General features: G+C 32.9%; 16 protein-coding genes and 1 pseudogene across 20 annotated transcripts in view; 10 read left to right on the top strand and 7 right to left on the bottom strand.

The window, feature by feature from the left end:
- The first annotated feature begins 5,524 nt into the window (after positions 1–5,524).
- On the top strand, positions 5,525–7,291 carry LOC112783637 (uncharacterized). Its single transcript, XM_025826672.1, has 4 exons — positions 5,525–6,163; positions 6,218–6,494; positions 6,567–6,829; positions 7,103–7,291. The coding sequence occupies exons 1-4, from the start codon at positions 5,525–5,527 to the stop codon at positions 7,289–7,291; spliced, it is 1,368 nt and encodes a 455-aa protein (XP_025682457.1).
- Positions 7,292–18,851: 11,560 nt separating this feature from the next.
- LOC112792256 (uncharacterized) lies at positions 18,852–25,429 on the top strand. Of its 2 annotated transcripts, XM_025835427.2 has the most exons (13): positions 18,852–19,313; positions 20,065–20,138; positions 20,489–20,572; positions 20,753–20,833; positions 21,112–21,192; positions 21,316–21,408; positions 21,797–21,976; positions 22,066–22,133; positions 22,741–22,792; positions 23,295–23,348; positions 23,433–23,516; positions 24,301–24,367; positions 25,100–25,429. In XM_025835427.2, the coding sequence occupies exons 1-13, from the start codon at positions 19,172–19,174 to the stop codon at positions 25,189–25,191; spliced, it is 1,152 nt and encodes a 383-aa protein (XP_025691212.1). In that variant the 5' UTR covers positions 18,852–19,171; the 3' UTR covers positions 25,192–25,429. The 2 variants fall into 2 exon arrangements, with proteins under 2 accessions (XP_025691212.1, XP_072068955.1); XM_072212854.1 differs by lacking the exon at positions 24,301–24,367 and having other exon boundaries at positions 18,902–19,313; positions 23,433–23,554; positions 25,071–25,429.
- Positions 25,430–26,600: 1,171 nt separating this feature from the next.
- On the bottom strand, positions 26,601–29,654 carry LOC112792257 (uncharacterized). Its single transcript, XM_025835428.3, has 5 exons — positions 29,027–29,654; positions 28,192–28,316; positions 27,772–28,086; positions 27,516–27,685; positions 26,601–27,104 (listed from the first exon to the last, which is right to left on the bottom strand). The coding sequence occupies exons 1-5, from the start codon at positions 29,336–29,338 to the stop codon at positions 26,689–26,691; spliced, it is 1,338 nt and encodes a 445-aa protein (XP_025691213.1). The 5' UTR covers positions 29,339–29,654; the 3' UTR covers positions 26,601–26,688.
- Positions 29,655–35,534: 5,880 nt separating this feature from the next.
- Positions 35,535–37,685, bottom strand: LOC112792258 (probable inactive receptor kinase At2g26730). Its single transcript, XM_025835430.3, has 2 exons — positions 36,617–37,685; positions 35,535–36,427 (listed from the first exon to the last, which is right to left on the bottom strand). The coding sequence occupies exons 1-2, from the start codon at positions 37,407–37,409 to the stop codon at positions 35,739–35,741; spliced, it is 1,482 nt and encodes a 493-aa protein (XP_025691215.1). The 5' UTR covers positions 37,410–37,685; the 3' UTR covers positions 35,535–35,738.
- Positions 37,686–41,672: 3,987 nt separating this feature from the next.
- On the top strand, positions 41,673–43,144 carry LOC112792259 (cationic peroxidase 2-like). Its single transcript, XM_025835431.3, has 3 exons — positions 41,673–42,211; positions 42,292–42,451; positions 42,541–43,144. The coding sequence occupies exons 1-3, from the start codon at positions 41,816–41,818 to the stop codon at positions 42,945–42,947; spliced, it is 963 nt and encodes a 320-aa protein (XP_025691216.1). The 5' UTR covers positions 41,673–41,815; the 3' UTR covers positions 42,948–43,144.
- Positions 43,145–44,500: 1,356 nt separating this feature from the next.
- LOC112792260 (uncharacterized) lies at positions 44,501–46,291 on the bottom strand. The gene has a single exon (XM_025835432.3). It carries the CDS (start codon positions 46,016–46,018, stop codon positions 44,738–44,740), a length of 1,281 nt encoding a protein of 426 aa, XP_025691217.1. The 5' UTR covers positions 46,019–46,291; the 3' UTR covers positions 44,501–44,737.
- A 214-nt stretch (positions 46,292–46,505) lies between these two features.
- Positions 46,506–47,984, top strand: LOC112792261 (uncharacterized). The gene is made up of 4 exons (XM_025835433.3): positions 46,506–46,972; positions 47,037–47,097; positions 47,173–47,317; positions 47,459–47,984. The coding sequence occupies exons 1-4, from the start codon at positions 46,738–46,740 to the stop codon at positions 47,714–47,716; spliced, it is 699 nt and encodes a 232-aa protein (XP_025691218.1). The 5' UTR covers positions 46,506–46,737; the 3' UTR covers positions 47,717–47,984.
- On the bottom strand, positions 47,974–49,015 carry LOC112792262 (chlorophyll a-b binding protein CP24 10B, chloroplastic-like; annotated as a pseudogene).
- Positions 49,016–63,842: 14,827 nt separating this feature from the next.
- Positions 63,843–65,659, top strand: LOC112792263 (non-specific lipid transfer protein GPI-anchored 31). The gene is made up of 3 exons (XM_025835434.3): positions 63,843–64,425; positions 64,521–64,547; positions 65,229–65,659. Exons 1-3 carry the CDS (start codon positions 64,059–64,061, stop codon positions 65,423–65,425), a joined length of 591 nt encoding a protein of 196 aa, XP_025691219.1. The 5' UTR covers positions 63,843–64,058; the 3' UTR covers positions 65,426–65,659.
- A 12,655-nt stretch (positions 65,660–78,314) lies between these two features.
- Positions 78,315–78,806, top strand: LOC112792266 (chaperone protein dnaJ 20, chloroplastic). The gene has a single exon (XM_025835436.3). The coding sequence runs from the start codon at positions 78,315–78,317 to the stop codon at positions 78,804–78,806; it is 492 nt and encodes a 163-aa protein (XP_025691221.1).
- Positions 78,807–79,089: 283 nt separating this feature from the next.
- LOC112792264 (uncharacterized) lies at positions 79,090–81,161 on the bottom strand. Its single transcript, XM_025835435.3, has 3 exons — positions 80,721–81,161; positions 79,730–79,805; positions 79,090–79,577 (listed from the first exon to the last, which is right to left on the bottom strand). The coding sequence occupies exons 1-3, from the start codon at positions 81,033–81,035 to the stop codon at positions 79,441–79,443; spliced, it is 528 nt and encodes a 175-aa protein (XP_025691220.1). The 5' UTR covers positions 81,036–81,161; the 3' UTR covers positions 79,090–79,440.
- Positions 81,162–88,244: 7,083 nt separating this feature from the next.
- On the top strand, positions 88,245–90,645 carry LOC112792269 (F-box/kelch-repeat protein At1g22040). 3 transcript variants are annotated; one of them, XM_025835441.3, is made up of 2 exons: positions 88,245–88,587; positions 88,925–90,645. In XM_025835441.3, exon 2 carries the CDS (start codon positions 89,011–89,013, stop codon positions 90,442–90,444), a length of 1,434 nt encoding a protein of 477 aa, XP_025691226.1. In that variant the 5' UTR covers positions 88,245–88,587; positions 88,925–89,010; the 3' UTR covers positions 90,445–90,645. The 3 variants fall into 3 exon arrangements, with proteins under 3 accessions (XP_025691226.1, XP_025691227.1, XP_025691228.1); XM_025835442.3 differs by having other exon boundaries at positions 88,245–88,455; XM_025835443.3 differs by having other exon boundaries at positions 88,316–88,830.
- Positions 90,646–90,857: 212 nt separating this feature from the next.
- Positions 90,858–95,870, bottom strand: LOC112792267 (BRASSINOSTEROID INSENSITIVE 1-associated receptor kinase 1). Of its 2 annotated transcripts, XM_072212855.1 has the most exons (11): positions 95,025–95,870; positions 94,524–94,656; positions 94,374–94,445; positions 94,090–94,233; positions 93,794–93,865; positions 93,602–93,673; positions 93,433–93,512; positions 92,941–93,069; positions 92,499–92,840; positions 91,722–92,116; positions 90,858–91,530 (listed from the first exon to the last, which is right to left on the bottom strand). In XM_072212855.1, the coding sequence occupies exons 1-11, from the start codon at positions 95,146–95,148 to the stop codon at positions 91,210–91,212; spliced, it is 1,884 nt and encodes a 627-aa protein (XP_072068956.1). In that variant the 5' UTR covers positions 95,149–95,870; the 3' UTR covers positions 90,858–91,209. The 2 variants fall into 2 exon arrangements, with proteins under 2 accessions (XP_072068956.1, XP_072068957.1); XM_072212856.1 differs by lacking the exon at positions 93,794–93,865.
- Positions 95,871–97,045: 1,175 nt separating this feature from the next.
- Positions 97,046–102,088, bottom strand: LOC112792268 (BRASSINOSTEROID INSENSITIVE 1-associated receptor kinase 1). The gene is made up of 11 exons (XM_025835440.3): positions 101,462–102,088; positions 100,793–100,931; positions 100,645–100,716; positions 100,312–100,455; positions 99,795–99,866; positions 99,618–99,689; positions 99,459–99,532; positions 99,114–99,242; positions 98,699–99,040; positions 97,877–98,271; positions 97,046–97,666 (listed from the first exon to the last, which is right to left on the bottom strand). The coding sequence occupies exons 1-11, from the start codon at positions 101,559–101,561 to the stop codon at positions 97,340–97,342; spliced, it is 1,866 nt and encodes a 621-aa protein (XP_025691225.1). The 5' UTR covers positions 101,562–102,088; the 3' UTR covers positions 97,046–97,339.
- Positions 102,089–114,462: 12,374 nt separating this feature from the next.
- Positions 114,463–118,039, top strand: LOC112792270 (beta-xylosidase/alpha-L-arabinofuranosidase 2). Its single transcript, XM_025835444.3, has 5 exons — positions 114,463–115,143; positions 115,467–115,924; positions 116,014–116,111; positions 116,193–116,954; positions 117,183–118,039. Exons 1-5 carry the CDS (start codon positions 114,673–114,675, stop codon positions 117,752–117,754), a joined length of 2,361 nt encoding a protein of 786 aa, XP_025691229.1. The 5' UTR covers positions 114,463–114,672; the 3' UTR covers positions 117,755–118,039.
- A 17,957-nt stretch (positions 118,040–135,996) lies between these two features.
- Positions 135,997–140,515, top strand: LOC112792271 (uncharacterized). The gene is made up of 3 exons (XM_025835445.3): positions 135,997–136,329; positions 137,293–137,437; positions 137,964–140,515. The coding sequence occupies exon 3, from the start codon at positions 138,304–138,306 to the stop codon at positions 140,221–140,223; it is 1,920 nt and encodes a 639-aa protein (XP_025691230.1). The 5' UTR covers positions 135,997–136,329; positions 137,293–137,437; positions 137,964–138,303; the 3' UTR covers positions 140,224–140,515.
- A 44-nt stretch (positions 140,516–140,559) lies between these two features.
- Positions 140,560–142,686, top strand: part of LOC112792273 (uncharacterized) — a 3,460-nt gene continuing 1,333 nt past the window's right edge. The window contains exons 1-2 of the mRNA XM_072212858.1: positions 140,560–140,753; positions 140,940–141,580. The gene's annotated coding sequence lies outside the window, so the exon portion shown is untranslated. The remainder of the gene's footprint in view (positions 140,754–140,939; positions 141,581–142,686) is intronic.

Consider the following 142,686-nt stretch of genomic DNA (forward strand, 5'->3'; position numbering starts at 1 on the left):
CTTTGAACATGTTGTTTGCTACCATCCTTCCTTCTAATTGGTTGTTTTAGTCTTAAAGTTCTGTTAGATGGCCTTATTGGAACTCTGGCCAGAAGTTTGAATGAAACCTGGCCTTGCCTTACAGGGACTGCAAAAATAGGCACAGATGCAGCTTCTAGAGCAGCTTGTTGTTGGACCACATCTGGAGTTGTGATAACTGCAGAATAGTTCAGGTTGGTTGGAATAATGCTCTTCACACTGAAAGACCATGTTATGTTCATGTCATAAATGAAGAAAGATAGCAAAGTCATCAAACAAATTTAAAAAAATACAAATATGTCCTTTAACATTTTTAAAATTGACAACTAAATCCTTCAACATTTTATCGGGGGGACATAAAGATCCTTCGTCTAGTCAAGTACCTCTGCCTCACGTGCCGATTGTGATAGTGGTAGAACCACAAGAGAAAGGTTGAAATGGGTATTTTTCTTTGGTTTCCTGGTCTTAGATTTTCAATTTGGGTTGGATGGCACACCTTTGCAAGTCTTATAGTTGTGCCCTGTTTGACCACACTTGCTGCAGGTCACATAGAAACTCCTCTTCAATTTTTCACCTTCAATAACAGTTTCTGTTGGGTCTTTCTGTCTATTATGGACCTTTGGACGACCGATTGACCTCTTAATGACAGGTGCAGCAAACCTAGTCTGATCAGTCTGTGTCCAAAACTCTTCACTAGTAATAGGCTGGATGAAGTGCTTGTAAGTCTTCTTCAAAGATTCTATGCATAACCATGGATGCACATAATCTTCTATGTTGTCATGTTTTTTTTCTGATTGGTGTAACCGCATAAGTGCACGGCATTCCTGACTCCATATCTTTGTTTTTTGGATTATACTAGTAAGCCTCCTTATACAATTGATATTCCAATCCTTTGAACATCGTGACTAGATCTCCGAAATTGAAAAAATTCAGGTCAATTGGAGGAAACTTCTCAACTTAACCATGTAGATAGACTAACTCACCAGTAGGTACCCTTGAAAAGTTTTTCCCATAATGAAACACGGGAACACCGAATACATCAACCATCTGTAAAATTTTTCAAACCACAACACAACACAAAACCAACCCTTATTACCAAAATCTCCAAAACCCCACTAAACAATACTTGACAAATGACTAACCCCACAACTAATTACCTACGACACTCACTTACAGTCCCTATTAGTCCCATCTTACGACATTGATAAGAAATAAAAGGCATAAGCAGAACAAATTTGAACAACAATGTACTTACCACTCTCCACGGCAGACGTAGGTAGAACCACAAAGCTTCAATGGAATTGCTTCACGGAACAACAACGACGACAATACAGAGACAAAGCGTCGTATTTTTTGGAAGAAAAGTGTAAGTGCTAGGGCTTCCTGTAATTGTCTATGTGCATCATTGGCATATCTCATAAGAACCATTATAAAACGTTTTTCGAAACATCGTCGTCTTAGAACCCAAGGACCACAATGTCCCATAACTTTCACCAGTCGACCACGTCAGTCCTGTTCAAACCATCCTGGAGACATGTACCAATTGCTACGCCACATAAGTGTCAGGTAATCTAAATTCATAACGTGTTATGAAATAGATAGAATGGAAGGACCAATTTGTACGGCGTTTTGAGAGGTTCAGGATTATTTTGTATTTTTGTCCTAAAACAGTTAAATGTCCACAAATTAAAAATTTAGAGACCTATTTATCATTTATTTTTTTATTATTTTAAATATTATTATTATAAATTGTAATTAGATTAATTGACATATGACAATATTCAATTTGTTTCACAAAACTCGAATTAAGGTGCCCCACTAAAAGGAGGCGGGGTTTTGGATTCGAAAGGTTTGGGAGTAGCACGAACAAATCAAGTAAGTGCATGTGAATTTCGGGCACCGGACATGAGAAGGAAAATAGGGTTTGTTTACAAGGAATTATGATTACACTTTCACTATATATAAATTTTATTTATTTATTTATTTGGATATGTGAATCTATGGGTATTGACGTGTACCCCGAAAGTTCGGTAACAAATCCCACTACCCTAACTGACCACAAAATCCGAAAATGAGCAAGCAGAACTAAAACCACATCTTGACCACAATCATGCACAAGTCAAACACCATTCATAGCTGTTACCAACAACAACGGAACTTACTATCTAAACCGAAGATATCGGAACAAACAAACAGAAGATAACACTTCACTCATCTATAAAACGAGACCAAATAGCTCAGAGAAAAACATGTCACAAATACACTCTCACTCATTTAACCGCATTAATTTCTTAAACACTCTTATTGACTTGAGCGTCAGAGTGATTTTTGAAGGTGCACCTGCCGCCATGTTTCACAGTGCCGAGGTCAGTTCTGAAGGCTGCTTCTAGGACGACGTATAGCTCTCCCTAAAACCAAGCAGTCGCGAAGGGAATAATACACCTCGGTTGAGCAATAACAGAATATTTGGCGCCCACCGTGGAGTCGGAGAAAGAAAAACTCGTCTAACCCCACTATTTTCTTCATCTGGCTTTCTGTTTCTTTTCTCTTGCAGAATCTCCGATCCTCTACTATGGCTGATAATGGAGCTCACCAACTCATGCAAGCAGAACTTTTAGCCCAAATGGCCGAACTTCATGTGGAAGTCTGAAGGTTAGCCGATCTGTCTGTCCGTAACAATGCTAAAAAACACGAAGAAGGAAACCCCAAAGGCTTGATTTAAGGCAACACCGATCCCTTATGTCTCAATCCGTCGAAAGAGAAGCTGACCTTGGACAACCCATTCTTCGAGGAGATCACCAACTTCCAGATGCCCAAGAATTTCATGCTACCTACTTCCCTGGAGCCATATAAGAGGATTGGTGACCCCCGGGCTCATGTTAAAAAATTTTAGTCTATGATATTCTTTAATGGCGCTAACAATGAACCTATATTATGTCGAGCTTTTCCTACTTACCTTGATGGTGGTGCACTACTGTGGTTTTCTAAACTGTGTGCAGGTTCAATCTCCTCGTTTGAAGGGTTGGCAAGATCCTTCATTGACTACTTCGCAGACTCAAGGATATATGTCCACGGATCAGATTACCTCGGTACCATCCGACAGGGGTAACACGAGATCTTGAAGGAATACATGACGAGATTTGCTTAAGCGACCCTGGAGAAACCGGATCTAGAACCAGCAGTCCACCTGCATGCCCTTAAAGTCGGTCTCCGACCCAGAAAGTTTCGAGAAACAATCGCAGTCACTAAGCCGAAGACATTGGAGGAATTCCGAGAAAGGGCAGCTGGACAGATGGAGATTGAAGAACTCTGCAAAGCCGAAAGAACAGAAAGGAAACAACCTCGGAAGGAGGAAGACAGGACCATAAGATCGGTAAGCACTACAGAATCAAGGAAGCCATTCAAGCTCACCCCAAAATTTGACAACTATACCAAATTCAACACAAAGAGAGAAAGAATAATCAAAGAGATCCTCAACGTCAAAATTATAAAACCTCCAGCACGAGCGGGAAGTTACCAGGATCAACGATTTGTGGATAGGAGCAAACACTGTGCTTTCCATCAGAAATACGGGCACACAACAGACGAATGCGTGATCGCCAAGGACTTACTAGATAGGTTGGCCCGGCAAGGCCTCTTGGACAAATATGTAGAAGGAAGAAGAAAAACCAAAGACACACGAGATTGAGAAAAGCGCCGGCAAACCCCGAAAGAAAGAGATGACAACAAATGGTCAAACCCTAATCCGCCAAAAGGGATCATCAACTGCATATCTGGGGGATTTGCCGGGGAAAGCGAGACAGTCTCGGCGCGCAAACGAAGCTACCACGCAATGCTGGCAATCGAAGGAACAGTGCCACAAAGTAACAAGGATGCAACCGACTTTAAAATCACCTTCAGCCAGGCAGACGTATCCTCGGCCATTCTGAACTTAGACGATCCGGTGATAATTTCCTTCGAAACAGGCGACCTATCAGTAAGAAAAGTCCTATTGGACCCAGGTAGTAGTGCAGATGTTCTTTTCTATTCAACTTTTCTTAAAATGAGCTTATCTGAAAAAGCAATGCAACCCTCATCCGGGGAATCGGTAGGATTCTCTGGAGAAAGGGTCCCACTTAAAGGTTATATATGGCTAAAAACAACACTGGGGAACACTCCACTATCACGAACTGTGGATATACAATATCTTATCATTGATTGCCCTAGTCCTTACAATATTATTCTCGAAAGACCAGCTCTGAACACGTTCAGGGCAGTGGTATCGGCCTTTCATTTATGCGTTAAGTTTCAGGCACAGGATGGCGAGATTGCAACAATCCATTCAGATCGCCAACAAGCTCGGCAGTGCTACAACGCAAGCTTAAAAAAGTTAGATACAAGGCAAAAATATCAACAAGAGGTCAAGGCAATTCACAGCACGAGCGAAGTACTGTCCCTGGCGGAACTCGACCCTCGGGAGGACACCGAAGAAAGACCCCAACCAGCAGGTGAGCTTCAGAAAGTTCCCCTGACGTCAAAACCAGAACGATTCACCTACATTGGCCAAGCACTCGAAGGACAAGAACAATTGGAGCTTATAAAGGTACTACAAGACAATGCCGACCTATTTGCCTGAACACCTGCGGATATGCCAGGCATAGATCCGAACATCATTTGCCACAAGCTCACCATTGATAGGACGATCCGACCTATGGCTCAAAAGAAAAGGAACCTCAGAGCAGAAAAAGCAAAGGCAACCCTAGAAGAAACTAAAAAGTTACTCAGCGCCGACTTCATCAGAGAAATCCGCTTCACCACGTGGCTCTCAAACGTGGTCATGGTAAGAAAAAATTCAGGTAAATGGCGCATGTGCATCGACTTTACAAACCTCAACAAGGCATGTCCAAAAGATTCCTACCCACTGCCATGTATTGATAAGCTTGTAGACAATGCATCAGGTTTCAAAAGCTTAAGCTTCATGAATGCATATTCTGGTTACAACCAGATCCTTATGCATCCAGAAGACTAGAGCAAAATAGCCTTTATAACTGAACATAGAAATTTTTGTTATAGAGTAATGCCATTTGGTCTAAAGAATGCAGGTGCAACATACCAGCGACTAATGGACAAGGTATTCCACCAACAGATAGGTCGGAACATGGAAATCTATGAGGACGATATGGTCGCTAAGACCACACCAGAGAGATCCCACTGTGAAGACCTCAAAGAAATATTCAATCAGATCCGAGCATATAACATGAGACTCAACCCAGAGAAATGTGCCTTTGGGGTACAAGGAGGCAAGTTCTTCGAATTTATGCTGACCTCACGAGGGATCGAAGCAAACCCTGAAAAGTGTGATGCGATACTTAACATGGCAAGTCCGAAAACAATGAAGGAGGTGCAACAACTAGCAGGAAGGGTAGCCGCCTTGTCACGATTTTTGCCAGCAGTGTCGAGCTAATCATATCACTTCTTCCAGGTGATATCAAAGAATAAAAATTTTGAGTGGACAAAGAAATGTGAAATGGCATTCGTCGAACTTAAAGACCTCCTATCATCAGCACCAGTGTTACAAAGCCCGGAAGTCGGTAAACCTTTATACTTATATTTATTTGTTTCCAATTATTCCATAAGCTCGATTCTCATCACTGAGACAGGAAAGACACAAAAGCCTGTATACTTCGTCAGCAGAGTTATGCAACCAACAAAACAAAGATATCCAAAAATAGAGCAGCTGGCCTTAACACTAGTAACAACAGCAAAAAGACTTAGACACTACTTTCAGAGCCACACAATAATTGTAAGGACGAACCAACCATTGAGGCAAATATTAACAAAACCAGAGCTGGCAGGACGGTTGACCAAGTGGTCTATTGAACTTTCTGAGTTTGATATCCAATTTCAGTCAAGGCCGGCTTTAAAGTCACAAATCCTTGCAAACTTTGCTTTTGAACTCACACCTGATGAGCACCAACACAGCCAGACTTGGGAATTACATGTGGATGGAGCATCAAACCGAGAAGGAAGCAGAGCCGGGATAGTACTAAAGGAAGGAGACATAGTGATGACTGAGCAATCTTTACAATTTCACTTCTCGGCAAGCAACAATCAAGCCAAATACGAGGCGCTCATAGCAGGACTTAAGCTCGTCTTCAGCCTTCAAGTACAGAGCCTAACAGTATATTGTGATTCCCTATTGGTGGTTCAATAAATCAAGGGAGAATTCCAGGTAAAAGATCCTTTGTTAGAGCAGTATTGGCTCATAGCAAAGGATCTCATTTCAAAATTTGATAAATTCGTCATATTACATGTGCATGGAGAAAAGAACATTAGAGCAGACATATTATCTAAACTTGCCGCCACTAGGGCTAGTACACAAACATCGGCTTTATCACAACTTACACTAGAAAAACCCAGCATTGAGTCACTATGCATAATGAGCATCACTCACACAGATGATTGGAGAATACCCTATATTGAATATATTAATACTGGTATTATTCCTAGATATGAGACTAACCCTCAAAATTTCAAATGAAAGGCAAGTCTCTTTACAACTGTCGTAGGAGAACTATACAGGCGAGGGTTTTCACATCCATTGCTGAAATGCCTCGGCAGAAACGAAGCAAATGAAGTCATGAATGAGATCCACGAAGGTGTATATGGAAACCATATAGGAGGACGAGCTTTGGCAGCAAAGATTATCCGAATAGGATATTACTGGCCGACCATAAAAAGGGACTGCATCACGAAAGTAAAAACCTGTGACAACTGTCAAAAGTGTGCCGCTATCTCAATGAGGCCCGCCGAGGTAATGCACAGTATGAAGGTAAGTTGGCCTTTCTACAGATGGGGGCTCGATATACTCGACCCATTTCCAATAGCACCCAGACAGGTAAAATTCCTTTTGGTTTCAATAGATTATTTCTCAAAATGGATAAAAGCACAGCCACTAGCAAAAATAACGGATGAGAAGGTACGCTCTTTCATATGGAAAAATATTATATGTCGGTTTGGAATACCAAAGGAGATAATATCGGATAACGGTAGACAATTTACAGATAACAAACTGGCATCATTTTTGAAAAATTTTAACATACAGCATCATTTTAGCTCGGTCCAACACCCACAAAGCAATGGGCAGGCCGAGGCTGCTAACAGAGTAATACTGCAGGCAATGAGAAAAAAGCTCAACGATGTGAAAGGAGAATGGGCAGAATTGATCCCAGAAATATTATGGAACTATAATACGACAATACAGTCAACCCAGGTGAAACACCGTTCAAACTAGTTTACGGATCACAAGCACTAATTCCAATTGAAGTCGGCATTCCTACCCTCAGAACCGAGCTATACAATCAACAACACAATGCCAACATAAGAAACACTGAGCTTGATCTTGCCGAGGAAGACCGAGATATCGCCGCTATCAAGTAAAGAGCCATAAAGCAGATAATTGAAAGAAGGCACAATAAAAAGGTGGTGCCAAGAACACTCGATGTCGGAGACCTCGTCCTCAGACGAACAGAGGAAGCTAGGCAACCTCCATCACACGGTAAGCTCGCCGCAAATTGGGAGGGACCATTCCGGAAACTTATACACTTATACACTTAGCGAATGAAGGTACTCTTTTTCTCCCTGGGGTTTTTTCCCAAATAAGGGTTTTTACCTAAGGAGGGTTTTAACGAGGCCGAACGGCCAATATATCAAGTATTAAAATCAGACTTATATGTATATCATTAAACAATCTGATTTCTATTTTCTATCTTCATCTTATTTTACTTTCAAATGCAAAAGACATTCAACTACGCATTATATATAGTCAAAACAGCAAACATTGTCAAAGCGACCCAACCTCAGTCTATTCAAACAAAAGATGCTTAAGTTTAAGACATCGAACCAAAAAACCATGAACAATTACTAGTCAAAAGCTAACTGGTTAGCTAAAGCACAAAGTCGTCTTTCTCTTTCATTTTCGCTGCAGCATTTATAACAACATCGTCTTTCTCTTTTAGAGACCTCTCCAGTTCAGCAATTCTCTCCTTATAAGCCTTCTCCAACTCGACAATCCTATCCACAGCCACCTACTGCTAGGCACCGATAAGTTCGGTCATCCGACCAGCGCACATCAGGCGCGAAGCAACAATCTATGAAACACTAACCACGTAATTTCGGTTAATGAGATGATACAAATAGAATAAACAAAAGAAGCTGAGAACATAATATTAACCTGAATAAACTTCCCTAAACCCTCCACCTAATCCGGCAAGTCATGAGCATATCACCAGGGTATTGAGACACCCTACCGGAAAGCTCGGTAAACGGGAACTGATTGCTCTACAACGAATGAGAACTTGTACCCGGGATGAAGCCATGCAATCTCTTCTGCCTATCGAACACAGACTTACCAGTTCCAACAGCTTCTCTATCACCTTCAAAAATCATTTCTACAGATTTCTCAGCATCATCCCTCTTCCTCTTAAAAGAAGACGCTGGCTGAGCAACAGACTGGGCAGCATCCCCACTGCCTTCCTTCGCGGCCTCAGATGCATTCGTAACCTTTTCCTTTTTCTTCTTAAGGAAGGACTGAAAACACGACAGGTCGAGGAGAGGAACTCGTCCAGCTACACAGAACAACGAAAGTCAAATTAAACAAAACATATGAAGAACAAAAACAAAAATCCAAACATTACCTATATAAGCCTTCAAACCCTCACTATCACCTGAATCGTGATAACGAAGAACCTCAGGGATAGACAAACACTTCCCATCAACAAAACACCCTACCAAAAAATCTAACACCCACTCTTCCTCCTCACTCCGTTCAACAGCCTCGAGAATCTGGCACGGATCCGAACACCAGTAGAGATGAAATCTCTCTGTCAGCTCGTCATCCAGATAGAAAGGGTACTCGGCCTCGACTGACCGCACTTTCACAAACAAAGACTTAAAATTTTTAAAAGAGAATTTATAAAGCAGGAAAAGGGAACGCCCAGGAAAACTGCTCAAACATACCCACAACCCCTTCCGAACCCCTTTTGACTGAAATAGCGAGAAAAATAAAGAAAGAGAACAAGGAAAAGACAGAAACTCTATTAAACACTGAAAAGCGCAAAGAAATGCCCAAGAATTCGGGTGTAACTGAGAAGGCGCGCAATTGAGTTGAGTCAACACGTCGCACTCAAAAGCAGAAAAAGGAAGCTTATTCACACCAAGTTCCATAAAGCAAGGAGTATACATGTAAAAGTACTGCCAATCCCCCTCCTCTCAAAAATCCTATCGTCACTAGAACAGTAAAGTAACTTAACTCCCACACCAGAACCCTCTTTAACCACCCGCAAACCCTCGAGCTCACACATAGACTCAGCATCAATATACGACGAAGACCGAGTCTTAACGTCATCATGAACCCAATGGTATGTGTTATCTTTCTTCTCTTCAACAGCCGTTTTCTTATCTTTCTCTTTCGCCATTTCAAAAGCAAAAACAACCGTAAACTTATAAGGGAACTAACCTTTAGAAGTCATAGTGGAGGTTAAACAGGTAGAATGTGAAGCAGCAGAATGTCAATTCCAAGCCAGCAATCAGATATTATTGTAAAGCCCACTAACTTAGTGGGTACACTAATTGATAACCGTTGAGGACATTGAAAACCCAAAAAGCGGATGGACGCATTAATCACAGTGCATTTCACAACGTAGAAAACTCCTTGACTTCCTTTCAAGCAATATATCTTCTTAACGCCAAAGGGGCCCAATATCCACAAAAAAAACTACAATATATACACATAATCAATGCACGCGGGAAAACTTACAGAAGGCCAAATACACAAAGCTTGCCTGTCACTTGAAGCACAGAGCCAGACAAGCTTGGGGGCTATGACGTGTACCCCGAAAGCTCAGTAACAAATCCCACTACCCTAACTGACCACAAAATCTAGAAACAAGCAAGCAGAACTAAAACCATAATTTGACCACAATAACGCACAAGTCAAACACCATTCCTAGCCGTTACCAACAACAACGGAACTTACTATCTAAACCGAAGATATCGGAAACAAACAAACAGAAGATAACACTTCACTCATCTATAAAACGAGACCAAATAGCTCAGAGAAAAACATGTCACAAATACACTCTCACTCGTTTAACCGCATTAATTTTTTAAACACTCTTATTGACTTGAGCGTCAGAGTGCTTTTTGCAGGTGCACCTGCCGCCATGTTTCGCAGTGCCGAGGTCAGTTCCGAAGGCTGCTTCCAGGACGATGCATAGCTCTCCCTAAAACCAAGCAGTCGCGAAAGGAATAATACACCTCGGTTGAGCAAGAACGGAATAGGTATGTAACTCAAATCCACTATTTCATCATATTAATATGTGATGTAAATTGAATCCATCTATAATCACCTCTATAAAATTTTAGTTAAATTTCGCTGAATTTAATTTTTCTAAATTAGAATTCATATTAAAACTTAGATATTAAAATAATTAATAATTAATCACTATTAAAATAATATTATAAAAAAATGACTGTTAGTACATCAAATTATATTATATATTATGTGTAATTATGTATATTAAAAATTAATTATTAATCAATTACTTTTATATATATAATACAAAATATATATTAAATATATGTAAAATGACATATAAATACATACAAACATAAATGATTTATTTGGTAACTGTTTTTAAAGGTTCATATAATATTTTTGTTAATACAAAAAAGAACCTAATATGAATAAGAATCTGAATGGATTATTGGAAACATACTAATAGGGTATAATAATTTAATCTTAAGTTTTTAACTATAATATTTAATTCAACGGACCAAAAATATGTTTCGACTTCTCGCATCAAAAATAGATCTCATATGATATATTACATTAACAATTGATAGATATTTAATTTAACTCTTAAAAAACTTTTTGCTTATTTATTTTCAGGATAACATCTTTTAAAACGATGTATCAAATCAAGTGAAAAGTGCAATACCAATTACACTGGAACCATTCTAGTGAAAATTATAAACGACTTAAATTGTTGATTTAATTATAAAGCGAATTCTCCCGTGCCTTTAGTTTGCTGCCGAAACTGCCGAAAAATAAAAAATGGGTCCCAGTAGTTAATTTGTTAACGGAATAGCGTTATTAGCCTTGTAGCAAATTGTTATTTCTAAATATAAAAGTGGTAACTCTTCGCAAAGAAAAGCGTCACCTAATGGAAAAAAGTAAATTAGAAGATTTAAGAGAAGAAATAATTAAATTATCAAAATTAATAGATCAAAAATTAATGATTTTAACTAATGTTAATTGTAATGACACCGAATTCTTAAAATCAATACAAAATGATTTTTCTCAAAATCTTTATTTTACTATAAGTTTTATTGAAGGACTTCAAAAACCAGAAAAAATTTACTTTTCACACGGAATTTCAAAAAAATGTTACCATGGAAATGATTCCCCACATCTTTATCATACTTTTAATCCGTAATTAAATTCTATAGTAGATATGCTTGAAGAAATATTAGTATCCATAAAATTTCAAAGAAATAAGGAAAAAGAGAATCCCAAAGAAGAAAAGTGTCAAAGTATAATCAACGTAACAGATTTAAAAGTAAAACCACAATTGAAATTATGAATATAGAAGAAAAATTAGAAGAAGTTACAATGCTTTTTAAACAATTAAAAATGGCTCAAGAAAATAATATTATGGAACATGGTTTTCAAATAGAAGAAGGATTAGTAAATGCTGAAAATATAGAAAATGAAGAACACATTCTGGATTATTCAAGTGACGAAGAACCAGCAATTCCAATACAAGTAAAAAATGAAGCTGGAACATCTAAGGATAATCAATCTCAATTTAAATGGGAAACATATTTTGATAATTATGCTTTTAAAAAAGGTTTTATAAATAAAGATTCAAAATATACAAAAATACCATCAAAATACGTTCCTAAAATCCAGGAAATGGAAGGAGAAAGAATACTCGATTTAGACTGCAAAAAGAACGAAAAAGAAATTTTCGAAAACTGGTTGAATTCCTTCTTATTAGAAGGCTTTACTAATCCAAAACTTAGTGAATTGTCTGGAAGAGACATTTGGAATTACATAGGGTTTCATACTAAAGGAACTATAAGAGATTATATGACATCAATAGAAAACCAAATAATAGAAGAATTAGAAACAAAAACAACAGCTTATGATAAGATATTATATATAATGATGATTCTATATAAAGAATTTTTTGGAAAAAATATTATAGATCATAGACAAGAAGTCTATAATAAAGAATATCAAGAAGCAAAAAACCATTTAGCTAATATTCAGATATATGACTTATGTAATGTGGAATCTTATATATGTGAATATAGAATACATTATTACAAATTAAAAGAAGAAGATAAAAATCATTATCTTAGTATGTATATAACAAAACTTCCATATCCTGCTAATGAATTTATAATGGGAAGATTTATAAGAGAAATAAATAGAGGAACAATTGAAAATAATTTTGGTGGAGCAACCTCTGCAATAAGAGAGGAAATAAAAGAACGTTGTATGCAAGAAGCAACTCAAAAAAGATTTGCAAATATAATTAGAATTAGCTGTCAGGATAATGAAGAGATACCTCAAAAATATGGTCTTAATAAAAATTTTCAAAGGAAAAGAAAATATCAATTTAGAAGAAGAAAATACTATCCAAACTGGAGAAAAAAGAGATATTTTAGAAAAGAAAATAACAGTAAAAACAAAAGACAAAGAAATAACTATTGCCCGAATAAAAAAGAAAATTGTAAATGTTGGTATTGCCAAGAAGAAGGACACTACGCAAATGAATGCCCAAAAAAGAAGGATAAAAAGAATCTTACTAAACAAATAGAAATTGCTAAGTCTTGTTTCATGGAACCATTAGAAGAATCTGATGATAACTTAGACTATATTTTTGAATATGTCTCGGAAACAGACTCAGAGACTGAGTAATAATGCTACATTTATTACTATAAAAATAACAGAAAAGTTTATAAATGCTTTCATAGATTCTGGAGCAACACAATGCTTTGCTAGTTCAAATATAAAACTTGATTGGAAGAAATTAAAGAAACCATTAAGAGTTAGAATAGCTGACAAATCAATACATAAAATTGACCAAAAAGCAGAGATGGTTGAAATCTTTATTCAAAATTATAGGTTCATTGTTCCATCTATATATATGTTAGATTCTGGAATGGACTTTATCATAGGAAATAACTTTTTAAAGCTATATCATCCATTCATTCAAGAATTAACATATATAGTTTTAAAAGCTCCACACGATTCTTCAATAAATCAAAAATCAAAACGTATAAAAATACCAACTACTACTATAGATAAGATCTTAAAATTTAAAATATTTTCTATATTAGAAACATGTTATTTAAATCTATACTTTCAGATAAATATTCCAAAAAATAATCTTGAAATAAAGATAGAAGGACTTTTAGATGAAATTTGTGCTGAAAATCCTTTAGATATTAAAAATACAAATAACGAATTAGTAAGCATTAAATTAAAAGATCCCACAAAAGAGATAAATGTTCCAAATAAAATTTCTTATTCCGCAAGAGATAGAGAAGAGTTCTCATTAGAATGTAAAGATCTTTTGGAAAAAGGAATTATAAGATTAAGTAAAAGTCCTCATGCGGCTCCAGCTTTTTACGTTGAAAACAATAATGAAATTAAAAGGGGAAAACGAAGAATGGTAATAAACTATAAGAAAATGAATGAAGCAACTATTGGTGATGCTCATAAACTCCCAAGAAAAGATTCTATTTTAGAAAAAATCAAAGGAGCAACTTGGTTTTCGTCTCTTGATGCAAAATCAGGATATTGGCAACTTCGTTTAGACGAAGAAACAAAAAAATTAACTGCTTTTACTTGTCCAACAAAAGAATCAACAAGTGTATTACTCTATTAGTGGAATGTATTACCATTCGGATTAAAACAAGCCCCAGGTATTTATCAAAGATTTATGGAAGAAAATCTAAAAGAGTTAAATGAATTTGTTTTAGTGTACATTGATGATATACTAATTTTTACAAATCAGGATAAAGAAGATCATCTTCAAAAATTATTAATAGTTTTAGAAAGATGTAAACAGAAAGGATTAGTTCTTAGCAAAAAGAAAGTGAGAATAGCAAAACAAGAAATAGAGTTTCTTGGATTAATTCTATCCACTCAAGCAAAGCTAAAACTTCAACCAAATATTTTAGAAAAGGTAAATTTATTTCCTAATAAAATAGAAGATAGAAAACAATTACAAAGATTTTTAGGGTGTATAAATTATATTTCGGATCAAGGATTTTTAAAGAATATAACAGAATACACTAAAAGCTTATTTCCAAAAATAAGTACTAAAAAAGAATGGAAATGGGATGAAAAAGATAGTATGCAAATTCAAAGAATTAAGGAATTATGTGAAAAACTTCCAAAATTTTATATTCCAGAAGAAAACGACTACTTAATAGTAGAAACAGATGCTTCAGACATAACCTGGTCAGGATGTCTAAAAGCTAAGAAAACTATAAAAAGTTTGGAACAAGAAAAAGAATCACTAGATTCTAAATATTCCATAAAGGAATTACTTTGCAGCTATATTTCAGGAACTTTTACTCCAACAGAACAGAGATATACCACTCATGAAAAGGAAACTCTAGCAGCAATTAAATCTCTTAAGAAATGGAAAATTGATTTACTACCCAGAGAATTTACATTAAGGACAGATTCAAGTTACTTAACAGGTTTCATATGATATAATTTAAAAGTTGATTATAATCATGGACGACTGGTAAGATGGCAATTATTTTTGTTACAATATCCAATAAAAATTGAATATATTAAAGGTGACAAAAATGTTATTGCAGATACATTAACAAGAGAATGGAGTTCGTCTACAATGCATTAGATCAAGAAATTCAAAAATACGAACAAGAACTCGAAAAATGAAGCATTGTCAGCAAATAAGGACACAGATCCAATCCCTCAAGAAGGCCATCGAAGCAATGCAATCAACACAACAACCAAAACCATCAGAGTTCGGCCAGCTAAGCGTGGTGGACAAATCAGGTGAGGAAAAAATTCCAGAAAATAAAACAATTGCTGAAATTATCAAAAAATCCACCCAAGATAAAAAATATTATGTAATTTATAATGGCCCCATGAAAGGAGTATATGATGCCTGGGAAAAAGCAGCACCATTTACACATCAATCAAGGATAATTCATAAAGGAGGGTTTTTAACACTGGAAGAAGCAAAGGAATCCTTCAGAGAATATGAAGCTCTTCATCCAGAGCAAACCCTAAAAAGAGCAGATAAAGCTCCAATTCAAACCCAGAGAACAGGGATAATAAGAAACATTCCTACAAGGGCTGAAATCAAGGAAAAGAAAAGGGTCTGTAGATCAAATCTCAGAGAAACCCTTAACATAGTCCTGAATTGGACTGAAGAAAAAAGGGCAATCTTGGGATATTATCCTATTGCCAAAGAACAACTAACAAAGCTGGTTATATTTCCAGAAGCTTCCCCATCTGACACCTATCAGTTTTTCTAGTATGGATTAATTGATACAGTTTTAATTTTTAATGATTTGAAAATTATTAGTGAGTTTCCTGCAGGATTCGTTGATGCAGTAAAGAGATTTAAAAATATGATTGACAATGTAAATCCAAGGGATATATCCCTAAAATTTACAAACAGTCAACCTATTTTTAATGAAGAAGAAGAGTGCTTGGTTCCAGCATACCAAGTAATATTCATGTCCGTCTTCCCAGGAAATTTTCAACCAATTGATCAAGTTCAAGATTTAACAATCTACAGTCATGAAGGTAGACTAGCCAGCACACTAGCAAGGGTCTTCGAAAGAACTCAAAAGATAACAAGGGAATCTCACACAAGAATCAATTATAAAAGCAGAAATACTCTGCTTGTGTCCAGTAAAAGAAATGAAATTGAAGAAAGAGAGATGAGACTCTTAGTAGAATTTGAATTAGCATTCTACAACTTATCTGGACTCTTAGAAAAGCTCCCCGAAGGGATAAAGAGGAATCTCTACTATTTGATAAAAGACAGAGAAGACCACAAGTGCCAGCTATGTGTCTCAGAAACATCTGAAGAAAGTAATAATGAAATGGGATCCACCCACATGATAAAGGAAGAAGACAGCACATCTGAAGCATCTCTCAACATTATTGCATAGTGACGTAAGCGCTTAGGTCATAGAGCACCAACAATGTAGCTGGTGCAAGATAATAAACAATGACGTAAGCAATGACGTCATAAGAAGGATAAGGATGGGAATTGTCCATCAGACCCAACCATTATAAATAGGTTGCTTAGGCAATTAAAGGGAGCATCAAACGATAGAAAGCAGGAGGCTAAGAGTACTCATATGCTAGGAGAGCAAAGAGGAAGCTGCCAAGGCGATTCTATAGTTTGACGAAGAATTCCCTTAGGAAAAACCAATTCTAAACTCCCCTCTGGAGTTAGTATCTACAATCTCCCCTCTGGAGATAAAAACATCTTATGTAAAATCTTCTAAATAAAGGAAGTTTTTCTCCAGAAAGGTACGCCTTTATCCTAATCTCTTAGTTATGAATTATTTAGAAAGTTTAGAGTTAACAGAAGAATCTGATTATTATAGATTAACTGCTTTATTAGATAATGAAAAACAGGCTGTTCTAAAAACAGAATTAAATCTCAAATCAAATGAAAATTTTAATAAACAAAATCTTTTAAAAGAAGTTTTTAATAGAAAAAATATAATATACTATGGAAAAATTCAACTGGAAGCCCCTATAAAGATAAAATCCGCCAATGGAGAACTTGAAATAGCTTTAATAAATGATGAAGAATTGAGTAAACAGATTGAGAAAATTAAGGATCAACAAAAAAGATCTAAAATTGGATGGATTCATATTAGTACTATACAAGTTTTAATCAAATCTACATATATGAAAGGAATTAATTCACCAATAAGCTTAGCAATCTGTGATAAAAGAATTACTGATGACCCAATAGACCAAATAATTGGAATTGTTCATGGAAACTTGGCAAACGTAAATGTTAAATTCAATGCCCATCTTGGATATGCTATACCTTTATCAACTGAAAACCTTGGAAGATCTATAAGTCTGGCTTATAAATTTCATAGAAAGAAGAATCTAATGGAACAAGACGATGAACCTTTTTCAATTACATATGCAATAAATTATGCTTTAACAAACAGCCATCATAGTATAATATTTAAAAACAAAGAAAGAATTTATGTTGATGAATTATTTCAGAAAATTGTAAAAACAGAAATACCAAAATATAAAGCTATTAAAAACCCAGTTCTATTATTAAAAGAACCATCAGAAAAATTAGTTTCATAGAATTTTCAAATAAGAGGATCTAAAATTAATAGCCCTTTAAGTTTATCTAAGTTAAAGATTAAAGAAGAAAATTCTGAAATAAAAGAATTAACAAAAAAGGTCGAAAAATTAAATGAAACCCTAAACACTAAGTTATGACAATAAATAAAGAAAAAATATATGTAACCTATCAAGATAAGAAACAAGAGCTCTTTGAAAGAGAAAATCGGTTAAATTATTTACAGTTTTCTGAAATAAATCAAAGAGCATTTGAAGCTCTAAAAATAATCTATGACAAATTAAAAGGAGAAGTTGAAGAGTTAGAAAAACTAATAGAATCTCTAGAAAATAGTGATGAATCGATGATAGAATTTGCAGAAATTCTAAGATAAATAATGAAGTATACAAAGATTGAAAGACCAGAAAACAAAATAAAAAGAAAAAGGGCGAAAAAATTAAAAAGTAAAATAAAGAAGTATAAAAGGGAATTAAATAATCTTCGGTTCGAAATTAATGACCTTATAATAAAAAGAATAGAAATAAGAACAAATATAAACAAGTTGGAGCTAAACTTAAAAAATTTATAAATGCCTGGAACACCATATTATGACTTAAAAGAATTAAAGCTGTTGAAAGAAAAAATGGAAAATGAAGTTGAAAAATTAAAAAGATATTTAGAAACAACAGAAAGTGTAGAAATAAAAGAAGTTTTGGAGGATTTGAAAAATTATATTAAAGAAAAAGATAAACAGATAAAAGATTTTATATACCATCAATGCAAAAAAGAATATTATAAACTAAAACAAGATTAAAAAACTATAAAAATGACATCAGAATTAGTAACAGTAGAAATGTTCAATATTTTTGATTATGAAATTACAAATTATAAAGTACCACCAACCAAATCTAAACAAATTATAAACTTATTCGAAGCAAAATATGAAGAGTTAGTAATTTTGAAAAAGAAATTACAGTTTAAAATTGGTATCAGAGCCAAGTTAACGATTTAGAGTAACTCTTTCTCTTTAAACAATATTTAAAAAAAAAAAAGAGGTTAACGCCGTTTATAAATTTTATCACCCTGACAATTCTACATCCACTTGTCAATATTATAATCTCTTCGGCAATATTTCGGCAAAAATATGTAGGCACCGAAGAACGCACCTAATTATAATTGAACTTTTTAATTAAAAAATTATAGTTATACCCCTGCTTTTTTCACATGATCCAACTGTTTTTTGTAACATAAATTTCAACTCTCCGATTAGATAGCGATATTTATAGATTTTAAATTTAAATATATAGTAAATAAACTGAAAAAAATTCACCGAGATAAAAGTCGAAAAAAACTGAAAACAAATCCACCTATAAATGATAAGAAAGTGAATCAATCAATCAATCAGAAATTATATGATCCACCTTGGATATAAATACTTGAATAGGCAGCCGTTAAAGTGAAACTAAATTAATCAGCAGAACAAATTTCCAGAATTAAATGCTTAATTTGGTTAATTAAACAGAATATGAAAATAATAAATAAAATAAAATAGAGAGAGAGAGAGAGAGAGAGAGAGAAGGGTATTAGACGCCATGTTGGACTCAATTGACCTCTGAATAAGTGTCTTCCTTCGTTCTCCATCCAATCAACGCCAATTCTCTTCTTTACCCACTCGCTCTCCGTCATCCCCGGCCACCGTATCCGGCGGAGAGCCGCCCTTCTCCCATCGTCCCTGTAAAGCTCGCCGCTTGGCGTTGCTATTTCTAGGCTTCATCGATATGAACGCGGTCTTCAATAAGCTACGCAGTTTGGACGCATACCCAAAAGTCAATGAAGATTTCTACAACCGCACACTTTCCGGCGGTGTCGTCACCATCGTCTCCGTCGCCGTCATGCTCTTCCTTTTCATCTCCGAGCTAAGTATGATCCCGTGTCCTCTCTTCCTTTTTTTTTCTTGGGCGGTGGGTAGGAGGGGGTTTATTGTTTTAATTTTGGTAAAGGTTGAAACTTTGGATTGTTTTGGCTACCTGGTTGGAAAAATGCTCAGAAATTTAGAAGGGAAAATTTTGAATTATACGGATTTAGGTTCCGGAGGTGTTTAGTAACATCGTGTGAATTTTATGGTTTGATTGGCTATTTTGTTGCATTGAGGATTGAGCTGAACTTGAAATGTTTCATTATTCAGTGGGAGAGCTTATAAAAGAGGTATTTTTATCTTGGGGGTGCAATGGTAGCTTAATTTTTGTTCTCCCCTTGCTTTTCTTCCGGCAAAATGATACTTTTTGTATGTTGATTTATACATTTTGCCATTACTTCATTCAAATTATTTGCTGAGAGTACCAAGGCAATGAAGGATCTAATTGCTTGGATTTGATTATGTACTTAATGTTATGGATTAGCATGAGAATGGGTTTGTTCAAGCTTTCACTTTCTTAGTTGTTGCATTGATCTGCTTCTGATAACCCGGATCTTTGATATACGTTATCAGCTATTGGCTCAAGGGTTTAGTGTTACATATCTTGAGCCAGTCATCGAATGCTACTCTCTTTATCAGTTTATCCACTTAAGCTTATTTTTCTGCAGTTTATCCACTAGCTTCTTATTCAATAATAGTTTAAGGATATAAGTTACAGATTTAATCTTATAATATCATCCTTTTATGTGATTGCAGGTTTATACCTTTATACTGTTACTGAGAGTCAGCTTTTGGTGGATACTTCTAGAGGAGAAACCTTACACATCAATGTACTTATCATCTATATACTTTGCCCATCAATATGTTTATTATTTATATGTTTCTGCTATAACTTTTGTAGCTGTATCCAGGTTTCCATATTTTATGTCAACTCTATGGATATGTCATGGTTCATGAGTTATTCATGATTATTTCTTATTAGTTTGGTGATTTATTGTTGAGAAAATGCCTAAATGCAATTATTCCAAAACCTTCTTTTAGAAAACTAAAAATAATGTTGTGAGTTGGAGATTTTCTTTGTAACATTTTTATTTGGCGATTTTGATAGCATTAGTTTTGACCTTGTATATACTTTTAAGGAGTTCTAATTTGATTGTTTTTCTTGCACCTGAAACTGCAGTTTGATGTCACTTTTCCTTATGTTAGATGCTCAATGCTCAGTTTAGACGCAATGGATATTAGCGGCGAGCAGCACCTTGATATAGTATGTAATGCTTAAATTTTCAGATAAGCAATTCTATGCGGATATGAAGATTTATTTATTATTTGCATTCTCTCTAATTATCTACCTTTCTGCCTCATGTTTATATTATTCTCACGGTATTCTGATTATTTTATATAAAAAATCTATTCTTATTATTACTGAAATACTTCCTTTTCTTAGAGACATAATATCATGAAAAAAAGAATTGATTCTCATGGCAATGTGGTAGAAGTGAAGCAGGATGGAATTGGTGCACCAAAGGTTAGCTTAAATACTTCAGCTCTTTTTCGCTGCACAATGATTGCTTGTGTGTATACTATAAAAATTTGATCATTCTGGTATTTACGTTACTTCTGAATTGGTTTAAATGCTTGGAAATGGAAGGCATTATGCTTATGTTTCTTTTATGGATATGGATATGAATAACTGGTAGGAAGTGCAACATGATACAGAAGAGACTAGAATATAAAATAAATTGACAACAAAATTATGTTTATACGTTTAATGTGTCCCTGATGAATTTACGTTTCATATTGTAGATTGAGAGGCCCTTGCAGAAGCATGGTGGCAGACTAGGACATGATGAAGAGTATTGCGGTTCCTGTTTTGGTGCAGAAGAAGTAAAATTTATGATTCAATATCGTTTAATTTGGTCTTGTTATCTTATGGTTTTCTATTTACCTATTCCATGTATTTCATAACTACTTACACGTGCTTCCTCTCCATGTCTCTCTCATTTGCAGTCAGACGATCAATGTTGTAATTCTTGTGAAGAAGTGCGTGAAGCATACAGGAAAAAGGGATGGGCGCTGTCTAATATGGATTTGATTGACCAGGTTGGCTTGATTCTCATTTGATTACTTGATGTGCATGGTACACTGCAATCTTGTGAATTCAAATACCACACTTTATATTAAGAATTAAGAACTTAATAGTCAATGAGGAGGCTAATGACAGCAAAAACACCCTCTTGATATGCTCTGTGCAAACTTATTTGTGTTGCATTAGCAACAAATATTATTCAAGCGCAACCTTCTTATAAGCAGTAAATGCAATGTGCTGCTCATTTTAGAATTATCTCTCAATTAGCTGCAGTTGATGTTCCTTTATTTTAACAGTAAAGTTTCCTTGTTATATTTTCCTCTGGACAAATGACACATTGTATGTGTACGGTTTCCATGGTCTTGAAACCATAGTATTCTGACAATTTGATCTTGCTTGTAGTGCCAAAGAGAAGGCTACGTACAAAAGGTAAAGGATGAAGAAGGTGAAGGATGCAATATTCTTGGATCTCTTGAAGTTAATAAAGTGGCTGGAAACTTTCATTTTGCAACTGGAAAAAGCTTTCTTCAGTCAGCTATGTTTCTTGCTGATCTACTTGCTTTACAAGATAATCATCTAAATGTAAGACTGAACTGGATTTCTAATATCCCTTGTTTAAATAAAACACCGAATAAAAACTTTGATAAAGTTCTAATGTTTGTATGGTGCAGATAAGTCATCAGATTAACAAATTAAGTTTTGGAGCCCACTTCCCCGGATTAGTAAATCCTCTTGATGGGTAATTTTTCTATCTGTCTCTCTAGAGTCATTATTTTCTGGTGATGAGGATACCATGCTCCATGTGTTTTCACATGCTTGAATCCGTAAATTTTGATATAATGCCACTAAATGTAGTCCTCAATCAAATTATCTTTGCTTTATGCATTCACTATGTACAAAAGGTTGTTCAACGCAGCTACACCAACTGAATTGCTTCTTCCTATTTTCTCAACAAAAGGGGGAGAACAAGGGTAAACCACAAAGCTTCCACAGGCTTATAGCCAAGCAAACAAATCTAGTAGGATTGACATCATCTTGAAGATAGTTGTAGCCTCTAGAATAATTACAAAGATGGTTATATACACATTTTAATTAAAGAAGATAGGCAAAGTAGTAAATGCAGTAACTTATTCATAATTGTTATGTACTGAAAATTTGATGTATGAGTTGTGTTATATTTGAAAATTTTTTATTTTGTACTATCTTCTTTCCTTTGAGTGGGAGGTTATTTTATCATGTATTATACTTAGTGAATGACATTTATGAAAGAAAATGGCCTGGCTAAATTTCTCATCTTCCAACCATTTGAGCTCTCTAAATCGTTCTCTGCTTCTACTCCTTTGCAGGGTAAAATGGGTGCAAGGACCAAGTCATGGCATGTACCAGTATTTCGTAAAGGTTGGTATTATCTCGAGATATTTTTATGATATTGATAATGATAAATTCTACTTATGTTTTACCTTTTATTTAATTATTTATTATCTTATATTTATATAATATTATGGATTATGTTCCTGATCATTTCTTGTTAGCTGTATTATCTAAAATGCAACTATTGTTTTTATAGACTAGCAACAACTAACGAATCTCAATTCTATCATGAGTTCATTACACAACAATAAGTTAATGATAAAACCTTTTCCTACATCAAATGACTTTATTGTGTGGTCTATCATAATTCATAAATCATTTCTATAAACAAGTCGTTAGATTTAAGTCCTTTTTGTTTCTTATCGATTTCATCTCTTTGTCTCCGTTTACCTCTAAATTATTGTATTATGTTCCATTTAATCTACTTTTCTTAGTGGAACATTTGCTAGTCTTCTTGGGACATGATCAAACCAAATAAACTGTTGACGCACTTGATGCTTGTTTGATAATTGATGTGTGCATACTGCAGGTGGTCCCTACAATATACAAAGACATTAGAGGCCATGTTACCTATTCAAATCAGGTATTGTCAAATATGAGAAACTTACCATCATTTGCATTGTTCCTTGGATAATGCCTAAGTTGCATAATAAATGTTATTGCACAGTATTCTGTGACTGAGCATTTCAAGAGTTCAGAGCAAGGTGCAGTCCCTGGAGTGTTCTTCTTTTATGACATATCACCAATTAAGGTAATACTGCTTAAAAAGTTAGATTATTTCATCCTCCTGTGATTATATTGGCACTGTTTTGCGCACTTTTGGTGCTCTTGTTAATTTGTTAGTTGTTATTAGATGAGCGCAGAAAAGGGTCAATCAAGGCCAATACTATTTACTTTTGTTTATTATTGACAGCCAATAATCAATACAAGTCCCTTTCTCCTCCCACCCTGATGTTTATCTTTGTTAGTTAACTTACAAATAGATAAGTTTTTGCATTTTTGTCCCTTGCTTTTCTTTCTTAATGTAATATGCAAATTAACTTGAATACCTGCTAATTGAAACTATAAAAAGCCTAGTTTACCTTGGACTAAAAAAAATTTAACAAGTAATCAACCATACTCTTTAAATTTGTTTGAGCTACCAACTTCAAATTAAAATTAATGTTTTTGAAATGTTAGATACTCAAATGAAGATGTCTTTATGTGAAAATTATAGTTAAGATATAGACGTGTTATATTAAGTAGTTTAGTCAAACATATCAAAATATCTGATAGTTCTGAGCTATCATCTTCACTTAAATACATCTTCATGTAAGTAGTCACTTTTCAAAATATCTAACCTACACAACCTAACCTGAAAATACCATTGGGTGTGTAACATTGAATGGTAGGCTATGATGCATGGCTAGTTCAAAGTTTCTATCATATCACATATGCTTCTGCATTCATGTTTTACATATCTCTCTAAAAATTTGTGAATAATAATTTGCTGTTTCTTTTAATCTTTTGGTAAATTAATGTGTTGTATGTTGCAGGTCATCTTTAAAGAGCAGCACATTCCATTCTTACATTTCTTGACCAGTGTTTGTGCAATTATTGGAGGTACATCCTTGTTCTTAGAGCTGGAAGTGAGTCAAGCTAGCTCACTAGCCAGTTCAAGCCTGGCTTGTTAATAGCTCGATAAGCTGAACTTGTAAGCTTGTGAGCCGAGTTTTAGCTTGGAATTGAGCTCATAAATTAAATGAGCCAAGCTTGAGCTTGGATAAGTTCAGCTTATTAGCTCGTGAGCTGACTCGATTATATATATATATAATATTAAAAGTTTTGATTAAATGCATATAGGATATGCGTATTAATAATTTAATATATATATATATACATATAAAATAATAATATATAATTTTACATATATATTAATGTTCTTAATTATTTAAAATTTATAGTCATTTTTTATATATAATTTTGATATAGGATATAAATAAAAAATTTATAATTGATAGATAGACAATATATAAAATTGATCTTTTTTAATATTTTTTAATATATATAAGTTATACTTTATTGATATAGAATTATAGATTATGTTCTTATTATTTGAGTCAACTCGTGAGTTTTCGTTGAGTCGAACTTGAACTTACGAAATAGGCTCGATTGTTAATGAGTCGAGCCGTGTGCCAAGCTTAATTTTTGTGAGCCGAACTTAAAACTTAGCAAAAATCGAGTTCGGCTCAGTTCCAGCCCTATAATGTTCTCTCTCTCTCTCCAATTAATCCTATAAGATTCATGCATGCATCGTGAAACTTAGCAAAAGTGGACATGTATCATTTGATGTAGGTGTATTCACCGTGGCGGGAATAGTAGATTCATCCATATATTATGGTCAGAGAACAATAAAGAAAAAGATGGAGCTCGGCAAATATAGATAATCTGGTGACTAAGCTACGTTGAGTCTGGTTAATGGCATGCTTGGTGCTGCATCATGTTTCATCCGCATCCTTGTGCTAACATACACATCCAAGCAGAGCTGCTGATTCTCTCCATGAATGAAGTGTATTTTTTATATATATTTAATTTTGTTCTTTTGGTTTAGAGGAATTGAGGATTTTCCAAGTGTCCAAACTGAGAGATATTGGTTGGGATAATACATGATTTGATTATGCACAACAGAATTCTCAGTTATAGTAAACTAGGTTTAGAGTTACAATTTTAATCAACAAAATTCTTGGTAACAATTAACAAAGACTTTTGTCTATTAATTGAAACCTAAAAATCTGACGGATGTAAAAAAAAAAAATTTTCATGACTATTTACTAAAAGTAAAAATCAGTTATAATAAATTCACATTTCTATACTTGTAATCTTTTGTATATTAAATGACTATTTCAAGGATTAAATTGTCCCGGATTTAAGTTCTATTTTAGGATTTGAATTCTCTGACACGTGTTTGAGCAAGGGAATGAGTAGGTTGACCAACTGACTAATTGATTTTCTTTTAATCATACAAATAGTATGAGAATTTTATTGAGTAACCATTTAAAAAAAATTATAATGATAGACTTTAGACCAAGTTCCCTAGAATAGTGGTCGTTTAAGTGTTGTGTGTCTGTTTGGGCCTTTGGCCCCGTTGACCATATAAAATTAAACTAATATATTCAAATTAAATTAACTTTCTTTTACAACCAAAAAAAAAAATTAACTTTCTTTACAAAAAAAAAAAATCAATTTTAAATTAACTTTTTAAACAATAGCCAAAAAAATATCACTTTTACAAGTGCATATTATATGCTTCGGAACAAATTGAGAGATGCAATATATAATATGGTCAATTTGAGAGGAACTCATTATAATATAAACTCTATTCATTTAGTGATTATCCATCGGCAACTAAGTCGAGGATATAAAACGGTCTTCACACATGAAATTGCACAATGAGCAACTGATATATTGTCACCATTTTTCCTCTTTTCTTTTTCTTTAGAAGTGAGAAAAAAATGATTCCAAACCCAATCAGCACCGTATTCCTTTGATATCTGTCTAATATCATTAGAGATATAGACACTTTTACATAATATCAAAATTTTTATTACATAAAAATTTAAAATTCCATCTTTATTATGTAAAAAAATATTTCAGCATAAGACAAACTAACCGAAAGAGAAAAATTTTAACGACTCTTATGTAAAGAATGAATCATATTAGAAATATAATTATTTCTATAACTCTTTTTACCAACTTAAATTTTTGGAATAAGTATGTTTATGACAAATATGGTAGTACTCAAAGATGATAGAAATATTCCCAAATTAAAAAAAGAAAAGAAAAAATCAATAGGCAATTGAAGAACTTGACCTACAAATAGATTGGCTTGGGAAGAGTTACATGACATGATTAAATTAAGATATCTAGATTCATACAAGATACAACTATTTAGTCTCTATGAGAACTTGAATTCCTCCTTGACTAAGAGAAACATTGGAAAGCTTCAATTTGATGGCTTTAATCTCTGCATCCTCCATCTCCTCCGTACTCAGCCAGAGAGGTAGGCAGTGATCAATCAAGTCCTGTCCACAACTCAAGGGTGAACCTCCCTTAAAAGCCCGGGTTCTCCCAAACCTCGTGATACTTGCTAGGTTCGAATCAGAAGGCTCCTCAGCATAACACTCCAATATTTCCTTGATGGCATCGCACCAGATTGGTCGAGCCACCTTGAGCAAGTCGTGCAACACTAGCACCGGAAGGTTCACGCTTCCCAGTTCCGATTCGTTGTGCCCTCCTCTTCCATGATAGTCCGACCCTCCAGTCTTCAAAAGCCCGTATGCATCGGCCAGGTCGCTATATGCTGCCAACAAAAGCTTAACATTTGACTTTGCTTCTATTGCACTTAATGAAATGATTTTACACAACAATTGTGGCCTCATGAGATGTAGCCTAAACTATGCTTTATACTCAATCCATTCCAAGATATTTATTACTTAGGAAATTTAATACACAAGCAATTCAATGTGTATCCAAATACAATTTATATGAAGAGATAAATTATGAATATACTACATTCAATACAAATCACATCTATAACAAGCTCTTACCAAATTAGGATGAATGCACCAAATTTCTAACTAACATGTATCTTAGAATGCAGGGAGTTCTACACCAGTATTGACTAGGAGGATATTGATAATCCTAATGGTAGATAATGGTTTGAATTTACTGTAATGAAGGAAACAAGCAAATTTTGTTATTCAGCATGTACCTGCCAGCCTTCCATCACTTCTGTAGACCTCTATTCCATGGAGACCAGCTTCTTTTAACCTCCTCACAATGGGAACAGGATTTTTCAGTGCCCATGGATGAGCCAGCACTGAAACGCCCCCAGTGTCGCTGATCATTTTTATTGCTTCCTCTGCTAGAGGCTCACTTCCCCTGCATAACAAATTTCTCATATTCTTACATGTCTCCTTAGCAATGCAAATATATACAACCTACAAGAGCAAGAATCACAATATTACGTTGAATAAGCAGGTCCACCATCGAAAAGATATCGAGCAAAAGCTTGTTTGAGATTTTCAACATAACCAGCCTCGACCATAGCACGGGCTACATGAAGCCTCCCAGGGGCAACTCCCTTGCCTGCTATCCTGCAGACATGCTCCCACTTAAGAGGAAACTTGAGCTTATTCAGTTTCAAGACGATATTCTTTGCACGAAGAAAGCGTCCCTCTCTTATATTTGACAAAAACTTGTCCAGTTCCTCAAACCTTGATGGTCCAATGCTACTGTAATATGCTAAAATATGTACTGGTTCCTCTGCTTCGGAGTCTCCACTGCCAGTGGATTGAAAAACATCAGAATCATTGGAGAATAAGGATACCAAGCATAGTTGGTTTCAATGTTAATGAATCTAGAATGTATAACATCTAAAAAATTACCTTGGAGAGAATATTGTACTAATTTCAACACCAGGAATTATCTTGATGCCATATTTACGAGCTGCTTCTACAGCCTCAGGGATGCCTGACATAGTGTCATGATCTGTCAGAGCAAGAACTTTCACCTGTTATGAGCAAATAGTGTTGATTAAAAATTAAAAATATGCCTAAAACCAAAGAATGTAAATCCTATGCAATGCTGTTGCCCCAGCCAATCATTATTGATACCATCAATAACAAGGAGTTTAATTGAACTTTACCCTTATATTCACCAAGTTTTACAGGCCTCTCAAGTTTGGTAATTTTCTATCAGCCATGCCTGCCATCTCTTGAGTAGCTTCATTATCCGTACACTAATAATCATAGTATTCTAGAAAACATCTTACTCAAATGTGCACATATTTCAAAGCTATGGTTTATTAATCAAGATTCAAGTACACATGCACTGGCTGGTTTTCCATGCCAAGGACATAGACTCAAAAAACGAAAACAATGTTCCATGGTCTGATATATTTTATTTGTGGATATTACAAAACCCGAAAACATGGAAAAGCTAACATGATAATACGGCTTCAACTGTTAAATATAGCTTAGGTGCTACTGCTCCATTACACATAAGAAAAAAAAAAGGATAAAAAATAGCACTGAAGGTTTCATTATTTTTTATAAGCCTAAGAAACAAAAAAGCTATTCCTTTTGAGACTATCATATTTAATTGAAAAGAAGTGCTTAACATCATGATTAAGGATCAAAAACCGATTTTGAATGATTAGAACACTGGAAGCAAAACAACGGAGAATCAAAAAATGGGAAAGAAAAGGAAGATGAGACTTACGCCATTGATGTGAGCTCTGTCAATGAGCTTGGAAGGGGACAAGAAGCCATCACTGAATTTGGAGTGTGAATGCAATTCAAAGACGACCTTTTCCCCACCCCTGCCAAGACCCTTCTGCACTCCAAAATCATCGACAAGACAAGTAAGAGAAGAAGAAGATGATGGCTGATCCAAGTGAACCCAGTCGGTGACCGACTTGAATGCAAGAAGCTGCTCATGGGTCATCTTCTTCTTGCTGCTGCCACCACCACGGTGGTTCCTCTTCTTCTTCTTTTTCTTGTCCTTGGCGTTGGCTGAGGAACCTTCCCCCATCACCGAAAAGATAAAAACTTTAACGGAAATTTTGGTTTTTTGCTTAGGCCATTAGGGTGGGTATGTTAGGTTACATGACATGAACCCCTATATAAAAGAAAGGGAGAAGGGTTCTCTATTATTAGGGCTTTTAAGTTAAGGGCAGTGTCCGTGTTAGTGACACAGGTGTCCTGAATGGTCACGGTTGAAGGAGGTTCCCTATTGGATAATCAGATAGCTGTACCTCATACGTCCTCTTCTCTGTCCCTTTATCCCTTTGCCTTCTGCCCAATACCTTTGCCTCCCTTATATACACTAATTCAATTCAATTCAATTCATTCTAATCTTTAACAAATAATACTTCTTATTTTACATCAAATATTTTTAATTAATTTTAAAAATATTTAATTCCAAATACACAAATTATTGAGTGTCCTGGCATGTACTTTTTACTCCATATGACTTGACAGCAATAAATTTCAAGATGTGGTTACTATTGCAGCCTTTCTCATTTGTTTGATTGCGGATACTTTTTTTTTTTTTTTTTACCAAACATAAGATTTAAATTCACAATTGAGTATGAAGAGATTATGTTATTTAAGCTATTATTCATTAGCTTTGATTGCGAATACTTACGCTGTCCTTCTACTTCTAATTATAAAATATTACTGTATATAAAAAATTATCTATCAAAGTAATTATTATGTATTTATATATTTTTAATATTATTTTATATAAATAATTAATTAATGATTAATTTTTATATAAAATAATTGTCTCCTTTATAATGATATTGACCATAAGTAAGAACTCAGCTTTTTATATATTTAAAAATATTTTTTATATATTAAAATATTTATATATAAATATATATATAATTTAATTTATTTTTAATATGTATTTATATTTATATTAATAATTAATTTTAATAGTTAATTTTAGTATACAGGTATATATTAACAATGCCGAACTCGTTTAAGCTATGCATCAAATTAAATGAATACATATCTCTATGTTTAATTTTAATAAAACGAGTAGATTATCTGAATAACAGTAAAAGTGATGAGATTTATGTGAAGTGCATATAACAGTGAGGACAAGTAGCATATATCTCTTTCTACTTTACCATTTTTTCTTTTTCTTCTGAATAATTCAGCTCCGTACCGTACATTACCAAGTACCAACCCCCCACCCCGCTCTTCTTTCCTTCTTTCCTCTGTCACCATCAAGGAAAGCTGTCCTATGCAAGCAGGAAATTAAAATAATAAATTGGATTGATTGGGAAACTCGTCATCTCTGTGATCATTCAGTAGTGCCAAGATTTATTTATTTATTTGATTCAACCGAAATTAGTAGGTGGATAATGGTGTAATTTCTTTTCGTCCTTTTGACTGATGGGAGAAACTATGATTCCTTGATTAAGCATAAGGAATCCTAAAAGGAGCCAAAAAATAAATGCAGCAATGCAGAATTATATGTAACTGATTTTTCCTGTTATGTATCTGCTAGTGATAAATGCTACCACGTGACTCTCATCCAGGTATCTAAATTATAAACACCAAAAGCAGTACTACGGGACTAGACTACAGAATATAGCAATGTATCAATAATAGTTAGTGACGTACCATTCTTATTGATGTTTCAATCACACCTATGTAATTGTGCCTCACTTAACCTGAAAAGAATAATAACAACCATAATACTATGTAATCAAAATGGATTATTGTTCAGGATTGAAGAGAGCAGTGCAATTCTTCTGTTCAAACATGAATGAATGAAAGGGAATAAGAAGATCATTGCAATGCAAGGTGATGTATAGCATCATTATCTGAGGGGCTTCAAAGTCATTTTGCACTGTATTCATCATATATATATATATATCACCTTTGATTCAAGTGAAAATTTGTCTATATCTGCCAATGCAGCTCTCTTATTATTATTAAATACTTTGTTTAAACCTCAGTAACAATTGGGGCCAGTGCAGCTAAACCGTTATAAGAGACTATATATATGACTATCCTTTTCCTAAGATTATTACTGTTCTGAGAGAGAAGAATGTGGTTGGAAATAGATTTAAATAAAATGTACACCATTACAATGTGCATAACTGTATGATGTGAAGGCTAGGTAGGAAAGGGAAGCCTTGAATGTTCAATTCAGTCCTTTAATTTTGTGTTCTCTTTGTAGTTTTGACCATAATACAGGGTTGATGTATCTGAAAAGAGTAGTACAGATCTATGAAGTCATTTCCACTTGTCTGTTTGTATATTCTTTTCTGCCATGCATGGACATGATGATTGGACATGACATGCATGCATGCATTGTGAATGCAAGCAATAAGCAATAGGAAATACAAAGATAACTGTAGCTAGTATTCTAGCATCTTTAATACCTTTATGTCAGGATGAACATGGAGTCACAGACAGGATGGGAACATTCCAGTGTCCGCTGGGTTATTTGTATGCCCACCTCGTTTTGGTTAAAAATTTTAATTTTAACTTAATCAACTTTAAAGTTTAAGCTAACTCCCTCTTGTAGCCATGAGAGACACAGACCCTGTATATATAATAAGCTGCTTCCATTATTCTATCACCAACATGGAAAAAACATGTACATTATTGGAAACTCCTCCACACCATTTTTCTTACCTTGTGAGGTTTTGCAATTCATCTCTGTATGCATGCATCATATATATATATATCTGCTCTTTTGTTTTATGTGAAATTTTGGATGCATCTGGACTATGTGCTTTCCTCACGCCGAATCTCCACCTTTTTTAATTATATATTTTCAATATACTGTATATGTATATACACATCACAGGGGAGAAAAATGAAAAGAGTAAACAAAGTGCAGAAGCCAATTCAAATATCATAGTATATTATATTATGAAAAAAAAAATGTTAGGTGCAATGAAAAAATACTTACTAAATTAGCTGTTATGTATATGTAAGTACATATATTTTTTAATCTAGTTTCAATATTTATTTTATATTTTTTTATAATTTTATATGGAGATTAATTTAGTATTTGATTTGGTCAAAGATTCAACTATCATACATCTAAATTTTATCTAAAAAATCAGTCACTAATTGATAAATTTTTAATGTCTATGATACATATTTAAATAGAAGAATAAGTTAATCATTTAACTAATCTAAATTAATTAGCATATTGTTGGTCAAAATTTATTGAATTCGAAGGAGAAGGTACTTCGAATTATTAAATAAGTTTTTGGAAGAAAAGTTGGTATCGAAGGAGACTTATTTTGGGGACATTAAATAAGAGTTTGATTAGGTCAACAAATCGAGGAGTTACTCAAATAAAGAAGATCGAAGATTTTTGGAAATAGAAGATTATTTTGTAACTATCACATGAACAGACAAAAGTAGAGGTGGCAAGCGAGGAAGTCCACCCTGCCCCGCCAGAAGCCCGCTCTTTGGCGGGTTAATTCGTCCCGTCTCGCCTAGTGGTGCGGACCCAAAATCCCAGCTTGCCCTGCCTAACAGCGGGCCGGCGAGCCGGCGGGCTAAACCCTCCTTTTTTTATTTTTAACTATTAAATTATATATATAAAGGTATAAAAAAATTTCTTTTGTTTTTTATTTTTAATTATTATAATTTCTAAAAGTATAAACAAATTATAATTTTTATATTCACAAACATTAAAATCTTTATAATTATAAATATCTAATAAACATAATTATAAACCAAGTTTTCATCCAAAACATAATTATAAATATTGTTCCCAAAGCAAAATAAATATAATCCAAAACATAATTATAAATATTGTCTCTAAAACAAAATAAACATAATCCAAAACACTCAATTTTCATCTTCATTCTCTTGTAAGTTGGGTTGGAGGAAGTTGGATTTTGGCAAAAAAAAAATGTAAAAATACCCCTTGCTAAAAAAATACTAAGCCCAGCGGGAAAGCCCGCCCTGCCCCGACAAAGTCTGCCGTTTAAGTGGTGCGGATTAGGCGGATTTTTGCTATTTGGCAGTCCCAATTTTCCAACCCAACCTGCTTTTATTGGCGGGTTACGCGGGCCGTGCCGGCGGATTTAGGCCCGTTTGCCACCTCTAGACGAAAGAGTGGGATCGGTTACCCATATTTTTGCACATGTGGGAGTTTCACTTCAAATTGATCGGTTACGAAAATGGTTATAAATACTAGAAGGTTTGAAGATACTGGGATTCAAACTTCGTTTCAGAAATTACTCACACACACTCACATCCCAGTGACTTTCTGAGTCTACTTCGAATTAAATTTCTGTAGGGTTTCTTCCACTAATTTTTATTTTTCATTTACATTTTCTGCAAACTTGACTTTCCTTGCAAATTTATCTTTCAAGCAACATTTAATTTCCTTGTTCAAATTTACATTCTCGCATTGTTATCTTTTGAATTCAAAGCCCTTTGATTTAATCAAAAACATTTTATTGCTTTATTTAAATTCAATGCAAACCATTTCGATTCTAGTCATTTTTATTTTCAAAACCTTTTATTTACTTGTTGTTTCTTCAGTCGTTTTCTCTAATTCTGTCTAATTCGAGGATCTTTGATGCATTTCTAGAAAATTGATACTCACAAAAAAAAAGTAGGTTTCACTCCCAAACTATTAGAATCGAACCACCATCGATTTGTTAAAAATCGACAAAAGACATATATATCACTAAATTGTATATATTATCTTTGAATTAAGTTGACAAGTATAATTAATATGATGAACTTTCAAAAAAATGTTTTAAGTATATCATAATTTTCTAAGAGTTTTAGTAGCTAGTCTTAATTATCGATTTTAATTATAAATTTAATTTAATCATAAAATACTCATGATATATTTAAAAGGTTATACTAGACATTTAAGTAATTTTTTATCTAAATTTTATCCAACTAGATCCAAATTTAATTTCACGTATACCTCCTTTTCCTCTTTCGCGTACGCAGATTCTTCTTCTTCTCTTCCTCCTCCTCCTCTTTTTTTTCTTCTTCTTTTTTGTTATTGTCATCACCAACAACACCAACATTTTGCTAATTGATTATTTTTTCAATCAAATTGAATGGAATGCAATTGTTAAATTGAATTGAATTGAATTGAATGGACGCAGGTGTTCTGAATCTGAATTGAATTGAATTGATAATCTCTAAATTGTAGACAGACGTATTTTGAATTTGATTTTATATAATGAATTATATTTCGTTCATTCAATACTATACAATTGTTTCACCATGAGTACGTGTTTGGTTCATTATGCAGAAAGCTGTTTGAATTTGATTTTATATAATGGATTATGTTTCATTCATTCAGTATTATACAATTGTTTTATCATGAGTACGTGTTCGGTTTATTATGCAAAAAACTGTTTGAATTTAATTTTATACAATGAATTATGTTTCGCTCATTCAGTATTGTTTCACCATGAGCATGTGTTGTTTGAATTTGATTTTATATAATAGATTATGTTTACTATACAATTGTTCGGCTCATTATTTCTGATATGCACAATTTAAAATTCTTCCTCTTCACCTTCTACTGTTACTTTTTCACCAGAGAAAGAAAGAGAAAAAGACAAAAAAATACAGCAGCAACAACAACAGAAGAATGACGATAAGGAGAAAGAACCGAAAAAAGAAAGAAGAGAATGAGAAGGAGGAGGAACGCGAAGAAGAAGGTGAAGAAGAAGACGCTCTACACGTAAACGAGTGCGAGAAGAAAAAGACATTCAGTGCCTAAACAAACATGAGAATAAAAAGAAAAAACGTAGGAGAAGAAAAAGAAATGCCAAAAAAGAGAAGAAACATGAGAAAAAAAATGCGTGACTTAAAATTACTTGAATGAATTTAGATACCGAATTGCTTAACCGCCGAGAATATCTCATATTTAAAATGTTTCCAAACTTTTAATATAACTATAATGCAAGCGAGATATTCGCTTAACAAGAGTAGTTTGCTGTAGAAAGTTGATGAAGTGGTAAAACCAGACTCAGTTTTTTTTGGTGACTTAAAACCCAGACTTAGTTAAAAGGACAGAAAAAGCTATATCAATCAGAAAATTAATCATTATGCTCGCTAGCTCGTAGCTAGCTACTTATTATTATTGTCGTTATTCCTCCTTATAGCAGTACTCATTTCTTTCTTAAATCATCATCATTCATATATACACACTGCTCGCTGTTACATTATTAAATGAGAAAAAAAATTATATACATGTGGAAACCAGAAACCAACTAAATTATTCTACGCCGTCATGCTGTAAATTAAATGCCATGTATGTATAACTTATTATGATTGAACGAATTTCATTTCTTCTTGATTCCAAGATAACTAGGCATTTTTATTTTGGATCATCTTAATTTAACATGAATTAATTAAAGTCTAAAAGCGGCTGCCAATGAAGCATGCTTATTGCTTAGCCATTCTTAATTATCTGCAAGAATAATTCCAGAGTGACTTGTTGAATACATAGAAAGAGAATCATCAGTGAAAGACCTCTCAGCAGAGAGATCATCCTCATCCACCGACTCCGACGCCGCCGGCACCGCCTGTATCTTCTCAACTTCCCTAACAACCTGGCTCATCCCAGGCCGATTCTCCGGGAACCTCTCCGTACAAAGCATCGCAATCTCAAGCATCCGTATCATCCCACTCTGAACATTCTTCTGCCTATAGATCTCTTTATCAAAGATCTCAGCCGTCCATTCCTCCCTCACCGCTCTATGAACCCAACCGCACAGATCAACACCGTTCGATCCATGCGGAGAAGAGCAGGCAGAAATTTTTCCGGTTAAGAGCTCGAGGAGGAGGCATCCGTAGCTCCAAACATCGGACTGCGCTGTCACTCGCTTTGACTGGACGTATTCCGGTGACTTATAAATGACCATGCGCTGAACGGCGATAGGTTGGGCTATTAGGGCGGAGAGGCCGTAGTCGGAGACGAGGGCGACGTCGTTTTCGTCTATGAGCACGTTTGTGGTCTTGAGGTTGCCGTGTGGGACAATGTTAGGGTTCTTGGTGTTACTGTGCAGGTACTCCATTGCTCCAGCTACGGATTTTGCAATTGATAGCCTTGAATTCCATTTCAATGGCACCCGATTTCCATCTCTACCATCTGAAATTACAGGTAATTAAATTTTTGAATAATTGTAAAATAATTATATGCAATCAACTTCATGTGAAGTTGATAACTGAGAGCTGTTAGATGATTTGATTGATTTGACTACATTTTTATCTAACGGTTCTCAGTTATCAACTTCACGTAAAGTCTACTGCACCTGAGTTTTCACCGTATATATATTACCGTGAAGCCTAGAGAAAAGGTTCCCATTCTGTGCATATTTGTAGAGAAGCAGCTTTTCATCTCTTGAATGGTAGTAAGCAAGCAAAGGCAACAAATTAGGGTGCTGCATCCCTGCAATGACACGCAGCAGTGCTTCGAATTCCTTCTCACTGAAAGGTTTCAAGTCCCTCAGCCTCTTCACAACAATGGTCGGTCCATCATGCATCATGGCCTTGTAACTGTTTCCCATCATTCCCTGTCCCAGTGTCTCTGCTGACGCCCTTAGAAGTTGTCCCATCTCAAACCTTGTCTTGTTGCCGTTGAAGAACATGAGTTCTTTTCTCTCCTCCACCCTCATCTTTGTACCTTCTCCTATCTCTATCTTCTTCTCCCAACCGCTGCTCTCTTCAATATCCTCTTTTTCCACCTCTTTCTTCACAACAATGCATTTTTTGTTATTGGGATCCTGCTGCTGCAACTTCATCATCTTGTTCAGTTTTCTTGCTGTGTTGTAGTATAGCATCAAGAGCAGTATGATTGCAAGAACAAGAACCACATTCAGGATTAATAACAAAGCTGGAGTATTGTTGTGACCTGGTGATGGAGAATCGTTGCCTTGATTATCTTGCAGTACGCGAGCAATAATAGGAGAATTATTGTTATCGTTTTCTTGTTCATTGATGTGGGAATGGATAAATCTACGGCTTAAAGAATTGATAGGACCCTCTTGTGCTGTGCCAACAATGCTCAATAATGTGGCAACAACTGCAAAAGAAGTAACAAGTTGTTGAAGACCAAAAAGAGAAAATCCCATGTTGCAATAGTACTGAGATTGAAAGCAGTGCAAGGCAAGCAGATATTATTAGGATTGGATATTTGAGTCACAATGTAGGTAGTTGAAGATGATAACAATGGGAATATTCTAAGTGTTCATGTTCCCTTTGAGAATACTAAGAGGTGTTATTATTAGGACATTGTTTAGCTTCACTTACGAATCCAGCTAGCTACAAGTTAACTTGGCGTGGATTCTTCTTGTAATGTTCACCATGGCTTACACTGTCGTAGTTTTCAACCCTTTTCATGGATTATGTGCTTGGAATCTTGAAGAGAAGCACACGCATCACGCATGACATTCAGCCGGCATATATAACATTCATTACTTGAAACAATTTATTATTATTTCTCCTATCTAAATCCATTATTTTATAACCAAGTTAGGTTAGTCTAGTGGTTAGCTCACTAGTCCGTTTAAATAAGTGTTAGGAATTTGAATTCTACTTTGTACATGCAACAACTCATTGGCCAATGGCAAACCCATAAATAAAGTTCAGTACCGCAACGGATTAATTTTCAACCTGTCGAACGAGAGATACCGTAAAAAACCCAAAAAAAAACTATCACTTTATTTTTATTCTAACACAACACACACATATATATATATATATATATATATATATATATATATATATATATGATCTCTGAAATGAGTATCATAATTTAACTTTGCCAAACAGCTAAACTAGGTTCACGCATTGGCTCTCGAGAGATGCAAAAGGAGATGGTGGATATTATAATTTTCAAACTTTAATGTAAAGATTGTTCAAAATTTTTAGGTGATGTTAAAATACCTTAAAAGAAATGGATTCTATAAATACACGATTTAAGATAATTAAAGAAATAAAAAAATTCTACAAGACTCAATACTTGACTCATATCAGTCATATCTGCTTAAAAGTCTTTTAAAAATAAATTATTAGAAAACATCTAAGAAGAGAAAAAGAATCAACTTATATAATTTAAGTAGGACAAAGAGACTGAAAAATGATTGTGATATAAAATTTGAAAAATTACATATAATAATAATAATAATAATAATAATAATAATAATAATAATAATAATAATAAAGTTCTTTTATTATATAATAAACAATTTAATGGCCAATATAATTTAATTTTATGACGACTATAAATATTAATATATAATATTAAGAAGATAATAATTTAAAATTATTTAATTTAATTTAATATTTATAATTTTATGTATGTAATATTTAAAATTATATATTTATTATATTAAATATTATTCAATTATTCTAATGATAATAAAAAATATAAAATAAGATAAATAATAATTAAAAAATATAAAATAAAATAATTTTATACAACTTTAAACTAATTTTCTATCCATGGTGAACCAAACATTTTTTATAATTCATTATCTTCCACTGGCTACTACGACGTACTTACATAAAACTATTGTCTTTGGCTAAGCTAGTATATACTGATACTGTATAGGGAAGGATATTATTGGTGGCACTATACTATGGCTACCGTTGTCATCCCATGACCCATAATAGCTAAAGGAAAGCGAAGTGTGAGCGCGCATGCATAATAGTCGCAATAGCAACTGGCCAAGACAAATATCGCAAGACAAAAACTTACAACATTTTTATACACAATATATTTTCCTTTGATCTATTTATATATAAAATAAAGTTCTTTCATCGTATATAAAAACAATTTTGTGAAAATGCAATGGCCAATAAGACTTTACGACGACTATAGATAATACATTAGATTAAAATAATTATTCATTTTTTAAATTAATTTTCGAAATATTTTTAAATTAAAACAATCTTTCAAAAATATTAAATTAGTCATTTTATTCTTTTCAACACTTCTGTTCTGTTATTAATAATGTTAAAATTTATTGATGTGACACATTAAATAATCCTAAAACATACACATAATAATTTTAATTAATGACTAATATAATAAATTTATGAAATTAAATCAAATCAATTTTAAATTAAAGAATTCTCTAATGTCTCAAGTTCTCCCTTCAATTAGATTTTATTTTGATATAATTTCATAAACTTATCGTACTAATAGTCGATTAAGACTCTTATATATATATGTTACAGTGTCATTTAACGTGCCACATTAATAAATTTTGGTACTGTCAATAAAAAAAGACAAAAAAAACTAATACGATTAATTTAAATTTTTTAAAAGATGAATTTGATTAAATTTTTTTTTGAGAATTACTACTACTACTACAATAACAACAACAACAACAACAATAATAACAAAACCTTGTCTCACTAGATGTGGTCGCCTACATGGATCAAACGACGCCATTTAACTTTATCATGTATTATGTCTAGAGAGATCGTTTACATGTGGATCTCATTTGACCACTTCATGGATGGTCTTCCTAGATTTTCCTCTACCTTTCATCTCTTGTCTATCTTCCATCTCATCCAACCTCCTGATTGAGTGTTCTGTCAGTTTTCTTCTCACATGTCCAAACCACCTGAAATGCGATTTTACTATCTTTTCACAATAGATGCTACTTTCTCTCTCTCTTATCTTCGTTTCTTATTTTATCCAATCGCGTATGACCACTCATCCATTTCAACATCTTCATCTCTGCCACACTTAACTTATGTTCATGCTCTCCTTTGACCATTCAACACTCTGTACCATAAAGTATAGTCTGTCTGATAGCAGTGCTCGATAGAATTTACCTTTAAGTTTAAAGGTACTTTTTTGTCACATATAAAACCAAACACACTCTGCTATTTTGACCAATATGCTTAGATCATATTATTTACATCATATTCAATCTCTCAATTATCCTATATGATGCACCCAAGATACTTAAAACTTTTAACTTTTTGTAGGATGTTTTCTCTAATCTTCACCTCTATATTAGGGGGTTCTCTTTTGGTAGCCGAACTTACATTCTATATATTCCCTGTAAGCTGACCATACACTTCTAGAGCTTCTCTCCATAAATTCAACTTCTTATTTAAGTCTTTTCTTAACTCTCCCATAAGGACAATATCATCGACAAGAAGCATGTACCATGATACAAGCTCTTAGATATGCTCTGCGAGTATTTTCAAGACTAATGTAAAAATGTATGGACTTAATTAATGATGATCTCTGGTGTCACACCACCTTCAATTTTCACACTAGTTGTAATCACATCATAGATATCTTTAATTGCATGAATATATGCGATACTTAGTCTCTTTCTTTCTAAAACCTTCCATAAGACTTCTCTTGACACCCTAACGTACATTTTTTCAAATCAATAAACACTATATGTATATCCCTTTTATTGCTATGATACTTCTCCATTATTCTTCTTAATAAGATATATCACTTCAGCATAAAGTCAAATTAGTTATCTATCCTAAAAAATAATTTAAAAAATAATAAATAATTTTTCAAGAACGAAATTGATGATTTACCCTATCCTAATACATTATCCTCCCTACCCTGATACATTATCCTCCACAGGTTACTACTTCCATAAAACTTCGTCTTTGACTGGCTAGTATATGGTGTAGGGGTGGATATTATTGGTGGCACTATCACTATGCTGGTTACCATTCTCATCCATAATAGCTAAAAGGAAAGCGAAGTGTGAGTGCGCATAATACTCCCTAGCAACTGGCCAAGACAAATATATCGCAGACACAAAGTTAGAAAATTTGATACACAAAAGAACATTTTGCTTTGATCTATTTTTATATAGATTACTATCACACTATGGACGTTGGTGATTAAAGAGACAATGATGTTTTGAGTAGCGAAAGATCCGTTTATCATTTAATAAGAAAACGATAAATCTGTGCTAATCCTAAGTAAGAATGGTTTATTATAGATTAGGGAGGAGAAATCTTACCCTACTCTAATTAAGCGCACTGGCATGGTTAGATTCTTTCTCCATTGACCCATACATTGAAGGCCAAAACCCTGACGCGGAATTGAAGCATTTTGTTCCACTAAGGCAAGGTAGCATAGCCATCAAATAGACAAAACAAAACAAAACAGTAGTGTGAGCCCTCGCCCTCCCACTTACATTTGCTTGCTGCTCGTGATGTTTTTCACACATTATTTGCACCTCTATTGTATTATAGCAGCCGGCTTTGGTTACTAAATGGGAGTGGATCTTCTCCGGTGAAAAAAAAAAACTGGATGCTGTTAAGTCTTTAATCTAACTTTTTATTGTTTTTTCTCTCTTATTTAATTTTAGTCCCACTTATAGAATTAAAGATGAGAGATCACAATTTATTCTCTCTGTCTTTTTTCATGGGAGAAGATCCATTTCCTTACTAAATTCTCCTAATTTTGACTATAAATACCATGCACTCCTCACAATGCAAGTCACAAATTAAACTGAAACTGTTTGATTTTCATCACTAAATGGACGGTGGTTTCTATCTACTAGTAGTGATTGGTTTGGTTTCATTGGGGGTTGTTAACAGCGTGCATGGGCAAGGGACGCGTGTAGGGTTCTACTCTAGTACGTGCCCTAGAGCGGAGTCCATTGTTAGGTCGACGGTTCAGTCTCATCTTAACTCTGACCTTACTTTGGCTGCGGGGCTGCTGAGGATGCACTTCCATGACTGCTTTGTTCAAGGTTGTGATGGTTCCGTCCTCATTGCTGGCAACAACACCGAGAAGAGTGCGGTACCCAACCTTGCACTCAGAGGCTTTGAGGTCATTGATGATGCAAAGACGCAGCTCGAGTCTGCCTGCCCTAATGTGGTGTCTTGTGCTGATATCCTTGCCCTTGCTGCCCGTGATTCCGTTGTTCTGGTAACTAACTCATCGCTATAACTAACTAACTAGATGCACTCTGATTATATCGTGTGTTAATTGCCATTACGAGAATGCAGAGTGGTGGAGTTAGTTGGCAAGTGCCAACTGGACGCAGAGACGGCGTAGTGTCACGTGAGTCGGATGTGGAGTTACCGGGACCGGATGACTCTGTTGACTTGCAGAAACAGAAGTTTGCGGCATTGGGTCTCGACACAAAAGACCTTGTTACCCTTGTTGGTATGTCTTACTTTTGTGCCTTTGAGTGTGACGTAGCGATTGCATTTTGAGAATTGAATTAACGACTGAGATTTTGTGAAAATGCACAGGTGGACACACCATTGGCACTACAAGTTGTGGGCTTTTGAGCAGCAGGCTATACAATTTCAACGGAAGAAATGGTCCTGACCCGACCATTGACCCTTCATTTCTTCCTCAGTTACAAGCACTTTGCCCTCAGAATGGTGGAGCTCCTAGTAAGCGAGTGCCTCTAGATAATGGTAGCCAAACCAAATTTGATACATCTTACTTTAATAATGTGAAAAAGGGCAGGGGAATTCTGCAATCTGATCAGGCACTGTGGACTGATCCTTCCACAAAGGCACTTGTGCAGAGGTACTCACTTGGATTAACCTTTAATGTTGACTTTGGAAATTCTATGGTCAAGATGAGCAACATTGGTGTCAAGACAGGTTCTGAAGGTGAAATCCGCAAGAAATGCTCCGCTTTTAATTAATTTTATAATATATATAGAAGGTGTTTTTCTTATTTTCTATAGGCTAGCTTGGCATCAGCCAGTTGTGGTATTTATGTATCTTTGGTATGAATGTTTGTGATCACCAGTATCTTCAAGCGTAAACGTAAAGGTTAGTGTATGCAAAATAGAAAATAAGAAACTCTCGAATAATAGAGGGTCAAGTCAACTTGCACAAACTGTGTGTATGCGTGTGATGATTCGTTTGATTTGTTAGTAACAGTAATTCATAGTCAACGTTACAATTTGTATTCCCATGCCCCAAGGTTGCTCAAAAGTCAAAACACTTGCACGGATTCGTTATAGTGCGTTCTATCCGGATAGGCAACACGTGTGGAGCGAATTAGAGGACGAGAGAGACCCTGCTTAAACTATTAAGAATCGAAATCTATGGAATCTTAATTTGCGCTGAATCAACCAATTATACAAATAAAATCATCTCATAATCTCAATACCATGAGACTAAAATGTACGTAGAATACAGATGACTTGTTCCAAGAATAAAATAATTGCCTTTTCAACTCAATTTCAAGTAAACCTTAGAGCCAAGTAACCTACAAGTTCTTAAGCTCCTTGAGACCACAGTTTTTAGATTCCTTCCCACCTTCATGTAAGTATTAACAAAAAATATGCGGGAGTAACTAACTAACTAACTATCTACATGGTTAAATCACACATCAGCAATGCATTCTCAACTCATAGGCAACTACAAAAAAAAAAAAAAGCCCTGCATATTTTCATTTAACTAGCATCTTATCCATTCTGTCTATCCAAACACCAATAAAACAGACATATAAAGTCAAATACACACAGGGGACACATTCTTGTGCAATTTGATATTCAGCTACTAAAGAAGACCTAAGTATACTCTTTTTTTTTTTTTGGTTGGAATCTAGAAGAACAATTACATGCATGACAATGCACCCAATTCGAGATGCAAAGGTACAACACTTAAAACGATCACAGATTAACAACTATATTGAGCAAATTGAAGCTACTACTTTCAGTATAAACATGTAGTTAAACTATGCGTTCATTTGAACCTGACGCAATAAATACAAAGTGCGGAGTTCGATTAACGCATTAACCATCATGATGATCATTTCATCTTACGAATATCACAGTAAACTAGTTCTTTCAAATCATCAAATTCCACAATAATCTTCACCAGAGCACCTTCAAAATTTGAAGTGAATGATGCTAAAGCCATAAAAGCATTTGATATTTAAAGCAAATGCCTGAAGCAGGGTTAATTCATCATTTTAACATCAGAAAAAAAGAGCATTGTCATGTACAGAACGTGAGAAACTAAGAGCAGGCTCCAGCAAAACCAACCACGATCAAATCATGAATCATAAAGAATAATTCAATTCCCTCAATCTTAATAGAGTACAACAACAATTCAAAAGACAGAACCGCACATCACATAGAGATTACCCAAACAAGCGCATTAGAATTACAATCAAACAAACAGCACTGGAGAGGCAAACTATACTTTCAAGAAGAAACAAAGGTTAAAACAGCTAACTAATCACTTGAGAGAAAAAAAATAGTGTATATATAAGTTACTGAACTTAGAAGGAAAAAAAATGATTATAATGAAAAAAGAAAGCACCACTAACTATGAAGATTCTATTATAGAAACTGAATTCCGCTTACAGTATTAAGGTACACAAAGTCCTCTTGATCTTGATCGGCTAAACCAATACATACTATACAGCAACCGTTATCTTCACACTCAAATTGTCACAGGAAGGCACCAAGTCAATCAATCACTTGGAAACCAATAGAATTTCAGGTTTCTTGGGTTTAGTGGGAGTGTTAGAATTGGAGGAAGAGTTGGCACTGGCAGTCGTGGCAGCATTTGCTGCAGCGGCAGCTACGGCAGCAGCTGCCTTGGCAGCCTCCCTAGTCCTGTTATCAAGCTGAATGAGACTCCTGGTGGCAAGTATGGCTTGAGGCACCAAATCATGAGAAGCCCTTGCATACAAAGACCTGACAGCAGAAGATGCAGCATCCTTCACTTCTTGAGGGTTCAAAGGACCCAGCAAGCAGTGCCCCAATATCCTCAGAACCGGTTGTAGAATCTCCCACGGCAAAGGGATCCTATCACCTTTATGAGCCCCTTCACCATTACCCCCATTGGAATCCAAATCAAAATCACTTTTTTGAATCTGCAAATTCAAATTCCCCATTTCTTCAGCCACCTCCTCAATTTCAATCTCGGAGCTCCCAATTGCACCATGCCCGTTCGCAATAGCAGTCTCGTCGCGGTGATCGAGTTCACTTCGGCAAGGGCAGTCCTGCCCAGCCCACCCGGCGGCGAAGCGGCAGAATTCGAGCTTCGACCAGCTCGGCATCTGCGAGATCTGTGCGTAGTAGCAGTGTAGCGCGGTGCCGACGATAGTGGCCCTCTTCGTTGACTTCATGGCAACGTGCGGCTCCAGCGGGGGCGACAGAACGCCGACAGAGGAGGGCCTGTCTACGGAGGAAGAGGGCTTCCGGAGGGGGGCGTGGTAGATTGAGGGCTGGGAGAGGTCGGGGATCGTGACGAGCAAGGGTTTGCCAGCACGGGATTTGGTCTCAGCGGCGTAGATGGCGAGTAGAACGGCTTCGAAGCCAGCGAGGGAAGAGGGATCGAAGTGGTGGTGGATGCGGGAGAGGTATAGGGCGGAAAGTAGGGGGAGGAAGGAGAGGACAAGGAGGCGGAGGTGTGGGTCGGAGGAGAGGAAGGTGTCGTAGAGCCAGTGGCAGAGTGGGTCGGAGGCGGAGCCTTGCAGGGAGGAGGAAACGGCGGAGTAGGCGGCGGGCGAGGAGAGGAGGGAGAGAGCAGGGCGGTCGGAATCTGCGAGTGCGGAGAGGGCTTCGGCGGAGGAGGAAGGAAGGATGGCAGCGAGGGCGTGGATGCGAGAGCGTGCCTTGGAGACGGACTCCCACCAGGAGTGCATAGGGTCGTCGGAGGTAGGGTTTTGCGTGGTGGTGACGGTGGCTGTGGATGAGGAGTTGGACGACGACGGTGAGGAGTGGTGGTTGTTGTGATGGTGGAAGTCCATGGTGGAGGGAGGTTAGGGGTTAGGGGAGTGTCCTTGCTCCTCCTCAGTCCTCGCTCCTCTCCGTGAAACTGTGTCGTTTTGGGTCTCTCTTTTGGAAACTATGAACTGGAAAGTGGAAACGGGGCAGAGAATTTCAGAGAGAGAGAAAAACTGGATTACACTTGACTAAGGTGAAAAGCTCCTTGCTTTATTACCATCATCGTCATTAATTATAGTACTAAACATGGGATCAAATTTTTTTATCATCATTAATTTCTTTCGGGAAACACATATGCCATGCGTGTTATGCCAACTTTAATGGCGTTGTACCCTCTTCTGCAACTCCACTTTCAACTCAATTCAAATTTGGGCGTTTCAACAAACCAATGAAATTACTCAAATTAGACTCACCAGACTCTCGGAGAGAATCCAGATCCAAAAATCTTTCTCATGTTTTATTTTCTCCTATAACGAGAGATATTGTGAATTGAAAAAAAGAAATCCTATATTTAAAAAAGCTAAAAAATGAAAGAAAACGTTTTATTATTAAAAATATTTGTAATAATTCCATATAATTATGAAGTTAGAAACACATTGGGAATGTTATGACTAATAAAAAGAGGTTGAGGATTGAAGTGGTTATCCAAAAATAACTGTGGCAACATTGGAGAGTCCGTCATGTTAACCAACAGAAACAGTTGCAGATGCGTCCTCGTTATTATCGCCTCTGGCGTTACTAAATGCATTTCATTTGCACTCTCTTTCAGTGCCCATCAATGGCAATGGCCTCTACTTTCTCCCTCACCAACACCACCATCACACCTTTCCTCTCTCCCACTTCTCCGCCTAAGATCTCTTCTTTCCGCTTTTCCAATTCCAGATCACTCCCCCTCCCTACTCTCTCCACCGCCTCTTCTTCTCCCACTACTATTTCACATGCTCCAAATGACTACAAAGACGCCCCTATTGAATTAAGTATGTCTCCATTTCTACGTTCTCTCATTTTCCCATTTTCTAATCATGGATTTCTTTGTTGCAGGGTACCCTGCATTTCCATCGGTCTTGGACATCAATCAGATTCGTAACATTCTCCCACACAGGTACTTGCCTTTTCTGTTTTGTTATATCATCTTGTTAATTACCATTGGATTCAACACTTGTACGTTTGTATTCAGGTTTCCATTCCTTCTAGTGGATAGAGTTATTGAGTACAACCCTGGAGTTTCAGCCGTCGCCATCAAGAATGTAACCATCAACGATAACTTCTTCCCTGGACATTTTCCTGAAAGGCCTATCATGCCTGGTGTCCTTATGGTTGAGGTAACCAACTCACATTTTCTTGCTTAATTAATATCATGTAAGTATGATTAGTTAAGTACAAACACCATCAGCTTAATATCTGTATTTTCTTGTTGTTGTAATCAATCATGCTTTAAGTTGTATTGGACTCTTGTGATGCAGGCAATGGCACAAGTTGGCGGATTGGTCATGCTGCAACCCGAGGTGGGAGGTTCTCGCGAGAATTTCTTCTTTGCCGGAATAGATAAGGTGCGATTTAGGAAGCCGGTGATTGCAGGAGACACTTTGGTTATGAGAATGACACTCATCAAACTGCAAAAGCGATTTGGAATAGCAAAGATGGAAGGGAAGGCCTATGTTGGAGGTGAAGTTGTCTGTGAGGGTGAGTTCTTGATGGCTACTGGCTCTGGTGGTGAATAATTCTAGAAACCTCCATCAAAATGGTGTTGACTTTGTTGCATTTCTCTCGGGCTTCTCAGCACTTTTTTTAGTTGTTTTTGCTTTGCTACCATATATTCTTTTATATGGAAGAACATAGTCGGCATTGTTACTTATGCTTATTTTTGTATGCATTTCAAAGTATCTTTACATTCCGTATGAATTTCGCTACATACAAACATGGCCAACGTGCACCTTTCAAGTATCCTTATTGCAAGTATATTTATGAGATATCAACATCTTAAGGTTATGTCTCTGTTATAACTTAAAAGGTGAATGCATCCAAGATTAGAACATAGAATTTGAAGACTTTGATATTTGTTTACAAGCCAAGGGCACCAAGGGGTGTTTTCCCTTGTGCAGCATAGCCGACATACCTATCCTAGCATGCTTAATCTCTCTAGCTTCTCTCTGTGTGCAATGTAATCTCCATACTTGATTTTGCTAGCTAATCCCAAAGGGTCAATTAAGAACTTCCCCCGGGGGTAGCCCTGATCCCCGGTGGCATTGGCGAATTTCTCGGCCGTTCTTGACCACGGTGTGGCCCATTCCACCCAGCTCTTGCACTCAACCCAACCCATGAGAAGCAATTGTGTCCCCAAAAGAGAACCAAAGGAGAAAGGAGCAATGGCATTGCCGCAATGGGGTCAGCACCAGCCACAAACTATGGAACTGCAGCCATTGCCCACCTCCCATGAATGAGCTCAGCCTGAGGAAATGCTGGATCTTTTCCTAGGCCTAATGGATCAAAACCGTAGTCACCCGCAAGCCTGCAATTGCAACCAGAGTTACTAAAAAGCCAAGATCGAGTATGAGGTTCAATTTCGGAATGCAATTTGTGATTAAATGATTAGTATTGTTTTAGAGAGAATTATGGTACACGGTATGCATATAAAAGAAAGAATCAATGTAAGTGCAACATTGTTGATAGATAGATAGATAGGTGGACTTACGAGGCATCAAGCCATTCAGGGTCAATCAAATTACCACCAGCTTTGACAGCAGGGATCCATGACTTCTTTGGTGCAGTATAGCAGCTGCTGCCACAATGGGAGCAGCCTGAAGGGTATAGCTCCTCTTTCCTCCACATAAGAAGGAACATCCCAACCCGTTTAACACAGCACAGCATGTTGTAGCTGCCATCTCTCTTTTTCTGGAGGAAACAGTTAGAAAAAGAAAAATAAAAAACTAAGGCTTGTGTCAAGTCTTTCTCTGCAAATGCACACTAGAAAGTGAAGTGGCAAGAAATTAAAGTTGTCGCATAAAATACAGTGCCAAGTAGGATTATGAAATCTTAAGAAATAAAGAAGCTGTAGTGGATAGATTTTGGACCAATTGGAACTCGATATCCATCTCCTTCCAAATATCCAACACCATTGTATTATTTGGTTTTTGTTGCTGATCTCGTTCACCTTTCCAAAATATTTACAATAGTACTTCCAACAACCAATTTAGTGAACTAGGGTGCAAGCGGTACAAGTAGCCCGATCACTCCATTAAATTCGATCTGAACTCAATTATTATAGGTACTATAGCCGATAGATAATCGGGTATAATCGAGTATGATACCATCATAACCGACCATAATCGGTTCCTGTATCGGAATTGAGGATGTGGAACCTGACCTGACTCCATTATTCAAAATGTTATATTCAAAAAATAAAATACATACATATATAAATATAACTTTTATCAACCTAACCCTAATTTCACTCCTTCCAAGCCACCAAAAGAAATAATTGTAAGGGTAATTCATCTATTTTTTTTTAATATTCATTTCTTAGTGTTATACACATTTTTTTCATTTTTTTGACAAAGTTAATTTTGATTGGGAATTCGATTATCTGAACCGATTTAACTCGAATTTAAACGGTTTGGTTCAGATCAATTCGGGTACAATCGAAAAAAATGTGACAATCAATCCAATCCGAAACAATCAATTTTAATCTATTTAACTCTCATTTTAATTTAAACCTAATCCAATCCGACCCAATTACGGTGGCATGTCCAAAGGAGAGTTTGAACTTTTGTTTTTTATCATGAGAGTATCTATATAATTAATTGTTGAATACTTATAAGCTTCAGGTAATTAAGCATATAAATATGGTAGGACAGAAATTAAAAAAGTTCTTTATAATTAAGGTAAAAATTGAACTCTTGATACTTAATGAAAGAAAGCTGAGTATTTTCTGCTTAATCATACTTTTTAGGATAAAATACCTAATTAAAAGTCTTAAAATCTTTTTATAACTAAGGTAAAACTTAAACTTTTGAAACTTAAGTAACCTTTTATGACGGGGTCTATGATAGGGGTGTCTATGGAATATATCTGCACAATAATAATTAAAATTAAATAAATATATATATTTGGTATTATATTTATTTGTTTATATGTTTTAGTTAGTAATTATTATTCATATATTGTATTATTTTATTTTTGTTATTTAGAAAGAATTTGATTAAAAATATTTTAGGAATAAATAAGTTTAAAAGTATAAAAGAAATATTTTTATTGAATTTTTTTACATAGAAATATGATTAAAAAGAGAAGATTTAATTATGCGGATATATTCGATATCCGATCCGATCCGATCCGCACATTTGCGGATCGAATCAGATCGGATCTAGTACTAAAAAACACGGATATCATATCCAATCCGATCCGATGAAAATTGTGCGGATCGGATCGAATTTTCGGCCATATCCGATCCGCGGATACCCCTAGTCTATGAGGTAGTTGAAATTTTTTTTTTCTTTTATCTTTCAATGGGCTGGGTATTAATTCAGGGTCTCTGGATTGTTATTGGTAAGACTTTTGTTTAGGTGTACAGGCTTACAACAAAAAAGAGTTGTAGTCTATGAGCCCAAGATTTCATTAACCAAGATGTCCATATAAATATATAATCCAAATAGATGCTGATGTAGTTATTTATGTAGGTTGTTAGTTAATGTATCAACATGTTAGTTGATTGCACCTGGAGGTCCAGCAGGTTCTCTATTAAAAAAACAAATAATAAAATTGAGTAAATTTTTGACGATCCCTCTCTAGTCTCTATCCTTTAGACAGGACTCAGAAGGAAGGACAATAGAGATGTATTTATTTACTTTTGAAGAACCAACCATTTATGCTCTTTCGTGTTAATCGAGCCAAAGCCATTAAAGGACAATTCAAATTATGTAGAATACGTACAAACGTTACTAATGTCAGTAAGTATTGTCATATAGGGTAACTAACAGTTTAATGATATATTTTGACTATTCTTTTTTCTCAAATAATCTTGAACTTTGCTCAAACAGTAATAATGTATTGGTCTCCAACACCAATAATAGTGGTATGAAACTTCAGAAAATCACCAACCAAATTTGATTATTGCAGAGTTGCCAAAGGTCACAACATCGCTTTTTGACAATGACACGGTCACACGGATAACATCTCATTTCCCATTAGAAGCAAATGACCCTTTCAGGCACTATTCGGTTAACGTTAATTAATTAAATTAATTACAATAATCAAATCAGATCACATCTTTTGCTTTCTTAGTACAACTCAAAATAGCTAAGGAAAGTTGAGCTTATCGCCTAACTTGTTCTCACTAACACTTCGCATTATCATCATTCATTATCTATGCCACGATTGTGCTGTACAATTGTTGTAATATATATTTTCTTAAAACAATATTTTTTAGGAAATACAACTATACTTGAATATTTAAAAAAAAACAGAAGATATAATTTTTAATATAAAAATTATTTATACATAAAAATTAGTCATTAAATTAATTATTATATATTTGTGTATAAATATATATTGTTTAATTTATTTTTAATATATATTTTATATTTTAATATGTATTTTATATATATGAATAACCAATTTAAGGAATAATGTTAATATGTGTTGTGTTTTAATACTATTTTTCTATAATTAGGACCCAAATAATAAAGTATCTAGCGGTCTAAATAACTATAAGTTGATTGCATTTATTATTGTGGGACATTGTTGTTTTGGACAATGCAATATAGATTTATTAAAACCCAAAAACATAAAATAAATGCAAAAGAACAGCTCATCTTCATAATCAAAATTGGAGAGTTAGCATGCTAGTTGATGCAGCAGCATGAGAATCCCCATCATTGTCTACCCCATGTTATCTTTTTTCCTTCGCTTTCGGAGGCACAGCACAATAATAATAGTGACGTTTATTCCCTTTTGGCGAGGATTATGGAATTTTTGGATTTTAAAACATAATTGTCACTAATTGTGCCTATGGTTATTGCGATCTCCCAATCCCATATGGATATAATCATTTTGCACTCACCTGACCCTCCAATCTCATAATTATCATGTGCATATCCCTGACATATTCAAACATTTATAGTCAAAAGTTTTCAAACAAAATTGCCAGGTAAAATTATTTACCTTTCTTATTTTTATAATTCTCCCCTTTAATTTATCACCAAGACCCCAACTGTTTTCATGTGACAAATAAAATTGAAATGAGATTATGATGTGGCTGCTCCACTCCCTAGACCATATATAGAAGACATGAACGGGGTTTATTTTTATAATCACGTTATGTTATCAACAGTATTTTTGCCAACTTCTACCAATTCTTATCTATAATTGTATTTAATAAAAATGTTTTTATAAATATGTCCAATAAAAATATCTTTTTTATAGTTGTATTTAATAGAAATGTCTTTATAAATATATTTTCTAGATATATTTTTTTATATATATATTTAAAATATAATAATTAATTATTATTAACAATAGTTGATAGATAATATATTAGTATCCTATATTTTTTTTATTTTTAATAGGGGACCAGCAAATTCAATATCATTGAGGATCATCATGAGAACAACTCATGTCCAACATACATTCATCTGCATGACAAATGCTGTTTTCATATTCATAAAATTAATTATTGCGTTGTGGGCATATAAAAGAGTGGAAAAAAAAGGATCATGATATAATGAGTGTTTAGGGAAAAAAAGCAGACCTACTTTGACCGTGCTATTAGTTTCTTATTTCACGGTTTTCTGTTTAATTGTGATAAACAAATGATTTTTTTTTCTTGTATAAAAGTATTTTATGACTAATGAGAATACTAATGAGAATACACTCTTAAATAAAATAGCCAATAGGTCAAAGAGTAGGGGCCTTTTTCGTGTACTAATAATTTGTGTTCATCAAACCTACAGAGAAGAGCTTTCATCCAAAATGATTTCATCGGTTCTCTATTGCCTATTGGCCATTTTAAAATTCAGTTAGCTCGTTAAGGATACCCCACAAAAATTGAAAGAAAAAAAAAATATATATATATATATTTGGGTGTCATTAAATTAATACAAAAATATTTTTTATAACAAAAGATTATTTTTTTAATGTATTTGATAAATTTTTAGTAATAAAAATAAAAATATTAAAAAATAAAAACTTAAAAAATTATAATTTATATTATTTTTAATTTTTTAAAAATATTTTTTACATAATAAATAAATAAATATTTTTATATTATTATACTCAAATATAATTAATAGATAAAAATATTTTTTTATAATATATCTAAACATAAAATTACTTTTATTTTTCTATAAGATCTTTAAAAAAATAATTCGAAAAAATATCTTTTCTTAAAAACTCATCCAAACAAGTCCTATATACAATGCAACACTTGGCTTTTCATTTTTTGTATTGTAATACTAGTGTTTTTCAATAATGTAAAAACTTAGTGTATTTTTATTTTACATAAATATTACAAATTTGAGGGTTAAATTTGTTGTTTTTAATTTTTTTTTAATTTATAAATTTGACGGTTAGATTTGTATTCTAACACAAAAAATTTTTTGAACATGCAAATCAAACCCTCTTATTTGAGTTTTCAAAAAAATTTTTTTTTTTACCCAAAACCAACCTTCAATTTTTTACCCCAATCCAAAATTAACTTTTAGTTTTCTACCCTATCCAAATTTGAACTTCCAAAATCTGTTGTTTTTAATTGGCAAAAGCTAGTGCACTCCAGGTAAAGTAGGGAGTGTAACACTCTTTAAAAGTTAATCTATTATCAAAAGTTATCAGGTAAATTAAATTTATTTATTATTGTTATTATTTTTTTTGTCATGGACTGAACAAACAAACTGGTACTAACAAAAATACTAATTCCCTCATTTAACACAAGGACGACCTTTACACCACAAAAATACTCAGGAAAATTTAATTGAATTCCTCCATTATTCTGTTATTGTCAATGTGATGTCTTCAAATATTTTCACTGTTTTATTTGTTGGCAGGTGCTTCCATTATCGTTCTGACTAGTCACAGATTTTAACGCTCTTGAACCCACCACATTCCACCTCTATCATAAATGACCTTCAAAGTCCGAAAAATTACTGTCATAGAAAAGGAAGACGCATGTCTGTCGTTGCTGTTGGTTGGCTAACTCCAAACGCAAAATCGATTCTGTAGAAGAATCCCGGTCTCCATGAAGACGCCATGATTATCAGATGACGACATAGTCAAAGCACAAAATAGATGGCAGTTACAACGAGTTTATTATCTTTTATTTCAAATTATCCTCAAATTGTACGTAATAAAATGAAAAACTAAAATACAATTATATTTAAACAATTATTTGTATTATTTTTTATTAATTTATTCAAAAAATAATTAAATTTTAAAGTTAATTGGTATAAAATATTACAGATATAAAATTAAAAAAAAATTATTTGTATAAGGATGAGCCTAATAAATAATTATTCTATTTAATATATAATTAAGAATATTTCTTTCTTTATCAACGAGTTATAGTTCAAATTACATAGTTTTCATCTAAGAGTTGGTAAAAAAAAAAAGAATAATTCTTTCTTTTATTAACTTTTTTTAAACAATAATTATTTATTTTACATTCAATATAGAAATAAATGAATATAATATTTATTGAGTAGATCCAGTTACATAAAATTTTTTTATTGTCATAGTGTTTGAATCAAATAAAAAAATATTATTTTAAGAAAAACTAATAATATATTTTTAATAATATTCTTAATACAAAATAATAAATTTTAAATATTTTTTTAAATAATATATATTAACTAAAATAATATAATTATCCAAAATAATATATTATAAATATAATAAAATAACATATTTCAATAAAAAAATTGTTAATAAAAAATTATATAAGTATTTTTTATATTAATTTTTGTTTCGCACAAAATAAAATTATTATATGTTTGTTTGCTTTTTATGTTGTGTATATGTTCTTTTTAATTAAATTTATATAATATAAATTTTTTTTATCATTTTATTCATATTTAATGTTTTAATTTTGTTTCACACAAAATAAAATTATATATATATAACACAAAATTTTTTATCATTGTCATTGTATTTAATATTATAATTTTATTTCATATAAAATAAAATTTATTTAAATTTTAATATTATAATTTTATTTCACACAAAACAAAATTTATTTAAATTTTAATATTATATACATAATATATATTTAATATTATTTTTTTTAAGATTCTAATATATTTTTTTTCTGGATTTAGTACATGAATTTTCAACTTATTTTTATGTATTATATATTTTAATTCTAAAGTCCAATAACTTTTTTTTTGTACAGACATTTTATTTTTAATATTTATATACTATTTTTTTATTTTGAACTTCAGCCCAATATCTGAGATTTACAAAAAAAAAATCTAAAACTTGTAAAAAAATGATTAACCTGATTAACAGGTTACCTTTTTAAATCTAGACCATTTAAATAAAATATAATAAATAAAGAGTTCAGATTTAATAAATTCATAAGGTGTGCAGCACTCCATACTTAGCAAAGAGCATTTAAAGATGAGCTTTTTTAATTAAACAAAAAAATATCTTCATATCTACAAAAAACATATTAATTCTCCATAACTATACATAACACACTTCTCCAATTATCAGATTTTGATGTTGATTTTTAAAAGATTTGTTTAAAAAATATTTTTTATTCTCTAAATTCTCTAATTTTATATTAATTATATTTTTTGGCAATTTGATTAAAAAATAAATGCATACAAATTCAAAATAAATTTGTAAATAATAGCCTACAAATTCTTTTTGGAATTTTGTATGTATATTTTAAATAATTTTCCAACTGATTTAATAAAAATTATATTAAATGTGAGAATCGTTTGATACTTACAAAAAATGTTATATTTTGTCAAATTGAAATTATTTTAAATGATTAAAATGTTATTTCATTATTTCAAAGGTCATTTCATCAAAAAATAATTTTTTAGGAGGTCAAACTTGTTATTTATTCTTACTATAGAATATCATGCTTTTTTTAATAAAAAAATAAAAAATAGATATGAAATCTTCCATATTTAATTTTAGTTTAATTTTATTTTAAGTTTCACACAATATTACATAAGCATTTATGATACTATATATTATAAAAATTGATTTGACATTATGTGAAATTTATCATTTTAATATTTGGTCTTATTTCAATTTAACAAACGTTATAATATTTATATAATGGATTCAATAGATATACAAATAAAAAATAACAGCATTTTACTGATCTTTCTTTAAAATGATACGATCTTTCTTTAATAATATTAGTATCATTTTAAATATTGCATCTAATGTAAGAGATTTTCAATATTAGTTTTAGTTTTAATTTTATTTTAAGTCTTACAAGATTACATAAAAATATTTGTAAGACCATATGCGATAAATAATTATTTAAAATTAAAAGTAAAATTTACGCTCTAATGTTTAGTCTTTAAGTTTGTTAAAATTTTATATTATTTTTATTATTTTATCAACATAATTATATGAGTGTTAAATCTCTATTAATTCTCTATCAAAATGATATCATTTCTCTAAAATGAGATAGATTTCATTTCATCAATTAATTTTAATACAAGTTTCAGTTTTAAAATTTAATTCATTTTTTAAAAGTAACAAAAGTGATACTCTAAAGTTACTTCATTAGAGAGTTGTTCTTAAGTTTGGTCTTTAAAAACTTAAATATTGATAATTTATATTTTATATATATATATTTAATCTAATTTTTTTTAAAAAATAATTATATGAAGAAAAATTTATTTAATGGTATAACATTATTTAAATCGACATTGATGCTATTTAATTATAAAATTCTTCTAATCATAAAAATTTATTTATTTGATTATGTGTCGATACGTTAATTTTTCAAAAAAAAAAACGTAAATTAACAAAAAATAATTTAATTTGTATATAATGTTAGCCCAAAAACACTTATACACATATTTGATAATATATTATCAATCATGTTATTATTGTTATGTATAAAAAAATTAGTTATTTATACAAAATATATATTAAAATATAAAATATATAAATAAATTAAATATTTATAAATATATATATGATTATTATGTTTTATATATATATATATATATATATATATATCATTTTTTATATTGTCACATAATCAAATATTTGACCAAATTATCTGTTATTTTAAATATTATATGAATATAAATATTTAAACAAATAACAATTAATATATTAAAATTAAATTCTTGATAAATTAATTTCTAAAACGTAAATTGTCTCAAATATTTTTGGATTTATTTGGGTAAACTCTTAAAAATATATTTTTTGAGTAATTTTTTTAAAAAATTTTATAAAAAAATAAAAGTAATTTTATATTTAGATATCTCATGTAAAATTTTTTTTATCTATCAAATATATTTAGATATAATAATTTAAAAATATTTTATTTATTTATTTATTTTTTATGTGAAAAATATTCTTTTTTAAAAAAATATAAATTATTGTAGCTTCTCAAAAAAAATATTTTTTATTTTTTAATATTTTTTATTTTTATTACTAAAAATTTATCAAACATACTAAAAAATAAAATATACTTTTTATTAAAAAAAATTTATCAACCTCATAACGTTCAAACAAACACCTTATATACAAACAATATCTATATTAGTAGTGACATATACATTAAATATTACAAAACTATTAAACATATTTTTTAGACTAATTTGTTAGTATTTTATTTTGACATTTTAAAAATTAAATTGGTAATTCACGCCAAAAATAGTGAACCTTTTGGAATAAGCTAAAATCGTGTTTGATGAAATCTATTATGAACTACTCATTTTTTTTCTTTTGTGAAAAATGAAGATTTTGTTATGCATGTTAAGAAAGATAAAAATATGTCTATTGCATTAGTAAAAAAATTATACTTTTATAAAACCTAAAGATGCAATTATATATAACCAAAAAAGAAAAAAAAATTAGAATATTAGCTACTTCCTCATATTTTTTATACAATTGTTACTTATTAGGGTTATATAATACCATTCTTACTAGCCACAGTCATATATTATGTATTAGTAGTACTCATACATTAATAATCTCTCTTACATTAAGAGTGTATAAATTATATTTTTCTAGTTTACTACATATTTCTCTAAAATGACTTGATGAAAATGTCTTTATAAAGATATGAGCAAGTTATTTTCTTGATGAAATTGGCATGAATTTTAGGGAACCGTTTTAAATTTTTTCTCTAATATTGTGACAATAAATTTCAATGTGTTTCGTCCTTTCACGAAACACTAGGTTAACCGTAATATATCTAGTAGATTAGTTGTCACAAATTAGTGTCATAAGATCCGAGAACTTAATTTTAAAGTCATTCAACATATACATAAATCAAACTCCTTCACAAATTGTAAAAGTCATTGTTCAATACTCTACATCCGAAGATAATCGAGCAACTATTTGTTGTTTTATACTTTTTCATGACACCAAAAATCTTTTAAAAAGAAGCAATATCCGAACACTGATATTCGGATGTCCGGACATTACTCCAATCGAAATCTAAGAAAACATGAAGCGACAAGTCACGAACAGACTCAAAAAATAATTCTTTTTTCGAAACTTTTTTCAAACACTTCAATACATATAAAGCTGCTTTGAAGTGCTCATTTATGGAATAATTTAAAAATTGACTTAATTTGCTAACAGCAAAAATTATGTCAGCCTTGATATTAGTGAGGTGTGTCAACGTTTTAGTGAGTCTTTTATATGACTTAGCATTATTTAATAATGTTCTTGATGACTTTAAAAAATAAATTGAATAATTCGTAGATGTACTGACTAATTCTAAATCTAATAAACCATACTCTTTCATTTATGTTTGAAAATTTAGATTTTTTTATGGTAAAAAATGAAAGACAAGAAAGAAGGAATAGTGAGTCATCGCTACTGTGACTAGGGTTTACTAGTGTATGTCACCCACGGCACTATAAAAAAAGATAGATATGTAAAACGGTTAATTTTTTTTAGATGTGAGATGAATGATATATTTTTTTATTTTTTATGATATTTTTTAAGTTGATAGATTAATTGATAGATTAAATACTGATTTATCATTAATCAAAACTCTATTTTAAAATTTATTGTTGACTAATAAATTATTACATACACAAAACAAAAAATTAAAGATGAATGATATATTTTAACATAATAATTTTGAGTGTTTTTTAAAACGGTAAAAAGTATAGAAATCATTGAATTTGTTTTCTATATCTAATATCTCAAATTTTTTTAAAGGTCTAATTTCAAAACCGATTTTATATCTTAAAAATTGAAAGATTCGATTTCTATATCCCAAATTAAACGAAGCTATATTTAAAATTAATACCAACAATCTATAATTAAAAAAATACCATTTTTGACCCAATATAAAAAATAAAAAATTATTCAAACCTTAGTTTTCTTCCTTTACTCTTTCAGTGTAAATTTAGAATTCAATTAACAAATAACGACCACTACTGGCATCGGCTTCAAGAACCTTAAACTATTATTATAGAGACTCTGTTACAGTGTTACCTAACTTTAAAGGCATTCATATATCCGACCGAAAAAAGAAACAGAAAAAAAGCTACTACGTCTATAAATTCTTTGAGGGAAATAAATTAACAATCCGAAATGTGGTCCACAGTCTACGATTTACCCTCCACATTCCACCTAACAAAATTGGCGTTGTTTTCAAAATTAGGAAAAAAGATAGATAGGTCTCTGACTTTTTAAACTTTTGACAAATACATTCTTGACAAAATTTAAATATAAAAAAGTCCCTGATTTTAACAAACAGAGGACAATTTAGTTTTTCCGTCTATTTGCCTCTTATACACCTAACGAAACTGGCTGGCGCCTGGCGTGGCTGAAACGGTGTACAGGTGTCCGTTACGGTGCCACGTTGGAAGGAAAAAAAAGTTCGAAGGACAAATAAGTCATTGACCTCATTTTACAAATAAAGTTCGAAGGACAAATAGATCCTTGAGAATTTTTTTTTTCATTATACTTCTATTATGCTTCTATTATGAGAATTTAGTTTATAAAATTAGGCTAATTTTTTTTGTATGAAAAAAATATTGGTGTTTTTGTTGAAAATGGGAGAATGTGGTGTAATTATAGATGGGTGGATTTTTTTTGTGGGAAGTCAACACGTGGGGGCGTGGTGCAACACGTGGGGGGCGTGGTGAACACGTGGCATCATTCTGGCCAACACGTGGGGCGTGTTGAACACGTGGCAGCATCTTAGTCAACACGTGGGGGCGTGTTGAATAATTCCACAATACTGTAATACACTTCAAATGTCAATATTCAACAAAAACACCAATTTTCTTTCCATATTAAAAATAATTTCTGATAAAATTATGCTTGTATTTTAAAATCTAGTTAACTTGTTTTATTCTACAATTTAAATTATTTGTATTAAAATTGTAGAAATTGTGCTTGTTATGTTTCTACTCTTTTTCTTAAATTGCATTAGTTTAGTTTTAGTGCATTTGTGTATTATATTAGAATTTGTTAAATTGCATTAGTTCAGTTTTCATCATACCAGTGGCATTAGTTAGCATCAGTTCATTTATGCATCAAGTTAGCATTAGTTCATTTGTGCATCATTCATGTATTAAGTTAGCATTAGTGCATTTGTGTATTATATTAGAACTAGTATTTTTATGCATAATAACATTACGATAATATTTTTTTTTTAAATTATAGTTCACTTTGTTCTAACAGTATAAATTATGCATGACACAAAAGATTTATAAAATCAAACTACTTTTACAAAAAAGTCGTAAGTTGACAAAAGTTTCTGATTAAGAAGACCAAGATATCTGCAGATAAAAAATTAAATAATAAAATTTTTAGTTATTATTTTTATATGAAAAGTCTAATTTTTTATTAGTAATTAATTTTAACATTCGTTATCTAAAATTTAAAATAATTTAATGTGTATAATTTTACATTTAAAATATTTTATTGTAAAAAAATATCGAATGACATATTTTGATTTGTCAAATTACTAATATAAAATATAATTATATATAGAGTAAAAATAGTAGAGAGAAATATAAAAATGGAGAGAGGTAGATGAGAGAATTTAGGAAATGAGTTTATTAATTTTGAAAAAAAAATTCTCAATGACCTATTTGTCCTTCGAACTTTATTTGTAAAATGACGTCAAGGACTTATTTATCCTTCGAACTTTTTTCCCCTTCCAACGTGGCACCGTGACGGACACCTAGACACCGTTTCAACCACGTCAGTTCCGTTAGGTGTATGAGAGGTAAATAGACGAAAGGACTAAATTATCCTCCGTTTGTTAAAGTCACGAATTTTTTTATATTTAAATTTTGTCAAAAATATATTTATCAAAAAATTTAAAAAATCAGAGACCTATTTACCTTTTTCCCTCAAAATTATTATGGTCACCATATTCACCATTCGCCAAGATCACAGTCTATTCGAGTATCAATTTTTCGTGGCATTATTATGCCATTGTAGATAAGTTCATTTCAAAAGAGAAACATTGCAACAATAGAATATATTTGAATTTTGAGATGATATTAATTTCAATTGACCATGCAATAAATTTCTTAGCTAAGAAGAAAGAATAATTAATTAATACTCAAGTGATTCTTGCCTTATTAAAAAGATTGGGTTTAACTATCTTATATCGTAAGTTATATATTAAAATTATAAATTAAACATTTTTTATTATATTTATTATAAAAAATATTTTAAAAAATTAATTATTTTATTAATTTATATAATTTTATTAAATTTATAATTAAATATCTATTTTTTTAAATTAGATCTTATACTACTTTTAATTTTATAAATTAAATTTTTTTATATTAAAATCGTTAAAATTAATAAAATATTTTTTTTAAAAATATATAATAAAAAATTTAATTAAATATTTTTTAATTTGTAAAAAAATATTTTATTAATTCTAATACCTTTTATGATAAAAAATTTAATTATAAAATTAAAAAAATTTAATTATAAATTTAATAAAATCATTGAGACTAAGAGTATAACTATTTAACTTAGTAAAATTAATTTTTTTAATATCTTTTTTATAAAAAAAATCAAATACTACATCACTTCTATTAATTCGAGATTGAAACTTGGAAGCTCAAGTACATGACACGCGGCGAGTTCCACTTGATCTCTTCCCACATGGCACTTCCCTTCCTTTTCAATTTCAACAACCACACTCCACTCTCTCACTCTAAACTCTCTTTAATTGGACACCGTCACAAGTGATTATTACTTTGGTTAAGACTTAATTTAGTAAAATATTTTAAAAAAGTATTTATATTTTTTAAAATTATAAATTTTTTATTTTATGTTTGATAAATTAAAAAATTATATATTTATATTTGTAATTTTTAAAAAATTAAAGTATTCTTGAAAGTAATTAAAGTAGAGTTTTATAAAATTAAGTTTGTATTTTTTAAAATTTAAAAGTCTAATATAATTTTATATATTAACTAATTTTTAAATTTAATATTTAAATTTATATTTTTTATAATATTTTAAATTTTAAAAATTATTTTCTCAAATGTAATTATTACTACTTGTGTTTATTAAAAGTTATTTTTAATTTAATTTACCAAACATAAATGCTATACTTTTTAAAAATATATTTTTGAAAAAATGACAAATCAATCCCTAACTTTTTGGTTTGTGGACATTTAAGTTCCTATAGATTTAAAAATATATTTAAGTCTATGACCTCTTCAAAATTTAGACATATCGATCTTTGAGTTTAATTTGTCTAATTTTAAAAACTTCTGTATCAACCAAGTCAGATTTTTCTGTTGAGTCTAACAGACCCAAATGAACATGAAGGATCGATAAGTCTAAATTTTGAAAATGTTAAAGACTTAAATGAACATGAGAGATCGATAAGTCTAGATTTTAAAAAGATCAATGACTTAAATGTATTTTTAAATTCTCGAGTATCTAAATGTCTGTGGATCAAAAGTCAATGACATATTTGTCATTTTTCCTATATTTTTTAAAAGTTAGTTTTTATAACCTACTTTTAAAAAGTAAAAGTTTTACCAAATTAAGCCGAATATTTTTTGTTAATTAAAATTTAATTTAGATAAATAATTTATTTTTTTTTTGAAAAAATAGACTATAAATAAATTATTTTATATTTAATTTTAATTCTAAAAATATTTATTTTAAAATAAATGATAAAAAATTTTTATTATAAAAGAACTCATTTTTAAAAATTTTTCTATAAATATTTAAATAATATTTAAAAAATTACAATTTAATTTTAAAAATTATACCAAACATTAATATTATATTTTTTTATAAATTAAAAATCAAAAAAATTACTAATGAAATTATCCAAATTCTAGACTGATCCTAAGTCCAACCAAAATGATCTAATATTAACAAAATTTGATTATGCATAGTATTATTCCAAGTTTTTGTTTAATTTAGTTTAACTTAATTCATAAAAAAATTTAAATATATAGCACTACTAGTCTACTCTTATACTTTATACAAATAAAAATACATAAAATTAAGGTTTAGTTAGTTTATCTTACTTTAAAATTTAAAATTTAAAATTTAAAATTTAAAATAAAAAAAATAATTTTTTAAAAAAATTGAGTGAAGAATTGGTTTACTAATATTATTCTTAATCAAATAAATAAATAATTTGGGTACTATAGAAAAAGACTTGTTGATAATAAAAAAACAAATTCTCCTTTCATATACTGTAATCAAAATTGATGTAAATTAAAAATGAAATAATAAAAAAAGAACAAAATCGTTTTTTCCAGCTCAACAAAAAAAATCTGAGTGTTCTCTCTACTTATTTAAACTTACCCACCCAACTCTCTCACCTTCACAAACTCCATTCCAAATTCCAAAACTTCCAACTCCTTCTATCTATCTTCTCACACTTTCCTCTCCATCGCAAAAATGGCATCACACTCACCAACCCGTTTCCGTTTCTCTCTCATTGTTCTCTGTGCAGTCTTCATCTTGGGAGCTAACGGAGCCTCACCGTCCCACTCGCACAACGCTGCCCCAGCCCCCGCCGTGGATTGCTCCTCCCTGGTTCTAACCATGGCGGATTGCTTGTCCTTCGTCACCAATGGCAGCACCACCACCAAGCCGGAAGGTAACTGCTGCTCCGGCCTCAAATCGGTTCTGAAAACGGCGCCTCAGTGTCTGTGTGAAGCCTTCAAGAGCAGCGCTCAGTTCGGCGTCGTTCTCAATGTCACCAAGGCCCTCGCTCTCCCCGCTGCATGCAAAGTCTCCGCCCCTTCCGCTTCCAACTGTGGATGTCAGTCAAATTATAACTTCCTTCTTCCTGTTTTCCAATCTTCTCTCAGATAAAGTTTTCATTTTTATGTGACTTTTTTTGTTTATTTTTTGCAGTGTCTGAAACACCTGCCGCCGCTCCTGGTATGTTTCTTTCTCACTTATAATCGATTTTTAATTTTTAGATTCTTAGTAGTATTTTATCAAATATGGATTTGTGGGATTTAATTGAAATTTGATTCGATTTGTAAACTGAAAACAAGTTTGGGAGGGGTCACATGCTTAGACATATATAAGAGGAGCCATACCTGATTTTGTAGTTTTGTTGTTTTGTTATTGTTAATTTTTCACGGACTGTGGATAATGGAAAATTAAACATGATAGTTTTTTTTTTTTTTTTTTCATTCTATATGCTCTACATGCGTTCTGATTTTTGGGTACCTAATACAATTGGAACTATCTACCAATTAAAAACAGAGAGAGAGAGACAGAGAGATAAATTGTTAATAATTTACAGAGTCGTAGGACATTCAGGGCTTTGTCTATGATTTTCTTGCTGTTTTCTTTTTCATTTGACTATGGTGAAGAATCCGGAATGTAATTTTGTATATATTATAGTTTGCAGAAAATATGAATGAAAAATGTCGGTGATCTTCTAGGCACACAAGAGATGTTACATTTTTTATATCAGAAGCTGTAACTCATTCTATTATAATCTTATGCATGTTGAGTAAATTAAATATGGTTTTCATTCTGAGGTTTGGAGTTGGGACATTCTTGGTGTTTCTAAGTTGTGTTTGTTATTTTTGTTTTATCTCTTTGTAGGGCTCTCTCCACAATCTCCTGCAGTATCTCCATCACCTGGTTCTTCTGCAGCTCCAGCTAGTTCAACCCTCACTCCAAGTGAGACATCATCTCCAACACCAGCACCATCAGCTGGAAGCTCAGCATCATCACTCTTCCCAATTTCAGCTGGATCCTTGTTTCTTTGCATCTTGCTAGCAGCATTCTCAGGCTTTTAAGCTTCCCATATAATAAGATTTCCATTCTGAGAGTAGAGAGATGATGATGACATGAGGCCATGAGGGACTATTTTTATGTTACATATTTGATGTTCTATTCTACCATCGGAGGTTTTCTAATTCTGTGTGACTTAAGAGTAGATATAATTCATTCTGGGAGTGACTTGAGCCTATGACCTTGTTTTGAGGTTGTATTGTACTCTCTTTTTATATATATAAATTTATTTATCATAATGAGTAGTCATAGTATTATCATTGCTGTATATGTTGGTTGTAATTTACTAATTATTATTTAAATGGGTGTGAATTGGTTTTATTGTGATGGTGACAAATGCATATCTGCACATGTGCCCAAGTCAATGAGGGAAGACAAGTTATGGTCTTCATGACATGCTGGCTCCTAAACATAGTGCAATCCATTTACGAACATGACAAACAAAATTAATATAAATTTGACTTCAGATGAACTCTACCAGTTAGTTCTAAACCTTACCGTTTGTAATATGGGTCCAAGTGCTGCAAATATTATGTTGTTATACTTAATTTATATAGAACCTTACATTGTTTGATCTAATTTAACACTATATGCTGGTTAGTAACTTCATTGTGACCAAATTATTGTTACCCCGTAAAACTGTTCTTTACCATAAACCATATACAATGTTCTCGGGTGGCCCTATATACTTTTCGGCGCATGCTAAAAAATGCAAACCAGAATTGGTGGGGGCAAGTGGCATCATCTTGTAGCCAAGCATGCACCGTCATGAATCCATAAACAAATTTTCAGTTATTAAATAATGAAAAGCATCAACAACAACGACATAGGGGTATTGATTTCTTCTTGATCTCTTATTGAACTTTACATAAAGAAGCTCTCCCAATAACAAAGTCACAACTATAGTCCTTTTCCCCCCAACTACTGTTATATCATACATGTTATGGCATATTGTGACAATTGGCTTCGTGTCTTCCACACTTTCTGCTACCCCTTTTTCTTTCTTTCTAGGCCAACAATATGGGGTACCCTTTCTTTTTATGATATTAGGTCATTCATGGCATCTATAAGATGCTGCTCCAAAGGGCCACTGGACCTTAATTTTATCATATTCTAGATTTGGTATAAGTTCCCCATGTGCTTTGCTATGTACTCTTTGTTTGACAATTATATCATTTTGGAAAAAACTTATCATCACTATTGAGAAAGAAAAAAAAGACAGTAGCTATTCTCTAATGCTAGTATTTGTGCTTGTAGAATAAATTCACTCTATCCCTATACAATTAGATATATACTCTTCAAAGCAATTTTTAAGCAGTTCAATGGCCAATTCATGCAATTTTACTCAAGCTATTGGGTAAGGTATGGAGTAAATTTAAATAAAGTTTACATCTTATTTAATAGCAGATAAAATTTAAGCTGACTTAATATCTCATATCTTATATATACTTGTAACGTTTTTTCTTGTTTAAATTGTAGTATGCAACTCTAATTGAAATAAACGAGGGAGGAGTGAGTGGTGAGAGTTGGGTGGAGTGTCCGAGGGTAGAATAGGGTGAGGCTTTCCTGATTAAGGAGATTACCGGGGAGAGTGCGGGGAGGACTGCATCAAGTGATAAGGAGGAGTTCCAACAGGGTAGTTTTAGGGTGGCTCCGAAGGTTTCATTCCGTGAATACGTGGTCGGTTCCTCTAAATCCTTGGAGCTCACTAGGGTTGATGCCTTAGATGGGGATTCAATAGCAGTTGTTACGGGGAAACAAGGTGACCCAAAGCCTCCAAAGGTCAAGTTTTCTGAAAAGACTAGAAACGCTCTATCTAAATCCTACAAGGAGGCCATCGTGATTAAGGTCCTTGGGAAGCATTTCAGTGATATGGCTTTGGTGCATAAAACTGAAAAGTGTATAGAGGCTTAAAGGAGGCTATGAATTCTTGGACATTGTTTTTGACTTCTTAGTCAAATTCAATATCAAGGAGGACAAGGAGAATGTGTTATTAGGGGATCCATGGATGATGTTAGGACATTACATTGCGGTTAAGTCATGGACTCTGAATTTTGAACCATGTGAAGCATCGTTTGGGGACACAATGATTTGGATACGGAATTGTAGGGTTGAGCATATGATATTATCAGGAAAAGGCTATGATGCGGATTGCTTCGGCTATAGGCAAACCCGTCAAAGTGGATCTCGCAACCAAGTCGGTAGAGAGAGGCAAGTTTGTTAGGGCTTGTGTGAATCTGGAGCTGCCAGTTGTTCGGCGAGTGGTTATCGACGACTTTGAATATAGTGTGGAGTATAAATGTATGTCATTGATATGTGAGAAGTGTAATTATTTCAGGCATATAGCAGGAGAATGTAGCACACCCATGGTTTCTTTGGTGGTTGTGGATGTACAAGCAGGACCAATTGTTCATGAGACCCGTCTGGTGAACTAGAATCAGCAGATTTTTAAATTTGGAATTGCACCCATTAATACAGTGGCAGTAGCATGTTCTACAAAAAAGATGCAGGCAACTACGTTGCACGGGAAAGAAAAAATGAAAGAGTCGTTGGACAGAGAAGGGGGCTGGACCAAAGTTGTTGGAAGGGATAGAAGAAAATTGGGCCAGAAAGCTAAGGACCAAGCGGTGGCTAAAGGCTTTACCCCCTTTTTGGATACTAGTTGAGCCAGGTGGGTGGTCCGAAAGAGGGGAGAGAGACTCACAAGAAAGTTGGGTTGAATAGCAGGTTGCCTTCCTTTTCTCACCAAACTCCATCAAAGTCAAGGAGAAAGCTCAACGGCGTGTCTGAAGCTGGGTCTCCGACTACCCCTACGCTCAAGAATGGCCACAAGACATGCAGACCAGCATCGCTGCAAATCACGCTCGTGCACCAAGATAGTGACGGTGTGCCAAAACAACAACAGCAAGATAACACGCCGACGATAGCTTCTATTGCAGTGGGGAGCGTTCCTGAGCAGTCATTTGTGCCGAAAAGGCAAGGAACACGAGAGGTTACTGGTCCTTCATTGGTTCATTAAGGGTCCGCTGCTGAGGTTGGTTCCATTTATGCCTATTTATTTTATGGATCGTTTAGATATGAATTTCATATCTTGGAACATTAGAGGGGCTTCTAACAAAATGGTTCGAGTGCATTGCAAAGAGTTAGTTCGTAAATTTAGTCCAATTTTTTTTTATTTTATATGAAACTCATGCCTTTTGAACGAATGAAACTCTTTTAGAGTAAACTTGGTTATCATGATGTTAGAATTGTGGAGGCTAGAGGTCACCGTGAAAAATTCTGGGTGTTCTGCTCTAGTTCTATGCTGACTGTCAAAATGGTGGATATGGCTGACCAACGTATTAGTTTTGAAATCTCTGTGGGCAGTGTTTCTAGTACTTATAGTGCTATATATGCTACTCCACATGTTTACAGGCAAATGGGTCTGTGGAATGATTTGATCGGGATTTCAAATATGATTCAGGGTCTCTGGATTGTGTTAGGGGACTTTAATGAGATTATGATGCATAATGAACTTAGAGAGGGTGCTTTCAGTCAGGCCAAGATGGAGGTTTTTGCGAAAATTCTGTCAAACTGCCATTTGTTTGACATATGAGCTATTGAAAGAATTTTTGCTTGGTATAGGAAGGTTAGAGGGGGTTTGCAGATTGCGAACAAACTGGATAGAGCTGCTGTTAATCAGGAATGGCGATTGTTGTTTCTTGAGGCTTATAATGAGGTTTTGGCGCATCTTCATTCTGATCACGGTCCTTTGCTCGTCAGATGTACATCGGCTATGAAAGTTAAGAGGGATTTGAGACCATTTAGATTCCAAGCTGCTTGGATGACTTATCCGCTTTTTAGCAATGTTGTTCCCGCATCTTGGAATAAAGGGTCTCCTGATGTTGTTAAAAGTTTGATCGAGGTGTAGAATGATGCTATTCTTTTTAATAAAAAAATCTTTGCTAATGTGTTTGTTAAAAAGAAGGAGTTTGAGAGGCAATTGAATGATGTTCAAATTTCTCTTGAAAGTATAGAGGATCCGGAGTTGAGGAAAAAAGAACAAAGTATTCATGATAAGCTAATACTATCCTTCTTCAAGCAGAGCTTATGTGGTATAGAAATCGAGAGAGCAGTGGGTTCGGTGTGGTGACAAGAACACTAAGATTTTTCACTTGCAAATGATCATCAGGCGAAAAACAAAACGATTCATGGATTGTTTCCGAAAGATGGAACTTGGGCTACTGAGCCGCAGGAGCTAGAGAAAAAACGAACTCCTTCTTCCAAAAGTTCTTTTTGACAAGAGAGAATATTGATCTAAATGCTATAGGAGAATTTCCCAGTCCTTTCCTTAATAATGAGGTCTATAAAAAATTGGTTGAACCGGTGGCATTGGAAGAGGTGAAAAGAGTTGTAATGACCATAAATTGTTTCAAAGTTGCAGGACCAGATGGTTTTCAGGCCCTATTTTATAAGGAGGTTTGGAATTCTTTGAGCTATGATGTATGGGGTTTAGTCAAGAGAGCCTTTGAGGGAGAGATTCTAAATGTTACAATTTTCGAGACATACATTGTTCTGATTCCTAAAGTTGAAGCTCCTACTTCCTTAAGAGATTTTCATCCCATCAGTTTATGTAATGTTCTTTATAAAATCATTATGAAAGTGCTGGTGAACAGGGTTAGACCCTTTCTTTCGAAGATCATTGACCCGCTTCAGGGTGATTTTATTTCAGAAAGAAGTACTACGAAAAACATCATCATTGTGCAGGAAATTATGAGTTTCTTGAAGAACACTAAGTCTAGAAAAAGGACTGTGGCCTTTAAGATTGATTTGGAGAAGGCGTATGATAGGGTGGACTGGAGATTTCTTTGAAGTTTCTTTGATTCGCTTTGGCTTTTCGAGAACTACTATTCATCTTATTATGACTTGTGTGACATCGTCTTCTTTGACTATTTTGTAAAATGGTGATAAACTCCAGACTTTAACCCTCCAGAGAAGTTTGAGACAAGGGGATCCCATATCTCCTTATCTCTTTGGACTTTGTATGGTGTGTCTTGCTTGTTTTATTGCCCATCGAGTTTCTCAAGACTCGTGGATACCGGTGTCAGTTTTCATACATGGCCCAAAAATATCCCATTTATCTTTGCTGATGATCTACTGCTGTTCTGTAAAGCTACGAAAGCTCAGGTATAGGAAGTTATGAAGTGCATGAACTTATTCTCTAAAGCATCAAGCTTGTGGGTGAATCTTAGTAAATCTAGGGTTCAATATTTAAAGAATATTTCTGTGAGAAGGAAGGAAATGCTCTTGGGAATCTCTAGTATTTGTTTTTGTCAGGACTTGAAAAAATACCTATGGTTAATATTGCACATGAAAGATCTTCTAGAAGGACGGCTCAAGAAGTTATTGAGAAAATTCAAAACAAGGTTGCTAGTTAGAAGGAGTGTCTGCTGAATAAGGCAAGAAGGCTTTGTTTGGTTAAGTCGATAATGACTTCTATTCCGGTCTACAACGTGCAGGTTACTCTCCTTCCGAAGTATGCATGTGAAAATATTGATTCACTTATGCGACAGTTCTTATGGAGAGGTCATAATGATGGGAAAGGTTGCCATTGATTAAGTGGAAAGTAGCTATTATTACTTCAAAAAGGCGGGTGATTTGGGTGTAAGAGATACATGTTGTGCTAATCTGACGCTTCTTAGTAAGTTGGTTTGGGACTGCTTTAATAATAGAAAAAAAACTGTGGGTGCAGATTGTGATGCAAAAATATCTCCAAAATTTTTAAATTATTTTACTGGTAGTAATGGGTAGAATGCGTCGGCCACTTGGAAGAATATTATTAAAACATATGGGACTATTAAAGATGGATTTAGGTAGAATGTAGGGGATGTACAGCAATTCGTGTGGTATGATGAATCGATCCCGTTTGAAAGACTTTGTTATCTTGTTCCCTATGTTCGCATATCTGAGTTAGAATTCGTAGTAGTTGATTTTTGGCATGATGGATCTTGGGTAGTAGATATGTTTGCTACGATAATTTCTCTTGCAGTTAAGCAATTCATTTATGGCTTTCCCTACCCAAATTTGGTGGACCTAGATTCAGGGTGGAGTTGGTGACCTGCAAAAGTAAAATGGTATAGTGCAAGAGAATATTATAGGTGATTGTCGAAGCATAAAATGAATTGGAATGGAAATATTGATTGGAGTTGGCTTTGGCATTTAAATCTTTCGGAGAAGATCAAATTCACTATATGGTTTGGGTTTCATAACACTCTCCCGACGAAGGCTTTTCGATTCAGGCGGCATTTAGTTAGTTCGGATTTGTGCCAGAGATGCAATGCGACTCAGGAGACAATTGAACATTGCCTGCAGGACTGTATTAAATCCAGAAATTTTGGCAAATGTTAGACCCTCGCTTTATTGACTCATTTGAAGACACCTCCATTGAGACTTGGTTTAGAAATGTCGTGCCTAGTAATGAGGTTCTTTTTGGGGCCAGAATGTGGAGGTTGTGGAGACATAAGTGTAATGATGTTCTCAATGTTGGGAATATTTGGACATATCACAAGGTAGTTGCCCTTATCAGAAGCACGGTCATAAACCTGAGATTTTATATGCACTGGTGTTCTTCTTTCAGCACCTTCAAAAATCGTTGGTGTTGAAAACTCCGTATAGGTAATAATTTTAAAGTTTATTGTGATGTAAGTTTATTCCGTGATTTGAGTTTGGCTTATTTTGACTGTATTATTAGAGACTCTAATTGGAATTAGATCTTCTGGTAGTTCTCCTCCGTAGTCTATCAACAGATGTGAATTTTTTGCAGTTTGGAGGAAGTTTGTCTTAGTCTGAGACTGCAGTTTGAGAAGCATTGTATGAGAAAAGATCGTTTAGACGTTTTGCACCTTTTGCATGACTTTAGTGATGGGTACACGTCTGAAGTTATTGATTTTGTTCACAAAATTCAAAAATTTTTATCAAGACCTTAGTATGTTCAAGTCTTAAGTCGATTGAATAGATAAAAAAACAAATAAAATAATAAATTGAATGGTTAGATATAAAATAAGAAGTAATTTTAATTATATAATTTAGTCCGAATCAAGTAATATTTTTTAATAAATCATCGGTTGTAATTTAAAATAGGTATTTGCTTTGGTCTGCCCTTTTATTTTGACTCTGAAAAAGATTGCAATATGCAATAACTTTGTATGTATCCAATATATATTAAAACTCAAATAAAATAATTTTCGTATCAATATTATCAGAGTTAGTCCTATCAATTATGGAAAATAAACCTAGCATGTAAGATATGCAGATCTCCTTACACATGTTCAAGAGAATCTCAACCTCTCTGGGAGGAAAATATGAATACATATTTTAAAAGCTTTTTAAGAAGTGATTAGGTGGGAATTTGTTCCAAAGTTAAAAAAATATATAAAATTATATTCGAAAATATTAAAGTTAGATATTATAAAAAAATTGTTTATTTAATACGATAAATAATTGAAAATTGCTTTTAATATTTTCAAAAATAAATTACAAGTATGTTTGTTTATGATATATATTTCTAAGAGTGGACCGTTAACTTCTAAAATATTCTTAAAATAATAAAAAGAAAAAACTTTATGATAATTCACATAACAATTAAATAATAGAGAAATTTTTTATATACAAACGTTTTTTTTATACAAGTCTTTACAAGTAATTTATATTAACGTGTTTACTGTATGTTTTTCACTACACCCTCTCTTTTTTTCTTCTTATTGCTGTACGTTCTTCTTCTTCTTCCTCTTCTTCTTCTTCTTTTCTTTCGTTTCTTACCTTTTCTTTCTCCTTCTTTATTTACATGTTTTTTTCTCTATTTTCTTTCTTTGTTATTCTCGATTTCCATTGTTTTTTGACATCAAACTCTGAAATCATTTTTGAAAAAGAAGAAGTAGCAGAAGATGAGGAGGAGAAAGAAAAAGAGTTCTGAATTATGCATAAGGTATACTTCAACGAATTTTGGGTGTATTTCTTAAATTCTTTGGGTGTATTTCTGTAATCTTTTGGGTGTATTTCTGTAATCATTTGAGTGAATTCCTATAACCGTTTGGGTGTATTTCTGTAATCGTTTGGGTGTATTTCTGAAGTTCCATTATCTTCACAAAACGATTTCAAAGATTGATTTCAGAAACCATGAAAATAAAAAAAAAACAAAGCAAGAATACTGGTCATCTCCTTAGTTTCTTGTGTTCCTTCCATTTTTGCAAGCTTTCTCTCAATTCTCTAAGCCATTTCTGCCATATAAAGCCTGAAACACTTAACACATATATCACGGCATTGAATGGTATAAGGGAGAATTTAAAATACGCAAATTAAAGGCTTAGGAAGCAGGTTTTCAATCCACGCGTTCGCGTGCCTGACGCGAACGCCTCACTGCGATTTGCAGAAAATTTAGAAAACGCAGGTAAAACAACGAATAAAAAAGCGAAGAGAGAATGCACGAAGGAGATCGAACAAATTTGACAAGAACCTCGTTTTCATGGAGGAAGAAGAAGAAGAGTCGTTCATAATATATGGTAAGTAGCGCACTTTGAAAACAAGAACTGGTTGAATAATGTATTAAAAGGCCCGTATGTGTAGCAACTTGTAAGACTCGTAAGTCAAAAAAATTTGTATGTATAGCAAACATCTAAATAATATAATAATAACTTTATATGCTAATATTTATTCTTTTATCATGAAGATATCAATTATCTATTTTTAAGATAATAAAAATTTTAATTTTAACAATAATATATTATTATTATAGAAAATTCTGAATTAAATTTTTTTGAAACAAAGTACATTCAAAAACAAAACTGAAAGCCTAAGAAACTGACATGTTTTGAGGAAGAGTGTAAAACAAAACTCAAAAAGCCATGATAACGGGGCATTGAAATATGCTAAAACTGTCAAATCTAACAATGCATAAGTTTCCAAGAAAAGAATATTAGATATATTTTCGGCAACTTTTGTCTTCTCTACTGTTCTTTTCTGAAAAAATATCAACAGATATTTACATTCCCTGCTTGTTTTGTTTGTTTAATTTTAATATACTTTTTAGGTCATCCTTCCGGAAACATTTTACGTGCACCGAAAAGCACCGGTGTACCAAATGTTTTAACCGTTGATTTTAATTAATATATATTATATATACCTTTTATAATTCAGATTAACGATTAAAATAATTAATACACCGGTATTTTTGGTACACTTAAAATATTTCCCATCCTTTATATACTTCAAATTAAAGAGTACAACTTAATCAATCATGTCAATTACTTGATTTATCGCATAAATACATACAACAGAACTAGCTACTAATTAATCTCCTGAGCTACATACACAATACACATATGCCTCTTTTTTTTTTTTTTTCCCGATCAGACACATATGCCTCTCTTACAAGTGACGGCAAAACTTATTGAACCCATTGGGCCGACTGGACAAATCCACTACAAAATGCAAACTAAAGTGATATTTTGAGCCTGTAAAAAAACCGCTAAATTCGTGGATTTTAGTTAGACGACTCGGTCTGCTTGGCCCAACTCTATTGATATCGAGAAATAAAAAAAAAATTATATTATAATTTTGGCTATTATTATCATTTATTTGTATTTGAATTGTGATTAATTTTTATTTATTATTTTTTATTAGATTAATTTTAATTAATTTTACTTTAATTGATTCATTTGGTATTAATTTTTTATATTTCAATTACTACAAGTGAGAGATCTTTTTCAACTATATGAATATTATGAAGAATAACTTAAAAAAAAATAAAAGATGAATTTTTTACTAATTGTCTTTTAATTATATTGAAAAAAATTGCTAAAAAATTTGGCACAGATTCTATTAACGTTGAATTTTATGATACGAAGAATCGACCACTTCGTTAATAAAAAGTACATACATATCTTTTGTATTTTAAAATATATTTCTATCGGTATATTTTTGTAATACATTTTACATTATATAATTTTTTGCATAATTTTTTAATATTATATATATTATTGGCCCCATGATAATATTTCTAGATCCGTCTCTGCACCACATCCATTAATGACACATTGACGTGAGTTAATGATGTGAACCTTTATATGATGACGGGTCGATCAGTAACACGTGTCATGATGACATGGATAGTTATGTCATATGTTACAATGCAATTTTGCCACGTGATAAATTATGTCACGTGTTGCAATATTATTGATCCACGTGTCATTTACTAGGTCATTATTACATATATATCAAATTAATTTTTTACTTTGTATCAAATGACCCATTTTAGAAATTAAATGTTGTGCAGTAAATTAGTCCTTTTATCAATTTTTTTTTCTATTTTTTTTTTACAAATTCAAAATTTTTTATATCTTTGAGTCCACAAATTTTAATTTTATTTTTTTACAAGTTATTTAAATACAAGTGCTCTTATAAAATATTTTTAAAATTTTAGTTTTAATTATATAAATTTTTCTATAATATTTTATTAAAAGAATTATATGAGATATTAATATTGACTTGATAAAACGTGTAAGTTAAGAGTATAATAATATTTTTTAATACAATTTTTTTAATATTTAACACCTTAATAAATATTTTTAAAATATTTGATAAGATACTTATTAACCAATATAAATTTATTATTTCTATCTATTTTAAGAATGTCCAATTCCCTGTATAGTTGACTTCTTACTAAATTAATAAGATAGATATATATTGTCGTTTATATATTAATTTATTTTATCTATAATTTAACTCGACGGATTTTTCATATATTATACCATTAATTAATATATACACTTATTGTAATCAACTAATCGTAGTTTGAACAGTATTAAAACAGATACAAATAAACACAAAAGATAATAATAAAATTTTGAATTTAGCTAACATGCTCTAATGATACAAATTAAAATTATTAATTAAAAAAATATTATAAAAAATTATAAAAAAATATTGAGAATTTTTAATTTACAAAGGAATGAAAAAAAACTGATTAAAGAACTAATTTGGTGTACGACATTTAATTTCAAAGACTAAAATGAATCATTTGATATAAAATAAGGAGACTAATTTAGTGTATATGGAATGATGTGACATAATAGATAACACGTGAATAAATAATTTTGTGACACGTGACATAATTTAACACGTAACAAAATAATATCGTAACATGTAGTATAACCATCTTCGTCAACATATTACGTATCATTGATCGACACGTCATCATACAATTACACGTAATCAAGCTATAAGATGACATATATTATTAAAAAATAAATCAAAAACTAATATGATACAATTTTTTTAATTTCAATATACAATTAAAATTTCAAAAACAATTATAACGTGGAACATCAATCTTACGAACCATTTTATGAATTTTGTCACTTTACATATGATTTTCCTTTTGTCACTCATTCATTGAATCAATCGCGATATATGTATATATATATTGGTCCTTTTTTGACCTGCTGGCGGACTTTGCATAATTTCAAAACAAATTCATTGGGTTGTATTGGTCAAACATTTTCGGTGACCTTTATATTTTACTATTTGTTCATATCCACACAATAATCATGTGCTAGATCTAATACAATTTTTTTGTTAAAAGTATTTCTTTATGCAAACATGCACATGTATTATACTATGCCTTTTTTCTTAAACGTATATTATAAACCTAATTGTTATGCACTAATAGATCGTGGTCTAAACAAAATTTAAATTATTATTCTCTTAATTTAATACGTGTATTTATAAAGTTTATATTTGAGTTTCTTTTTGTAACAATAATAATAGATATGTCTTTGTATTGAATTTCTATATTTTGTTTCAAGGTCTGTATTGTTTTTATAAAATTTGATTTCATATGAATGATAATAAAATAAAAAATGGAAAACTTTTTAAAATTTAATTGAAAATGTAGTCATAAAAATATTTGTTATCAAGTGTGATTTTTCAGTAGTACATAATTTAAGTGAGGAACAATGTTAGGAGTCAGTAGTTTTTTAGATTTGTAACGATTAAATAATTATCAATAATAATCTTAGTAATATGAGATTAGTATGAAATTTTATTCAATAACTTATTTTACTTTGTTGGTTACATACTGAATCTAATAAAGTTGTTGGTCTCTAGACTTTTTTATTAAGTGAGTTAATACTAATGCAATCCAATAAAAATAAAGGATAAGAGTACAAAACCGTTTAAGAATAAATCTTTCACGTAAAAAAAATGAATTTTTTAAACGACACAAAAAAAAGTAAAAAATGTTATATAATAATAATAATAATAATAATAATAATAATAATAATAATAATAATAAGAATAATAATAAATCACAATTAACTAATAAAAAATGAAAAAAATATTTTTTTATTATCATATTGTGCAACTCTGTGGCAGTCCAGTAGTCCACCAAGACGGCAAGACCCAATAAATAAATAAAAAAATAAAAGGTTATCATAAATTTTTTTTATTAATTAATTATTGATATTTAAAAATATAAGATAAAATATATTATTAAATTATTATAAAAAAATATATTATTAAATTATTAAACTAAAAATATTAAATTAATAATTAAATAATGACAAAAAATAATAACCAACAAATTATAATAAATGATATAATTTTTGCATATTCACTTAAAAAAGCTTAATTTATAAATACATAGTTGCTTACCTGTTACACCATGACTAGTTTCACAACTAAACTTGTCATTTTCTTGGAATCTTCAACGTTTTGGTTGCACGCTTTGCATATGCAACTTGCACCATTATATTATTAATAAATTAACAGTAATTGAAGAAAGATCCAAGCACCTTCTTCACACACAGATGCATATATAAAACAGAACCATCCATTTTGTTCTTCAAGCAAGCTATAGTGATGGATGCTTTGTTGTTGAGCTCATTTCAGTGCCTTCCATGGCTCTCATCAACCAAGCAGCAAAGGCACTATTCTCATATGCATCTTTCATGCAGAGCCACAAAGGTGGAGTGTGAGAGCAACTTCTACAAGGTTCTGAGTGTTAGTCCAAAGAGTGCAACCATGGATGAGATCAAGAGAGCTTATAGATCCATGGCGCTTCAGTACCATCCAGATGTGTGCCATGATCCTTCCATGAAGGAGGAGTCTAATAGGATGTTTGTGCAGTTGAATGCTGCTTATGAGACCTTGTCCAACCCCATGCTTAGACAACAGTATGATAGTCAATTAGGTTTGAGTGTCAGCCATGATTATTCTGAAACAAGTTTGAGGAGCCTTTGGGAGGAGGAGCAACACCAAGTGGTTGTTGAATTGAAGACAAGGTCTCGGAGACGCATGGAGCAAAAGGCCAACAGAATGAGGGCACCAACCAGAAGAAAAGACAGGAACTGATGATCATCTTGAATTTTATTTGATTCTTTCATTAATTTTGATACATTTATTTAACTTGACTTGTATAGAGCAATGAATAAATCTGTTTTATTAGACTCTTATTGATTATTGCAGATCATATAAACCAATTTTGGAAAGTTAACCAGATTCGTTATTCTGTAAAATGTTGAATTAGTCACTTGTTTTATGAACCTTAGGATAGCTACTGATTTGTAAATTATCAATTGGTAACAATATTAAGTAACTATAAGTTGTAATTGATGAGAAGTTAATTTTGTCAGGATAAAGAAAATTCAAAGTCAAGAACTGAGGCAGCTTAATTATTTCAAACATTGCAACTAGAGATATAATAATAGAATGCCATAAAAGAAAAGAAAAGAAAAAGAGAATTCAAAGGGGAATGGGGCAAAGGCAGTAGTATTTAATTTTCACACAACATCAACACCAGAACCAAGTCAACTTGAGCAGTTTTCTACCAACCCCAATTCCCCAATTTTATTGTATTAAGGACCACAAAGGTCACAGGTTCATGTGAAGATGCAAACAAATTAGCAGACAAAGGCAAATTCTGTCACATGTAAACTCTCTGTCTCTGAACATCCTTTGCTGCCATTTAAGGTACTCTGAAAGTGCTTTAGGAAGAAGAGGTGGAAGGTGTCCATAACTCTGCCTTTTTCACCTTTGAAATGCTCTCAAGAACTCCAACTGGAGATATGTGACCCATCACTGTCACCCTCTTGGACTCTATATCTATACTGATTGATGTGACTCCTAACATTGCAGCAGGTTTAATCACATGTTAGAAAACTTTAACCCCATTAGCAAATATGAATATGGATATTTCAAATTATGTTGACCAAAGATAATTCTAATTAGTATTGTGATTAGTTGATTACTACCATATATAGCATGGCTAGTTTTACCTTCCATCTTGGAGAGATGCTTTTTCACTTTTCCAGCACATCCTTGACAGTGAATTGCAACCCTCATCACAACCACCTATATTTAACACTTCAAAGTTGGTAATAATGAAATGAAATTCCAAATATGGTGGCAGGACATAGACAAGTGTATAAGTATAATAACATAGTATTATTATATATTAGTCCCTTTTAAAATATAGTTTTTGCAAGTTCTGTATCACATGCAGATTCCATTATTCCAAGACATTTCAGAAATCAGAATAATACTATAAGACACTTAACTTCCTTGGTGAGAAACAAACGGAAAAGATATCTTAGGTACAAGAGACAAAATTAAAACCAAGGGCGTGGCATAATGTAGTACCATCTGTATTGTCTAATAAAATACCAATTTGCATAAAAAGGACATAATCTTTTCTGTTTCCTCTCTAATAATGAATATGCATGGGACTGTGACAAAATGAAAAGCACGTGAGACATCTTGAAACCTATGCTAATGACAAATATGAGGAGCACTAATAATGGACATATTTTGTTTCCTTGCAGAAAATAATCCTCCTGTGACACAGTCATAAACCATTGTTCTTGATCTAAATAACCAACAAAGCTAAGGAGATATGGAATAGTAAATAGTTTCTAGTGAGTTCTATTGATAACCAACTTTTTATGAATAAAGACACTGTAGAATTCACACTCCCATTTGCATTATTTCCATTTCATGTCTTCACTTTTTCATTATGGTCCTGCATAGTTTTGATTTTGACACATAATTTTGATTGCTTTTCACAGAAACAAGGAACTGTTAACTTTAACTTCAATGACTCATTGAATATTTTGATCTACCAGTACTACACTACTATTGAAGAATTACTCCATTGCCATTACTAAAGATAAGAAAAAAATAAAGTGCAATACTACTGCAGTTCATGAAACTCCAAAATGCATAAACTATTAAGAGAAATTCTACAAAAATATATGTAACGTGAGAAACCTGAAAGACATTTTCTGTTGGTGGTTTATGAAGTTCCCTTGGCTGATTCATGACTTGAACATGGTCCTCTCCTCTCTGCTTGATCAATGGAACTGGTCTGAACCTGCGAGACTCACCGAGTTTGGAGTACTTGGAAGGGTTGATCAACTTGGAATCATCAAGAGAAACGCTTCTATCAGGCCTTCTAGGCACAACCACGGATCGATTATCATGTGTGCTCATGCACACTGCTGTTGATGCCTGAGAATGGCACATGAAACCCCTTCTCACCATTTTCCTACTGCTTTTGGTTTTCTGACTCATCATGTTCATCATAGAGGAGAGGTTATAGAAGGGGGATGGTGAAGCAGAAAGTGTTAGTTTTCGAAGGAAACAAAAGAGACTGTGGTGTCAAAATATACACTATTGTAAATAGTGATGATAATGCAATGCTGATCAGTGTATATATTTATATATATATATGATGATGAAGAGAAATGCTGTCATTATGACTTAAGTCTTAAGCTAACAGTGGATTTCACTGCAAGTGGTGTTAAGTGTAGAGATGTTTTTGTTATTTTATCTGATATATATAAATATTACTATGATACAACAGTGTCTAAAATCTTGTCCTTTTCATAGGTTAATGCTGAGAAATTGACAATAGCCTTCTTTTGATATAAATAAGAAAAACTTCATGCTAGTATCTCAAGTTTAAGTTGACCCATTAGAGGGTGAAAAGTAAAATCATATCATAAATGATTATGCTGTCATTATCTAATCATAAAAATATATATACAGATACAATGTAGAAAATAAGAAACTTTGTATTTTATTTTCCTCCAAAAGTTTTGATCAGACTTAACAATAATTGTCTAAGTTAGTTTACTAAACATAATCTGATGCTTGAGTAACTACTTTTTATAGGGATAAGGTAGAGTTAATGTGTTGAGCAGAACCCCAGTGGGGGTAACAGAAAATGTGGCTAATAACCATGTATGGTCAAAGGATCAGTTGAGGTACAAACATTAAATTTGATGCGGTTAAAATCAGAGAGAGAGAGAGAGAGAGAGAGAGAGAGAGAGAGAGAGAGAGAGAGAGAGAGAGAGAGAGAGAGAGAGAGAGAGAGAGAGAGAGAGAGAGAGAGAGAGAGAGAGAGAGAGAGAGAGAGAGAGAGAGAGAGAGAGAGAGAGAGAGAGAGAGAGAGAGAGAAGGCAGTTACAACTTACAAATGTTGAGGTTTTCATAATAACAATGCTGACAGCTCAAAAGATGCTCCAGCTCCATTATTTGAACTTTGTAATTAACTTTTTGTGTGATTAGTTTTCATTAGTAATGGATTTATAACATTAATTAATTAAGGTGGCAGTAGGTTTGACACTTTGACCCATGAAAACAGTGACTAATGCTGAGTGCACAAAGCAGTGGTGAGTTATGAGTAATAATAATACGTTACACTACTTTATGCCTTTATTCATTCCCTTTCCTTTGTTTTCAGAAGGGACCACATCCTTTCACTCAATTCCTTCTGGAAATTCCTCCACTCTGGAGAAAGTACCGTACCTATAATTAAATGCAGAACTTGATGGCAAACTATAGAAGCTAATACGTAATGTGTTTTCAATTAAATTATGCACTCAATAAATAATGAACAAACTTCATCAACATTACATTCAAGAAACTTACTCTTCAATTACAACTAATTTTCTATAACTGCATTAGGAAAAGCAGCAACCCTATCTCAGAATATCCAATTCGATCCGATCTATATTTCTACTTGCTAGTTAATTTGTGAATCGGATAAAGTGTGAATTGAGATTCAATTCTACTCAATTAACCCACACTATATATATAATGTGTTAAAGGTGAGTATCAAATTTTTAATCACTGAAATAAGATTTTTATTTATTTATATAAAAGTCAATTTTGTAAAATTATTGTAATATATTCATCAAATTATTGCATATTGTATTTTTTATGATCTCAAATAGATCGGATACCTGCAGATTAAAGACGGATAAATTAAGGTTGTCATTTTAGAAATTTACAAATAAAATAAAATTAAATTTAAATAAAAAAATTAATCCACAAATAAAATTAGAATTGAATCTATATCTTATTTTAGTCTGTTGGTTGCCATTTCTAGTTATTATCATTATGTACATCGTCCAACTTAATAATTATAAAATTAAAGTTTAATTTTATTGATAGCTTTATACTTAAGGCAATAAAACATCAATCTATGCGCAGACCTTTGAGGTAGACTAGCTTATGTAAACACTTGCATTGGCGAATAGTGCAAATTCATGTTTGCATTGTTGGTAAATGCTAGCATGTCTATATGTAATGGTCTAATTTATTAAAAAAATATTTAATTTAAAAAATATAAAAATAAATAATTTTTATTAATTTAATATTTATTATAAAAAAAAACAAATTTGACAGATTTAATGCCAAATTTATAGACATAAAAAAAAAAACTTGTTGCAGAAACCCGAAACTATTATAAGAGGGAACGTCACTACATCAATTTTTTACCTGTTTTTTTCTAATTCCAGAGTTGCATTTCGTTTTAGCATTCTTTTATGTGTGAGTTTTTATTTGAAAATAAACTCATAAATAAAAATGAATTATATACATTATTTTTATTTACACAATATATTTTACTTTTTCTCATTGAAAGAAAAGATCAATTATAACAAAATTTATGTAAAAAAAAGTGTAAATATCATGTTTAGTATAAATATATTACATATTATTCTGAGCTATTATCTGGAACTAAAGTAAATTTAAACCTAAATACGAGATTTAATTTTTTTTTTAAATTTTTGATTTATTTACTGATACAGTAGTGATTTATCTAACTATATTATTTGAATTATGGTGGTAGATACTTGCAAAAATCTTTAATGCTTAAGTTAAAAAGAATTTTAGATAAATTTTAAGTAAAATTGAGATTGAAAAAATCTGAGTTTGATGAGATATTTATAGAAATAAGTAATGACTTGGACATTATTTTTATATCTATTTACTTGTGGTAGTAGATAATTTCTTTATATTTATGAAGTTATTTCATGTTCTGGTAGTGATGGATAGTATTTAAAGTAGTAGATGATAAATGTTTTATTTGTCATGCAAGTCGGATCGTGTACGAACTATAGTACCGTATTTCAAGTAGGTCGGGTAGGTTAACTCAGGTAACTTTTTGGATTGATCTTATTTAATATAATAATCTTCTATAAATCTTCTGTAAAATTATATTAGCTTTAATTGGACCATAACTGGACCATAACTTTATTTTCGAGTCCTGATATGAACATATAAAGGTGGAAATGGGTAGGATAGGGTTTGAATCCAACTTTAATCTTACCCGCAAGTTAAAATTTTTTATATAAACTCAACTCTACTCTACTCGCGAATTGAGAATATTCCAACTCTAACCCTACTCGTTTTTAACTTGTGGGTTACCAAAAAGATGTAACATTATTATATAATTTCATGATAATTTCAAATAGAACTGACTTTTATGTGAAAAAAAAACATATCAATTAATGATTTTCTCTTAGTGGCTAAGAATTTTTTGCATTTAGTGAGAAGTCTTTGCTTCAATATCAATTTAAAACATATTTTTTGTATAAGTATATATTATATCAATAAAGCTCCACATCCAAATAATTTAACCAACTAAGTCTTTTAGATTCACGCGCTTCTTCTTCGTCGTCTTCTTCTTCTTGTTGTTTTAAATTCACCTACGCACATTCTTCTTCTCCCATGATGTTTCTTTATTTTTCAATTTCGTTACCGCCGTCACCAACAACACCTCATCCTCTTCCTTCTCTTTTTTTTTTTCTTATTGGAATTTTTTCTTCTCCTTCCTTTTCATCATTCTCCTCCATCGTCATCAGCATCATGGTTATCATCCTTATCGTCATTGTCTTCTTCTAATACGTATCGTTGTTATCGTTATCGTTATCGTCATAAAATTTTTTCTGATCTAAAATTGATTTGGATGGATTTTTGTTCAAAATTAACTTGGTCTGTGCTTCTTTTGAAACGAGTTTGTTTGTGTATCGTCATCATTAAGTAATTTCGGTTCATTCGAAATTTAATTTTTGGTTCATTCTAGATGTAATTTCGGTTCATTTTTGAGTGAATTTCTGATCATTCAATTTTGTTTGTGTACTTGTTTTCGAACACAATCAATCAATCATTAAGTAATTCTGCTTCATTCTGAATTTAAATAAGGTGCACTTGGTCTGTGCTAGTTTTGAAACGAGTTTGTTTGTGTATCGTCATCGTTAAATAATTTTGGTTCATTCGGAGTTTGATTTTCGGTTCATTCTAGATGTAATTTCGGTTCATTTCTGATTGAATTTCTGATCATTCAATTTTGTTTCTGTATTTGTTTTTGAATACAATCATTAAGTAATTTCGGTTCATTCTAGATTTAAATAAGGTGCACTTGGTCTATGCTTGTTTTGAAATGAGTTTGTTTGTGTATCGTCATCATTAAGTAAGGTGCACTTGGTCTATTCTTGTTTTGAAACGAGTTTTTTTTGTGTATCGTCATCATTAAGTAATTTCGGTTCATTCAGAATTTGATTTTCGGTTCATTCTGAGTGTAATTTTGGTTCATTTATGAGTAAATTAAGGTGCATTTCGTCTCGTTGTTTTGCACAATTCAAAAATCTTCCTTCTCACATACTCTTTTGAGAGGAATAAAACCAATAAAAAGAGACGAAAAATCGAACAAAAAAGAAGAAACAAGAATAAAAAACTCCTCAAAACTCCTCATCATGTTCTTCTTTTTCTTGTCCGGTTCATCTTCTCCTTTTTGTTTTTTCCTTCTCATAATTCTTCTTGTTTTACCCTATTAACAATCATAAAAAATGAAAAAATCAAACAAAGAAGAAGAAACGCATAATGCTACAAAATCACTTGATGGATTTGGATGTGTTTTTGTTTTTGAACGTAATTGTTAAGTGATTTCGGTTCATTCTGGATTTAAATAAGGTGCACTTGGTCTGTGCTTGTTTTGAAACGAGTTTGTTTGTGTATCGTCATCATTAAGTAATTTTGGTTCATTCGAAATTTAATTTTCGGATGTAATTTTGGTTCATTTCTGAGTGAATTTCTGATCATTCAATTTTGTTTGTGTGCTTGTTTTTGAACGTAATCATTAAGTAATTTCGATTCATTATAGATTTAAATAATGTGCATTTGGTCTATACTTGTTTTGGAACGAGTTTGTTTATGTATCGTCATCATTAAACAATTTCGGTTCATTCAAAATTTAATTTTCGGTTCACTCTAGATGTAATTTTGGTTCATTTCTAAGTTAATTAAAGTGCATTTGGTCTCGTTTTACAGAATTCAAAACACATAATGCTGCAAAATTACTAAGGAAAGGAGAAAGAAAAGAAAAAAAATACAACAACAACAGCAACAACAAAAGAATGACAATGAAGAGAAAACACGCGAAGAACAAGGAGAAGGAGGAAAAAAAGGAGGAGGAAGAGGAGGAGGAACGTGAAGAAGACGACGACGACGATAATGCGTGTATAATCATGATATTTTAATGAGAGTGTTTTTGTTGGTGTTGAGTAGGGGTGGAAAAAGGCCAGGCGGCCTGCCAGGAGCCTGCAGCCTGGCCTGTGTTTGGCCTGACCTGGCCTGGCCTGTGTTTGGCCTGACCTGGCCTGGCCTGTTATAAAATAGGTACAGGCCGAGGCTCTTTTAAAAGCCTTAATACATTAATAGGCCAGGCCCAGGCTCACTAATTAGCCTTATAGGCCTGTCAGGCCTGCCTGGGCCTGTTAAAATATAATTAAATATATAAATAATTATTTATTATTAATAAAATTATGAGATATTTTAAATTTATTATATTTTATTATAAATATTTTTGTATATTTTAAATATGTTAAAAGTTTAAAACTTTTTATAAATATTAAATATACGACATATTACATATAACTATTTTTATTAAAAAATAATTTTTTTAAATAATATTTTTTTTTTGTAAAAAAAATTATCAGGCCTTTTAACAGGCTTCAGGCCAGGCCAGGATGAATAACAGGCCAGACCTAGTACTTTATAAAGAGCCTATAACAGGCTGCAGGCCAGGCTCAGGCCAATCAACTGTATAACAGGCCAGGCCTGTTAAGAGCAAAGCCTGGCCTGGCCTGGCCTGTTTCCACCCCTAGTGTTGAGTCTACTTGGTTGATCTTGGATAACGATAATGATTAGATGTGTAACAGATCTGATAATATATACATATATAGGATGCGGGTTAGTTGAATAGAGTTGAGGTTCAGCTCGCACCCTATCCGACCCGCATGGAAACTTTACTCGCACCGTACTCTATCTGCTGCAGATCGAATTAACAACTTACTTGATTGAATTGAATTGGATTGAATACTTACAGATAAGGTGTATATTACCACTCCTATCAACACATATTTACCTCAAATAACTTTATTTGTATAATTGTATGATATTTTTCACTGCATATCGCATATTTTTAACATTAAATAATGGTAATGATGTTTGTACTAATTATTGTGTATATATTTTTTATAATATAAAAATAATTTTTTTATTAATTATTTTTAATTTAAAAATTAGAAGATGCATTGTATATAAGGATTTCTTTTCTAAAATAAAATTAAAAAATTATTATTTTCTAAAATTCTATTTTTAAATTTTAATTTTTTAAATATGATTTTTTTTTTCAAAGTAAGTTGGCCGCACTCTTGTACTCTATAGAGTTTGCCTAACCCCGGCCAACTCCATTTAAAATTAAAAAAAATTAGCTAACTCAGATTTTTAACCTTCACAATGGACAAAGGAATAAGTTGTATTTTTATTGGGGAAATAATGGTTTTTTTTATTTATAATAGAAAAAAATCCTTATTAAATAAGACTTATTCTCATGTATGTATTTTTGGAGACGATAAAATAGTTGTCATTGTCGCTAGTAATGTTGAAGAGGCCATACTTATTTTTTTGTATATTTTTGTGTACTCTTAAATACGATGATAATGTCTTAAAAATTTGAATTTCGAATATTTTAGAAAAAAAATTAAAGTAAAGTTCGTAGGAGTATTATAAAGTTTGTCGAGTTTGCGGGATGCAGCAAACTCAACCTAAATTAGAAAAATAAATCGTATTTAAAAAGTTAAAATTAAAAAATAAAATTTAAAAAATAATAAATTTTTTATTTTATTTTAGTAAAAAATATGTGTATACAAAGGTATTATAGTATTTCTGATAAGGATTTGGATTCTTAAAGTTTGAATTTCACTTTAGAGAATAAAGTGTGATCTTTTACCATTGATTTCATAAGTGGGATTGAAAGAGAAATTATTCAAAAATAAAAGATTACACTTTACTTTTGAAATTCAAACTTTAGAGGATCTAAATCCTTCTCGTAATTTATTTTGTAAATCACAGAAAAAAGACAAATATAAAATTGTGTAAGATTTAGGCCGTACACCAAACGTGGGACCCTTAAATGCACGGCAGAGATTGCCCCAACAACTTGGACGCAGTGAAAGGGATATGATACCTTTCACGCAGTTGCGTTTACACACTACACTTTCTGAGAGGAACACACTTTGGAAATTTAGAATCACAAAACCCTGTTTCTATCTCTAATATTCATGATCCATCCCGTGTTACCCCTTCTTCAGAAATAGGGGTTTGGGATAAAGTAACGATTTTTCGATCAGTTTCCCAGTGATTGTTCGTTGAGGTTCCTAATTGACTTTCTGGGTCTTTTTAAATTCCCATTTTTGAGTGTATAAAATGATGGGCATTGTGCTGGTGTTTCTATGATTCCTTCCATCTGTCATCTGTGCTTATTTCTATGCTGGAGAATCCGAGTGTTAGTTTTCTATGCTAAATTGTCGATTTTCTTTTTCTTATGTTTTTATGTATTGTGTGTTTGTTTATTAGCCCGTCGTTTCTATTTGTATTAGTGCACAGTTCTGTTTTTTACTTTTGTTTGTGGAAGTTGTGTGAATGATGATGTTCTATTTGAATATTTGTATTAGATGTATTCACTTTGCTTGAGCGCTTTGGCCTGTTGTGTATTGCTTTTAGTAGATTGCATGTTGATAATGTTTTTGTAAGTATATATTTATAATATGTAAGATTTATTTCATTTGTTCAATTCATTGTTTCAACTGAACAAACAATTTTCTTTATGTGTGTGGTAACAGATGATTTAAGAGTGAGGATGCTCTCAAACTGATTTATCTTTGAAGCTTGATGTGTTTATCTTCAATGTGAATTTGAAGTGTCTCTAATGGGGAATATACTGAGTCTGAATAGTTCCAAGACTAGATGGAGTGATCCCTCTGTGGCGGCTTTGCAAGATGAAGCTTGCAAGAGGCAGAGGTTATTATCAAGCTCCTGTGAAGATAATTCAAGACTGATACCATCCCTTCCTGATGAGATATCAATCCAAATTCTAGCTAGGGTTCCTCGAATTAATTATTTAAGTCTGAAGTTAGTTTCGCATGTGTGGAAGGCTGCCCTTGTGAGCCCTGAACTATTTTGTGTGAGAAAAGAACTTGGAACCACGGAAGAGTGGCTCTACATATTAACAAGGGTCAAAGATGATAAGCTTTTATGGTATGGCTTGGACCCTATTTCCAGAAGATGGCAAAGGTTGCCACCAATGCCAAAAATCTCCTTTGAAGATGAAGTAAAGAAGGGTTTGGCTGCCTTTCCCCTTAGAGTGTGGAGCATGATGGGTTCACGTATCAAGATTGCTGATATCATCATGAGCTGGCTTGGTCGGAGAGATGCTCTGGATCGGATGCCATTTTGTGGTTGCTCCATTGGAGTTGTTGATGGTTGCATCTATGCATTAGGAGGATTTTCGAGAGCTTCGGCAATGAAGTCTGTTTGGCAGTATGATCCCGTCAAAAACTCTTGGACTGAGGCTAGCCCAATGTCTGTTGGTAGAGCGTATTGCAAGACGGGTATACTAAATAATAAGCTTTATGTTGTTGGAGGCGTTACTAGGGGTCGTGGTGGACTCAGCCCCCTTCAATCTGCAGAAGTTTACGACCCCCATACAGGAACATGGTCCCCATTACCAAACATGCCTTTTGCAAAAGCTCAGGTGTTGCCTACTGCTTTTCTGGCTGATTTGCTCAAGCCTATTGCGACAGGAATGACTTCATACAGGGGAAGGTTGTTTGTTCCTCAGAGTTTGTATTGCTGGCCATTTTTTGTTGATGTTGGGGGTGAGGTTTATGATCCGAATGTAAATTCATGGCTTGAAATGCCAATTGGCATGGGTGAAGGTTGGCCAGCGAGGCAAGCCGGAACAAAGTTGAGTGTTACAGTCAATGGTGATTTATATGCCCTTGATCCTTCAAATTCCCTTGACAGTGCAAAGATCAAGGTATATGATTATGAAGGTGATAGCTGGAAAGTTGCTGCAGGAGATGTTCCTATTCATGATTTCACTGATGCAGAATCGCCTTATCTTTTAGCTGGTTTGCTTGGAAAAATTCATGTAATAACAAAAGATGCTAATCACAACATAACAGTGTTTCAGGCTGACTTGCAAAGTGATTTAGCTTCTGGCCAACCCAACTTGTCATCTTCGGATTACTCATCCAGTGAACATGCTGATTCTTCAGCAGAATCCAGGATTTGGAGGGTTCTTGCAAGTAGGAGTGGTAGATCTGCTGAACTAGTTAGTTGTCAATCTCTTAAAATTTGATGTTTTTGGGAGATAAGAGTCCTCTTATGGTTATGATTTCTGAGCGTGTTTGTGTTGGTTGGAATGGTCACTAATAAGCCACAATGTAAATTTTACAAGTGTAAATTATTTGCTTAATGATTGATTGGTATATTGTAAGCATTCAAGATTCCCTCTTACACAACATTTAAACTATACTAATATTAATATGATCATTCAAAAGATAGTATATCGAAACTTATAGTTTACCGGATCATTTATTTACATTTGAGTATATCATCATCTTTAAAGAGGGACATATATCAACCCAACCAATCTCTAGTTTTCAAAACTACTATGTTTAATGTGCGTGATAAAGAGAGAGATTCTTCAAGGGTGTTTTTTCTCCTATTGTCAGTGAAAGGAAATAATCTTTTTTAGTCAATCAGGCTTACTCGCTTAAAGTTCTCTTTAGAACAAGTATTGTGCTATTTTCACAACTTTTTATACTCACTTTCCAACTACAGTACCCAATACAAATTACAAATGTCTTCTTTTCCTATAATAATCATAACATGGTTAAGGGCAAGTGGTCCAACACATGAAAATAACCCAAAATGATGAAAACAGAACACAGAAGAGGATGGAAATCATATACAACTTTGTAGTGTATAACTCTCAAAAAAGAAAGCACAGTCTGGTTTCACTATGTTTTTGCTTCTTGTTGAATATTCAAAAAATCAACTAGAAGACCTAACAAGGTGCGAATACGGTTGTGTATTCGCTTGGCCATTGAATGTTGAAAGATCATCTAGGACCAGAGAGTTCATCTGCTGGGATATTGAAAGTGGAGTCTAAGAGCATATCAGTAGTGTGATGGCGCATGCGGTCGAATTCATGCTGGGTCATTGGCATCTCCTCTTTCTGCCATTGATCCCATTTTTCTGCCAAACCATCACCTTCTAGCATGCTCACCACCTCAGACATCTTAGGCCTTTCCATAGGGGAGCTTTGTGTGCACAATAAGGCCACCTGGATCAGTTGCTCTACCTCTTCATCTTCATAATTTCCCTGTAAATCTGCATCAACCAGTGTCTCCAGCTTCTTGTCCTTCAGAATTCCTTTAACCTGAACTCAAAACAATGACATTTCCCAACAGTGACCACTAGCCCATAGGTGTTAATATGTGGAAACAACCAGTACAGTAAGAATGAACTTCAATGGGATATCTATCATACAAGGATTAGAATAATTTTGTTGAATACAAGTAACTGTCATCAAAGAAGTGTTGATATAATTTTCATAAATGGGATGCCTACCCAATGAAGCAACATGACATCATCATCATTGGCAAGACGTGCTAGATCAAAAGCCCTCTGTCCGGTTATCAGTTCAAGAAGCATCACACCATATCCAAAAACATCAGTCTTCTCTGAAGACTTTCCGGTTGAGAGGTACTCCGGCGCTATATGCCCGATTGTACCACGTACAGCAGTGGTAACATGAGTATTTCTGTAATCCATCAGCTTTGCTAAGCCAAAATCTCCAACAACTGCTTCAAAATCCTCATCCAGCAATATATTAGCAGCTTTGACATCACGATGAATAATCTTTGGATTACAATGATCATGTAAATAAGCAAGTCCCCGAGCAGATCCCAGTGCTATACTCTTTCTTTTTTTCCAGTCAAGTGGTGGACGTGTTTCTGGACGATCTGTGGCAACACAATCAATATAAATAAATGAAAATTTAATATGAAAATACAAGTTTTAACCAACAATAAGAACATCCACTAATGTTAAATTATATATGCACTTGATTTTAATAACAGAGAGGATGAACTTAGATGATATGTAAAATTTGCACTGCCAATTCAGCATGTATGTGGCCATACCAGATAGCATCTTAGAAATACAGTGGAAATCAATTTGACATTGGAAAACTAACACTTCTATATCTACCAGAAAAAAAAGACTTGAGAGTGAAGGTTTTCACTACAGAAATAAAAGAAACTAAGTAATATATTAACAAAAATGATGCATATCACACTAATCCACACTAAATATAGATCACAGTAGAGTAAGAATGAATGGTACCCCGTAAACAAGATGATACACTTCCATTTGCCATGAAAGGATACACAAGCAACCGTTCGGTAGGTGTCATACAAAAACCATGCAGCCGGAGCAAATTACGATGGACAGCCATGCTAATCATTTCCACTTCAGTTTGAAATTGAAGCTCCCCACCCTGTGTGCGTTCCTCTTTAAGTCTTTTTACTGCTACAAGAGTACCATTGGTAAGGCGTCCTTTATAAACCTTGCCAAACCCTCCTCTTCCAAGAATATTCTTGCTATTAAAGCTATCTGTAGCGACTTGCAGCTCACGCAGCGAAAACCTTTTAAGCTGACCAAGATGAACTTCAGGATCCTCCTCAGCTGCCATTGAAAAATATCAGTGTAGCTAAATCAGCAGTGGCTATCACATACAGATTCTTAATCAGCATATATACCATCTTTTATGTGTTAGTCAACTAACCAGGAACATCAAAGAAATAATCGGCCCGTTTCCTTCTTCGCAAACAGGCAACTGCAATGGCAGGGCCTGCAAACAACAGAGCAGCACCTGCAGCAACTCCTCCAGCAATAGATCCAGTGGCACTGCTACCTACAATGAGTTACAGAATCTTCAATTGTGATTGAATAAATTTTTCAATATCTTTAAAACAAAAGGTTCAACATTATTATCAACTTTCTCTCTTGAATAGACAATGTGAGGCATCTGCCTCAATATCTCAACAACTCATAAATATTTTTTAAGCACACAGAAGAAGTTATGCTCAAGATATATCAAACAATCAAGATCACAGTTCAAAAAAAGTTATTCTGTTCTTTTCAACAAGTTTAAATTTGAGTGTCAGTTGCAGGCACCATCCGTAATTATATTCCCAGCTAACGATTTTAGTTCAAGCAAATCAAGTTATTATTTGATAAGTTAAATCCATTAACAATAAAACAAACATCAACAAACCTGAAGAAGCTTTTGGAGGTGGAGCAGTGGGGGGAGATGGAGGGTTTGTTTCATTCAAGCCAGGGCTATTATTTTTAAAACTGCAAAGAGGAACTCGGACATTAGCAGAAATTTTATAAATTCTACCTCAATGATAATAGTAAAAAGAAACAAAATAACTTGCACCAACCTGATTGGAGTGAACATTGAAAATGAACCATTTATTGGAACATCTCCTGTTAAATTGTTGTTTGATAGATCACTATATTCCACAACAGCCATAATGTCAGATTTCACAAAATAATATATGTGATAATAGTATACCAAGGCATCTTCATTTGCAGAAGTTCATGAAAGCTCTAAGTGAAACAGTAAAACTCACAGGACTTGCAGTGACATCACAGTTGTCAAAGACATGGGAATTTTTCCTGACAAACTATTGTTGTTGAGACGCCTGCTTCAGGCAGCAGGGTGAATGAGTATGCATATTATAAACCATTGATAGGGTAGAATGATAGTTTTTTTCTTAATGTTATTGCAGTGTCTAGTGAAAATTAAATAGTCATAGAACATGTTGCGAGTGAGAAGTATGCATGCTAAGACATAAATGAAGTAACAAAATGAAACAGATTTAAGTTTTGCAGATTAAAGATACGAGAAAAAGGAAGCATGTCATACAGGAAACGTAGCTTTTTAAGGTTGCTCAATGAGTCCGGTATAGGGCCGGTTAACTTATTCACGTACAGATCCAAGCTCACCAAGTTTGTCAAATTTCCAAGCTCATCTGGAATTTTCCCAGTGATATTATTGCTATAAAGTTCCCTGTGATTGGAAAGAAAATTAAGTTAGAGTTCCCAAAGTAAAATTATCCCTTGAATAATTCAAAGATGGCAATACACATGCATGAAAACTGAATAGCACAAAAATTTCCCCAAGAATATCATTTCTGATTCACAACTTACAAGTACTGTAAATTTGGGAGCCGACCAAGTGCCGGAACTAGTTGACCGGAAAGGTTTGCATTTCCTAGATCACTGACCAAACACAAACATTTCACGATGAACACAAACGGCTATAAAAGTAAAAGTAAAAGTGATGTATGTATAACTTACACACGGATCACACTATTATCATTGCTGCAAGTAACATGAAACCATGTACATGGATTGACAAGACTGGAATCCCAGCTTTGAAGAACATCACCAGGATCTGTCAAGCTGTTCTTCAAAGAATTCAGGGCATCACCTATCATAGAAGCAATATTTAGGTGCAACATCCTTATTGTTAAATAAATTGGAGTAGAAAATTTTTCAGCTCAAATTCGGTCACATAGTCACAAATATGAACCAATTAGCCAAACAATGCTAAAAGAATAAACAACAAAGCAAATGGAAATAAACTTTTTTTTTTTTGTCTGCAAGAATAAAAGCACTTGTAGATTAATTTGTAGAAGCCTTGGTCTCTATGATTAGGAAGTGATGATGATGTCAGAGACCCTTTAATACAGTTTCATAGTTGAGTCTTTTTTGTTAACCATGCTCATTTCAAATACATGTCTAATTGGAATGGACATAAAATACCCTACAGAAAAAGGACACAATGTCACAACTCACCTTCTGAATTAGCAGAAACCTTCAGCATCACGTCAAGCACCAGAATTGCACAAATGAGAAACTGTCCCATGAAGCACCATGAAGTCACTCGCTCCATGCAGCTCCAAAAGAACCTCATTCTCATGAGTCTCTCTTAGTACTAGATGATCTCCATGGTGCCCCTTAAGCTCCAAAAGCAGCGTTGACCTCGTTGACCTCAGCAAACCAGCACTGAACTTTGAAGTTAAACCCAAAAAAGAGAGAGAGAGAGAACAGGAATGAGTTATAGGTAGCTCCAAAAAGTTTCCTCCTTTTTTGTTGAAGTTCTACTTTGGAATCTATCTTGTCATGTGGGTGTTCTATGTTTTGCCATCAAATGCAGGCAAGTTCAGAATCGACATGCACATGTTCCAAAGTTTCAAGCTTTTAACTTTTCTTTCCCCCCCACCCGCAAAGTTGCAAAGACTAAAGACTTGACGAGGACAAGTCAAAGAACGTTGCATCGTTCAGTTTGAGAAATTTCTCCTCCTTTGCTTTCTAATTTTCTTTTATTATTTTTGTATTAATTTGTGAACACCGTGATGAGAAAGAGCAATTCGGATGAAAACGAGAGAGAATGATGGTTTTGAAGTTTCATATAAAACTACGTAAGAAAGGTGGATGAAACGGGCACGGTTGTTACGGTCCCCACCACCACTCCCCAAAAAAAAAGAATAAATTAAAAAAAGAGGGAAACAGTCAACTCATGCTGGTTTTAGTCAACTAACAAAGTGATTGCTTACCGTTTCTTCTTCTACAACTGGAACATCATGTTTTTGCATTTTGCCCTTCCCAGTTTTCACGTTCTGGTAAAGATTTGTCGTGGCCAAGGGAGAAAGATGATGAAGTAGAATGTTTGTATTCAATGGTGTTGCTTACGTGGCAAGATTCTCTTAGTTAAAACTTAAAAGAAGAGAATTTTTTAGTAAATAATATAAAATTAACTATTTTATCAAACAAAATTAATATTTAAAAATTCATGTTATAAAAATCAAAAGTTAGACTCTATTTTCTCAAAATTAATTTTTTTTGTATCAAAATAGTTATATATTCTTTTAGATTTTTACATTTGATTTCTTATTGTATTAGAGGGACACTCTGCTATTAAGATTAAAGTTGTGTAGAGATAATATAAATTCTTATTATAGTTATTTTTATTATATTATTATTATTTAAAGTGTGGACCCTAATTTTTCAAGTATTATTTCATCTTTTAAAAAAAAATCTGAAAACTCTTTACTCTATAATTCACCTATATTAGATTATACTAGGTTAACGTTAAAATAGAACGGTGATTATAATCTTTATTTGAGAAGTTTTAAAAGTAATTTTTTTGAACTTTTGACTTATAAAAAGTAGTAATATTAATGTTTAATTTTTAAAATCAAATTGCAGCTTTTTAAGAAGTTATTTAGGATCTTATAGAAAAATTAGAAAAATAACTTCTCTCATAATACTACTACTTTTTATCACATTTTTATAAAATAAGCACTTTTAAAATTAAAAATCCAAACACAAAATAACTTATTCATAAGTTACTTTTAATATAGCCATTTATTACTTAAGTAATTTTTTCAAAAATAGTTTAATTAAATTGTTTTTTCAAACTGAGCCTTAGTTATTATTAGAACAGATGAAGTTAGTTTAAAACAGTGTATGCTGAATGATACTATGATTTGTATATATTGTGTGATTGGCGTTGATAGTGTTAATTAAAAATGTGATATAGGTATTTGTAAATAATTTCTTTTTGTTGGATTTTTTAATAAAAAATTTGATTAAAAATAGAGAAAAAGCAAACCGATGCTTGCTCTTGGAGATTATGCTCTATGCTAAATCGTTGTAGAAATTAAGGTTTTATGACTCCTAAACCTCCTACTAAATCGCAGGGTGCCATGGATTTGAACTTTGAATAGAGGCAAATGTAAGATACATGGATTACGTATAAATCTTGCATATGTTGCAGTGATTTACATAAATAAAAAATAATGAATTATAACAAATTAATTTAGAACAATCTAGTTATTAATTTTCCAAAAGATTTCTAACATAGTGAGTGACACATACAATGACAAAAAGTTATGGAAGACTTGTGGGCTATTGTTTCACTTTCACCTTACCACTTCATTACCAATACAAGCTACAAATTTCTTATTTTATCTGTAATAATCACAAATTGATGAAGGCTATGCTTTTTGGAAATAAAGATCACAAAAAAGAAAACAAAGGCAGAGGATGAAAACCATATGCACAAATATAAAGCAAATCAAGGCAGCATTGTGTTTAACATCCAAACATCATCTAGGACCTGAGAGTTGTTCTGGTTCCATGTTGGCATTTGAGGTTGACTCGTCACGGTTCCTCAAATTGGCAACATAACGGTGGGTGCGGTCGAATTCTTGCCGGATCTTGTCCCTTTTCTTCCATTCCTCCCATCTTTCAGCCAAACCATCACCTTCCAGCATTCTCACTACCTCAGACATGTTAGGCCTATCCATAGGAGAGTCTTGTGTGCATAATATGGCCACTTGGATTAATTGCTCCACCTTTTCTAAGTTATAGTCTCCCTGTAAATCACTATCCACCAGTTTGTCCAACTTCTTGTCATTCAGATGCCCTTTTACCTGAACCCAAAAATAAACATTAATCATTGTCACTAACACGTGGAAACAGCCAATGAAACAACATGGAAATTGGTTATGCTATAACATAAGGGAAAACATGCAATGATAAGATTAACTGATAGAAGAAAAGCACAAGCTATTCAACTACAAGTTAAAACCATGAAAATGCAATGATGATATAAATTATAGTTTTGTAAACTGAATGCCTACCCAAGCAAGCAATAAGATTTCTTCATCTCTGGCAATCCTTGCCATGTCGAAAGACCTCTGTCCAGTTATTAGTTCAAGAAGCATCACACCATATCCATAAACATCAGTCTTCTCCGAAGACTTTCCAGTTCCGAGGTATTCGGGTGCTATATGTCCAATTGTCCCTTTTACAGCTGTGGTAACATGAGTATCTTTAAACTCCATAAGCTTTGCTAAACCAAAATCTCCAACAACTGCTTCAAAGTGTTCGTCTAGCAATATATTATCAGCTTTAACATCACGATGAATAATCTTCGGGTTACACTGCTCATGCAAATAAGCAAGCCCCTTGGCAGATCCCAGCGCAATAGACTCCCGTTGTGCCCAACCAAGCGGCGGTTTTGATGGCGCACGCCCTATTGCAACAAAAAACAATAATATTGAATATGAGTTCTGAGGTTTACCTTAAGAACATTCTATAGCTTTTGAGCTATTTAGAAATGGACACAAGTACACATCATGGTTTTTTCATGCTCACAACTATCCTAAAAGAGAAAGGTCACAAACACAATTACACAACAATGATATAGAAAGGAAGATGTATATCAGAATACTAGAGATCCGCATAGCTTCAGCACGTGCCAAATAACTATAAATGACATATATGTTGGTCTTTCTTTTACAGCCAAAATTTTCCTATAGATAAATAAACAATGTTTTACTTCATGACAGGGTCATTTCTTTCCTAGGAAAGCCTCATTGAATAATGAAAGTGATGAATATCAGATCAATCCTCCTTAGAGGACCAAAAAAAGAAAGACCATAATGGATGAATAAGAGTACCTCTTAAGCAAGATGCTAGACTTCCATTAACCATCAAAGGATACACAAGCATGCGTTCAGTAGGAGTCATACAAAAACCAAGCAGCTGAAGCAAATTGCGATGCTTAGCCAGGCCAATCATTTCCACTTCCATTTGAAACTGACAGTCCTCACTGTAGGAGCGTTCCTCTTTAAGTCTTTTCACTGCTACTGGCTTGCCATCGGCTAAGCGTCCTTCATAAACCTTACCAAACGCACCCTTTCCCAACACATTTTTGGCATTGAAGTGATCTGTAGCAATTTGCAGCTCACGAAGAGAAAACTTCTTAAGCGGACCAAGGTGAACTTCAGGATCCTCCTCAGCTGCCCATAAAAAACACAAATTGTTGGTAAATCAGTAATGGAAACCATATGCAGCTTTCACCAGTGAACTAACCAGGAACATCAAAGTACTCATCCTGTGGTTTCCTTCGTAGCCAGTAAGCAACTACAATCACAGGGGCTGCAATTGATAAAGCAGCTCCAGCAGCAACTCCTCCAGCAATAGCTCCGATGGCACTCTTACCTACAAGCATTTAGAGAATTAAGAAGAAATTGAAAAAATATATATTATTACAAGGAGATAGAAGGACAAGAGATCTTCTCTTCAAGAGTGAAAGGAAACAAGAAAACATATAATTAAGCATAGCTTTTCAATTTTTCTGATAAATTAAATCCATCACCTGTACCCAAGAAAAAAAGGAGACAATACGTAACAAACAATAAAAAAATATCAACAAACCTGACTTGGTATTTTGTGGCAGAACATAGCGTGGAGATGGATTTTTTGTTTCATTCAAGTGGTTATGTTCGAAACTGGGGAGCGAAACTCAGAATTAGCAGCCATGGAATGGTTTACTTCTCAGTACTAATATGACATAAACAAATAATTCAGACCAACCTGACGGGGGTAAATGATGAAAATGAACCATTGACTGGAATATTTCCTGTTAACTGGTTGTATGATAAATCACTATATTTCCAAATAACAATGCATGATGTCAGATTCACTAAATAATATATAAGACACTAGTCTAATTAACTAGGCATCTTCAACTGAATTAGGAGTAATACTCACAGGACTTGCAGAGTCAAAATATTGGTCAAAGATATGGGAATTTTTCCTGACAAACTGTTGTTGTTGAGACGCCTATTCATGAAGCAAGGCCAGGGTTAATTAGTTTGCAGAGAATAAACTATGAGAAACTCTTGGGGCCAGCAACTTTTAGTATTTTTGACCCGCATTTTGCCAGCACAAATATTAAATTGTCATTTTACTAATTCATATGTGCAAATTCTAAAAAACGTGGATGCACATTGTATTGATTCATGGTGTGCAAAACTCTAGTAAATATAGGTGCAAATTATATACTTCTTGTGTGCAAAACGTCTGTAAATATGGGTGCAAATTATGACTGACTAAGTGCTAGCCAAAAATGATAATATTTGCTGGCTATGTAGCATTGCTCATAAACTATTAATAGAGTAACGAAACCCCTTAATATACTGTTCATCAGGGTGGAATTAAATTAATTATGCATCTTCAGTAGAGGTGACTTCTTTAAAGATGCTGGATAAAGGAAAGCTTGCCGTACAGGTCATGTAAATTTTTAAGGTTGCCCAATGTGTCTGGTATGACACCAGTTAAGTTGTTTGAGTAAAGATCCAACTTCTCCAAATTTATCAAATTTCCAAGCTCATTTGGGATAGGCCCAGTTAAATCATTATTGAAAAGTTCCCTGTCATTGAAAAGAAAAATATTTTAATAACTCCACGGTAAAATTTCCCATGAATAATTAAAAGATGCAAGAACGGTAAGAAATTGGTCAAAATCTTAAAGTAAAAAATGTATTTATGGCTTGTATGACATTATAATGCTTTCTTCAGCCATTCAACTATTTCTGAATATCATATGTTGCTTAACTTACAGCCTTTGCAAATTCTGAAGTTTACCAAGTTCTGGAACAAGATGACCCGAAATCTGTGCATTTCCAAGATCACTGACCAAACAAAAACACGTTTCACTATGTACACAGAGCACATAAAACCACAGGTAAAATGACATAAATAACTTACATGCTGGTCACACTATAATCTTGGTTGCAAGTGACATGAAACCATGTGCAAGGATTTACAAGAGTGGGATCCCAGGTTTGAAGAGCATTATTAGGATCTTTCAAGTCTCTCTGAGTCTTGAATGCATTCAGGGCATCACCTGTCATAGAAACAAGATTCAGATGCAGACATCCCTATTGTCATATAACATGGACTCTGGAGTATAAAACAAAACAAGTTTCATTCTTTTTTCCCCCTGCAAAAAATATCACATGCTGTCAATTGACATTGTAGATCAATTGGTACTGGCCCCATTCTCCTTCATTAGGAAGTGATGATGATATCAAATTTGATGTCATACTCAGAACTCATATCCTATTCAAAATGAAGTCCTATAAAAAGTCACACTTGGTTCATGATTCTAAAATTTGCAATGGCTTTCAACCCAAATGATACATGCTGTGATGCCTTGGTGAAATATTTCAAAAGCATGAAACATATTATTAACTCCTCCAGTTTAATTTTATTTCTTAGTCAAACATATCACCAAGTAACAAACAAGTAACACAGCTGACAAATTAAAAACCATGGTCATAAGTCATAACTCAAAGAATCTGTTAAATGGAAAAGGACATTTATGTAATAATAAAAAACAAGCAGAGGAGCAAAGACAAAAAGAAGTCCACTCACCTTCTTGATTGCCAGAAACCTCAAGCATAACATCAAATACCAAAGCTGCATAAAGAAGAAACGGTCCCAATCCCATTAAACATGAAACCACTCGCTCCATGTTTTGTATCCTCTTTCTTCAACCGCAGCATTTCATAAGAGCCTCATGCATAAAAGCTGATCCCCATGATACACGTGAAGCTCAAAACACGTTGACCTCGTTGACCGAAAGAAAAAAGCAGTGAAACGTGAAAAGCACAAACCAAAAAAAGGAAGAATGGGTAGCTCCAAGTTCCCTCCTTTTTCCACTGTTAATTCTTCTTTCTTTGAAATCTCAGGCTGGAGGTTGAAAATGCAGTCATGGTGGTTGTTTGAGAAGAGAGATAGAGAGATTGAGGAGGTTCAAGAGTTCAACTTTGGCAAAGTTGGGGAGACCCAAGAGGCGAATGAATGAACGTAGTTGCATCCTTTTACACACTGATGATAAATGTCTTCTTCTTGCTCCACTTTCTTTTGCTTTTTGACGTCTTTTTCTTTGCTTTATCATTTTTTTTTTGAATTATTTATGAGCACTGTGAGCTGAGAAAGCGATATTCATTCAGATGGAAAATGAAAAACCGAAAGAAAAATACAAGACAATAAAACTACAAAACCTGAATCTCTTTTTTTTTGGTATCTATCCTGCAGAACTCTAATGACAGTGTGTGTTTGGATTTTAGTTTGTAAACGAGAGTTTGTATAAAATTGATTTTGCAAACTTGATTTTGATAAAAATTGAGTTTGTGTTAAAGATATTTGGTAATTTTTTATCAAAATAAATTATAATAAAATAAATATTGTTTGAATTACACTACTTAAAATTATTTTTAGATAAAAAATTATTAAAATAGACATTAAATTAAATAAATTTTTTATATTATTCTATCATTTTAATTTATATATTTAAATAAATATTATTAATTAATTTTATAATAAAATTAATATTTACTTACTAAAATAAAAATAATATATAAAAATTGACAAAATATATTTTTATAAATATTATTAATGTTCTTTTATTTAATACTATTTTAAACTATAAATTTTAATTATTCATGACTTTATTCTTAGTTATAATTAATTTTTTTTATTTTATTCTTTTTAACGGGATTAATAATTTATATTATAATAAAATTATAATAATAAATTAATATACAAGAATTACACTTATAAATTTTAACAAAGTCAAACAAAAATATTTTTTATACAAAATTAAAAGTAAAAATTTAATAAAAAAAATATAATTATATATTTAAAATATTTGAATTCTAAAAGGACTACAAGCAAAGAAATAAAGGGTAAAATTGATAAAACAAAATAAATTCAATCCTAACGTGATTATCTAAACACAGAAGCTACAATTTCTAGCTTCTTATAAACGCACGTTAAGAACCTAAAATCACGTTGGCATTTAAAAAAAAAAATCCAAACAAAAAGAAGAAGCGTTCAATGCACTCAAACATGCTTCTCTTCTTTCTAAACACACCCAATATTTTAAGTACTGCAGAACTATAAAGTGGACAACTTTCTCAAATAAACAAATTTTATTCTCATTTTGTAACGAGAACCCAATTTTTTTTGTTCTGGTCATACAAATACACATACTAACTTAACTATCATTGCTTGGATTCCAACCTGTGTGCCTTAGGACTCGAATACTATAGAATTAATTTGGTGTGATTTTATGAATTTAGAGAGTCAGATAAAAATTTTAAAATTAGATCCAATTATTATTTAAGATCCGATCTGGATCAATATAAACTTAGTTTTATCCGATCCATATGTATTTTAAAGGGACTAAAAAAGGTATATATATTTTAAATTAATTGTAATATTATGTTATATTAATTATAAGTTTATTATTTTGTTTTTAATCACATTTGTTGAATTAAGAAATAGATTAAAGAAGCATAAAATTAGAATTTATGAATAAATCTAAATTTAAATATGGTTATCAACTTCTCTGTAACAAGTATTTTTTTTTCTTTTATAAATGAGTGTATCATAATTTTTTAACATAAAATTTATTAAGACCCCAATTAAATTCAGACTTCATCAGGTCGAGACTTGATTTTAGTGTGGCTCAAAAATAACATAATTTTATCAGATCTAAAATCGAATAATGATGTTAAAAATAGATTTGATCATTATTTAAAATCGAATTCAGATCAAACCAAACCCAATTTTATCCAACGCATGTCCACTGGGTTTAGTTTGAAGCAAATATTTTTGTGACTACGTCACATGGTTAATATTCGTTTTTGACTTATATGAAGGATTGAAGGGGAGAAGAAAAAAAATGCTAACAAAGAATTAACCAACAAAATCCTTTTTGTAGTGCGAAAAACCTTCTTCAGATTGTCTTGTTTGGCCCAATTAATTTATTGGTCTCCGAAATGGATTTGCAACAAATAGAACCTCAAAGGGCTTCATGCCCTTTATAATACCAAAAACAAATAATCTCAGTGGTCTGACCAAAAATCTCATCAATGTCTAAAGACCCAGAAAAGGAAAAACTACAATACCTCAGACCTTAGAATGGTTCAAATATTTATTTGTTTTTTTAATTTATTTTATAAAGAACTAATATTTTTAGTATAAAATAAAAAATTAATTAGTATTAATTTAAGTATAAAATAAAAACAAAAATATTAATTATTTAATATTTATCTATTTTTTAATAAAATAAAAGTATTTATTTAGATACAAAAACCGTTCAAGTTTTTTTAAGACTCGTGATTTGACTTCGTTAAAGGACAAATAAAATACAACCCTATTTTTAATTTTTTCTATTTCCTATCATATAATGTTTTTTAATTCAGATCAAATTACTACTCTTTTTAAACTACTTATATGTAAAATTGTTTTTGTTGATATATTTTTTTCTTGTCACGTAAAAGTAGCTAAACAAAAAAGTGCATTGGACTTGGAAGATGTTTAACAATCTAGTGCTATTTATTTTAGCATTTTGCACTAAAAGTGTTAAATGATTTAGCGCCTTCTGAATCAAATATCCTTTTTTCCTTAGCGACTTATGCGTGACGTGAAAAGAATTGAAAAATGCTACCATGACAAAAAAAATAATAATAATAAAAAGGGACACTTTGGTAATAAACTTACAGAGCGTTACAAATTAATATAAAAGTCTTTAAATTTGGTTAGAGGAGTTGAGTTGGTCTGGCTCTATGCCACTTTCACTTATACCAAAATTTGCAGCTTATTAAACAATGTAACTACAATACTATTCTAATGATAAATGAAGTTCAACCAGATCCTTCAGATCCTCCTCTTGCTCAAACATTATTATCAATCACTCTATCTTGCACTTCTCTTTCCATACTCTGATTTTTTCTGTACTATGCCCCCATGGTTAATAATAATTGAAACAACTTTTTTGTTTAAACATTTTCACTTTAATTTGGTCTATGGAAGTTCTATAAAAGGGGTAACATTTTATTCTATTCAATTGAATTTTCCTTCTTTGGAATGACAATTATTTTATTTTTAATCAATTATTTCGATATCATGAGGAACAGAGATCAAATTAAAATAATGTTAACTACGGCTGCATTTTGAAGGAAAAGTGAGACTGAATTATGTTTAAGTGTTATGTTTGGTTTAAGATAAATATGAAAATTGAGGAGTAGATTTAAAATTTAAAAAGTTAAATAAAAGTATCTTTTAAAAAAATGTTATTAAAATTTCACTTTTCAATATCAGAAATTTCAGTCTCCTCTATTTCCACGTTCTGAAGATATTAAAATTTTGTATGTTTTTTAGTTTCTGCTTACCAAATATAATACTGAATCTCAATCCTCCAATTTTAATCTCTTAAAACAAACACTACCTACTATAACATTGTGGCATTATTATTGTCCATGCCTGAAAAGAGTCTCACTTTCACCATAAGAAGCACTGAAGCAATGATGGATTAAGTGGGTTGTGAAGGCAGAGCAATTAACATGACTTCAATTCCAAGAAATTAAAGTAATAATCAAATCCAACAAACCTTATGGACACACACTTTCAATCATTCTATTCCACCTCTAACTATGCATCAGAGTGTGCCCGTGATGACCAACAACTACCTTCTTGCAAAGCTCCAAACAAAATAAGGACTTGGCCCCATCCTTCCTTGCTCTCCAATGTGCACTTTCATTTCTCTTTTATATATAGTGAGTTGATACACTCTTTTTTTTTTTAATATTAGATAAGGTATAAAATTCATATCATGTAAATATATAGACTTAATATATTGATTTAATGTTAAAGAAAATATGAGTATATAACAAATTTGCATGTGTATTATCTAACCTTTTCTTATGGAATAGCTTTTATTGTAAAATTGCAAGTTGCAACTATCTTAAACCCTAAATGGAATTTTGCTCAAGTACAAAGATAATGTAGGTGGTCCGTGACACCTCAATAATATAAATAAGAATAATAGAGAACAAAAAATTCACCGGCACAGCACCACTCCAACACCTTCTGTACCTAAACAAACAAACAAAACACTCTCTGCCTGCAATTTTTTCTTTTTCTTTCTTTTTGTTTACCTTGCTTGAATTTTTGGCCTTGGTTTCGGTTTCTGTCTGGAACAAAGGAAAGCAAGAAAGAAGTCACCACGTGACTAATAATGTTTTCATTATTATTACCCTTGCACTTGCGGTTTCCACAAGAGTACAACTGTCCAATAGAAACAGATTAATTAGGAATTTATGACATTCAAATAAAAAATTTAGCTTTGATTCATTTTCCTTTGCAAGATGTAATACTGATCAATGTATATAGATTGTAGTTTTAATTAAGTTCCTAGCTAAGGGAGAAATTTTATCTGCATTGAAGAAATTGATTAAAGTGGCCCTATGTATCTTTATTTAATTAGCCTCAATTCTTTTCTGAAATAATGGAACATAATAAACTTATCCATATAATATAACTTCTCTGTGGTCATGACTCATGACTTGACTCACTATATATCAATCATAGTCCTAATTTCAATTAGTAGTTAATTAATATATCATAGTGATTGATTGCAAGAATAATCACATTGATACAGCTAATTCCCTAACTAATAAGCCGAAAAGCAATCATCATCTTGTTCAAGTTATGTTATAGTGGGACCCTCCATCATGCAAAATCGCCATACACAAATCAGTTGAATCCAATTTTCCAAATATTAGGAAGCTAAGCATGTCATCAATATAATAACAAATGGATATGGACATAAGGTTGGTATATATGCAGAATCAGTGGCTATTCTTTATGCAACAAAAAATATTCCAACACAACCTGTGGTTAACTGGTTATGCCAAAGAAACCAAAGAGTGCCATGTGTGAAGTACCATACCCCACATTAAAATCCTCATATCAAAGTTAGTTAAGCTACATGATCCTTTTATACACAATAAGTGCTTAACATATACATTATTTCATAGAGTCCTGTTAGGGAGCTAATAGAATATTAAACATCTTATATTATAAAATTACTCATTCTAAAAATTTCTACTGATGAAAAAAAGTAACACTAATGGTTATATTTCTAATACTGAATTGGATATCCCTAAACCTCTATTATATACATTGTACAAATATTTTATTGGCTCCCTATACTTTTTCCATTTCATATTACAATATAGTAGTGGATGTTTTTTTTCTGGCGTGTCTAATGTTGCTTGAGATAATGTTATATACCTCATCTTTGTTCACATTAAAAATATAAAACCTTTTGTGTTTTTCAAACAACATAACATTGTATATGATGTGGTCCTTCTAATTCGGCAGCCATAAATTATAATTTAAAAATTAGATAAAAAATATTAGAATTTTTCTGACTCATAAACAATCACAACTCATAATTGTTGTTCATAATTTAGCCTTTATAACCTAGTCTATTTCATATTATTCGATAATTATCACCTATACTTTCAAAAATAAGTCAAACAAATAGATATAATTATTTAAGTAAAATAAAAAATAACCTTTTCACACAATTATTCCTAAGTCCTAATAATTTTAAAAAATAGTTAAAATAGACATTAGAATTTTAAACATGTTCGCACTATAGTTTATATATGTATTTACTAATATCTCGACAACTGAATATATTTAAAAACGGTCATTTCTCTATAAGTAAGTCTATATAAAATAAAATAAGGTAAAAGATATAAAAACTTAATACTCATTTAAGTCACTCTTACTTTTTTTCTTTAAATTGTTACTAATTTAATTATTAGAGTATTTTTATGAGTATCCACCCCATTTAGTATTTTTTAGAGGGAAAAATCTAGGAGGCTAGCAATTTTTGTGTTTTTTGGCCAACACTTCACCATCAAAACAAAAGTGAGTGATTTTTCACCATTAGATGTAATCTCACACCATTAAAAACACTATTGATGGCCAATTGATGGTTACAAAACATAAAAATTGCTGCCCCCTAACATTCTTCTTTTTAGAATTCGACATATATTTCATCTGTAAAGAAGATAAGACGACGTCTTTTTTTTTTTCTGTAAAAAATTATATCTCGCACAGAGCCCTTACCAACAAGAACAATATATATTATCGGATAGGATATATATATTATGTGCAATTATTTAAACCAAAAAGAACCAACTATGTTAAAGAGTAATGTCTTAATCTGATCTGGGCACATGGTAGTAGATAAAAGGGGAGTTGGGGAATCGAAGCTGGCTGGCTACCACCCCCGCAATCATGGACTAATCATCTTCATATATGTGAAATTAATCAAACATATGTAATACCAAGTACTACCTACTATGAATTTAGGTTTTTTTTTTAATGAATGTGAAACGAATTACAGTAAATATGACCAATAAAATGCATGCAAATTTTTTATTTTGAGGATATTCACCGACCCACCCTAAGTATTTGCAAAAGATTAATCCTAAACCACGCCCTCCCTTCTTTGGAATGCCAATTTTGGAAGATGAATAATATATATATTTCTTTGTTTTGTATATAGTATATCATTAAAATATCATAATTCGTTTGTTTTGGAAGGATTCACTGAACATAGAGAACCTTTTTTGGTGGAATAATGAAAAAGACAACTTGTTAGTAATCACGATTCTTTCGAAGAAGTTGCTCATAAAGACAAACTACAATTAATATTTTAGAAAAATAAATGTCTTTACAACTAGTATACTTGGAATTTCGGTGTATGCGGAACCTTAGACCTTGGAAAATATTGCCATAGTTTATCTATTGAACCATATGAATTATTTGATTTTTGTTATAAGAAAATTCAAGGATCAACACTTTTATTAAAATTTAATTTTTTTTTGTTATTTTGTATAAACACAAAAATTGCATAGTTCGTATTAGAATTTGGTGCAGATATGTCAACTAATAAGGAGCATCTTATGTCATTATGTCATTTATAATATAATTTTTTTTTAAATATATCGGTATAATTTTATATATTATATATATTTTTTATAATTAAAATCAACAGTTAAAAATAACTGAAACATTAATATATCAATACACTTTAAAATTTTCTTATATATTTAAGAGCTTGAACAGAATAACCTGCTATTGCAGATCAAGTTTAGGTTATCTCCTATGAATTCATTACCACACCAATGTCTTGGTGGTTGTTTTAGTTTCCTTGACTTTGGTGGCAATGAATAGAGAGACAACAAAGAGAACAAAAATCAATTAATCTATTTATTTTATATGTCGAGTTTAACAGCTGCAGTTAATTAAAAAAAACGGTGCGACTTTGTAAAAAAAAAGGGTACGAGTTTAGGTGGTGTGAAGGGTCCAATTTGATTAATTGTAAAGAGTCTTGGAGACTATTTTTTTTTTAACCAATGTCAATTTTTTATTTTAAATTCTAAATTTTAGTTTTAAATTTTTTTAAAACTAAAAATTAAAGAAATAATTCTATATTAAAAAAATGACTAATTAACTATCTAGAATATCAAATGTAGTTATCTAAAAAAAATAACAATAATGTTAGAAAGATAACAATTAAAGTTATCTTATTTAATTTAATATTCATACTTATATATCTATATATATATATATATATATATATATATATATAGTTTTTAAAATTATATAATTATTTTAGTGATAATTAATTAATGGGATTAATATGATTTTAGTTTCTAAGTCGAAAATTAAAATTATCTTTAAAGTTTTTTTATTTTTTTAATTTAGTTTAGTAAGTTTGAACTGCTTATTGTGTTTGATAATTCTTGATTGTTGATAGACATTATTGTTTAAGTGAATTGTTGATAGATGTAATTTTTGACGAATTCTAGTTATAGATGAAACTTTGCTAAAATTTATAAAAAAATCTAAATATAATCGAAGTTTATAAATTACTCCGAGAAAAAGTTACTTAATTAAACTGTTGAAGATCAAAATGACCAAAATATAATTTTTGTAAACTGCAAACACATTTGTAACATTTACATCTCTATAGAAATCGCAAAAGGCTATGGTGAATTCAATATTGAACGTAAACCGCCACAGGATGTAGCAATTTATGTTGGAACGTGTGATGACCAGAAACCGCTGAGGGATATAGCGGTTTCTAAGAAAATCGAACCATAAAGAAACTGCGAGAGGCTATAGCGGTTTCTTCTCAATTGTGTTGTGTTGGAAACCGTGTGACCCTGTAGATGCTTCTTTATACAGAGAGTGTCTATAAATACCCAATATGAGGTAATGGTAAAGTAGTATAGTGTCATTTTCACAAATGGAGAGTGAGGAGAATTTTTTAACTCTAGTGCATTGTTCTGAACAAATTCAAAAAAGAAAAAGACTCGGTGTTAAGTTTACTTATAGAGAATCAGTGAGTATTTTTATCCGGTCATCAAATACATTGTCAAAGCTAAAAATCAGTATATTGCAAAAGGTGGGGGTGTATGGGACAAAGTGGGCGAAGAAGCTGTTCTACAAAATTCCTATTGCAGTTGTGTCAACTGATATGAAATATGAAATATTTGTGATATAGGGTCCGATAAAGATATGCAGGTTTTGTTTCATTGTCGGCAAAATTTTTCGAAAGTGAGAATACACGAGTTGTATGTCAAGTTGGAAGATGGCGTCGACAGTTATGAGGCATCAGTGTCGATTAACTCGTGCTAAATGTTCTTTCTGCAAGAGAAATTTATATGGGACAAAACTCACAATCTCATGATTAGGAAGATCTTCGATCATCAGATGACTAAACGGCTTCAACAGATGTTGGAGTACATACGTGATACGTGAGTACCACGACCATCTCACCATTCGGCTTCGCCCGAACATTAAGAAGTTACTGTACGTTCATCGGGAGACCTGAGGGGTTCAACCGTCGCCATTTCACCAACAGAGCTAAACATCAGTCAGGTCATCAAAGTATAACGATGGGTCAGCGACTTTCATAAAAACTAAGGCCAAGCTGGTAAGTAACTTGTTTTATTTTGTTATTAAGTTTGTTTAATATTAATATAATGTCATTATTACATGACTTAACATGTGTTTTCAAAATGTGTAGTCAAAGTTATTGGATCGTAAGGCAACGATGACGGAGACCTTCAAGTATACTGACACGTTGAAGAACAACAAGGAGAGATTTGCCGATCAGCGGGTCACAGATCATTATGTGTGTAAACATCATGTGATATGCCATTTTTAAATTAATTACAATCCTATTCATAGAATGTGTTATACAGGACTCCTACATGAAAAGATTGGAGGCCACAATCCAACAATCTCAGCGTACTGGAGACGACGGCAGCAACTCCGCCGCACCAGCCGTCGATCCTGGTTGGGTTTGGCATAAAGTCGCATCCGAGCTGTACAAAAATCGCGTGTATGGGCTCGGATTGTTCTTTGTTGACAACCTCCGCACATCCATATTGAGCATTCATCCAAATCTACCACCAATCGGCGCATCGATCCCGAGGACGACATCGATTTGCGGGAGCAGGTGCTGCTCCTCACCCGAAGCCTTCACCGACAAGCTCAGCAGCTGCGGGAGTTTGAGGAGAGGTATCAGGCGATCCTCTCATGCATGACAGACACAAATGACCTCAGGCTGGAGTAAAGGTGGGAGTTGGAACGACTATAACAGATAGAACAGAACATGGTAACCGTATGAGGATCAGATACGCGTTGGTGGTAGCGGCGCTGCTAAAGGGGCACAGACATCATCGCCTAGACTGCCGCCTCAGTAGCAGGACCAGCGGAATGACAACAATGACGACGACTTTCAGTGAGTAAGATTTTTTTATACACTATTTGATTGTATCATATCTTCTGTTATTTGACTTTTCATTTTATTCTTGCACTTGATAATTTAACATATTTGACTTCTATTATTTAGAATTTAACTACTAATTGTACAAAAAATAAATTTAGATAAAAAAATTTCACCGCTAATGTCATAAAAAATCTTTAAAAAAAATTGAACTTACCGTCGGATTCTTCCACAAAAATATCCGACGGTAAAAATGAGAGAACAAAACAGTTTGGCGCCAAATTTACTGTCGAAAAAATTCGTCGATAACTGGCACTAGATATTCGTAGCTTAAAAACAAAATCTGCCACTAAATTTTCAGCAAGTTACTGGCGGACAACAAAATGCGACGGTAAATATTTACCGACAAAATTTATACCGTCAGATTAAAATCGACATAAAATTCGATGGTACTCAATATTTTTCTTACAGTAGTACTTACCTAAATATTAGAACAAGACTGCAAAGAGTAGTGATATGAAAAAAGGTAGTGAAGGCCATAAAGATGACAGAGCATTGTTGGAAAAGAATGGTGGTGTTGGATGAAGAAAAAAAAAAAAAGAAACTGTATATTTTAGTGAAGAGAGTTGTTGAAGAAGAATTGTTAGAGAATGATACTTTGGTTCAAGATAATTTTAAAATCAAATTGAATGTTACGAATGAATTTGAATATAAAAAAAAAGGAACGATTTTAATTTTCAGGCTAAACCATAAAGGTCAAAAACATACTTAACTCTTAGTGAATACTAAATAAAATAATTTTAGATTATTTAAATTTATTTTTTTGTTGTATTCATTAAATAAAATAATTTTAGACTATTTAATTTTTTTTTTGTTGTAACGATGCTACGTGACAAGTTTTAGTAATTAAGTTTAATCGCATTGATCGTCCAATAGGTTATTAATACAATAAAAATCAGTTGAAAATAAAAAAAACATACATAAAAAAATTAAATTTAATTATAAAAATAATTTGTTAATCTAATATTTTTTATTATTTTTTAAAATTGTTAATTTATATTTAGTGTATATTTTATATTTAAATGTGTATTTTATATTAATAATTGATTTAAATGATTGAATTTAATGTAAATTTATCGTGATTGATTAAAAAATAATGACAATGATATGACGAATGTCCAATAATGTACGTATATACAGCCAATTCATCGATCATGGTTATTACATGCAAATAAATAAAAGTCTGCAAAAACGATAGCACATAAAACTGACCAGTAGTGTTGTTTAAGCAACATGATTTTTTGTCCACAACGTGAATGTCTAGTACTTTATCCTATTTTAATTTTGGGAAGAATAAATAGGTTAAAGGGTCCATTTCATAAGTATTTTGGCGGCAAAAATAGGGTATGAACGGTGTTAATAATTTCAGCCCTAGTTGGTCTGATACATCGACAGGTTTCCTATGAACTCGCATTCTAATAATACTAAGTTAATAATAATCACTACAAGATTGAAAAATATAAGAATATCAAAGTAGAAAAGGTTAATATGAATATACTTGGTTTGTACTCTTCTTAACAGTACCATATAAATCACAATCTTTTTCTCTCTAGTACAACTCACTATCTAAATTTGATCTTATACAAATTTCTCTAAGTATGTTGCTACAAACTCATTGCAAGTTGAGGCCACCACCAAATAAAGTCAGAAAAGGAAATTGCTCCTAAGATCCATTGAAATTCTCATGACCCCTCACCATTCATGAACAAAACATTGCATCCTTGTGACAGCATGCATAGAGGATTGGGCTCCGTCATGCCATTCATGATTGTTCATTTTATTTGTTAATCTTGTATCTTTTAGGAGTTTTTTTTAACTCTAAATAGTGTAAAAAAAAAAACAAAAATGAAAAACATAAACCAATTTAAAAAATTAAAACAAATATTTCATTATCAAATCTGAGTGGCCACTGGATACCACACTACTAAGTTAGGCTTATATTTGTCTACTTACCAAACCAATTTGGATTAGTCTAGTGGTGAGCTCACTCGTCCGTTTAAGCAAGTGTCGGAAGCTCCGATTCGCGACGGATTAATCATTGACCTATCCAGCTAGATTTAACTTGCCTTGCTATGAAATGCTATACTTGTTGGGTGTTAACTATAGAAAATGACAAGCCAAAAAATCGTTTATTTTGATCCAGCCTAAGATCCTCACAGGATCAAGTTGGGATTTGGGATCTCCCAAACTAATAAACACAAAGATCACAACAATGTTTTCAGTTTTTCACAGCTCAGTGCCACTCAGACAGAAGAGAAAGAGAACCCTTTTCCTACCCAAAATTTCTACCAACAACTTGACCTGTTTTTTATTTTTTATTTATTTTTTTATTTTTTTCACTAAATACCAATAGGCCTTTTACTTTTCCTAATCCCTTGTCCCTTCCACAAACACACATAGAGGCTTGCGGCCATACCTGCCTCACGTGATTTACTTTCTGAAGCAATTACTGCCTTTGCACAATTGTGCCCTCCATTCCAATTTACGAGAATATCAGAAGAAAAACATTTATATAAAGAAATTAATAATGCATAATAGTTCTCTTAATGTAACCATTATCATGGATTATATCTGTGGTGCAAGTTGAGCATCCAAACAAAATAAGTGTCTCAAGTAAAAAAGAAAAAGAGGTTGCTGAGTTTCACGGACTAGTTAAAAAGAAAACTAGTATATAGATTCCTTGATTTGTTCTGTGTTACTCTCTGACAATAGCACCTACACCTTAATAATAGGGTATCTCTTCTTCCCACTTACCAAACACCCATCACATTCACGGGCTACAACAAAACAACGTTTTATTACTTATTACCACTCCACTCAAATGCTTCCTCAATTTTTTAATTAATTAATATTCTTCTGCTCTGTGATCCACTCCACCATGTTACATCAATATTATATATATACATAGCTCATGATATTCATAACTAGTGTACCCTTGTTTGGCTATTCCATAATGGGAATGGCTCTTTCGGAAAACAGAGCACACAAGGTCTCTGTTTTGCTCTGTTTCGTGGCTCTGTTCTTCAGCTCCAATGGAGTTGGGGCACAGAATTCTCCGGTCTTCGCCTGCGATGTAGCCAAGAACCCTGCATTGGCGGGGTACGGGTTCTGCAACAAGTCCCTGAGCGTGAGTGCCAGGGTGGCTGACCTTGTTGGAAGGTTGACATTGCAGGAGAAGATCGGCAACTTGGTCAACACGGCTTCCGACGTCAGCCGCCTCGGCATTCCCAAGTATGAGTGGTGGTCTGAGGCTCTTCATGGAGTCTCTAACGTCGGTCCGGGGACTCGCTTTTCTAGTGTGGTCCCTGCTGCAACTAGTTTTCCTATGCCTATCACCATTGCTGCTTCTTTCAACTCCACTCTCTTTGAAACCATTGGCAGGGTGAGACACTTTTATAATTGTCATCAAATCACTCATTTTAAAAGTTTAAGCCGACAGAAAAAAAAAATAACATGAATAATTATATCTCTAATACTCTTGTCAAATAAGAACCTCTTTTGAATTTGCTTGATTTTTGCATAATTTTTTTTTATTGTTTTATGCTATTTTTTTAGACATAGAATTCTGATAGTATGTCATGAAATCACTCATTCCAAAAATTTAAACTAATAGAAGGAGATAACATGAATGATTGTCTCACAAATAATAATCATGTTAAAAATACAATGCACATTGATTAAATGGTGTTTTATGTATGATCATAGGTGGTTTCAACAGAAGCCAGAGCAATGCACAATGTAGGGTTGGCTGGTTTGACATATTGGTCACCTAACATTAACATATTTAGGGATCCAAGATGGGGAAGAGGCCAAGAAACACCAGGGGAAGACCCTTTGCTCACCAGCAAATATGCTGCCGGTTATGTTAGAGGCTTGCAACAAACCGACGACGGCGGCGGAGATAGGCTCAAGGTTGCTGCTTGTTGCAAACACTACACAGCTTATGATGTTGATAACTGGAAAGGAATCCAGCGTTACACTTTCAATGCTGTGGTGTCACAGCAAGATTTGGATGATACATACAACCCACCGTTCAAGAGCTGTGTGATTGATGGCAATGTTGCAAGTGTCATGTGTTCTTATAATCAAGTTAATGGCAAGCCAACTTGTGCAGACCCTGACCTTCTTAAAGGAGTTATTCGTGACAAGTGGAAATTAAATGGGTAGGTAAAATCAGGCAACATTTTCAGTTCTTTGTATTTTAATGCTGTCTTTATAGTAAATATGAACATGCTACATAATGTGACTGCAGATATATAGTTTCTGATTGTGACTCAGTAGATGTGTTTTTCAAAAATCAGCACTACACTAAGACTCCTGAAGAAGCTGCAGCCAAATCCATTCTAGCAGGTTAACACTTGTGACAATAGCTATAAAATTACATACTCATAGGCATCTCTTAGATTTAAATTGAGTATGTTGTTTTTGCAGGACTAGATTTGAACTGTGGTAATTTTCTTGGGAGATACACGGAAGGTGCTGTGAAACAAGGTCTTGTGGATGAAGCATCAGTTACCAATGCTGTGTCCAACAATTTTGCCACATTGATGCGCCTTGGGTTCTTTGATGGTGATCCAAGCAAGCAAGCATATGGAAACCTTGGTCCAAAAGATGTCTGCACCGCCGCGAACCAAGAGCTTGCTCGCGAGGCTGCAAGACAAGGGATTGTGTTGCTTAAAAACAACAAAGGGTCGCTCCCTCTTAATGCCAAAGCCATTAAATCATTGGCAGTTATTGGTCCCAATGCTAATGTGACAAGAACCATGATTGGAAACTATGAAGGCATTCCATGCAAATACACATCACCTTTGCAAGGGCTAACGGCCTTAGTCCCTACAAGTTATGCTCCGGGATGTCCAGACGTGCAATGCGCCAATGCGGTGCTAGACGACGCGAAAACAGTTGCAGCCTCTGCAGATGCAACGGTTATTATAGTTGGAGCAAACCTGGCAATAGAGGCTGAGAGTCTTGACAGGATCAACATCCTTCTTCCGGGACAGCAACAACTTTTGGTGAGTGAAGTTGCCACTGTCTCCAAGGGACCTGTGATTCTTGTCATTATGTCTGGAGGAGGCATGGATGTTTCTTTTGCCAAAACCAATGACAAAATCTCCAGCATCTTGTGGGTTGGATATCCCGGCCAAGCCGGTGGCGCTGCTATAGCTGATGTCATCTTTGGATTCCATAATCCAAGTAAGTTTTCAGTATTTTCTGTCAGAATTTATTATTTTTAATCATCATTTAGTTATCAACCCAGTTTTTTTAGTCTAGTAATTCAACGACATATTCTATCCCATACTTTTAAACATTGATGGTTAACTAATGGCCAAAAATAACAAATTCAAATAGTCCTCTAGCATTCTTCGTTTCTGTTTTCAGGAATTTGAGATTGAAATGTTGGTGTTAATATTGTTGATGCAGGTGGAAGGCTACCTATGACATGGTATCCACAATCATATGTGGATAAAGTTCCAATGACCAATATGAACATGAGGCCTGATCCTGCAACAGGCTACCCAGGTAGAACATACAGATTTTACAAAGGAGAAACAGTTTTCGCCTTCGGAGACGGATTAAGCTACTCCAATATTCAACACAGGTTAGTTAAGGCACCACAACTAGCATCTATTCCCTTAGCAGACAACCATGTATGTCGTTCTTCGGATTGTAAATCGGTTGAAGTTGGTGATGAGCATTGTAAAGAGTTGGTTTTGGATATTCACCTTGGTGTGAAGAACATGGGAAAAATGAGCAGCGGCCATACAGTGTTCTTGTTCTCTACACCTCCTGCAGTGCACAATGCACCTCAGAAACATTTGTTGGGATTTCAGAAAGTTCAGTTGGCAGGAAGATCAGAAGCATTGGTTACATTTAAGGTAGATGTTTGCAAAGATTTGAGTGTTGTTGATGAAGTTGGCAACAGGAAAGTCCCCTTGGGACAACATCTTCTCCATGTCGGAAACTTGAAGCATCCTTTGCGTGTCAGGATTTGAAACAATACTTCAAACCATCTACATTTTTTTTTTCTCATTGGCTTCCTTACAAGAATTTTTTAAGGGGGCAAAAAATAAGCTTAAGGTAATTGTAACAAATTTATCTGGATTTTCTCTTATTTAAATAAGTGAAATCAGGATCAATTGTATAAGCAGTGACCACATTATTATTTTTGTGCTTAATTTATAGTATCTTTTAAAAAAGAAAAAGTCTAGGGTTGTATGTACATGAAAAAGAACAACATTTAAGTTAAACATGAAGAATTTTCAAATTTACAAGAATAAGTGAAGTTTGTTAGAGAATGTATTAATTATTAAATTTTAATTTAGGAACCAAATGTCAGAGGACTATTAAAAGTTCTTATGTACGTACAAAAAATTATTTCATTATATGTGTATATTTATATACAATGTCATCACTATTAAAATTTATTATTTTTTTATTAATTAACTATCAGTGTTCAAAAATATAAATTAAAATATGTTGTTGGATTATTAAATTAAAAAAATTGGATTAATGACTAAAAGTGATGAACAAAAATAATAAATTCTAAAGACCTTTTAATATTTATCTTTATATATATTGATTTATATAATTTTTTAATTAAATAATAAATTATTAGAATAATCAAACATGCTATAATAAATAATAAAATTTATAATAAATTAATAATTAAATTTATTTACGGTAATATAATAAATATGTATTTCAATACATAATAGTTAATTGATAACTAATTTTTTTGTGTACTCTAAATATGATCCTATTTGCATATACAATGAGTTAATCATAAATGTAAGGTTTAATTATTTTATTGATTTTTATAATTTTATCAAATTTTTAATTAATTTTTTATATTTTTTTAATTAGATTTTTACATTGTATTTAATTTTATAAATAAATTATTTTTAGTATAAAAAATGTTAGAATTAACTGAATATTTTTTCGTGAACTAAAATATTTATCGTTAAAGATTTAACTAAATCTTTAACTACATATATTTTAAAAGAAATATTATGATTTTAACATTTTTTATATGAAAATAACCTAATTACAAAATTATAAATAGGACAGAGATTCAATTAAAAAAAATATATAAAAACTTAATTAAAAATGTGATAAAATTATATAGAATAATTAAATCTAAATATTACTTATCAACCACAACATAATAACACTACTAACCAGGCAAATGATTCGGTACTCCTCTGAGAGAAAAAGGTTATCGATAACATTTTCAAAAATAATTACAATATAATTCCTACTTTCTCTTATTTGAAATTACTAAAGTATTTTAAAATTTTTGATATTTTCATTTTGTTAACCCAATTTCTTTCACACTCCACCAAATTGTTGATAATTATATTAGGTATATATTAAAATTAATTATTAAAATTAGTTACTAATATAAAATATATAAAAAAAATATACTAAAAATAAATTAAAATTATAAATATATTTATATTGGCTCATTAGCTTTTCAAGTTAGATTTCATAAGGCCTCGTCCTTCTATCAAATTTTAGCATGCCTTTTGTAGTGCTTGCATTAGATAAATATCAACCAATCAGAAAATTAAAGTTTATCTAACTCTAGATATTTATCAGGACTTATGACATCTCAATAAAGATGAATGATAACAAATTGAGTACAACACGAGGAGACGTGTAATGCAGCAAGGTTCATAATAACCATGCCAATAGACTATGTGACTTAATGATAATGCATTATAGCACATTAAATGGCTAAATGTTTTCGAAATATTAAAAAATAACATTAAAACTTTATAAAATAAAACCAGCATAGGTAAAGTATTTGACGGAAATTAAAAAAATTAAAAAGATAAAATATTAAATATTTATACAAATATTTTAAATTACATCTTTAAGTTTGACATAATTTTTTAAAATTAAAACTAAAATAAGTTATATGTTCCATTCCGAATATTATTCATCTGACAGAAAATTTAGATGCATTAGAATATGAATTTTGCCTATAAAATTTAGAAGTTGTAATTGCTCAATCATAAATTGAGTTCTTTAATAAAACTAATTTTATCTTTTTTTTAATTGAGTTATAATATCTAATTAGTTATTCTAATTATCTTTTGATAAAATATAGTTCATTTTGTCTTTATCTTAAATTTTAAAAAAAAAATTCAACACAAAAATAGAAGAAAAAAGATAACAAAATAAAATCTACCTAGAACAAATAAAAGAAAATAATCAACACAAAAAATACTAATAGTTATTTCTATGTTATTTTCGGTATTACTATCAACAATAAAAGGGATCCACACCTAACCATTCTTTTTAGTTCAAAAAGGATAAGTTGATAATGTTGTCAACTCCTTTTCCTTTATTCTGAAAAATTCTTCTATTCCTTTCCAACCAAATGAGTCAGATAATCGCACAAAGACATACAATCCATCTCTTGCGCTCCTCCTTACTAATTGATATCTCAGTCCAACTTTAAAAATGTTCTTTTAAGTAAGACCAACGCCTCTCAACAAATGATATCCATGCACACTAAACCTGCGAAGAAAAATCACAACTAAGAAACGAGTGGCCTGGTGACCATATTTGACACCTTTGTTACATAACATGCATACAACATCTTCCTGGCTAACACCCCCAAACCGACTCAGCCTTTCCTTCGTATTGACTCTACAAGTCAAAACAAACCAGACAAACAGCTCCACTCTTGGTGGGATTGGGCCTTTTCAAATTGTCCCAATAAAGCTATAACTTGTTATATCCTCCGGAATCAATTCCGCCTGCAGCACCTGCACAAAAGAGTTAGTAGAAAATACACATTATTTATCAAATTTTCACACAACTTTATCCTCTCTATCGTATGCAAGTTTGACCAGTCTTAAGGTATCATGCAACTGATTTACTAGATTCAGCTCCCATTGAAAAATCTTTCGCCTCCATTGGAAGTTCCATATCTATTCTAATCCATTCCAAAACCTACAATCCCCTATTACAGATTCTCTTTGGTTTGAAATTGAGAAGAGTCTCGAAAACTGATCTTTCAAAGAACTACCACGCAGCCAAATATCCTCCCAGAATTAAGTCCCTCTTCCATCACCAACCTCCATAGATAACCCAGTAATCATCTTCTGTCTTATATGTTGATCATTGAACTGTATCTGACAAATATCCTTCTAAGGGTTCCCCCTAGCCCCGGAACAGGTAATACTGAGAGAACAGTAAGACATTTGGGTTCAGGTTATTACATGAGTAAACCACCTTCTTCCACAACAGACACTCCTCCTTCGAAAAACACCACCACCACTTAAACAAGAGAGCTGTGTTTCGCACCGTGGCATCCCCGACTCCTAACCCATCAAACATTTTGGGAGCCTACATCACCTAACCAAGGTCAAACCATTCCTTCCATCCTCTTTACTCTATATAAATCTTTTCTGCAAGGAAATCAGTTTTTCTGCAACAGCATTCGACATCTTATATAAACTCAAATAATATACAGCGAGACTATTCAACATGAATTTAATGAGCACCAACTTACCAACTTTATTGGGAACCTTGGCTTTTCATATGCTAAGTTTCTCATCCACTTTATCTATAATAGGCTTCCAAGTGTTAACCAACCTCAAGTTAACTCCTAACGAGATTTTCTGGTACTTAACTAGGAGAGCGACTTCCTTACAGCCCAACACGCTACACATGCACTGTACCCACTGCTCGTCACAATTAATAGGAATCAAGCTAGATTGATCAAAATTAATACTTAACCCTAACATCGATTCAAAACAACGAAGAATACTCCTGTAATTCTTAATGGTCTCTTCCTCTGGAGGGTAGAAGAGAATAGTATCATTCACAAATTGAAGATACGACAACTGACTATGATCTCTCCCAACTAGTAGCGGAGATATGCGGCCGTTTCTAACCGCCTTCGCAAACATCCTATGTAGAACATTGACAACAAGTACAAATAAAAATGGAGATAGTAGATCACCTTGTCGCAAGCCTCTTTCCATCTTAAACACATGGAACACGCACTAACACACTCCATAACCCACCCCCTCCATCTTCGTCCAAATCCCGTCTTTTGTAACATAAGGTCCGCAAAGCTCTACTTGACTCTATCATACGCTTTCTGGAAGTCTAACTTTATTATCACCACTTCCTTCCTTCTCAATTTAATCCACTGAACTGTTTCACACGCAATAAGCGCCCATTGTGAATCTTTCGTCCCTTAACAAAAGTACTCCGTGTCTCATCTACTATCCCTGACATTACTGCTCGCATTCTCCTAACCAGCATCTTCGAAATGACTTTATACACATACCCTACCATGCTAATCGGCCTATGGTCTTTGATTTCTCTTGCACCAGTAAACTTAGGTGCCAGTACCACCCAAGTGACATTGGCATCTGCCAGTAGCCTGGACGTTTGGAAAAAGTCCAACACTGCTGCCGTGAATTCAGATCCAATTTTAGCCCAACACTTTTTTATGAAATTCATGTTGTACCCATCACTTCATGGAGTCTTAGATGATTCACAATCCTACACTGCCTTTTTAACCTCCTTAAGAGTCGGTTCCACCTCCAAAGCCAAATCATTTCCACCATACCGTCTCTAAAACCCACCAAGGGAGACTTCTCCTGATGATATAGATCCTTATAAAAGTCCCCAATTGCAACTTTAATCATTGTTTGATTCCTTATCAACCTTCCATTAATAACCAAAGCATCAATCCTATTGTTCCTCCTTCTTGTCAAAACTAAGTTGTGGAGGTATCTTGTGTTTTTATCCATATTCCTCGCATGTCTAGAACGTGACATTTGCTTTCAATGCAGTTCTTTCCTTACATACTATTTCTCACAGCAAACAACAAGCAACCTCCTTCTTGCCTCCACCGTTGCATCATAAATCCCATCACTCATCGTGTCATCAATTTTCTTAATCTCTTCTTCAAATATCATAATTTTCTTGTTCATGCCACCAATGTTTCTTTATGTCATCTTTCCAAAAGAACTATAAAAGCCTTCAATTTATCTGTGAATTGCACTTTGTTTAAAACTCTTCATTCCTCCTTAACCATCCTAAAAAAACCTTCATATATAAACTACGAGTTGATGAATACCACCCGAGATATAGAATTTTATAAATGCAAAGCACTGTTAATAACTATGGTAAAAGAAAATCGTGTTGCAAAGTCAATCAAATATGATTAGAAACAATCAATATATAATTAAAGAAATAAATATACGAGTAAATTAATTAAAAAAATTGGAGAAATTTTTAATTTTTTTACTTTAAAATGATCAATTTTAATATAAAAAAACATGATTGTGGTACCAAATAGTTAAAGCAAAAAAATTAAAAAATTAAATAAAAGACTTTAACTCTAAAATATAGATCCATGGACTATAAATAAAACTCTCTTTGTATGTAATATCAATGGAGGTATAAAAAAGAATAACATAATTATTAAAATGATACTATATCAAAATTTTGTGTACTCAACTGTCCAACTGTCGATAATTTTGAGATATGGTAGGATTAAACAGATGTGCGGTCTATCAAATTTACGTATCTCCCTAACAAATTAAATAAAATCAGTGCACATACTCTCTAAAATAATCATGATAAATAAGAATATACTTTATAATATAAAATAAGACTTACTAATATCCGAGATTCTATCGTAGGGCAACAGTACACGGGGACTCCAAGAACATCCTTTTGCAGATTGTCTGTAATACACATGGTACTTTGATCGGTCCGACTTCACAACTTTGTACTCAACACTTCTCCGAATGCTATAATTCTTCACACCTAGCATGCTAGCCTCCATGCTTTTGAATCTGTGACTAATATGAAACTTCATACCACCATCCATATTGTAATTGTCTCCACCCACATTGAAAAAATTTAGTTTCCTCGTGCATCGCATTCAAAATTAATGTATGATAGTGACTGAGTACAGCTGACAACTCTGGAATTGGTCTTGGGGTAAGAAAAAGATACTGTCTTGATCCACCGACATTAGTCTCTGGTACAACCTTGTCCTCCTTCTCATCCTCAAAAGAACCACTTTCATTGATATCGGTAACATACTCTTCATCAAGTTTCTCATTGTCCACGTCAATACAGTACTAGTACAGTGCAAAGGTAGTAGTGCAAGAGGTGGGTCATCATGGACAAAATTCGAGTGTTCAAAACCACCACCACTAACATCACCAACCTCTGTCAAAAGTTCTATCACTTGTTTAGCCATAATTTTTCTGTGAACATCAAACATGAGGCGCACATGCTCATTGCCATCGAGTCAAAAAATACGAAATCAAAATACATTATTTTCCATTTATGCTAGCAACATATACCCAACTCTTCCAACCTATTTTGTCTCAATAACACCGAGACTCATCAATATTAGACTCTTTAACTCAGACAAAGAATTTAGTTTTCGAGTGCGCAACAGAATAGGATTGTCATACTCAAATACAACTTCATTGTCATTGTTTCTCATGTGACAGTTGGGAGATACACTTATAACAACATATCCACTACTACTACATATTTTGAATAAACTTATTGAAAATAAAAAAAGAAGTAAAATATTTGTAAAGAAGAATAATGGTTGCAAATCCTTTTATAATTAATCAAAATTTGTCATACTGTAATTCGTTTGCATTGTGTTTAAGTATATTTCGTTTATAGTATAAACAAAAAATGTGCAGATCATTCTCAAGTTAAGCCCCATTTGGTCCCTGAGATTGGCGAGTTGCACTGAATTAGTCCTCGAGATCCCAATTGCACTAAATTAGTCCTCCAGATTCGGAAAAATGCACCACGTTAGTCCTTCTTCCAATTTCCGTCACCAGAGCACTGACGCCGTCAGTGACGTGGCCAGTTCTTGCCACGCTGGACCCAGCAACGGTTAGATGACATGGCAATAAATTTGATTAGCTCCAATTTAGTCCTTGTCCCCTTTTATAACCAAGATTTCTGCCCTAACTTCTTCCTCTTCTTCTTCTACCCACTTTTCCTGGTTCTTCGTCTTCTTCCTCACTGGGCAGCTTTTTGGGTTTAGGATCATGAGTGCAAGTAGGAGCCAGAGTTTTCGGCGGTCAAACAGAAGGATCTCCAGAGAAACCAGTAAAGCATCGAGTGTTCCAGAGTGGTGTGGGTGTGGCTGCCGTCCTGTTCTCCGGTGGTCCACAACTAACCCTAACAAAGTCTCAACTAATAAGAATTATACATAACTAGATATGTAATAAAAGCATTAAATTTTTATGAATAACTACAAAGTGATTTCTATCTAATCCTTGAAGAAATTGCCAAAACAAATTACCAATAATCCATGAACTTGATAGATTTCATTATCACAGGAAATGGTGGATGATGGAAATTGAAAATACGTGGTATCCATGAGAAAGATGTCCACCATGAGGAAGATCAAGTGCCATGATTCTGTTATGAGGTTTTAGCAATGCAGTATAAACTTAAAAATTTGAAGGAGACCCAAATAGAGGCTGAACGTTCACTGCAGTTTATGGGTAATAACATATGAGAAAAATTGACACCTAAATATTTTAAAAGAATCTACTGAATATGAAGAAAGCTCATGAGCATTCATTTTGAAATTTAACCAGCAAAAAATCTACAAGAGAATTCAACCTAAATGCTACTTCTGAATTCAACCAAATAAAAGGGTATACCAATATAGTTATTGTGTAGTTACCTCCCCATTTAGCTGGATCCAACCTAAATGCCTCGAGGGCACGTTTCTGACATAGTCTTTCTGCCTAGCACCACAACCATAATCTATTCAAGAGTAGAGAAGCTTACTTATTCATCACAAAAACAAAAAAATAATCACATTAACACAGGTCTTGTTTCAAAAGTGGCAATCTTGATGAAAATCAAGTTGAATTGCTTAACAACATCAAAGAACAAGTAACTATGTATGTGATTATTTATATTCAACCCATAAAATTGCACAATTTCTAATTATAATGCCTAATGAGAATAGAATTTAAGATAAATGTTGGCTAAACATAAGAATTAAACAAAACAATTTCACATTAGCATTTCATCGAACATATGGCATGCATAATATGCAAACAGGGATTTTGAGCTCAATTGAAGTAGCTATCAACCCAGAAAAAAATAGCCAGCAAACACTTGCAATCCAACAAACATTAATTAACTAATCTAGACATAACAAGAAAGGCAACAATTTTTTAATTGGACTAGAAGTAGGAGTCCAATAATAAAATCCAAAATGCTAGCCCCTGTATATTATTGTGTTTGTTGAATTATCGAGAGGTGAACGAACACAAAGAAGAAAAATGAGTGACATACTCATTTCCACCATAATATCTTGCACCAGGATATCCTTCGTTGTACTTGTTAGTCATGACTGAGCCAACAGCTTGCATTACAGAGACTGAAGTAAAATTTTCTGACGGTATCAATTCAAGCCCCTTCACCCCCAAAAAAGTGATATTTAGATAAGTCATTCTAATAAGTACAAGCTACTGAAAAAAGAAAAAAAATGAGTTCCAATCCTTATGTAATGTTCTCCCTAGGTGCGGTAATTTTGAACAGAACCACGATTAAAACAAAAATAAGTTTGTTGTTCCATGGTCTCTACAATCACATTGCACGCAACAATTGTAGCTGCATAAATGAAGAGTCTCATGACCAATAACATGTATGTAAATAAATTACCTTCCAGTGCCTAGTTTTTTCGAACTCAATTATATCAGCAATCTAAGGATCAACAACCTCAAGTAGGGCATTCAATTGCTTTGGCCACTAAAAATCCCAACAATTTGAAATCGAAACCATCACACTACAATCACAATTAACCTTCTTTTTTTCCTATAGTAGAGATAAATTGAAGTGATATCTTACTGTAACTCCTGGTCTCTCTTTGTCGTAGACAGCTTCATCAGGATTTGTTGGTTCTGTAATGTTGGGTGGTGAAGTATTATCAGTCAGGGCAGTGGGCTTATTGCCTTCGATGGGTGCTGATTCTTCCACCATTGGAACAGAGTATAAAAAGAAACCCCTAAACACAGTCCCACAAAACATCAAAACAAAATTCTAACACAAAATCAGCTTTAAAACTTGTGAACTGACAATATACAAAACACTTAACCATAATTAACACACATCACAGCATTCCATTAAATTTGAAAAAAAAATTTCATCCTCACTAACCTCAGTGACGACACAGAAAATCCCTGTAGTGGCAAACGTACTCTTCCGACAACTGCATGCGAACGTCGTGTCCCAATGGTCTCGAGAAACCCTATTGCAGCCACCTGTTGCTACTTTAGGTCACTCATGGAAGAAAAACTTTTTTTTCTGCACTGATAGAGAAGTAGAAGACGAAGAGTAGAAACAAAAAAATGGTGCCTAACGTTTTATTTCTCATCACATACAAACGACGTCGTTTAAAGGGGTGTTTAGCGCCAAATTAGAAACCACCTCGTCTCATTCTGTCCAGCGTGGCAAGAATTGGCCACGTCACTGACGGCGTCAGTGCTCCGATGACGGAAATTGGAAGAAGGACTAACGTGGTGCATTTTTTCGAATCTGGAGGATTAATTTAGTGCAATTGGAATCTCGAGTACTAATTCAGTGCAACTCGCCAATCTCAGGGACCAAAGTGGGACTTAACTCGATCATTCTCTCTTATATATTATGCAATCTAATGTATCATATCTCATTTACAATGTAAATAAGATACACTATATAAATGAGATAAATAAAAAATAAAAATTGATAAAAAAACTACACATAACATATATCTATAAATAAAATAATTATTTATTTTAAAAAAAACCTTCATTTGTGTGTGTGTGTGTTTTTTTATCTTTTATTAGAAAACTATATAAATAAAAATGCGACAAGACCTAGTATAATATAATGAGAAATTTTTAAATGTTCTCAGAGTAAATTAGTCTTTCTACTGAATTATTTATCTTTCATATTAACATAAATAATATAGAATAAGAACATTCATTTACTTTAAGATCACACAAAATATTTTCTAATACAATGCTCTTTTATCCTCTAACCTGTTCACGGTTTCAGATTATTTATGCCCAATTTTTTTTATTTTCGAATAAAATATTATTTTAATTTTTAATATTTGAGTCAAATTTTAATTTAATTTTTAATATTTTTAATATTTTATTTTAATTTTAAAATTTTTTAAATTGATTTAATATTATTCTATTATTAAATTTGATTCAATTAATTAATAAAAAAATTTTTACATTAGTGATAATTAGTGATAGACGAGTAAGCTGACCACTCGACCAATTCTCTTATTACACATGAATATATGATAATAATGTAATGGGTCGCATTATCTGTGTTTCTTGAAAAAGAGTTGGGCTTGAAACTTAGATGAAACAATGTAATTATTAAAGCAAACTTTACACTGTTTTTCGGCCTTTGAAGAAACAACTGGAAAAGCTCATGCTACTACCAAAAACCAAAAAAACTTAGGATGCCGTGCCTGTATACAACCTTTTAACCTATAAAAAAAAAAAAGAAAAAAACTATACACAATCGTGCATTAGTGATTATCAACAAAGGTTACTTTCCTGTCCAAAAAAAAGGGGTTAATTTAAGTGATACATCCTTAGCTTGTTTTTCTTTACGCAATTTGTTGAGTTTTGGTTCTGTTTTCTATGAATGGTGTCTGTGCTTTTAAAAATAAAAAGCAAAAATTCGAAGTATCAAAAGTTATGCTAGTAGAGTATTTGTTGCTAGTGGATTAATTTGTAGCAATGTACTAATTGTTAATCTATCATTTTATTAACGGAATAGTAGTAACAAATGCATCTGAAAATAGTATTATTAAAATAAAAAAACTACAATTTTTTTCTTAATTTTCTTTATATATAATAAAAGATGATATTAAATCGACCAATATTATTTCACTTTTTTTGTGCTTTTTAATTATATATATATATATATATATATATATAAAATATGAAGAAACAACGAATTTAATGCACAAGATGAACAATAAAAATAAAATTATAATTATAATTATTTAATAATTAATTTAATTAATTCCTAATAATTTAAATTTTAAATTTCAAAAATATAAGAATTTGATTATAAGAAGTTACATATTCTTTCATTTTATGCCTGCGAAGTGACAATTGACAAATGACAACACGTGTAGCAGTTACGAATTCTTTTTCTTGAAAAAAAAAGCCAAAAAAGAAAATCTTTCCTTAACCACTAGTTAATTGCTGAATATCTTCCTTGCTTGCGTAATTGATCAAAGGTATTAGTTGGAAGAAACTGACAAGCACAAGCCTCGACTAGGTGGGGATTAGACTGAACTTAACTATGCTTCTTTTTGGTTTTTTTTTTTAAATCAATCATTTTTATTTTTTTTTTTTGGCACAAGAAAGTATATTATACAATTTTATTAATATCATCAGCTTGTTCTTGTCTCGATATCATTTTTCAAAAGTAAAAATAAGATTTTTGATAATATAAAAAAATATTTCTAGGTTTTTGATAAATTTAATTTTATTTTAAAATTAAAATATACTTGTAGAATACTAGGATATATAGTGTATACTCATTTTAAGACTCATAAAAATACTCATTAAGATCTGATGTTATCAATAATCATGATTATTTATTTTTATAAGATATTTTATGCATTCATAAATATAAAATAAATTTTACCCGAAGAATTTTCTAACATAATTTATTAGTATTAGATTATTGGATTAAACATGTTTTGATATATTTTTTTCACTTATCTCCTTTTATTAACTCTAGAAAATTGTGCATATATAATGTGTACGTATGTGCATTAAACATTTAACTAAAAGCTCATTTTTAAAAAAAGATTTAATTAATTTATGTCCTAAAGATATATTTTAAAAATATAATAATAATTTTTTTTTAATATTTTTAATATATTTAATGTATAAAAAAATAATTTTTATAATAATTTTTAGGACATAAGTTAGCAAAATTGTAAAAAAAATGGTTAAAAACAAATCCATCGTTACATTAATGATGACGGAGTATATCTCAATTCAATAATGTTAAAAAAACAAAAAAAAACAGTTAAAATTTATTTTATTTAGTATTCATTAATTATTACAATAATTAATAATAAATATTAAATAAGACAAACTCTAGTTATTTTTAGTTAATATTTTTTTGTTATTAAACATTTCGGATCTCAATTATATACATTAATACTTCACTAAATGGCTTGTCTACCTGGGAAATTTCGCTTTCCAAATTGTAATAATTTATCCCATCCATTAATTGTTCATAGATTATTCGATTTGAGAATGGTGAACAGATATGGCTTGTATGAACGCCAAGGGACACTTCATTTATTTAGTTCTTCTGATGGGAAAAAAAATGAAAAAAAGCATATCCAAAAAGGTTCAATCAATAATTCAATATATCTAGAAACTATGTGTTGCTTTTCACTGACTCCAAGAGGCAAGCTAACAATACATAACCAAAAAATAGTCATGTCAAGTTATATAATACTATAGACATTCGCATGGTAACCTTATATACACGTATTTATACATCCGTATGCATTTCTACGTACGTACATACCATTCGTCATAATGAGTATATTTTTCTTGGATATACATATAAATATTAAAAAAAACATTAAAATATTATCAAAACTTATTATTTTTAATAATTATTTTTAATTATTGATTTAATTTATTTAATATAATAATTCAGCAACATGTTTTAATTTATATTTTTTAATATTAATAATTAACTCGTCATAAAAAATTATAAATTCTGATGCCATTAATATATCTCAAACAACATTGAGTTGATGATCATATTATAAAAAAAATTTTAAGTGTAACAAAAATACCAATCTTCTAATTATTTAAATTCTTATTTCAATTAATATATATTATATATTTTTTTATAATTCATATCAACTATTAAAATAACTGAAATATGAGTATTTTCGATACACTTAAAACTCTTCCCATATTATATCACCACAAGAAGGAGCGTGCCTTCGAAGTACAAAGGAAAATCCACGAACTAGTGCCTTCCATCATGATATACGGCGAAACAAGGAAGAACAAAAAAATAAAAAATAAAATGTAAAGATTCTTATTGCGTAGTGGGGTCCTTTCAGGGAAGGTTATGGCGTCACAAACCGATCTCCATAGAGACTACCCCATGTGTGTGTCACACTCCAATTATTGGTACCCAAATCCACCAACCGCTTATTGCCACGTGTCAACTCATTTGTTTAGCGGGGTCACTGTTTCTCTTGACGCTTTTTGCGTGGGGTCCACGGGCCTTTGTGTGAGTTACGCACGCGCGGTCACACGCTCGAGGCGCAGCGTGAGAGAGGGCGTTGAAGCTTTTGAAAGGGTTCCGTTAAGCAACGGTTGCGATCGTGCGGTTAGTTAGGTCCGTTTTGATTAAGATTTGCAGCTGTTTGGCGAATGGGGACACGCCACGTGGCTCTGCCGTTTATTACAATACGGGGAAATTTTTAGTGCAGCCGCGTTTTGTTTGGTATGGCTGTTGGATGCAGCGAACTGGCGGCGAAGGGTGGTTGTCGTTGTTTGAGTGGCGGGGCTGGTCCTTATTATTAATATTAGGCTTGGCTTCTATAAATAGTTAGGTGACGTTTGGAATATATAAGAAGAAAAACTCGTCCAAAACCTAAAATCTATAATAAATTAATAATATAGAAATTGCTTCTCACCAATGGGGAGATGGTGACGGGTGATCGTCATGCTTGGTCACAGTTTTGTTATCAAGTAATATACTAAATACTAAATAATTCATATATAAATTAAATTTAGATGAAATTGCTTGTTTTGGACTACAGCAATGAACTTGTGGCGCATAAATTTTTATACTTTTTTAATGGGAGGTAAACTAATTTTATGTGTATGTAGAATCAAATAAAGAAAATTGTGGTGTCACTAGTTTTAACTTTTAACCGAAAAGAAGGCAGATCATGGCTGTCATGTTAGTTATTTTCTTAATTTTTATAATATATATACACACACAATGATGTAAAATTATTTTCATTATTAATTATTATTGCAAGGAAATTAATGTTTTATATTATTTTAATTGCATTTATCATTAAGTACTTGTTAGAATATCAAACAAAATTAAATAATGAATTGTTTATAAAAAATATTATGTAATTTAGTTATATATATATAATCTGGTTAAATGAAACCTTTCTGTAATTTACAAAAAATGTTGTGTCTACTCATCTTTTTATTCATTTATTTATTTTATATTTTTTGTTCGTCTCTTTTCTCACTTTCTTTTTCCTTTAATTTGTAGGTTTAATCAACCAATATGCTCCTTAAAAATTGCAATAAGTTTAAAAATACAAGCCATGGCTAATTTATTATTAGAGTTAGTGTAAACTAAGTTTAAAAGATATTATTTATATATAGAGAATAAAGTAGCTTATGCTTTTTAAATTAAAATATCTAATATAATTTTAAAAATATTAATAATAAATATCCCATTTATTCATATATATATTTTTTATAACATTTATATTTATTAAAGACATTCTAACTATTTAAAAATATTTTTACTAATAAATACAATTTTTGTAATTTTGTACTTACTAAAATATATTTTTATTTTAATTTATCAAACATAATTGTTATGACTTTTGATAAGCTATATTTAAAAATTAGTTTAAAATTTTATCGACTAAATTTTCAAAGTGGTCCCGCAGATTCACAATTTTCACCATTTTAGTCCCTCAAATTAAAAATTACCTATACTGGTCTCTGAGATTCAGTTCTAGGCACCATATTAGTCCTTGGATCCTTTCTAATACTGAATTAGTGAACTAAGTACTGAATTGGCTCTAACTTGCCACATTGGACATATGGCTAAATAACGCCGTTTCATTTTGGCATTTAAACAAGGCAAAAACGAGAAAAAGAAAAAGATTTTATATGATGTGCAAATAATTATATCTCCCTTCATTCTCCAAAACGAATTTTTTTACCATATTTAAGGGCTAAAACGAAAAGATGCTATTTAACCATGTGTCTAGCGTGACAAGTCATAGCTAATTCAGTATTTTGTTCGTCGATTCAATGTTGGAAAGTATTTAGGGACCAATATGATGTCTGGAATTGGATCTTGAGGACCATTATAGTGAATTTTGAATATGAGAGCCTATAATGGTGAAAGTCGTGAATTTGAGGGACCACTATGGAGCTTTAGTCAATTTTATCATATCAGACTTATATGACAGTTTTTTTATTTAAATAAGTTTTAGAAAATATTTAATTCCCAAAATATGCATGAATGAAAAGTTGGAACAAAATGTGCATGGCCACCTCAGAAGCAGTCGGGCAGCATATACAAAATGAAATCGCATTCCATTCTAAGGCTGCAACTAACATGATATTCCAGGTAAGGCTGACACGAAATGGCCACCTCTTGAGCATCAGTTGCGAATTGGACAACTTCAGGAGAGGCATACGCGAATTGGTCCATGACAGTGGCGACGGGCACGAAATGAACCATTTCTGTTTTGGCACACATGAAATGGCAAAGTGGTAGTAATGACAGCAAGTTCTAGTAATCTCAATTTTCGTACAAGCATGCAGTGGATGGTTTGGGTGGCAAGAATTTGGAGAGTTGTGCCTGGATTAATATAAAAAGGGTGAAGGGGGAGGGGACCAATTCGCTGAATTATTAGGAGAGACAGAATGTTGAGAAAAACCAAATATTTTTGGTGTGGTAAAAAAATGTGTCGTGGTAAATTTTTTTTATTAAAATGAATAGTAGTGGAATCAATGTTGAAGAAAATCTTAATAAGTTGGATAAGTTTTACATTTTTAAGCATTTACATCTAAAGGTTAATTTAATTTATTAATTAAAAATAATTGTTATTTATAAACAAATGTATAAATTTAGGCAGTTACGTGAATTTCTTTGTTGGTGTTGAATTATTTTGTTCCCACGACTTTCTATTTCACATTTTTTTTGGATGTTTGGTATTTGTAGTTTAACTGAATGTCGTACATGAATGCACGTATTTTGTCGAGAGTGCCTGTAAAATTTCTTGGAGTCCCACATAGAGATTTCTATACTGCAGTTGTGCAATGTTACGATGATAAGAAAACATCATCGAAACATGCTGGTCGGATTTAATCTGTATTTTATGATAAGCAAATGAATTGGCTAACGCAACTGCCATCCTATAAACCAACTTACTGATCTCTTTTTTCAATCATCCTTATATTCATCAAAATCAAATTTTTCAGTTGTTGCAAAGATGTTTACAGAAGAATCATTATCTAAAGTGGATCATCACAAATAAATGTTACACCCTCATATGTATGAGAGATTTTTCTATTCGGATATACGATCACATATATGTGTTTAGATGCCATATTAACAACAAAAGTAGAATAGAACAAAATTTTGAAAGATGAGTTTCGGAGTGAAAAAGAGAGAGTAGAAGAAGAGTAAATTGAAGTCGTGGCAAGACACCTAGTGGCAGCAGCTTAATTTCATTTTGTTTGCAGTACACACTTAGTTGGCTCATTTCATTTGTGGTACACCAGAATCTGGTGCCTATTTCGTATATGTTTCACTTGAAATCCAGCATACCTAGCTTGAAAGAAGGTTTGACAAATTTCATTTCGCGTTCGCCCAACTTGCGTTGGAAGCTCCATTTCGTGGGTGATGCAAGTGAATTGGTGGCTCCATTTTATTGCCATTTTTTTTGGAATGTAATGAAATTCTATTTCGTGTGTGTTACCCTGAAATAGTCATGCATATTTTATTCTAAATTTTCATTCATATACATTTTGAAAATTAATCATTTTCTTATACTTATTTAAATAAAAAAACGCCAATATGACTATATTAATTAGTATATTCCATAAAACACATAATATTTCGTATATTATTTTTATCTTATGTGAATATGACAAAACCTAAGCATTGAAATTGAAGCCCATAAAATTATTAACCAAGTGACTATATCAATTTTATATTAACTCCATTATAAATTTCACCTGCCAGCGGCTATATATGAATGCAAACGATAAAGTTTGTTCATGCAAAATAATAGAGTAAACAAAAAACAAATTTGATAAACTACGAAAGTTACTAAAATAATACATACAATTGAGCTTTATCTTTTTACTTTTTTTAAAGAGGAAAAAAAAAAAAAACTACTAATGACCTTGCATAAAGACAATGCAATCATAAATGAGCTGTTAAAAACCCTTTATTTCCGCGCCCCTGTTTTTCTTTACTTATATGAGGTTGTAAATGACTAAATGTGAATCAGCTTTGTGAAATAAAAGAGAACCAATAGGGACAGATGAGGACAGAGGACATGAGGTAGTTCTTCAACGGTTATAGGTAAGGTAAGAAGAATCCCCATAGTCATAGTCAATAATCATTAGTTATTGGATCGTTTAAAAGCTTAATAATCTTCATAAATTTTTGTCAATGATATCTTCCTATTATTCTTCCTCTAAATACCTTGCTCTAGACTCTAGTTGGTCTTTGTAAGTCAAATCTAACGTAGTCATACGTTATTAGTATATATTATGCATATTAAATTTGTAATTTAATTAATTTAAAGAATTTACCTGACTAACAGGACACATGGTTTTGACATAAAGTTTTAAAACATATGGCAGCTAAAATCAATAAAAGAAATGATAAAGTAAAAGAATTTTCTTGCATTATTGTCCTAGTTGGATCAAAGAAATAAGCTCAGTCGAGCTGCTAAAAATAAAAGCCGAGCCTGATGGTTACGTCATCAACTCCAGCTCACATCAAGCTAGATTCTCACTGTTTAAGGTGATTGCAATCGTCTACAATAATCCTCACAGTTAAGAAAGATTTCGGTTTGTAAATAGTTGACTTTATAAACTTCCAAATCATCAAAACCGTCAGGATTATCTCACCAAAACACTGTTTCCGCAGAGGAACAACCCCCAACTTTTGTTCTATGCTGGTAGACACGAGCGCGCCACGACAGCTTCTGCTTCCACTAGCGAAAGACAAAACACAAAACCCGAGAATGGACAGACAGGAGAAAGACGAAACCATCCTTCGCGCTGTCCACACAAGCCCTCATTCCAGTGGCAATTCGGGATTTCAGGGTGCATCCTTTTCAACCAAAAGTTTGCATGCCCCGCCAGCATGTGACGCCTGTCCTCGTCCACTTGCCAACGAGGTCATTCTCGTCATTTCAATGCACCCTCGATATTTTATTTTTTCCCACCTTCTCATTGCTCAGTCACCAAAGAATTTCTTTTCTTTTTCTCTTTCCACAGAATAAAATAAAATAAAATAAATTGAGCGATGAAAATTGAGCCGCCCCCAACTTTTTGTTTATTTGCAGGGCTTTATTACATAACGAGTTTCTCTTTCTCTCTGTAATCTTCTTTCTTCCTGTTCCGTGGGTTTTCTTCTTCATAGGTCGTTAGTCTCGAAGACTGGAGGGGGGCTTCAGTTCCCAGATCTGGAAACTTATTCTCTTTTTTTTGAATTCTGCTCGCTTAGGGTAATATTTTCAATATGTTTCTACTTTCATCGATATATTTTCGTTAATTCCATCTTCAACTTTGTTTTTGCAATTCGTTTTGCTACGTGATAATTGGATTGCTGGTTTTCTGTGCTTTTAAGGCTTTCTTATTGTTTATCGTGCGAAGGTTTCTTCTTATTTGTTTTTCTGAGCTGTTACCAGCTGGTTTCATATATCCTTTGCTAAGTTTTGTTTTTTACAGAACATTTGAACTTGTCTTTGGTAGGTGATGTTACTTTGCAATTGGTTTGTTGGGTTTTGGTAATTCAGATTGTGGTTTTTGAGCTTGGGGACCATTCTTGATGCAGTTGTTGTTTACTAATTAGTCTTATTCTCCATATTCTTATGTTCTTAGTTGGTGAATTTGCTAGACTTGGTTCTGGAAGTTTTAGTGTTTTCTTTGTGTGTCTTGCTCATTAATCATTAAGTTTAATGATTGAATTTCTGGAATAAGTAATTAGTCCTTGATGTAATTGATTAATAATTTTCTCTCTTTATGTTGGTAATATGGAGGCAACTTGGTTATTCTTTTAATTATTTACGTTACTTCTTTTTGGTTCAGTTGTTTCTTATCCCTATTTAATAGCTTAGTTCTAAGGTTCTAAGATTCCAAGCGATGTGTTGTTTTTGTGATTTTGTTATCTTGGATCTACTGCTTTGTTACATGGAAGCTGCAAATTTTTCTTACCTGTTGCTGCATCTCTTGTTTTGATATACTTCTAACATCTTCTTTATGAGCACTATTTATTACTACATGCATACATGCTGGTTGTATAACTATCTTACTACTACGATATCTTGAATAAGTAGCTGAAGCCATGTAGCTAGTGTGTTCTGTGTTGGTTATACTAAGCTTGTTTTCGTTTGCTGCAAGAGGACTACTCTCTTCCATTGATTTCCTAGCCTGTGGCTTGATATGACTCGTGCTCAACTTTCATGCAGGGGGTCTTTAGCATTCCTTTATATATTTCAAAAGCGAATTGAAAGCTTTGAAAGTAAAATCATATATTGGAAGGATTTTATTATTGCTTTGAAACACCATACAAACAAGGCAGGAATGGATCTTTCACCAATTAAATCGGCAAAGGTCAGAGAAATCTTCACGGTGTTTTCAGTTTCCTTATCTTTTTGTTTTGTTTTTGTTTGAAGCATTAATTAATTTCTAGTTCCCTCTTTCTTTTTGGTCTGTTTCAAGGCAAAGATATATTTGACATTTGTCTTCCTGAAAGAATTAAGGTCCTACTTTAATGACATGAAAAAACTTTCCTTGTCTATAATCTGATCCTATCCTCTTGTTTTTAGTTCTTGTCATAATTCATTCCTGGTTTTTATACATCAAGATGCTTTTATTTCATACTTGCTTGTTACTATTGGTCGTTTCTGTTTTCACATTTTCTTAACATATCAATATGGTCAACTCATTGTGTAAGAATGGACTCATGATTGATGTGAGGTGTAAAAACTTGACTTTTAGTTTTACTTTAGATCATATAAACAGACTGCATAGTTAGGGTGGTGAAAGGGCTATCCAAGTCTCACTGGGTTATTAAAAGAATAACTATCTCCTCCTTAGCCATTAATTCTCAAAGACTTATGTCTTCCTTCTTTGTCAGGGTTGATGAAGGTTAATGATTTGTCCAGAAGGAGCACGCTAAGCTCCAGAGAACTTGTGACATCAGTACTAGCCAATCTTATTAAAGGTTTCTTTCCAAGAGACGTTATAAGATACTTTTGGCAGAATTAGCTTCATTGAAAGAATTTGTGAACTTTGTCCTGTATATTGGAAAATGGATAGATCAGATACATCTGGGTTTGTTAGTGGCGGAGGCTGTATGTTGATACATCTTTTCCCAGTGATAAACTTCTGAAGGTATGTCGATTTTCTAGTAGCTATGCGGTGACCTTCTTTGCTACCTCAACCTTCTGTTAGCTGTATTACACGACATCTGGATAATGGATTTAAACAAGAAAGCTGCACAATCTCCTTATGATGCTGAACTTAGGAAAAATGATAACTTCGGTGATACTACATTATGCTTGAATGGCATTGGATTTGGAGAAACCATGACTAATTATAGATGTACAAAGAGCAATCTTGGGATGAAATTTCAAAATGCTTCTGATGATGGCTGCAGATTGGTTCTGGGGTTGGGCCCAACCCCGATGGCATATGACGATGACTACAACAATTTGGGGTTTAATAAGAAGAAAAATTCAGCTAGCCCTTTTCCTCAGCACATGCCATCTGAATGTGATTCAATCCTTCAACTTGGTCTTTCTGGTGGAAATAATGAGGCATCAAGCGTGTTGGAGTGCTCAGGTTCAACTGAGGCTGATGTAAATATGTCGCACTTTTCAAGCCAAACATTTGCTGAAAATAATTATTCAACTTCAAGGGTTCCTGTTGTTGATGAGGGTTCTACCTCAGCAAAGAAATCAGGTGGTTATATGCCATCACTTCTTTTAGCTCCAAGAATGGATAATGTTAAAAGCTCGGTGCAGCCTCAAGAACTAATTCTTGCTACAAATCACCAGCTGTCCCTGGAAACATCTAGTGCTACCACTTACTCTCATGGAGACGGATCTAGTCTCCAGGCTACAGGCATAACTTCAGATATCCGAACAAGCAATCCTAAGAGGTGTAGGTTTTTTGGCTGTACAAAGGGAGCTCGAGGTGCTTCAGGGCTTTGTATCGGACATGGGGGTGGACAAAGATGTCAGAAACCAGGATGCAACAAAGGCGCTGAGAGCCGCACTGCTTATTGTAAGGCACATGGCGGAGGGAGGAGGTGCCAGCACTTGGGCTGTACTAAAAGTGCTGAGGGCAAGACAGATTATTGCATAGCACATGGTGGTGGTAGGCGTTGTGGGTTTCCAGGAGGGTGTACAAAAGCTGCGCGAGGTAAGTCAGGACTCTGCATTAGACATGGAGGAGGCAAGAGATGTAGGATAGATGGTTGCACCCGAAGTGCTGAGGGGCAAGCTGGATTGTGCATTTCTCATGGGGGTGGACGCCGTTGTCAGTACCAGGGATGTACCAAGGGTGCACAAGGGAGCACCTTGTTCTGCAAAGCACATGGCGGTGGGAAGCGTTGCTCATTTGCAGGTTGTACCAAAGGTGCTGAAGGGAGCACCCCATTGTGCAAGGCACACGGTGGAGGAAAACGCTGCCTTTTCAATGGTGGTGGTATTTGCCCAAAGAGTGTACATGGTGGCACAAACTTCTGTGTTGCTCATGGTGGTGGAAAGAGGTGTGCTGTTGCAGGATGCACCAAGAGTGCACGTGGCCGTACTGATTGCTGTGTGAGGCATGGCGGAGGGAAGCGGTGCAAGTTTGAAGGATGTGGGAAGAGCGCACAGGGGAGCACAGATTTTTGCAAGGCACATGGTGGAGGAAAGAGATGTAGCTGGGGAGATGGAAAATGTGAGAAATTTGCAAGGGGAAAGAGTGGGCTTTGTGCTGCACACAGCAGCTTGGTCCAAGAGCGTGAAACTAACAAGGGAAGTCTCATTGCTCCGGGAATTTTCCGTGGTCTTGTTCCTTCTGCTTCCACTGTCTGTAGCAGCTTTGATAACAATTCTTCTTCAGGGGTTAGCGTTGTCTCTGATTCCTATGATTCTATGGAAACACCAGCGAAAAGGCAGCAACTCATACCCAAGGAGGTGCTAGTTCCACTTTCAATGAAATCACCATCTTATCCAAACCTTTTTACTACTTCCAAGAAGCCAGAGCAGGATAGAAACAGCCACGGTTTTGCTGCCGGTAGCAGTGGCGTGCGGAAAGGCTTTGAACTGCCAGAGGGAAGGGTCCACGGTGGAGACCTCATGCTGTATTTTGGAGGGAATCTCAAGAACGCACTTGATGGAATCTGAGATAAAGGGGGAGATCTGGTGACTAGGCAAGTTGTAGAAAATTTTAGGGTGTAGGGTTGGTTTCCATCATGGAATTGTGTATAAAGTTTGTGCTGCTTGTTGAATAAGGGGTGTATAGTTCGGGTGTTGATTATTGTTAGCCATTAGGCTATTATTTTGTAGCGCTTCATCTGTACTTTAGCTTTCATTCGTCGATGTAAGGTGGCATTGTAAAACCAATCACATAAATCCACTGCCACGAACAGAATCATTCTCTGCATTTGCTGCAGTTAAATTATTGTGTTCCCGAGTCTCCAGTGTTCTTTTTATTTGTTCGCAAGTTAACCTTATTTTCTTGACACTTAAAAGTACAGCTGTGAGCCTGTGAAACTAACCCAGTTGCAGCCTTGCAGCTATAAATTAGAGGTTTCTCTGATAACAGAGTTCTCCAACTCAGAAAGGCAACAACTTTTTTGTCATCCTCTACGCTACACTCGAATTTTTTTTTCTCTCTGCTGAAGAACACCACGGTTTCTCGCTTTACTATGCATGTAACCTTTTATCCGATTCTCTGTTTTCCAATTCTCCTTCTTCGATTCTCTTTTCTTTCCGGCAATTTCCCGGGGGAAAATAATCAATAGTTAATTTGCTGCAAAACCAAATGAGAGTTGAATTTTCGTAGGAGGAAAATTGAATCAGATTTTGCTATTTCGTGATTTTTCGTTGTTCAAATGCAGGAATCGAAATGATTTCGTGATTTTCCGAGTTTGAATTAATAGCGATGGAAAGCGCGCGAAGCAGCGGCAAGATGAAGGCTTCGAAGGTGAAGGCTTCAAACGAAAACCTTTCGCCGCTGCAGAAGGATATGGACGATCAGAGAGGACGCTACCTCCAATCTTTGACGATGAGCCCAAGGCTCCAAGTCCAACCGTTCGCCGAGAACATCGATGTCGGCTCGCCGCTTGCGCGATACTTATTCGCCGGATCTCCCTCCGGCAAGTCCGTGACTCGAGGCGATGCCTTCACTTCTCCGACGTACGGCTCCGGCAAGTACAAGTCCTCAAAAAGTTCGGGGAGTAGCAGTTACGGTCCACGCAGTAGGTTGTCGCTCTCGCCGCTTTCTTCAGTGGAGAACCTGGAGATCGCTCCGATGTATAGAACGCCTGTGAAGGTGGACGAGGAAGTTCTTGTGATGGATGATATCCTCGTTAGGTCAACGTCGGGAGGTAAAAGCGGAAGATCTTCATCTTCCTCTGGGCGCGGTTCTTCTTCCTCATCGTCATCTTCACCGTCGCCGTGGGTGAAGAACGCATTCAAAACGGAGGGTTACCAAGCATGGGATGAATCAGGAAACTGCCGCAGTAACGCCAAAAGCCAGGTTAGTCCGCGCCATAATTATACAAATTAATGGTTATACGATATTTTCTGAGACTAATATTCATTTTTTTTCAGTATCCATAATTTGTTTAGGTTTTGGAGTACTATTGAAAATCTGGCCTTTAGCTCTTGCATTTTCCAATCGTGTATTTTAATTTAGTCCTTGTAATTCAGTCTATTTTGGTTTTGCTCCTTCAAAGATAAAAATTTTGAAATCTTGACCTGGATTATTATTATATATATTTATTACGAGTATTTGGTCTCTAATATGATATTATATGGTTTTGTTAGGCTAATAAAAAGCTAGTGTTCTGCAAAATTAAATATAGGGTAGGCTTAGCGGTGAGTGCTATTAATGCATGTGGTTTGCGAAGGAGAAACGCCTAAAACTAGTAAAAGACTACAACAAAAGTTATCACATACAGATGAGTAATTTGATTTGCATTTTACGTATGGATGGATGGCTTGATAGTAATATTCTAACAAGTGTAGAACTCGGTTAGACTCAAAAAGAAAATTCTATCTATACCTAGGAACTTGGAAGTCCTGGTTGACAATAGTTTTTTGACTTCTTGGGCAAGTCTTTTATGAGTTTGGTTCAAAATAAAGAGTTTAAGCGGTGTTAAAAAGTTATACAAGGTGATTTGGTTCCTCTCAAGATTGCGAGGTATGTTAGTTGCTCCAATTTTGTATATAATTCGATCGTGTGAAGAGTTTGCGTCTTGGTTGTGATGGGGGTATAAATGGGAAGTTCTTAATCTTAGGGTAACTTTACCTGTTACTTGGCTGAGAATCCAGAAACTTCTAAACCAGTTTGCAATCCCGTACTATCATAGCTGCCTTGAAAATTTAATAATTTCTTGAATATTCTTGCGGAGATGAGGCAAGAGTTTAAAGAAACTGTAATTTCAGTTATAGGATGGGTGATTGGCGTTTTTTACAAAAATGTGTTGGATTTATCATAACTTCTATTGAGTTACCGAATCTGAAATTATGCAAACCCTGTAGGTTTCTATGTGTTGGATTATTTTCTTGATGTGGGGATTGTCAAACGGGTAGAGTCAAAATCTTTTGTTGTTGCTGTTGTTGGATATGTATTTTGGTTAA

Source organism: Arachis hypogaea, chromosome 13, assembly GCF_003086295.3.
Source record: "Arachis hypogaea cultivar Tifrunner chromosome 13, arahy.Tifrunner.gnm2.J5K5, whole genome shotgun sequence".
Lineage (NCBI taxonomy): Eukaryota > Viridiplantae > Streptophyta > Magnoliopsida > Fabales > Fabaceae > Arachis > Arachis hypogaea.

Coding starts and splice junctions, on each gene's coding strand:
- LOC112783637 (XM_025826672.1), top strand. CDS start 5,525: ATGGCATTCGTCGAACTTAAAGACCTCCTATCATCAGCACCAGTGTTA. Junction 6,164..6,217: donor AGCTCGTCTTCAGCCTTCAA/GTACAGAGCCTA, acceptor CAATAAATCAAG/GGAGAATTCCAGGTAAAAGA. Junction 6,495..6,566: donor TATTGAATATATTAATACTG/GTATTATTCCTA, acceptor CAACTGTCGTAG/GAGAACTATACAGGCGAGGG.
- LOC112792256 (XM_025835427.2), top strand. CDS start 19,172: ATGAACGCGGTCTTCAATAAGCTACGCAGTTTGGACGCATACCCAAAA. Junction 21,409..21,796: donor ATATGGATTTGATTGACCAG/GTTGGCTTGATT, acceptor TCTTGCTTGTAG/TGCCAAAGAGAAGGCTACGT. Junction 23,349..23,432: donor ATGTTACCTATTCAAATCAG/GTATTGTCAAAT, acceptor GTTATTGCACAG/TATTCTGTGACTGAGCATTT.
- LOC112792257 (XM_025835428.3), bottom strand. CDS start 29,338: ATGGGGGAAGGTTCCTCAGCCAACGCCAAGGACAAGAAAAAGAAGAAG. Junction 27,686..27,771: donor GGTGGACCTGCTTATTCAAC/GTAATATTGTGA, acceptor TTTGTTATGCAG/GGGAAGTGAGCCTCTAGCAG. Junction 27,105..27,515: donor AAGTGATGGAAGGCTGGCAG/GTACATGCTGAA, acceptor TTTTGTTGGCAG/CATATAGCGACCTGGCCGAT.
- LOC112792258 (XM_025835430.3), bottom strand. CDS start 37,409: ATGGGATTTTCTCTTTTTGGTCTTCAACAACTTGTTACTTCTTTTGCA. Junction 36,428..36,616: donor CCTTTTCTCTAGGCTTCACG/GTAATATATATA, acceptor CTGTAATTTCAG/ATGGTAGAGATGGAAATCGG.
- LOC112792259 (XM_025835431.3), top strand. CDS start 41,816: ATGGACGGTGGTTTCTATCTACTAGTAGTGATTGGTTTGGTTTCATTG. Junction 42,212..42,291: donor CCCGTGATTCCGTTGTTCTG/GTAACTAACTCA, acceptor ACGAGAATGCAG/AGTGGTGGAGTTAGTTGGCA. Junction 42,452..42,540: donor AGACCTTGTTACCCTTGTTG/GTATGTCTTACT, acceptor GAAAATGCACAG/GTGGACACACCATTGGCACT.
- LOC112792260 (XM_025835432.3), bottom strand. CDS start 46,018: ATGGACTTCCACCATCACAACAACCACCACTCCTCACCGTCGTCGTCC.
- LOC112792261 (XM_025835433.3), top strand. CDS start 46,738: ATGCATTTCATTTGCACTCTCTTTCAGTGCCCATCAATGGCAATGGCC. Junction 47,098..47,172: donor CGTAACATTCTCCCACACAG/GTACTTGCCTTT, acceptor GTTTGTATTCAG/GTTTCCATTCCTTCTAGTGG. Junction 47,318..47,458: donor CTGGTGTCCTTATGGTTGAG/GTAACCAACTCA, acceptor CTTGTGATGCAG/GCAATGGCACAAGTTGGCGG.
- LOC112792263 (XM_025835434.3), top strand. CDS start 64,059: ATGGCATCACACTCACCAACCCGTTTCCGTTTCTCTCTCATTGTTCTC. Junction 64,426..64,520: donor TTCCGCTTCCAACTGTGGAT/GTCAGTCAAATT, acceptor TATTTTTTGCAG/TGTCTGAAACACCTGCCGCC. Junction 64,548..65,228: donor AACACCTGCCGCCGCTCCTG/GTATGTTTCTTT, acceptor ATCTCTTTGTAG/GGCTCTCTCCACAATCTCCT.
- LOC112792266 (XM_025835436.3), top strand. CDS start 78,315: ATGGATGCTTTGTTGTTGAGCTCATTTCAGTGCCTTCCATGGCTCTCA.
- LOC112792264 (XM_025835435.3), bottom strand. CDS start 81,035: ATGATGAACATGATGAGTCAGAAAACCAAAAGCAGTAGGAAAATGGTG. Junction 79,806..80,720: donor CAACAGAAAATGTCTTTCAG/GTTTCTCACGTT, acceptor TGTTAAATATAG/GTGGTTGTGATGAGGGTTGC. Junction 79,578..79,729: donor GCATCTCTCCAAGATGGAAG/GTAAAACTAGCC, acceptor CTGCAATGTTAG/GAGTCACATCAATCAGTATA.
- LOC112792269 (XM_025835441.3), top strand. CDS start 89,011: ATGGGGAATATACTGAGTCTGAATAGTTCCAAGACTAGATGGAGTGAT.
- LOC112792267 (XM_072212855.1), bottom strand. CDS start 95,148: ATGAGAATGAGGTTCTTTTGGAGCTGCATGGAGCGAGTGACTTCATGG. Junction 94,234..94,373: donor CTCCCAAATTTACAGTACTT/GTAAGTTGTGAA, acceptor TTCCAATCACAG/GGAACTTTATAGCAATAATA. Junction 93,866..94,089: donor CTTAAAAAGCTACGTTTCCT/GTATGACATGCT, acceptor TGCCTGAAGCAG/GCGTCTCAACAACAATAGTT.
- LOC112792268 (XM_025835440.3), bottom strand. CDS start 101,561: ATGGAGCGAGTGGTTTCATGTTTAATGGGATTGGGACCGTTTCTTCTT. Junction 100,932..101,461: donor GGTTTCTGGCAATCAAGAAG/GTGAGTGGACTT, acceptor TTTCTATGACAG/GTGATGCCCTGAATGCATTC. Junction 99,041..99,113: donor TGAGTACTTTGATGTTCCTG/GTTAGTTCACTG, acceptor TTTTATGGGCAG/CTGAGGAGGATCCTGAAGTT.
- LOC112792270 (XM_025835444.3), top strand. CDS start 114,673: ATGATATTCATAACTAGTGTACCCTTGTTTGGCTATTCCATAATGGGA. Junction 116,112..116,192: donor AGCCAAATCCATTCTAGCAG/GTTAACACTTGT, acceptor TTGTTTTTGCAG/GACTAGATTTGAACTGTGGT. Junction 116,955..117,182: donor CTTTGGATTCCATAATCCAA/GTAAGTTTTCAG, acceptor TTGTTGATGCAG/GTGGAAGGCTACCTATGACA.
- LOC112792271 (XM_025835445.3), top strand. CDS start 138,304: ATGGATTTAAACAAGAAAGCTGCACAATCTCCTTATGATGCTGAACTT.